We start from the raw sequence: 143,792 nt of genomic DNA, 5'->3' as shown, positions 1-143,792 counted from the left end.
CGATAAAAATGACAAAAAGACAAAAAAATAATTGGGGACTAAACCCATGTCCCGAGCACTGAGCTACATTCCCAGATCTTTTTTAGTTTTTTATTTTGAGACAGGATCTTGCTAAATTCTCCTAGGTGGGTTTGAATTTGTGATCACTCTGCCTCAGCCTTCAAGTGCTGGGATTCCTGGCATGCATCACCATACCTGTCTTTTTTTTTTTTTAAAGACAGGATCTCTAAATTGCCTATGTTGGCCTCAAATTTTTGATCTTGCTGCTTCAACCTCCTAGATCACAGGAGACTGGGTGAGCTCAGGGTGGTACAGCCATAGATAGCCTCAACCACCTAAATAGCTACCATTATAAGCTATTCCCCATTAAGTTCAGGCCAAGCATGGTGGTGCATGCCTGTAATCCCACCACTTGGGAGGCTGAGGCAGGAGGATCACTGTGAGTTGACTAGCCTGGGCTGCAAAGTGAGTTCAAGAGCAGCCTGAACTGCATAATGAAACCGTGTCCAAAAAAAGCTAAAACAAACAATAAAACAAGCCCACCATGTTGAGCTTTTTCTCCAGGTTTTTCCCCCTTCTTTTTGTTGTCGTTTTTTTTTTTTTGGTCTTTTTCCTTTTTTTATCGGTACCGGGGATCGAACTCATGACTGCCTGCTTGCAAAGCAGGCGCTTATGCTGCAGAGCTAAATCCCTAGCCCCCCCCTTCTTTTTTTTTTCTTAAGCTTTTAACAAACTGTTCATAGTAATTTTTTGAAATAACAGCTTTGAGATATAATTCACCCATTAAAGTGTACAATTCAGTGATTTTGTTAGTATATTTATAGTAATGTAACCACCACAATCAATTTTAGAATATCTCATCATCCTGAAAAGAAATCCTATGGAACTTTTAGCAGTCACCCTCATTTATAACCAGTTCTGAGCCTTGGAGGAACATTAATCTATTTTCTGTCTCCATAGATTTGCCTATTCTGAATGCTTCATATAAATGTGAATATTCATGCAAATAATATGTGTGTTTTTTGTGATTGGCTTTCACTTAGCATAATCTTTTCAAGGTTCACCCTTTGTGTCCACCAGTCAATCTGTCTTTATGAGTGGCAACATTCTCTCAATAGATGTATGGGTGCCAGACAGCAAGATAATCCCAATGGGCATGGTGATGCACACCTGTAATCCTACTACTCAAGAGGCTGAGGCAGAAGGATTCCTGTGGGTTTGAGGCCAGCCTGGGCTCCATAGTGAGCTCAAGACCAGCCTATAGTATATAATCAGAGCCTGTCTCCAAAAAGAATTAAAAAAAAAAAAAGCGAGGCATAGTGATGCATGTTTGTAATCCCAGCACTCAGGAGGCTGGAGCGGGAGAATCACTGTAACTTCGAGACCAGCCTGGGCTGCAAAGTGAACTCAAGGCCAGCCTGAAGTGCATAGTGAGACCCTGTCTCAAAAAGACTAATTAATTAATTAATTAGATACATAAATAAATTCTTACCAAAAATGTAGCCCCATCACCTGCTCCTCCTGTTGAGGCCTTTGGGTGCTACTGCTCTCCTGGAGAAGCCTTTCTCTTCCCATCACTAGCTATTAGAATAAAGAGGCCTTTAGCAGAGTTCTCTTTTTCCATCTTTCACTGGGACTTAGCAGCTCCAGTACAGCTGGCCCTTGGCCAAACTTCTTCTCCAAGACACCTGCAGGCACTGCCAGTGCTGCCACCTTATGCCCATTTCTTGAAGTAGTGGACATTGGGTTGCACACTGTCTTCCATCCAGAGTCCCCTGCTCTTTGTTGCTTTCACAGCAGTCAAGGTTGTAACCCAGGACAGAGTACAATCAGGAGAGGTCGAGGGTGTGCTGTGTGGGAATTCATGTTCTGTAACTGCACACAACCAAGAGGCAGAGAAAGAGGCAGGTGTTAAAGGCGATCAAGCTCTCACACTCTTTTCCTGATTCTCTTGGCTGTTTCTTCAACTTACATTTCTCGTCTTCTCCTCGGTTCGCTTTCTTTTCTTTATGGTTTCTTTTTTTTTTTTTTTTTTTTTGGTCTTTTTTCGGTACCAGGGATCGAACTCACGACTGCCTGCTTGCAAGGCAGGCGCTTATGCCGCTGAGCTAAATCCCCAGCCCGTTCCCTATGGTTTCATAGAATAGGGAACCTAACTTCTCCTTGTTCATTTCTAGCTGAATTCATCTTGCCATCCTAGGATTGCTTCAGTTACTCTTATTAAAAACATCAACAAAAGTCATCCTAAATATTCCACTGTACTGGACTGCAAAATAAAGAAAAGATTTTCTGTTTTCCAGAACAGAAGATGTTTTCCCTTCATAAAGGAAGCCACCCAAAGCCAAATTTTTGTTATAAAACATACTTGAGTTATCAGTGGCAGTAAAGCTAGCATAGTAACAAAAACACTTTTCCTAAATGCTCATGCCTGTATTTGCTCTTCTCTGTGTTCTTCTGGAGCACTAGTTCCACTGTGGATTATTATTCTTTGTGCTGTGCTTCCTGGGTAGCCATGGGTCGCCACATCACAACTACATGGAAGGAAGGGCTTTCCAAATTAAAGCTTCAGACAGCTGGTCTACCTAAACGCTCTCTACCACTCTATCATATTCCTTCCAAAAACAACTGAATACTACTTACTACATTCCAGTCCTCTACAGACAAGGTTCAAATTCTTAAGGTTCCAGTTCAATGTCTGGGCAGGGAATATACTGGTAGACTGTCTTCCGGACTTGTCCTGTGCTTGACTGACTCCCTCAGTGTGTCTGCATGAATCCCACTATCCCTGAGTGAAACAGTCAAAAAGACCTTGCTATTGTTGGGTACGGCATCACACAGCTACAATCCCAGCATTCAGGAGGCTGAGGCAGCAGGATTGCCACAAGTTTGAGGTAAGCCTAGACTATAAAATGAGACCCTGTCTCAAAGAAATAAAACAAAAACAAATAAACAAACAAATAAACCACCTTACTGTGTGGGACATCAAGGGAGAATAGTAGATTCAATGATCCCAGCTGATAGCCTTGCTGAACCTTCTGCTTTCATCTTTCTTGGACCCTTGAATAACTTCCTGAGAGCTACAGAAGCACTATTATAAAGGCTGAGAACCATATCATTAATGGACTACTTGATGTTACTGAATTCTTAAATTATTTATATTTCCCATTGCTTAGGAATAGTTTTATGCATAATTTTTGTTAATGTATATATTTTTATATTATCTAGTAGTATGAATAATTTACATTGTGGGTTTGCATTTATGATTGTTCCTTAATCAATCCCTGGAAATTCAGAACAAAATGATACAGCCTATTCCTATTTTTTTTTCCTTTTGTCTCCCATAGGGCTGGGCAGCACACCAATAGGGGCTTGTTGAACTTTTACTGTTAGTCACCTCCTAAGAGAATGCACTATTTGTTCTCTTTTGCTTGGGGGTCAAAACAACCAGCCACATATAAAGATACATTTAGAAGACCTATCACTGTACGCATATGTGTATTTACTCTTCATTTTGCTATTAACCCTTAATAAAACTTCATTTATCTGACACCTTTGGAGAATGTGAAAAGCCTGAATTCATTTCGTGAATGATTAAAACATCGCTTAAGGTATAGAGTGTTTCAAAAATCTGCCTTTAATGAATTGTTACTTTAAATATAATAGATTTCTGTCCTCCTGAAATGTATAGCAAGTGCAATTTAATCTCTTCGTATCAGGAATCAAACTCACAACTGCATGCTTGTAAGGTAGGCGCTTATGCCACTGAGCTAAATCCCCAGCCCTGACTCTTCATACATTCTTGGTCATTATTTGCATTCAGAAATAATTAAAAGTAATACATCTTTTGGAAATATTAATATTTGCTAAAGCTTCTGCTCTACCCAAAATGACTCAAGGATTTTGAGGTCTTTTATGTTCTTCTCCATTCTTAAAAGTATTAGACAATACTTCTTCCTTTTTTTCTTTTTTGTCAGTACCAGGGATCAAACTCACAACCACACACTTGCAAGGCAGGCACTTATGCCACTGAGCTAAAGTCCCAACCCCACTGGTACCTCTTTCTACAACCTAGTTTTAGTAGTTGTTTCCATCTGAATAGTAGAGTCAGATAACCAAAGTGTTAACATGGTATCTAAAGGAAGAGCAAACAGATCTGAGTCTGAGGGTCTTTCCTAGCAGTGAATGGTACCAGCTTTTTAAAGGCAACTCTGTAGTCTGGTTCCCTTGCTCCAGTATTCTCAGTTCCAGTACTGATGATCAAATTGATGGATATAAATATAAATATATATATTAAATGATAGATAAATTATCTTCTGTGGAAAACTAAAGGATTTTTCTGTCCTTTTTACTAACACAATTCAGCCATATATAAATATGGCTTTGTTTCTAAAAATACTTATTTTAGTTCTTTTTGATTTCTGATTTCAAATGAATAGTCCTTCCACTGAAACACGCAGAAAACCTAAAGCTGGGCATGGTGGCATGTGCCTATAATCCCAGCACTCTGAGGCTGAGGTGGGAGGATTGTTTCAAGTTCAAGACCAGCCCAGGCTACAAAGTGAGCTCAAGCCCAGACTGAACTGCATAGTGAGACCCTGTCTCAAAAAAGACAAAAAAATCTAAGTAGCTGAGAAACCTAGTGAAATGTAAAAATGTTCTTTCTGGGTCTGGTGGTACAGGACCGTAATCCCAGCACTCTGGAGGTTGAGGCCAGCCTTGGCTCCATAGTGGGTTTAAGGCCAGCCATAACTACAAAGAAACTCTGTCGCAAAAAGAACAATGAAAAAACAAAACAAAAAAGATTTTCCTATAGGTTGCAGGAGGTTTCCAAATACAGTGTTTTTCTGTTTATTTGTTTGTTTCTGTTTTCCAGATGGGAAAAACTTCCAAATTAAAGTTTTAAGTTAAGACCAACATACTCAACTTTTAAATATGTAACAGCTACCATTTAAAATTGAGTATCTGGGGTTGGGAGTATAGCTAAATAGCAGAGGGTACACTTAGTATGTCCGAGGCATTTGGTGAAATGCCTAGCACCATAAATAAATAGGCCATGGTGGCTCATACTGTAATCCCAACATTGAAGATCACAAGTTCTATCCTAGTTTGGGCAATTTATCAAGGGTCTTTCTTAAAAAATAATAATAATTTTTAAAAACCATAGAGCACTGAGTTCAGTGTAGAGGTCCCGGGTTTAATTCCAGTATGAGAAAGAGGAGGAGGAGAAGTGGAGTGGGGAGAAGGAGATTTAGGAGGAGAAGGGGAAAAGGAAGAGGAAGGAAAGGAAGTTTTCCCTGACTGTAATGAACACCAACTCTGATCGTGCTCTTTCTTTCATTTTCTGGTTTTTCCTCAAGTTAGTTTCATGCTCCAATCGGGTACACGTATATCTCTGTAGCTGTTGCCCAAACTGCTGCTACCTGGTTAGTTATACTATTCCATGATTTTCTAGCCAACTCCAATTTGTTGTTTCCATTTGTTTGCCATGACTTCTTTTCCTTTGTCTCAAACTTCCAAATTTTCAGCGTAGTCTGTTGCTTGGCCTTCTGTACCCTACAACCTGGCTATCCAGAAGATAAGAGTCGGCTCCTCTATTTGCCACACGCAGACTTGGAGTTTGAGAGGGTCTCTTTCCTTCAGACCGTCCACCTCCTCGCAGGCATCACCAAGGCTCAGCTGCAGTCAAAGCAAAGTTTAACTGGAAGTGTGCAAAGAATCCCCAAATGTCACTCAGAGGTTTGCTTTTGGGGTGTTCGTGTGAGGTAGAGGGAGCGTAGGGATGTGGGCAGGGAGCTGTGGGGCCATCTTGACGTGTACCAGGTTAGTGTCTTGTTTCAGCTGCCCAGGTTGACACCTCACTCTCAGTGGGGTTGACCTGGTGGGGTATTTGCTTCAGTGACTTCTCTAGGATGTTACTGACAGTGTCAGTACCCTTCACACTTCTGAGGTAGCTTCTTCTATCTGAATGCCCCTGTGCCTCCCTGCACATTACCTCAAATATCACCTCTCTGAATAGGGAGGACATATAAGTTATAGGATATTACAAGAATAAAGGTGTGTGACATAGGAGGTAAGTCATTAAAGACACTGACATTTTTACTTTTCTCCCTCTTAGACTACATTGTCTCTGTGGGAATTAGATGCTGTTTTTAAAACCTATGAGAAATGGGGCTGGGGATTTAGCTCAGCGGCATAAGCGCCTGCCTTGCAAGCAGGCAGTCATGAGTTCGATCCCTGGTACTGATAAAAAGGAAAAAGACAAAAAAAAAAAAAAAAAAAAAAAACCCAACCTGTGGAGAGGTCCACAATGTGTACAAATGAGGCCTCCTGCTATAGCACCATGGATAAGTCAACCTGGTGAATTGGATATTCTTGGGCCCTTAGCTGATGTTAGTCCACCAAGGTTGGAGCATAAATTTGTGAGGACTCTGAGCTACATTGCTTAGATAATCCTGATCCATAGAAGTGATGCAAGATAATAAATGTTTATTATTGTCTTATGCTGTTAAATTTTGAAGAAATTGTGTCATTTAGAGTATAATATGCTCAGTTGGGTATACAGTGTTTGTATATAACCTCAGGACTCTGGAGTGCTTAGACAGGAGATTCAGTCTGGGAAACTTAGCAACTTAGTGAGAACCTGTAGACTCATCATGTAGTTCAGTCTAAAGGCTCTGTATTCAATCTCTAGTACCGCAAACAAAACCCAAAAGTATTATACCAAGTGTTTTTTTTACATCCACGTTCTACAGTAAACTTTGTTTTTCTCTGAAAATTTAAAAGATCTAATTCCTCGGGCTGGGGATATAGCTCAGCAGCACAGGGCCTACCTGGCAAGTGCAAGGTCCTAAGTTTGATTCCTGGTACAAAAAAATAAACAAATACTTAAATAAAAGATCTTATTCTAGACTGGGTATGTAGCTCAACAGTAGAGTGCTTGCTTAGCATGTGTGAAACCCAGAACTATTAAAAAAAAAAACTAAACAAAAACCTAATCCTAAAACTAAAACTAATGTCTATCTCCACTAAAGCAGAAACTACATGCAGTTTTTCATCATGTACAACTCCCAGAATTCAAGAGAGACTGAAACACTTTTTAGTAAATACTGCCTAACATAAAATATTTAGTGATTTGCTACCAATATTTTGTATCCCTAGACTAGGCATGGTGGTACACACCTGTAATCCCAGCACTCAGGAGGCTAAGGCAGGAGGACTGCCATAAGTTTAAAGCCAGTCTAGACTACATAGTGAGTTCAAAGCCACGCTGGCCTACAGAGCAAGACCCTGTCTCAAAACAAACAAACCAATAAATAAAATAACCAAATATCTTGTGTCCTTGAAACATGCAATGGTGTCTTCCTCTAAATTACCCTTGTTATACAATTAAGATATTTATGTGACTACACAATGGTATTTATCACACCAACTATTAATAACAATGATAATAATAGTGATAGTAATAATGATATTAATAGTAATAATAATAAAAAACAGTCTGTGAATTCCATCAAGGGCTAGGACAAGACTTTTGTATTTCCAGCATTTGCAAGTGTCCACCACTAATGTTGCATAGGCTTATTAAGAGAGGTAAACAACGAAAAGAAGGAAAGTATCACCTGTAGTCTGATTGTGGTTCCAATCTGGCATATGGAGAACTTGGAAGTACACACAAAGCGCATAGATCCAGAGACAGCCGATTCGTTCACAACGAACTAGTGAAAACAGAGATACCAGGTGCAGATTCTGCACATTAGAAGGGATCCCTTGACAGAGAATGCCATTCTAAATATATAGAAAGCCCAAGTGATGACATGTGATTTGGATGATTCATGACACTTAGAACACTAAGTAGAGCGCAAAATGCCTCAGGATTATATAGTATTTACAGGAATATTCATAAAAGGCTATGAGTGCAAATACCATTATTATTGTGTCAACAAGTCAGCAGATACTTTTTTGCAATTAAGTTTTACTTTACCTTACTCTTCAAATTTACAAGAAAGCTATTTAAGTCATTCTTTAGGGGGAAAAGACACTGAAACAACAGGTTACATTAAAATGTATCAAAAGGTCCTGACTTCAGCCAAACTGCTTATACAAATTATATAATAAGTATGCATACTAATTAAAGCTGGCAAGTGTAAGGGTTGAGTTAAGAATTATTAAAATGGAATCAATTAACTGTCACTTGTTACTGCTTCTAGTTTCTATTATAGCAGCTATTAGAATTCATACCAATGTATCTATTTACAACTCCAGCAAAATAAGGAGACCATATACTACACTGGTCCTCTTTCTGCCTAGTTGGTGACCTTCTCATGACTTGTAGAAAGAGTTGCCATAGGGGCTGGGGATTTAGCTCAGTGGCATAAGCACCTGCCTTGCAAGCAGGCAGTCAGGAGTTTGAACCCTGGTACCGATAAAAAAGAAAAAGACAAAAAAAAAGAGAAGAGTTGCCATAAAGCAACAACAAATATGAATCTATCTTAAACTGACAAAGTCTAATGATAAGCATGGAACACAGATCTTGGTAAGGAGGCAGAGACAAAATTTAAGCTGTCCTGTGAGACAGTTCCCATGTTCACTTTTCATTAGGTCATATATAGACCAAAAGGAAAAGCATGGTTTTGGCAGCTTAGACCACATAGGACTTCCTAACAGTTGCAGGAGCCACGATACATCCAGGAAGTTTGAATGGAACATATTCATTTGCTGTTCTAGGCCTGGACTCTGGTTATCATGTTGATATTAAGGACATCTCGATGAACCAAATTAAACTCCCACCTTAGAGAGAGAAAGAGAAAAAGAAAGAGACAGAGAGGAGAGAGAGGAAAGAGAAATAGGAGAGAGAGAGGGAGAAAGAGCTCTAAATTGTGACTTGCTCACCAAGTCTTTCATTGTGCCGGTCATAAAGGGGCTTATTAGCCAATAAAGGAGAACTGTTAACCCTCTGAAGAAGCAATCATGAAGCACTAAATTCTAACTTTAACAGAGATAGCCAACTTTATTATATACAAATTAAGATGTTCAATTTCTTTATGTATCTCAGGTTACAATGACAATCTTTGTTTGTTTTTTAGTCTTTTTGAGACAGGGTCTTGCTATGCAGTTCAGGCTGGTCTTGGGCTCACTTTGTAACCCTGGCTGGTCTTCAACTCACAGTGAGTGATCCTCCTGCCTCCCAAGTGCTGGGATTACAGGCATATGCTAGCATACCTGGCTTCAATATACATCTCTTAAAGTTCTATGATTTGCCTGGTATTATTCTAGGTGTTCACAGTGGTGAACAAAGAAGACAGGAATATCTACTTTTTTTTTTGTCTTTTTGAGACAGTAGGTTTTTTGCTATGTGGTTCAGGCTGTCCTTGGGCTCACTTTGTAGCATAGGGTGGTCCCGAATTTGAAATGATTTGCCTCCCTAGTGCTGGGATTACAGGAGTGCACCACCATGCCTGGCTAGGAATATCTATTTTTAAAAAAAATTTGAAATTGGGATTTCACACACCAAGCAAATACTCTAATGCAAAGATACTTCCCCAGCCCTTTTAAAAATTTTATTGTGGACAGGGTCTTACTAATTGGCTCAGACTGGCATCCAGCTTGCCGACCCATGCCCAACTTTAATGGTTTGTTTGTTTGTTTGTATTGTGATATAGGGAGTTAGACACAGGCCCACTGTACTGAGCTACAGCCCTTTTTTTGTTTTTTATTTTGAGATGGGTCTCACTAAGTCACTAAATTGCCCAGTCTGGGTTTAAGTTTGTAATCCTCCTACCTCAACCTCCCAGCATCTGGAATTACAGGCCTGTGCCACTGTCCCCTGCCCTCAGCATCTTTTCTTGTATGAACATGAATGCTTTTGGATCAGAATTCCACCCTCAGGACCACATCTGACCTTTTAGAACTCCAAAAGTCCCTATCTCCAAATAAGAGACTTCAGTAGGACTTAGAGAGTTCCATTGTGTGCACTTTGGGGAGAGGCGATATAATTCAGTTCATAGAAGGGAGTAATTAACAAAGCTAAATGAGAGATGGGTGTTTTAGGCAGAGTTAGGACCAGAGACATAAATTAGGAAGTTGTTAGTATGCAGATAGTACTTAAAACCGTAACACTATATGAAATTGCCAATATAGTAAATAAAGTAGAAAACAAATCTAAGGCCCAAATTCTGGTACACACTAAGCTAGGCATCATGGTGCTATAATCCCAGCACTCAGGTGACAGAGACAGCAGGATTACCAGGAGCTCCAGGTCAGTCTGAGCTCTGAGTCTGATTTCAAGGCTACCCTGAACCACAAAGAAAGACTCTGTCTCAAAATCAATCAATCAGTCAATCAAGCAACCAGTCAAATTCTAGTGTACACCAATATTTAGAAGTCAGACAGGTCAGGAAAATCCAGCAAGACTGAGAAGGAGCAGCCAGTAGTGGAGTGGAGAGAAAAATGAAAATGAAGTATCCCAAAAGTTTCACATAGTATTTCAAGAAAAGGGTAATGAGAGCTGTGTAAAAAAAAATTATATATATATATATATATATATATATATATATATATATATAGAGAGAGAGAGAGAGAGAGAGAGAGGCTGAATCTTGCCCATTGGAGCAGTTTCAGTGGAGTGGTTAAGGTAAAACCCAATGGGGTAGGTCCTAGAGAGACTGAGAGGAAAGGCGTTTCAAACATTGAGCAGACAAGCAACAAAAGAAAAAAAAAAGATAAGCTTGACCATATGAAAATTTAAAATCTTGAGTTGGGTGTGGTGGTGCACACCTGTCATCCCAGTACTCAGGAGTATGAGGCAGTCTGGGCTACAAAGAGTGCTCAAGGCCAGACTGAACTGTGTAGTGAAACCCTGTCTCAAAAAGAGAAAAAAAAAAAATTAAAACGGTTGTGTTGCAAATGATACCATCAAAACAGTGAGCTGGAGCAGCCAGGCATGATGGCACAGGTGTGCAGTTCCAAACATTCAGGAGACTGAGATGTGAGGGTCATTTGAGTCTAAGAGTTTGAAAACAACACAGCATGACCCCATCTCAAAAGAAAAAAAAATTTTTTTTCCTGGGGTGGGGACAGGGTCTCACTGAACTGTTCAGGCTCAAACTCGTGATCTTCCTACTTTAGCCTCCAAAGAGCTAGAATTAAGCACGCACCATCTGCCTGGTCAAAACAAAGTTTTTTTAAAAATGGGTAAAGGATTTGAATAGCTATTTCTTCAAAGAAAATATGTAAACATATATGTAAATAGCCAGTAAACACATGAAATGATGTTCCACCTCACTAGCCAATTGGAAAAGGCAAGTCAAAACCACAATGAGGTGCTGCTTCACATCCATTCATATACCTACTGCCAAAAAGATATAGCGCACGTTGGTGAAGGGAAGGAGATAGTGGGATTTTCACACTGCTCATGAGGATGTAAAATGATTCAGTACTTTGGAATACAGTTTGAAATTTCCCCAAAAATCTAAAAACAGAATTACCACCATTTATTTGTTTATTTTGTTTTTTGAGATGGGCTGGCTTCCAACTAGTGGTGATTCTCCTGCCCCACACTCCTGAGTAAAAACAGAGCTACCTTCTGACCCAGAAATTCCACTTGTAGGTATATGCACAAGAGAAATAAAAACGCATGTCACCCAAAAATTTGTATGTTTTCAAGAAGTTGTCACAACAGCATTATTTATAAACAAAATGTTCATCAATTATTGAATGGATAAATGGAAGCATTATATCAATTTACTGGAGCATTACTCAGCAATAAAAATGAATCAAGTACTAATACATGCTGCAACACGGAAGAATCCGAAAGCACATTATGTTAAATAAAATAATCTACTGACAAAAGAGCACATATTGTGTGATTCCATTATATGAAAATTCAAGGGGCTGAGGATTTAGCTCAGTGGCATAAGCACCTGCCTTGTAGTCGTGAGTTCGATCCCCAGTAACCAATAAAAAAAAAAAGTCTAGAATCAGCAAATCTGATAGAAACAACAAAATTTGTGGTTGTGTGAGGGATCCTACAGGGTGAGAGTGACTAATGGGCAGGGTAACTTCTTTTTTGGGGATGAAAATGTCCTATAACTGTGATAATGGTTGTACAAGTCTACAATTCTGTGACTATGCTGAAACCATTAAATTGTATGATTTAAATAAGTGAATTTCAGGCCGGGGATTTAGCTCAGCAGCATAAGCACCTGCCTGGCAAGCATGAGGTCATGAGTTTGGTACAAAAAAAAAAAGTGAATTTCATGGCATGTGGATTATCTCCCAATGAACATTTTTATAGGAATCACCCAAAAGTCAGATCTCATAAAATATTGTATCATAGGTTTTATCCCTTTTATTTTTAGTGCTCATTACTTTTACAAAACATTGGATTTCAATGTGCATAATATATTTTACTCATATGTACTCCTCCATTCTCCTCCTTTTCACCTCTCTCTCCTTCCCCTTTATTCTCTTTCTCTTATCTGATAGTAGTCTTCACTTTTGTGTCAGCTTATTTAGATTCCACATTTTAGGGACAACATGCAGTAGTTGTCTTTCTGAGTCTGGCTTATTTCACTCAGACGATGATTTCTAGATCCACTTATTTTTGGCAAAGTTCCATTCTTCTTTATGGTTGAATAGTACTCCATTATGCACACATACCACATTTTCTTTCTTTCTTTCTTTTTTTTTCATACCACATTTTCTTAATTCATTCACTTGTTGAAGGGCATCTGGACTGATTTCATATCTTGGCTGTTATGAAATGTGCCACAAATGTGCCAAAGTTATCCCTATAGGATGTTAACTTTAATTTGGGGGGGTATATATGAACAAGTGCTGTAGATGGATCAAATTATAACTGTATTTTTCGTTTTTTTGAGCAATCTCTATACTGATTTCCATTGTGGCTATACTAATTTACAGACCCACCATCAGTATAGAAGAGTTCCTTTCCCCTCACATCCTCACTAGCATTTATTGTTTTTTTGTTTGGTTTGCTTTTTGTCTCAGTTTTGTTTTTTTGAGACAAGATCTTACTATGTAGTTCAGACTGGCCTTGAACTCACTTAGTAGTCTAAACTGGCCTCAAACACACAGTGATCCTCCTGCCCCATCTTCTCAAATGCTGGAACTATAGGTGTGCACACCACAACCAATTTGTTTTTTATTCTTAATGATAACTTTTCTGGCTGGGGTGAGATGAAATCTCAATAGCTTTGATTTGTATTCCCCCTATATGCCTTTGTACTTTTTTTTTTTTTTAAAGAAGTGTCTGTTGAATTCTTCTGCCCATTCATTGATGGGGTTATTTGATTATTTGGTGTTAATTTTTTTAGTTTTTTATATATCCTATGTATTCATCCTCTATTGGGAAAAGTAGCTGGCAAAGAATTTCTTCCATTCCATGGGCCATCTCTTTATTCTGTTAATCTCTCTCTCTCTCTCTCTCTCTCTCTCTCTCTCTCTCTCTCTATCTCTATCTCTGTACCAGGGATTGAACTCAGAACCTCGTGCTTGCCAGGCAGTCACTTATGCCGCTGAGCTAAACCCGGGCCCTTGATTTTTTCTCTTGCTGTATAGAAACTTTTTAATTTGACGTCTTGTTTTCATTTTGCTTGTCTGCCTTTGTTTTGCTTTTTGGTACCTGCAGTGGAACTCAGGACCGTATGCTTGTTATTGCTGAGTCTTGCTATTATTTTCTGTACTATTGGAGTCCTACTCAGGAAATCTTTGCTTGTGCTTATAGAGCTCAAGAGTTTCCCTTGTGTTTCCTTTTAACAGTTTCAAATTTCAGGTCTTATATCCACGTCTTTGATCCATCTTGAGTTGATTTTTATCTGTTGTGCAGATAAAATGTGCAGGTTCAATCTGCTACAAGTGGGTACTCAATTTTCCCAGCCCCATTTGTTAGACAGGCTGTCTTTTCACACACCTCCTTTGTCCAGAATCAGGTGGCTGTAGTTGTGTGTGGGTTCACGTCTGTGTTTCTATTCTGTCCTATTGGTCTATATCTATTTTTATGCCAGTGCCATGTTGTTTATGTTTTTATGATTTTGTAGTATAATTTGAAATCAGTTATTGTGATGCTTCCAACCTTACTCTTTTTGCTTAGAATGCTTTGTCTCCTATGTTTCCATACAAACTTTAGATTTGTTTTATTCTAGTTTTGTGGAGAATGTTGTTGGTATTTTGATGGGGATCACACTAAACTGCTTTGCTAAACATGATCATTTTAGCAATATTAATTCTGCCAAACATGAACACAGAGGCCTTTCATCTGCTAGTGCCTTCTTCAATTTCTTTCTTTAGTGTTCTGAAAATTTCCTTGTAGAGGTCTTTTAACTCCTTAATTAGACTGATTCCTAAGATTTTTTGTTTTTCTTTGAACATATTGTGAATGAAATTGTTTTCCTGAATTTCACTCTTAGCTAATCCATTACTGGTATATTAAAAAAACTTAATTTTTACTGTTGATTTTAACATTGCTTTGCTACTACTGCTACTTCACTAAATCTGTTTATCAGCTTAAATAGTCTTCTGGTAGGATCTTATAGGCACAGGAGCATATCAGCTGCAAACAAGAGCGTTTTTGTTGTTTGTTTTGTTTGATACTGGATCTCTCTATGTAGTTCAGGCTGACCTTGAACTCAAAGTGATCCTTCCCAGTCTTCTGAGTATTAGGATTATAGGCATGCACCACCATGCCCAGCTAAACTAGAACAATTTAACTCTTCCTTTCCTGTTTATATCGCTTTTATTTGTTTCTCATGCCAGTTAAATCACTCTACCTAAAACTTCAAATATTTGGATTGGTGATGTGGCTTGGAGGTAGAGTGCTTTCATAGCATGTGGGGTTTCGGGCTCAATCCCCAGTACTGCAAAAAAAAAAAAAAAAAAAAAAAAAGAGAGAGAGAGAGAAAGAAAATAAACAATATAGTTTTAGAGAAAATGCTTTCAATGTTTCCCCATTCAGAATGATGTTGACTATGGGTTCGTAATACACGGCCTTTACTATGAGGTTTGACCCTTTAATACCTAGTTTCTCAGGGCTTTTTAGTCATAAAGTGTTGTCTTTTGTTTTCTTGGTACTGGGAATTAAACTTAGGACCTTAGGTTTTCCAGGTAAGCTCTTATGTCATTGAGTTATATCCCCAGCATGAAGATGTGTTGAAGCCTTTTGTCAAACACTTTTTCTGAGTAAATTAAAATGATCACGAGATTTTTACTCTTGAGCTACTCATTGATTTGCATATGTTAAACCACCCTTACATCTCTGGAATGAAATAAATTTGACCATGGTATATGATCTTTTTAATGTGTTGTCAAATTTAGTTTATAAGGATTTTATTAAGGATTTTTGCATCTATATTCATCGAAGATATTGACCTATAATTTTCTTTTTTGTTGTGTCCCTGTTTGGTTTTGCTATCAGGGTGATGCTGGCCTCATACTATCAGTTTGGGAGTGTTCCTTCTCTATTTTGTGGGCAGTTTGCAGAGTACTAGTATTAGTTTTTCATTAAAGGTCTGATAAAATTCAACATAAACCCATCTGGTCCTGGGTTTTCATTGTTGGGAGACATTTTAATACTTCAGTCTCATTGTTATTCATCTGTTTAGCTTTTGTTGTTATGTTTGTTTGTTTTTGAAACAGTGTCTCACTGTGTGGCCCACACTGGCCTCAAAACTCATTTATGGTCTTCCTGCCTCACTCTTTTAGTGCTGGGCTTATAGGCATGTGCCACTGTTTAGGTTTTGTATATCCTCTTGCTTCTGTTTTGGTAGGTCATGTTATCTAGAAATGTATCCATTGCTTCTGGGTTCTCTAATTCATTAGAATATAGATTTTCAAAATAGTCCCTAATAACCCTCTAGATTTCAGTGGTGCCTGTTTTTTAAATCTCTAATTGGATTGATTTGAATCTTTTCTTTATTTTGGTTACTTTGGCTAAGAGCTTATCATTTTGGTTTATATTTCCAAAGAAACAACTCTGTTTCATGATTCTATGCTTTGTTCTTTTAGTCCCGATCTCATTTATTTCAGATCCAGTCTTTATTATTCATTTCCTTAACGGGTTTAGTTTTGGTTGTTGTTGTTGTTTCCCTTAGCGTGTGAGATGCATCATTAGATTATTTATTTGGAATCTCTCTAATTTTTTGATATAGGCATTTATAACTATAAATTACCCTATTAAAACTGCATTTGCTGGGGGCTGGGGATTTAGTTCAGTGGCATAAGTGCCTGCCTTGCAAGCAGGCAGTCGTGAGTTCGATCCCCGGTACCGATAAAAAGGAAAAAGACAAAACAACAACAACAACAACAACAAAACTGCATTTGCTATATCCCAGAGACTCTATTATATTGTTACCATTTTCATTTTATTATAGGAATTTTTAAGTTTCCTGCCTGAATTTTTCAATGCCCCACTCTTGATTCAAAAGTTAATTGTGGGGCTGGGGATTTAGCTCAGCGGCATAAGCACCTGCCTTGCAAGCAGGCAGTCATGAGTTCGATTCCCCAGTACTGATAAAAAACAAAAAAAGAAAAAAAAAAAAGTTAATTGTTAGCCAGGCATGGTGGCTCATGCCTGTAATCCTAGCACTCTTGGGAGGCTGAGGTGGTAGGATCCTTGTGAGTTGGAGACCAGCCCGGGCTACAAAGTAAGCTCAAGGCCAGCCTGAACTGCATAGCGAGACCCCGGCTCAAAACAAACAAACAAAAAAAGTTAATTGTTCAGTTGCCATGTGTTTTGTATACATTCTTTTGTGGTTGATTTCTAGTTTCATTCTATTATAATCTGGTAAAGTGCAAGATATTATTTCTTGGGGCTGGGGATTTAGCTCAGCGGCATAAGCGCCTGCCTTGCAAGCAGGCAGTCCTGAGTTCAATCCCTGGTACCAATAAAAATGAAAAAGACAAACAAACAACAACAACAACAACAAAACGAAATTATTTCTTTTTTTTTAATTGGTTAAGGGTTTTTTTTATGGTCTGAAGTATGATCTGTTTTGGAGAATGCCCCAAGAACTGCTGACAAGAATGTGTATTTTTTTTTTTTTGTACCAGGAATTGAATTCAGGACCTTGTACTTGCCAGCAGGTTCTTTTGCTGCTGAGTTATATCCTTGGCCAAGGATGTGTATTTTGTAGTTGTTGGATAAAATGGTCTTTAAACAGCTATTAAATTCATTTGATTTCTAGTGTACTTTAATAATTCTTTCTTTTTTTTTTTTCTATTTTGGTTTGGATGACCTATCTTCTGGGGGGACTGGAACACTGAAGTCACCCACCACAGTTATATTGGGACCTGTGTGTCCCTTTATGTCAAATAGTGTTTTATGAAATTAGGCACAGAGCTATTTAGTACATACATTTGTAAGTGTTATTTCTTCTTGGTGAATTGTTTCCTTTAGCAATATGTAGTGGCCCTCTTTGACTTATCTGACTAATTTTGTCTTAAGGTTTATTTTGTCAGATATGAGTACAGCTATTCTTGCTTGTTTTTAGGTTCTGTTTCAAGGGATGTTTGCTATCATTTAATTTTCATCTTGTGCATGTATTTGCTAGTGAGGTGTGTTTCTTATGGGTGGCATAGGGTTGGGTCTTGTTTTTATTTCAATCTAATCTGCCAGTCTATATCTCTTAATTATAAGTTAAGACCTTTTACAGTCAGAGTTCAGAGTTATTATAGAAAGATATGTACTAATTCCTTTCATTTTTTAAAATTGCCTTTTGTTTTGTTTTCCTTTTGCTTTCACAAGTTCTCACTGTGCAGTTCAGGCTAGATTTGAACTCACTATGTAGTCCCGGTTTGTCTTGAACTCATGATGCTCCTTTTATCTCAGCCTTCAAAGTGCTAGTTTCTGTGATATCGGTTACAGGTGTGCACCAACATGCCTAGCCTTGTTTTTTAATGTTTGATTCTTTTCTAATTCTCCATAGCTCATCTACTTTGTTGCTTTTCCTGTGTATGATTCTTTTAGGTGTCTCCTGAACATTGGGTGTGGTGGTGCATTCCTGTAGTCCCAGAAATCTAGAGGTTGAGGAAGGACTGCTGCCAATTTGAGGCCAGCTCCCACTGTATAGAGAGACCCTGTCTCACTCCTCTTCCCCCATAAACTATTTTCAGTAGTGCTGCCTTAGTGGTCATGAATTTCCTTGTTTTATGCTTACCTTTTTCTTTTCCTTTCTGTCATTTTGAAATGACAGGGTTTTACTGTGCAGTTCAGGATGGCCTTGAACTCACTTTGTCACCCAGGCTGGTCTTGAACTCACAGTGATCCCCCTTGTCTCAGTCTGCCAAGTGCTGGGATTATGGGCATGTGCCATAATAACCAACTGGCTTATACTTAAGAAAATTTTCTTATACTTAAGAAAATTTTTCAGTGGCTGAGACAACTTCCCAGCATGTGCACAACCTGGTTTTAATCCTCAGCAACCCAAAAGGAGAAAAAATTTCTTCAGCAAAATAAAATCTCCATTAACAAAGTTAAAGACATACTTGCAACTCTTCAGAGGGATAATGTGCCTGACAGATTAAGAACTCCTACAAATCCATAAGAAAGATTAGTCAAATGAGTAAAGAGTAGAAAGCCACAATTCAATGAAAAACAAATACAGCTGGACATGGTGAAAGTTTTCTATAATTCCAGCACTTGAGAGGCTGCGGCAGGAGGATTACAGAGTTTGGGGCCAGCATGGGCTACATAGTGAGTTCAAGGCCAGCCTGATCTATATAATGAGACTCTGTCTCAAAAATTAAAAAACAAAACACACACTCATTTAAGAGGACCTCCTGAACTGTTTCAGAGAGTTGCAAGAGCCAAGCATGGTAGCACACTCCTGTGATACCATTTGGGAGGCTGAAGCATGAGGACACCTGTAAACTCAAGGCCAGCCTGGGCTATGTAGTGAGCTAAAAGCCAGCCTGACCTACACAATGAGACTCTATTGCAAACAAAACAAAACAGCAAGAATAATGGGATGTTTTGAAAGTGGGGTGGAATGTTTTGAGGGCTGTTAATGGCTATGTGTCTTTTTTTCAAACACATGTTCAAAAACTTAAATATTCGCTATTGAGGGCTATGGGGATTTAGCTCAGTGGTGTAAGTGTCAGTGGCAAACTCGAGGTCGTGAGTTCAATTCTCAGTACCAAAAAAAAAAAAAAAAAACCTTTAAAAATAAATGAATAGGGGCTGGGGATTTAGCTCAGTGGCATAAGCGCCTGCCTTGCAAGCAGGCAGTCATGAGTTTGATCCCTGGTACTGATAAAAACGAAAAAGACAAAAAATAAATAAATAAATATTCACCATGTTTTTTATCATATATGATAAAATCATTTTGGTACAATACCTAGCAAACACACTAATATACTTATCCTTCCATTCAGCAACTCTTCAAAGTAATTTTATCTGACAGTTTTATTGCTACATGTATACCTATGTATAAAATTATTCTTTACGGCATCCTTTGTAATAGTAAAAGCCTGGGAACCACCTAAACATTCATCAGCAGGTATTACTAAGGGATTGAACAAATACATTATGGTATGTAATGGTGTAACAACACAGTAAATAAAGCAGGAGACCTTTTTATATATGCATATGCAACTATCATCAAGATAGACTGATAAATAGAAAAACAAGGAATGCGACAGAAACTGTGTGTAGTGCTGGCTAAGGATGTAGCTCAGTGGCATAGCAGCTGCCTGCTAAGCACAAGGTCCTGAATTGGATTCCCAGTACAAAAAGAAACTGTGTGTAGTACACTACCAATTGTATATTTGTTTAAAAGGAGAGAAAATGGAAAAATACATACACACCCAGTATTGCTCCTGTATAAGGAGGATATTTCCAGAATGATGCATATAGACACTGAAATTAGGGTGGAAGCCAGTCATGGTGGTGCACACCTAAAATTCTAGCACTAGGGAGGCTGAGGCATGAAGATCATTGTGAGTTCGAGGCCAGCATTGACTACATACTGAGCTGAAGGCCAACTTGAACTACATAGTGAGACCCCATCTCAAAAAAAAAAAAAAAAAAAGAAAGAAAGAAAGAAGAAAAAGAAATGATCGATACAGCTGTGCTTAGTGGTGCTAGGCTGTCATCCAGCTACTTAAGAAGCTGAGGCAGAAGGATCTCAAGTCAAAAGCAGCTTGGGTCTTTCTCTGTAATCTGTGCTGGACTGGGACTCACTAAACCCAAGCAGGCCTTAAACTTGCTATTCTCCTGTCTCAGCCTCCTGACTGTTGGGACTGTAGATGTGCGGTATCACACCTTGCTAAAACTCTTGATTTTTATTACTCAAACTTTTATCAAACTTAGTCTTCTCTAGCTCAATAAAAGGCTCTTCTAGACATTAACAGTTGCTCACATCCAAAACCTAGGAATCACATTTTAATTCCTCTTTCTTTGATGCCTATACCCAATCACAGTTCCAATTTTCCCATAAAACTAAGGCAAAATCTTACACTTATAACATTCTGGCTTGAAGCACCCTCATCTTCCTACTATGGTGCTCATCTTTTTGTTGTTACTGGTAATTTACCTAAGTATACCGAACTTCTCAAACACAAAACCCATGCCATTGCTTTTGTTTTTTGGAGTTTTATTTGTACCAGGGATCAAATTCATAACAGAGTGCCAACTTGAACTACAGATAGGCGCTGTAAAACCCATGTCTTAGTAAATGTTGTGATCTGTTATAGTACAGTTTTTGCTATGTTACAGTTACAGGAATTTAAGAAATATTCACTGAGCCAGGGGCAGTGGTGCATGCCTGTAAACCCAGCACTTGAGAGGCTGAAGCAGAAAGATCACTGTGAGTCGGAGGCCAGCATATATAGTATTCAAGGCCATCTGAAATGCATAGAGACTGTCTCAAAAAACCAAAATAATAAATAAATAAATAAATAAATAAATAAAAATGAAGAAATATTTGTTGAAAGGGGCTGGTTGTGTAGTTTAGAGGTATTTCCAGCACTGCAAAAACAAAAGTGGAAGAATGTTTGGGGCAAGGGATTTAGTTCAGTGGCACAGCACCTGCCTGTCAGGTGCAAGGTCCTCAGTTCAATTCCCAGTACCCACCAAAAAAAAAAAAAAAAGAAGAAGAAGAAGAAGAAAAGAAAAGAAAGAATGTCTGTGGAGTGAATAAATAAGCAATTAGAAGAGAAAGAATGAGTAGATGATGGCAAGTACACCATGACTCAAGTAGCTAATAGCCCCGATATCCAGTGTCCCTGACATTCCTTGAAATTCTTTGCTGTAAAGGCAACATCTTTACAAAATTTCATGCAGTATGCAGCCCCTATTTCATGAAGCCAAAATTTCATGCAGTATGCAGCAGGAAGTTTTCTGTCCAGCACCCTACATTCCCTATCTCCCTCCACACTAGACTGACCCAATGGTAGCAAGACTTTGGCAGTGAGAAACTGTAGTTTAGGCTGGCCTTGAGCTCACTGTGTAGCCCACACTAGCCTTGAACTCACTGGGTTTCCTCTTGCCTCCACGCCCTGAACCCTGGAAATGCAGGTGTGCACCACCATACCAATTTCTATTTGCTGAGAAATTTTTATATCAGCAGATAATCTGTGGCTGGACATGGTGATTCACAACCTATAATCCCAGCACTTTAGGAGGCTGAGGGAGGAGGATTGCAAATTCAAGCCCAGTTTGGGGAATTTAGTGATGTAGTGAGACTCTGAAATCAGGAGAGAAAATATTAAGAACTTTAATTTCCCCTCACTATTGGCAAAATAAGATTTAAAATTTGCTAAAAGATACACCATTCTGGATATGATAGCACATTCCTGTAATCTCAGAATTCCTGCAATCTCAGACCCTGGAGGCTGAAACAACTGGCTCAGAGATTCAAACCCAATCTAGGCAGCTTAATAATGAAACTCTGTCTCCAATAAAAAATAAAATGATGTAATATTTAGCTCAGCAGTAGAGTATCCTTGGGTTTAATCTGCAGTAGTGAAGTAATAAAATAAGCTAAATGGAAGAAAATATCTGAAGATAAAGAGCTAACACTATTAACAACAAAGAAAAGAACTACTATAAACCAAGGTGATGGCACATTCCTGTAATCCCCGCACTCTGGGAAGCTAAGGCAGAAATATCACAAGCTGAAACCCAGTCTGGACAATTTACCAATTTTGCAAGACTCTGTCTCAAAATGAAAAATAAATTGCTCTAAACCGAGTGTGGTGGCTCATGCCTGTAATCCCAGCACTCGGGAGGCTGAGGCAGGGGGATTGTTAAGAGTTTGAGACCAGTCTAAACTACAAAAGGAACAGGTGCTGGGGATTTAGCTCAGCGGCATAAGTGCCTGCCTTGCAAGCAGACAGTGGTAATCCCCGGTACCGATTAAAACAAACAAACAAACAAAAAAACACCAAGTGATCTTAAGGCCAGCCTGAACTGCATAGCGCGATCCTGTCTCAAACACACACACACACACACACACACACACACACACACACACACAGAAAGAAAGAAAAGAAAAATAAAGTGTTCACTATGGCAGCACATATACTAAAATAAAACATTAAAAGGAGGGGCTGGGGATTTAGCTCAGCGGCATAAGCACCTGCCTTGCAAGCAAGCAGTCGTGAGTTCGATCCCCAGTACCGATAAACTGGGGATTTAGCTTAGTGGCATAAACGCCTGCCTGGCAAATCTAGGCCCTGAGTTCAATCCCTGGTACCAAAAAACAAACAAACAAAAAGAGGACTAGGAATGTAGTTTAGTGCAAAAGCCCTGAATTCAATCTTTTGTAACATAAAACCAAGTGAATCAAGTAACAAACAAACAAAACAAACAAACAAAAAACATACTACAAATTAACCTTATAATTTATCTTTTTTAAAATGATAAAAATTGGTGCTGGGGATTTAGCTCAGCGGCATAAGTATCTGCCAGGCGAGCACCAGGTTGCAAGTTCGATCCTCGGTACCAAAAAATAATAAAAAATAAATAATAAAATGATAAAAATTTCAGCAGGAAAATATGCAAAGATAAGAGCAGGCAGGTTTTTTTTTTTTTTTTTTTTTTTTGTCTTTTTCATTTTTATTGGTACCAGGGATCAAACTCGCGACTGCCTGCTTGCAAGGCAGGCGCTTATGCCGCTGAGCTAAATCCCCAGACCCAAGAGCAGGCAGTTTATAAAAGACAAAGTAAAAATCAGACAAACTTCACTAGAAATCAAGAAAATATAAAGTAGATTTATTTTAATTTAATAAAATACTTGTTAAAAAAAACCAAAATAAAATAAATAAACCAAAAAAATACTTGTTATGAAACTTATCCTTTTTTGTGTGTATATGGCACTGGAGATCAAATCTAGGTCCCTATTTATGCCAGACAAGCATTGTGCTATTCCAAAATACATCACTTTAATCTTTCTTTGTTTTTTTGTTTTGCTTAGAGGGTATCTCTAAGACTGTGACCTTCCTACCTCAGCCTCCAGAGGAACTGAGATTACTACACCTGATTTAATCATTTTTAAATATACGGGTCCATTGCACTGAATAGTTTCACACTGTTACGCAAACATCATCACTATTCATCTTCAGAAGTTTTTAGTCCATCTCAAACTGAAAGTCAATATTCACTAATAAGTAACTTCAAATTTCTTTTAATACAACTCCTTGATTACTAAATCCAAGGGTTTTTTATTTTGCTCACTTACAAATCTACTATGATCTTTTTTTTTTTTTTTTTTTTTTTGTTTGTTTGTTTTTTGGTACTGAGGATCGAACTCATGACCTCGTGTTTTCCAGGCAAGTGCTTATGCTGCTGAGCTAAATCCCTGACCCCTATTATGTTCCTTTTATGCCACTTTTGTATGTCACTTTTTTAAATCTTTTTTTTTTTTTTTTTGGTACTGGGGATCAAACTCACAATCTTGTGCTTGCCAGGCAGGCACTTATACCGCTGAGCTAAATTCCCAGTCTTGTGCTACTTTTTATAATTTCTATTTTCTGCCAAGTTTTTTCAAATTAGGCTTTGATCTCCTAGAACACAGTACACAGACTTATTTGTGTCCAGTCATCACAGAATATAGAGTTCTTGCAGGTCTATTTCTATTTTCTGTTATGTCTCTTATTCATGATGGTTGGTCACTTCATGTATATGGTTATTTTTATATTGGGCATTGCCTTCTGGGGAAAAAAATTACAGAAATAATTTCAGGACTGGGCATGGTGACACATGTCTGCAACCCCAGAAATCTAGCTAGTTAAAGCAGGAATAATATCACATGTTTGAGACTTTATCTCAAAATTTAAAAAGGGATGGGGATGTAGCTCAGTGAGAAGACACCGGGTTTAATCTTCAATTAAGAGGAAGATGGGGAAGAAGAGAAAGAAGAAAGAAAGAAAGTGACATTATTTTCTTTTTTTTAAATCTCTTTTGTAACTTTAATTGAAGCAGTGCTATTCATTTTTAACTTTCTTTTTTTTTTTTTTTTTTTTTTTAAGGGATCGAACTCACGACTGCCTGCTTGTAAGGCAGGTGCTTATGCCGCTGAGCTAAATCCCCAGCCCCTATTTCTAACTTTCTTAAAAGCACCAAATTTTAAAATCTAAGTGAATTTTTTTAAAAAACCACCAAGAACCTCCCTCCAAAATAAAACAATGATGCTCATTCCTCCGAAGGTCCAAATTTACGTTCTACCAAAATCAAAACAAAACAAAACGTGGGGACTGGGGCATAAACTCAGCGGCATAAACTCCTGCCTTGCAAGCAGGCAGTTGTGAGTTCGATCCCTGGTACCGATAAAAACGACAAAGACAAAAACAAACAACATAGCAGTCTTTGCTGTGCTGTCTGTCCTTCAGCTGACTTTCAAAGAAAATAACACCCTAGCTCATCAAAATATACATTTTTCCACTTGCTTTTTTAAATTAAAAATAATAATTAAGAAGAGAAAACGTTAAGGAAGTCACAATCAATTGCCTGACTCATTTTGATGGCATGTACAGCATATGGAGGTCAGGAAGGCTATCTGCAGCACATGTCGTTGGGATATTCATCGTTAGGGCTTAGCTTTCTTCCAGTGTAAAATACCCATAGTTACAAGTATGAAGGGACACAGACAATCTCCTTCGAGAATTCCACAGGACAAGGGACGCCCAAGTTGTTCTTCATAGAGCGACAGGGCTTCTGTCAAATTGACACAGTTCCCCTGTGTAAAACATTTCCCATCCTGTTTCAGTACTTTCATTGAGAGGTCAAGAATCAGTCTGAGCAGTTCCCATGTGGAATCTTCTTCTGGAGACATGGAGATTGGAACAGCAGTCAAATCATTAATCACATAAACAAACTCTCTCCCTTCTTTGGCCTCTTCAGTACTGGAATATAGTCTTCTATTAGAACCCGACAGCAGTCTCCCTTGAGATTGTCTAAGACGTCACTACATGTGTTCCGCATGTATTTCTCACACGCATCAATCACCATTTGGTCAATCTCTACCATAGTGACCATCTTTGGTTTCAGTTTGACTATTTCATGTAAGATTCCTCCATCTCCGCCTCCCAGAATCAGTACATCTTTGCCAGTGTAATCTTCTTTGCCACTGCCCATGATGGCCGGGTACATGCCAAATCACTCTCTGCCCAATTAATATCCCCACTGAGGAGAGAATATTTCCAAATTGCTTCGAGTACAGAATTTTAATGTTTTGATAAGGTGAGTCTTCGTCATATACTGCTTCATCTATGTCATACTCAACCAGACACCCATCAGCTGTAGGCCAGTATCTGTGGATGGCCCCTCCTGCAACTATGGTTGGCAAACGCTTCACCCACCCAAAACTGGCCTGGCTCAATTCTTTCATTCTCTCTTCTACTTTGTTCAAAAGATTATTAATTTCTTCTTTGCCCTGAGAGTCACTGTCGTAGCTTTGCAGATCAAATAACACCAATCCACATGGATAAATTCTCAAATTGGCAAAGCTGCCATTTTTGTTTGTGTACGTTGCTAGGTAGCCATGGTCCTGCCAGGTATGTACTGACTCCGCCATGCCCTGTTCCTGGAAAATGGACTGTAGACCTTTTAGAATGGTCTCACCATCAGCTCTGGAGCCGAGCATGAAGTCGAGCGTGCTGTGCCGTGCTGCTGCCATACTGAGGCAAGGCCCTGTGCCATGCCTGGGGGAGGTGGCCACGGGAGATTGGGGGCCGTGCAGCTTGTCAGGCTGCAGCCAGCGGGGAGTGCGCTGCACCTGGGGAGCAGTGACATTATTTTCTACTTACATGGGTTTTGGCTTTTTTTTTTTTTTTTTTTTGGTGCAGTACTAGGGTGGTACACTATCACTAAACTACTTCTCCAGTCCTTTGTGTGTGTGTGTGTGTGTGTGTGTGTGTGTGTGTGTGTGTCTTTTTTGAGACAGGGTCTCACTATGCAGTTCAGGCTGGCCTTGAGCTCACTTTGTAGCTCAGGCTGGTCTCAAACTCACAACGATCCTCCTGCCTCAGCCTCCCGAGTGCTGGGATTACAGATGTGAGCCACCATGCCCGGTTTAGTCCTTTTTATTTTGAAATACTCTCTGCTTAAATTGCCTAAATTGGATTCAAACTTCCAATCTTCCTGCCTCAGACTCTTGAATAGTTGGGATTACAGGTGTGATCACACCTGGCTCCTGTTTGCATGATTTTTAATTGTCCTTGCCATTAGCATTTAGGACAAATTTAATACCTACAGTGGAAATTTGAAAGCCCCAGGACAAAGCAGAAGGGAATACACTAGGGATATTATCTTTTATGGATCCTGGGTTCCATCTTTTGTTCCCATGGATTCTTTAACACATCATAACTTCCTAATTCTGCCTCAAACAAAAGTAGCAGAAATGCTATGTTCATCCCTCTGAATCCTCTATCAAAAATCCTGGGGTTGGGGATGTAGCTCTGTGGTTGAGTGCTTTCTTGGAATGAGTGAAGTACCAGGGGAAAAATGAAAACATGGGCCTACTTAATTCCTATCTTGTTAGTTACTAGATGCTTTGAGAGATGATTTTATTTTTAATGTTTCATCCAGTGTGTTTAACTCTAATCTGTGGGAGGGCTGGCTTGAATTGCATCATTTACCATTATCAACAATAAAAGTGTGTTCACTTTGCTTTGATGTTGAAAGACTAAAATCTCAGAGTCAAGGACTCATTTTTCATCCTGTGGGTAGGGGTATTGGCTCTTTTAATATATAGGACATTCACAATGTACTGGCTTTGGAAGATTTCTAAGAAGGGGGATGTTAGTATAGGAGAAATGATTTGAGTCTCCAACAGTATCCTATACTGTATTTCTTGTGCTTTTTCATATGCAGTCCTCTGAGTTAGTATTTTCTCCTAATTCTGTTCACCAGGTAAGCCCCTATTTCTTTTTAGTTCCAGTATTGTGAGCTCATTGCAAAAATAAATGAACAAAAGCAAAATCTAGGTTCTTCTTCATCTGCATACCCTTTGTAATTTGTTTACATCTTCTCAAGCAATTATTTCATCCTACAGGATAGAAGTTATTCTCTCACTTATGTGACTTCTGCCAGGCACATTAAGCAAATATTTGCTGAATAAATGAATGAATAAAAGAACACTGGTTATACCAGACAATTTCTAAATGTCCTCACAGCTTACATTCTGTGATTATATAAAATTTGAACTCCAAAAAATAAACTTATTTTGGTGAGTTGTTTCTTTTTTTTCTTTGTTTTTGCACAACTAGAGTTTGAACCTAGAATCTCATGCATAGTAGGTAAGTGGCTGTACCCTCAACCCATAACTAATTGTTTTAAAATCCTCTATTAAAAATGTTTTGTGGATGAACAAATGGATAGCAGAGAAAAATCAGGGATATCAGGAATAAAGTGGATTATTATCCCCTTTAACAGGCTTTTTCTATCTTTTATTATAATTATCAAACATCCCTTCCCCCATTTTTCTGTAGGTACTTTGTATTGAACCCACAGCCTCATGCATGTCAAGCAAACACTCTACCACTGAGCTAGATTTTCAGTCCTGTTTATTTTTTAGTTTGAGACAGGGTCTTGTTAAATTGCCCAGGCTTGTCTTGAGCTAATCCTTGTCTCCTGAGGTAGAAGCTAGGATTATAGGCATGGGCTACTGTGCCTATTAATACATACCAATTGTACAAATTAGTAGGATTTACTGTGACATTTCCCTACATGCATCTATCATATCTACCTATCCTTCTACTGCCCTTTTTCCTCTCCTTTTTCTTGCCTTTGCCCAACATGCTAAGGCAGGAACATTACCAACCGGGGCTACAGAGTGAGTTTGAGAGCAACCTGAACTCTGAAGTAATATCCTGTCTCAAAAAAACAAAAAAGCCAAAAATAAAAAACAAACAAACAAAATACAATTACAAAAAAGCCAAAAATAAAAAACAAACAAAATACAATTAGTCTTCTTGACAAGCACTCAGGCAAGGGTCCTGAGTTTGATTCCTAGTACCAAAAATAAACAAATAAACAAAATAACCTAAAAACACACACACACATAATTAGCAGCCAGGCACAGTAGTGCATGCCTATAATCATAGCTGTAATCCCAGCACCCTGGGACACTGAGGCAGGAGAATCACCCCAGGTTCAATGCCAGGTTGGGTTACATAGTAAGTTCAAGGCCAGCCTGGAATATACAGCAAGACCCTATCTCAAGAAAAAAAATACAATTAGTCCATATCTAATTGCACATTATAGGCAATTTCTTGACTAGGTCAAACTTATCAGCTAAGCTTTTCATCCAAGCAGTATGAAAAGGTAGTCATAGTCGGGCATGGTGGCTCATGCCTATAATCCCAGGACTTGGGAGCCCGAGGCATAAGGATCCCTGTGAGTTCAAGGCCAGCCTGAACTGCATAGGGAGACCCTGTCTCAAAAAAAAAAAAAAAAAAAAGGTAGTCATTAACAGTAATTTTTCAAAGTGTGTTGGTAAGGCTCCTTTTCTGGACTTCTAGAGCAAATTTGACAAATAAAATAATAACTATTAAAAGATATGCTAAAGCAAACTTAAAAAATGTAATGCCCACTGTATTTATAGAGAACACCTGCAAAATAGACATGAATTAAGAGCAACTGATTCCTTTACATTTGATAAGACACCTGATAATGTATTTGTTTTATCTCAGTATCACTGTATCTTATGAATGTGCCCCAAAGCAAACACTAGATCTTTCCAGTTTTAGCTTTTTAACAGGAACAAGTGTAGTTGGAGAGAAAACTGCATCTGTAGGTGACAAAATTAGAGAATTAACCATTGTTATTTTATTATGACAGAATCATTATGTCTGTAAAACCCATTTACAATTGTCGATAGTTCCATTTGCTTTGGTGCTGTCTTTCTCTTCTACTCCACATTAGGTCTATGAATAAAAGGGCGATTAAAAAGGAAGGAGACCAGAGATACTCACATATACACCCATCTTTTACTCTCCAGAGACAATTATGTAATTTTGTCATAAATTGTTTTTAACAAGACCTTATTTTACATATAATAATATAGTGAGAATAAAAAGACTAGTAAAAAAAAATGCTGAGCAAATGCCTATAATTTCAGCACTCTGGGAGGCTGAGACAGGAAGGCTGCAATGGAAGCCCAGCCTGGGCAACTTAGTGATTTTGTGAGACCCTGTCTCAGTAACTGAAGAGAGGTTGAGGAAGGAGGATTTCTGTGAGTTCCAGACCATCCTGGATTACATGGTGAGTTCAAGACCAATTTAAACTACACAGTGAGACCTTGTCTCAAAAAAACCAGTCACGGGGGCTGGGGATTTAGCTCAGCGGCATAAGCACCTGCCTTGCAAGTAGGCAGTCATGAGTTCGATCCCTGGTACCGATAAAAAGGAAAAAGAAAAACAAACAAACAAACAAAAAAACCAGTCATGGTGGCACATATCTGTAATCCCAGCACTTGGGAGACTGAGGCATGAGGATCCCTGTGAGTTCAAGGCCAGCCTGAATTGCATCAAAAGAAAAGAGAAGAGAAAGAAGAGAAGAGGAAAAGAGAAGAGTCAGGGGATATAGTTCAGTGTGAAAGCCATAGATTCCATCCTCAGTACTGTACACACACATAAAGACTTTTCAGAGAATGAAAAATAAAAATAAAAACATTAACTTTTCTTTTTAACAGTAAAGCTATCGTGCACTTCTTAGTCCATCATTTTTTGTGTGTGGGTTCTTTTTTTCTTTTTTCAGTGCTAGGGGTCAAACCCAGGGCATCACATGCAAGCTGCACAAGCTCTTTACCCACTGAGCTACACCCTAACCCTACTGTCAATTCTTTTTTTTTTTTTTGGCTTTTTCGTTTTTACCGGTACCAGGGATCGAACTCACGACTGCCTGCTTGCAAGGCAGGTGCTTATGCAGCTGAGCTAAATCCCCAGCCCCTCCTACTGTCAATTCTTATTCAAACTCTAGGAAGACATATCCCAAACACAACACACCTAACGGGAGAAGGCCACTTGAAAGATGTAATTCTGATAAAACTAAGTGTTTACAGGGAATTTCTTACCAACAAATAAGTCGTTATATGTAGAGGAAAAATAAGAGAGCCCTCAAAGCACCAAACATCCACCCCTACATTTCACTACTTAGTGGATGAATCACTAACCAAACTGTTTTGAAATATTGACTATAAGAAATTAATTGCCAGCAGGTGTGGTGGCACACACCTGTAATCCCAGCACTCAGGAGGTTGAGGCAGGAGGATGGCTGAGAGTTCCAGGCCAGTTTGGATTACATAATGAGTTCAAAGCTAGCCTCAGCTATACACTGAGAACCTGTCTCAAAAAAGAAAAGAAAAGGGCTGGCATTTAGCTCAATGGCTCAAATGCTTGTCTGCTAAGTGCAAGATCATGAGTTTGACCCCCAGTACCAAAAAAAAAGAAAGAAAGAAAGAAAATCAATTGCCTCTGGCCTTCCCTTTAAAAATCGTTACAGTATTCTTAGAATGCAAAGTGTTTTCATTATTCTAAAATTTTTTACTTTGTTCATACTAATTTCTCTTACCCTAGTATTTATTCTATTTTCTGGCCATGATTCACAAAGATCTTTTCACAGAAACAATTTAGTATTGTAGGAACAGCCGGTTGTGGTGGCTCATACCTGTAATCCCAGCACTCCAGAGGCTGAGTCAGGAGGATCATTGTGAGTTCGAGACCAGCCTGGGCTACAAAGTGAGCTCAAGGCCAGCCTGAACTGCATAGCAAAACCCCATCTCAAAAAAGACAAAAAAAAAAAAAAAAAAAAAAAAAAAAATGTATTATAGGAACAAAGGCACGGTACATTATCAGTAGAGTCAAAGTTAATCCAAATCTCTACTCTTTCCGACTTAAAAAAATATCACTCAGGCACATACCTGTAATTCCAGCTACTAGGAAGGTTGAGGCAGGTTTGCAAATGTGAGCTCAATCTAGACAATTTAGCAAGATTCTGTCTCAATATAAAAAGAACTGAAGATGTCAGTGTTCCTTTGGTTTAATCCCAGTCCTAAAAGAAATAACACAAGCTTCATTAAAAAAATACTTAGCTGTCTGATTCTATTTAGTTGTTCCCCTTGGGCCATGGAAACTTTTCTTGTGGAGAAAGATACTATCGATCACTATTTTTCTTATTTTTAAAATATCCAGTAAGTATAAGATAATGCACACTAAGTACACAAATATATGAAAGTGTCTGGTTATTATTTCTGGTGCTGAGTATTAAATCTGGGGCCTTGAGTGTGCTAAGCATGCACTCTACTACTAAGCTGTACCCTAGCCCATGGTGTGCATTCGTTTGCTTATTTGTTTGTTTTTTAAATTTTTTTTTCGTTTGCTTATTTGTTATAATACTGAGTACTGAAACCAGGGCCTTTTACAAGCCGAGTAAGTGCTCCATCACTCAGCTCCGCAGTTCCAGCTGTTTGCTAGTTATTTTTGAAATAAAAGTATCCTACCTACTCCCCCATATCACCCTGGGAAGCAAAACTCAAGAAATACAATTATTTCTTCACTTTTCAACAGTGGTAAAGATGGAAAGAGAAAGAATAGACTTTGCACAGCAAAGACTGCTCTTGAATGGAGAAACAAACAGGAAATAAGGAACCCAGGTGACCGAAAATAATTAAGTGCTAAGAAAAAGATAAAAAGAGAAAGGAGGGAGGGAGAGAGAGGGAAAAAGGGAGAACAAGTCTACAAGATTGGGCTGCACAGATGTAAGGTACAAATGTAAACAAATGTAAAGGTGCTAAGGTAGAAGAACCAGCTTTGGGAGCCACAATACTGCATTCATGCCACACCTTCAAGATAGCTTGGTGCTGCTCCGCAGGTCATTCTTTTTTTTTTTTTTTTTTTTGTCTTTTTTGTTTTTTATGGGTACCGGGGATCAAACTCATGACTGCCTGCTTGTAAGGCAGGCAGGCACTTATGCCACTGAGCTAAATCCCCAGCCACACTCAGCAGGTCACTCTGTCTAAGCCTCTGTTTTCTTATTTGATGTAGAAGGAGACTGGACAAACTGCCTCTGATCTTCTATCTCTAACTTTCTATGAATCCCTGGAAGGCTCCCAACTGGTGGAAGTTAATACAAGCTAGGATGGAAATTTGGAGGAATCTGAAGCCTACCAAGAATCTCATAGAGATTGTTGGATAGAGGAACAGCCAGGATAGGAAAAGAAAACTGAGAAGTTGAAGAGTCAAGAGCAGTTGCCAAGGGGCCAGGGATACAGCTTGGCGACACAGGGCCTCCCAGCAAGAGCGAGGTCCTGAGTTCAATTTCTGGTACCAAAAAAAAAAAGCAGTTGCCATGTCAACTATCTCTAAATACTTCTATCAGTGCAGTAAGAGAAAAGAGGCTACCTCATAATATTACTGCTATTAGGATAAACCACATAAAACTTTTATATTTCAAAGTAATATTTTATATTATCTTATTTGAAGAAAAATAATTACAGTGCTAACAATAGCAATTAGCTGATTTACATAGCCATGATAGATCTGATTGTGTGTGTGTGTGTGTGTGTGTGTGTGTGTGTGTGTGTGTGTTACTAGGGTTTGGACCCAGAGCCTTTGTGCTGAGCTACATCCCTACCTCTTTTCTTATTTTTTTTTATTTTGAGACAGCATCTTACAAAGTTGCTCAGACTAAAAAAAAAAAAAAACAAAACAAACAAAAAAAAAACTATAAAAGGGCGGGGATTTAGCTCAGCGGCATAAGCGTCTGCCTTGCAAACAGGCAGTCATGAGTTCGATCCCCGATAAAAAGGAAAAAGACAAAAAAAACCACCAAAAAACAAAGTTGCCCAGACTGAGGTTGAACTTGTGACTTCCTGCTTCAGCCTTCCAGAGTGCTGGGATAATAGACATGAACCACCTCATCCATCTAATTTCTTAATTTCTAACAAAGCTGTTGTTAGATAGCTAACTAGTAAAATTATTCCTATTACATGGACCTTACCATCCATTATCATGATTAGATTATCCCCCTTATTTTAACAATACAATTATGACGGATGGATATATAGCTCAGTGAAAGAGCACTTGTCTACATGCAGGAGGCCTTGGTTTCAACCTCCAGCACCAAGAAAAAGCACATTGATGCTACATGATAAAAGAGAGATCCCAACTGTACAGTTCAAAAAACTTCAAACTGATCTTTTTGTGTGATGATAAAGGAACTGAAAGAAGTATTTAGTTACATTACCCAGGCTCTCTGGTAGAGGGAACTAGCTCGGAGGAACTAAGAAACTAAAATAGAGAAGTAGAAAGGGGTGGCTCAGCCCTTGTCATCCAAACAAGCACAGAAGGATTCAGTTGGTCTTGTAAAAAGAGGACTGACAGCTGGAGATCTGAGTGTTGGCCCTAACTTAATTTTGTTGTTGTTGCTTTAAACTTAACTTGTGTGATTTTGAGGAAGCCCTCATTTCTTTCAAGGTCTGAAGTTTCCCATGAATGAAGTCCTGGGTTCAAACTCAGAACCATTTAAAAACCAAATAAACAAGCCGGGTTTGGAGGTGCACTCCTGTAATCCCAACAACTCAGGAAGCGGATCATTTCAAGTTCGAGACCAGCCTGGGCTACAAAGTGAGCCCAAGGTCAGCCTGAACTGCATTGTGAGACTCTGTCTCAAAAAGACAAAAAAATAAAAAATAAAAAAAATAAAAATAAACACCTCAAACTGAAGTTTCATGTCTTAAAAGTGAAGGAACAGGGGGCTGGGGATTTAGCTCAGTGGCATAAGTGCCTGTCTGGCAAGCACACAGTTGTGAGTTTGACCCCCAGCACCAAAAAAAATCCAAAACCAAAAAAACAAAAACAATGAAGGAACAAACTATCTAAAACAATACAACTTAGAATTTACAGAAATTTTTAAAGAGTAGCACAAGGAGAGCTGGTCGGGATGGCGCATGCCTGTAATTCTAGCACTTGAGAAGCGGAGGAAGGAAGATTGCCACAAATTCCAGGCCAGCCTGAGCTACACAGTGAGTTTGAGGCTAGCCTGAACTACATAGTAAAATACTGTCTCCAAAAAAAAAGGAAAAGGTATACCCATAAATCCTTTATTCAGATCATAGGGTACGCACATTTGCCTCCATATTCTCTTTACATAAATAGTTACTGATGTCTATATAGATACAGATTTTTTTCCTCCCTGAATCATTTGAAACTAAGGGGTATCACATTCCTTTAACCTTGTCATTTCCTACCAATAATCATTATCTCTCTGGGCTTGTTACGTAGCTCAGTGGTATAGTACTAGCCTAGCAGGATGCATGAGGCCATGCTTTTGGTTCCTGGCATTCTCTCTCTAGGGAATGATTTTCTCATGTAGCCACAGTAGGGATATAAAGACCAAAACATTTAAAATTGATACAATGCTATTACCTAACTCACAGTCCATACCAAATTTTGTTGGTGATCATGAAAACATGATTCATGTTTTTTTCTGATATAGAATCAATTTGTAGATCACATATGCCATTTAGTTGTCGTGTCTCTCTTTTTTTTTACCCACCCCCCTTTTTTTTATCTTCTATTTCTTTTAATCTGAACCATTCCTGAGCCTTCTCTGTTTCCTGATCTTGATATTTTTGAATAGTTCTGATCAGTTGTTTCATAAAATGGCCTCAATTTGAATTTCTTAGTTTATCTGAGGTTTTTTTTTTTTTTTTTTTTTTTTTTTTTTTTTTTTTTTTGTCTTTGTGAGACAGGGTTTCACCATGTTCAGCCTGGTCTTGAATTATTCACTTTGTAGCTCAGGATGACCTCAAACTCACAGCAATTCTCCTGCCTCAGCCTCCCAAGTGCTGGGATTACAGTCATGCCCCACCACATGCAGCACTTAATCAAAATTAAATGTTTATGGTTGTACAGTGGCACATGTCAATAATCTCAGTACTGAAGGAGTCTGAGGCAGGAGGATTGCAAATTTAAGTCGTGCCTAGGCAATTGACCAAAACTCAAAATAAAAATACAACAATGGTTGGGGATGCCAAGGGATATATCTCAGTAGTATAGCATCTGTCTGGCAAGCTTAAAGTCCTGAGTTTGATTCTTGACACCAAAAAAAAAAAAGAAAGATTGGGAAGGCAACAGGGATGTAGCTCTGGAGTGGAACACTTGTATAACAAGCAGGAGGTCTTGGTCCTCAGCACCAGAAAATTAAAAAACAAACAAAACAAAAGGTTGGGGATGTAGCTCAGTGGTAGAGCATCCCTGGGTCCCTGGGTTCATTACCTAGTACAAAAAAAAATTTAAAGTTTATGACAGATAAGTAAATGTGTTGGTTTTTTTTTTTTTTTTTTGGTGCCAGGGATTGAACTCACGACTTCCAGTTTGCAAAGCAGGCACTTACGCTGCTGAGCTAAATCCCTGGCCCAGTAAATGTGTTTATTAAACTAAAAAACAAGATCTACTAGTGATGAGTGTGAACCATGTCAGTATGTCAACAACTCCAATGTAACATGAAATTATCTGTGGTTTCCATTGGTGACAGTCATAAATTCAGTACTATACTATTAGTACTGTTATGATTTTGTTGCCTACATTTACTTTATTTATTTTGTTTCCAAATCCTTTTTATTTAACCATAAAAAGAAAAAAAAGGAGGAAAAAAACTACAACGAAATTTCAAAACGTGTCAATCTCGGGTTAACAATGGTACAAATGAAACAATATGATGTTTACACATGTGTGTATTTATTTCACTAATGAATATGTTCTCAAGTTGCATCCATTTACCTAAAAAAGTGCCCATTTTATCATTCTTTATGGCTGAGTAGTACTTCATTGTATAAAAATACCGTATCTTTTTTATCCATTCCTCAGTTGATGAGCATTTAGGTTGTTTCCAAGATCAGGCTCTTATAAACTGTGATGCTATAAACACGGATGTATATGCCTGCACTCACTTTAAAAGGAAATGCTAAATGTTAATTACAAATTCCTGGTTGGGTGTGATGGCACACACCTGTAATTCAGCATATGAAAGGTTGAGGTAGTAGGATCACTTGAGTTTGAAACTACCCTGGGCTACGTAGTAACACAAGGCTATCCTGAACTACAAGGCAACACAGCACAGCACAGCACACATCAGTAAAAATAAAGAAAATAAAGATGTGGCCAGAAGTGGCCGTACATGCCTGTAGTCCCAGAACTTTAGGAGTCTGAGGCAAAAAGATCACAATTTCAAGCCTATCCTGGGCAACTAAGCAACTTAGTGAGACCCTGTCTCAAAACAAAAAATTAAAAATTAAAAGCGCCCTGGACATCTTGTAACTTAGTGTGAAGGCCCTGGGTTCAATCCCTAGTACTAAAAGAGGTCGGACACTGTACTTGATGTTTTTCCAACTTAACTGCTGAATTGAAATGTTAGAAATAGCCTGGGCATGGGTGGTGCATGCCTGTAATCCCAGCACTTGGGAGGCTGAGGCAGAAGGATGGTTGCAAATTTAAGACCAGCCTGGTCTACAAAGTGAGTTCAAAGCCAGTCTGAACTGCACAGAGACTGACACAGGACTGCTACAAGCCTGGGCTACATAGCAAGAACCTGTCTCAAATAAATAACAGCCTACCTGGAAATGTAGCTCAGTGTACATAAAGCATGGGTTCAATCCCCAGAACAACAAAAAATTCAGGTTGGAGGCAAGAACAACAAAGACCTATTACATGACCTATTACATGACACAGAGGCTGATGCTAAAGATCTGGATTCTATGATGCCAAAGCAGAAGACTTGTGTCACTTTTTCTACTATTTTTAATCTACAGTGTGATTCTCCCTCAAAAAAATCAGATAATGCCAGTGTTTTCCCAGTTTAGTAATACATAAACCACAGTCTATAGGATACTGTTATAGATTACGAAAATCAATACAGGGACATACAAGAATTCTGAAAATTATTACTGGATTTAATAAAAAATCATATATTTTCACATGTAATTTTTCATTTTATTTAAGAAAAAACACCGTAGGGGCTGAGGATTTAGCTCAGCGGCATAAGCGCCTACCTTACAAGCAGGCAGTCGCGAGTTCGATCCCTGGTACTGATAAAAAAGAAAAAAGACCAAAAAAAAAGAAAAAGAAAAGAAAAACACTGTGTGGGGCCAGGGATATAGCTCAGCAAAGCACCTGTCTGGCAAGCACAAGATCATGAGTTCAATCCCCAGTACCAAGAAAGAAAGAAAAGAAGGCAGGCAGGCACTGTATTTGATGCTCTTCCAACTTAATTTCTTAATTTAAATATTAGAAATAGCCTGGGCATGGTGTTGCACGCCTGTAATCCCAGCACACAGGAGGATAAGTCAAGATCACTGGCGTTCAAGGCCAGTTTGGGCTACACAGAGTTCATGGCCAGCCTGGACTACATTAAAAAAAAAAAAAAAAAAAAACAGAATTGAGCTGAAAACCTAGTTACTTTATTGTATGAATCAACCCAGGGGAGGAGTCAGTCACAGACCAGGATGTACCAGGGAGGTTGAAGGTGCTGTGAACTCTGAAGGCAGAAGCAGAAGCCCAGCAGAACTTTTAGAGGAACTAAATAAAAATAAAGCAGATTAGTTATTAGGAGGATTAATTTAAATAGTACAGTAAAAATATAATGCTTTTTAAAAATATAATGCTTTTTCAAAAAAGTATTTAGTTTTAAAGTAAAGGCCCAGTACATGGCACATACCTGTAATGCCAGCACTCAGGAGGCTGAGGCAGGAGGATTACCTCAAGTTTGAGGCCAGTCTGGGATACAGAGTGAGCTCAAAGCTGGACTGTACTACATAGCAAGACTCTGTCTGAAAAAAAAAAAAAACAAATACTTAAAAGGCTAAAGTTATGTGCCAGATGGCTATAAGTAATGTCCTTTGGAGGATGAGTGACTGAAAATTTTGGGTCCAGTTTACCTCAAAAAACAAAAGGTTCATGGTTCATAATTCCAGCATCTTGGGAGGCTGAGGCAAGAGGTTTACTCCAGTCTAGACAATTTAGAATTTAGCAAGATCCTGTTTCAAAATGAAAGTAAAAAAGGGCTAAGGATATAGATCAATGCAAAGGCCCTGGATTCAATCTCCAGTACCCCCCCACACACACACAAAATTCCCTTGTCCTGGATTAGGAAATTTGAATTTCACTGTTAAATTAGACTATATTGTTCTTTCTTTTTCTTTTTTTGTACTGGGAATCAAACTCAACTTTGAGCTTCCCAAGGCGCTGTGCTGCTGAGCTATATCCAGGACCAGATTTTCTTTTTCTACTACTGATCTTCCTTAAAACTACATTCCAAGGGGACTGGGGGTTTAGCTCAGCGGCGCAAGCAGGCAGTCGTGAGTTCGATCCCCGGTACCGATAAAAAGGAAAAAAGACCAAAAAAAAAAAAAAAAAACTACATTCCAAGGCAGTGGGTGTAGCTCAGTGGCAGAGTGCTTGCATACCCTGTGGGAGGTCCAGGGGTTTGATCCTTAGCATTACAAAATAAACAAAAATCTACTCACCAAATCTATGCATGTACGCAAATGCTTAAACACAAGACTATTCCACCCTTTCTAACTTAAAAGCTATGTTTCTTACTAAACAGTATAGAATTTCTAAGGCTTTTTCACTTTTCTTCTATATTTAAAATCTGTAGATCTAGCCATTTCTACACTTAAATTTCTCTTTCCTGCCATTCCCATTATTTTTTCCCCAGTGTTGGGCTGTCATTTTTTTTTTTTTTTAATCTTGTTGAGACAATTTCACTGTGCAGTTCAGGTTGGCCTTGAATTCACTTTGTAGCCCAGGCTGACCCTGAATTCACAGTGATCCTCCTGTCTCAGCCTCCCAAGTGCCCCTATTACAAGTGTTCACCCAGTTTCATCATTCTTTATATTCCTGTTAAACCCACTCTCCACTCCAATTTCTATCTGGATAATTCTTAGTTATCTACTGTTCCCACCTTCTGATGAACATGTTCGGAATTTGAGAATGGGATATAAATAAGAGGTGAAAACACACTGGACATCTCTAAAGTATCACTTAAGTAATAAAGCAATTAAGTTATCTAAAAACAACTGAATTTTTACTGATGTGAGCCGGTGGTGTCAAAGTTTTATCTCTATTGCTGACTACTAAAAGATAACCCTAGTAGGGAGCTAGGCAGGGCTGGGTGTGATGAAGCACACCTGTAATCTCAGTACTTTGGAGGCTGAGGCAGGAAGATTGCAAACTGCAGCCCAAAAGCAATTCAGCAAAATCCTGTATCAAAATAAAGAGTGATGTGAAGGATGTGAAGACTCTGGGTTAAATCCCCAAGAAGAAAGAAAGAAAGAGCCTTGTCTTGTATAACTTGATATCCCACAAAATACCTAACATGCACGCAGAAAACATTCATTTACTGAATAAATATTTAGGTAATATCAGCATGCAACACACTCCCTGTCTGCTCAACAAAAATTACCTTGTAATAAATCAGACCACCATTATGTTTAGCTTGCTTTCTTTCTTTTTTTTTTTTTTTGTACCAGGGATCAAACTCACAACCTCAGGCTTGCAGGCGGGCATATATTATGCCGCTGAGCTAAATCCCCGGCCATCCATTATGGTTAAAAGACATCAATCCGATAAACAATTTAGGAGTACCTACAATAAAGAAAATTGATAAAACTAAAGCCAGGCATGGTGGCTCACTCATGTAAGCCCAGCACTTTGGAGGCTGAGGCAGGAGGATCCTGGTGAGTTCGAGACCAGTCTGGGCTACAAAGTGAACTCAAGGTCTGCTCGAACTGCATAGACACCCTGTCTCAAAAAAAAATGATAGCTTGATAAAGCTATCACTTAAAAGAAATCGAACAAAAATATCTATACTTACCTACAGTGTTCGGAATGAGACCCTCTCAATACTCAAATCTGAAATAATCCCTTGCTATCTATAAAATGACACAAATCTCTTTTGCTTCGATTCTTGGTTATAGCTTTTAAATTGGGGTGCACAGGTTTACAGAGGCAATGAATCAAGACTGTCCATTTCATCCCTCCAATTCCGCGCTTCTGTGCAAATGAACCTCTCAGCAGACTAGAGGTAGAGCTAATCAGAGCAGCAGCCCTGGGAAAATGCACATTGGCGGGTGGGGGTGGTGCTCTAGGCTAAGCCACCAATTGTAAAACAAAAAATTGATCTTTTAAAGTAAAATGGTAGATTTTGTTTTAGAAAGGGATGAGTTCAATGTAAACATTTTCAATACTTAAAAAATAGTCTCAAGTGGGACCAGTAAAAGAGAACAGCAAAATTTAAAAAAATACACGTTTAAAAACGACTTGAAAAAAATATCCTGCTTGCTGGGCATAGTGGTGCACGCCTGTCATCTCAGCACTCGGGAGGCTGAGGCAGGAGGATCGTCGCGAGTTCAGGGCAAACCTGGACCACATAGTTCAAGGGAGCCCGAACTACATAGTGAAACCGTGACCCAAAAGAAAAAGTTAACCTGCTTGACCTCTAAGCTGGTGTGCCAGCTAAAACTAGCCCTCTTCTAACATAGCCATCGCCACACGGTCAGTTTAGGGGAAGCTTCCAATGGTGTTGGGGCCGAGGTGCGCCAGCCCGAAAAACTGCAGATCCCGAGAGGGGAGCTTGGCGGGCTGGCTTTCTAAAGTTGGTGAAATTGTACAAAGTCAAAGAGATTTATCCAACATCCGTTGCCGGGCTTGTTTTGGGACAACTCAAGTAGCTTTTAGGGTTCTGGACCTTATTAATCTCCTCATCTGCAAAATGGAGCAGGCGCCTGCAGCGCGCAGGACGCAGGAACCCCGGGTTAGCATCCGCGCCCTCGGCGTGAGCGCAGCCATCCAGTCAGGACCGGCCGGCCGTGGCGCGCACAACAGGGCAGTTCGCAGGAAGTGCTGTAGGGTAGGGAGGGGAGACCGAGGGCGGAGGCGGGAATGTGAAAGCCGAGCCCTAACAGCGGAGTTTGTACCGAAGCGCTGGAGAGGCGGGGCGAAACTGGGGTGAAGGGGTTAGGCAGTAGATGGGCAAGACCGCCACCTCCCCCGAAGAGAGAGCGCTGGGTGCGGGGGAGGCTCTGAGGCAGCGGCTGAGGAACGCGGGGGGAGGGAAGCAGCGAACTCGCTCAAGAAAGGGGCGGGAAGAGCGCTCCCACCGCACGCATGCGCGCGCCCAGCTCCTCCAGCCCGCAGGCGTGGGCTCCTGTCCGCGCGCCCAGCACCGACGTTGCGGACGCTAGAGCAAGAGGAGGCACACAGTGCTCCCGCCTCGCCGGCACCTGGGAGGCCCTCGAGGTGGCGGGCGGACACCTGTTTCTCAGGAGGGCTTTAACAAGCTAGGGAAGGGAGCACGTCTCCTATCCTCGGCTCGTTTCAGTCCCCTCCCCCACGAAGAGTGGGACGGGAGGTCCTGGGCGTGTCGGAGAGTCCGCTCCGGGTTTTCCCGCCCACTTTAACTCTGAGCGCTTCGACCGCGCGGTGCTTCACTCCACCGGGCGCGCCCGAGTCCTCCGCCGGAACTTATTCCGCCTCCCCCACACATCCTTCTACAGGAACGGAAAGTGGGCGCTCGGACCTCTTTCCCTAAGGTCCCTCTGGGCGGGCCGCCACGCCCTGTCTCTCGGGGTTCCGACTCAGGCAGCCCCTGACATCTAGAACTTCCCTCTAATAAGGTCGCTCTAAGGGACTACTTGATGTCTCCGTGCGCCCGGTGGTGCGGCCGCGCTCCGAGCTCTTCCTGGAAACTCCCGCCTCGCGGAGCCAGGAGAGCCGGACCGGGGGGAGGGGCGCAGGAGGGACGTGCACGCCCCCCGTCCCGGGGGAGGGCTCCGCGCCCCCGCCCTTCTGGCGGGGGTGGGAAGGCGGAGGAGGGGAGGAGCGGGCGCGGAAACCGAGGAGGGGGTTGCTTCCCGTCCCACCCCCAGCTTCCAGAACAACGGGTTCCCGCTGCTGCCCCCTGCCGCCCGCCGCGCGCCGCTCCCCGCACCCCTGCCGGCCACGGAGAGGGGCGTCGGGGGCGCCTCAGCCGCTGAGACCGTGGGAACCCGAGTCAGGACGTTGAAGACCTGACCGGTTTCCTGTCAGAAAACTTGCAGGGACTTCAGACAAGCCTGTTGGAGCAACTCAGTCTCAGCCAGCCGGCGTTGGCCACATTTCACAAGCCTAGTGACTTCCCTTTTACTGTACTTTCAGACGACGAGGAATGAGCTTGGGAGACGCACTCAGTTGGCAAAATGAATAACACCACGTCGCACTGTTCTGACTTAAAGGAAATAAAACAAATTACCAATTGTGAGGGTTTTTTTTAAAGGGTTACCAATAGAAGGAAACTCGGAGTTTGACTGTCTCCCTGCCCCGTGCGCGCGCGCGCCGTGTACACAAAGATTGAAGTCATGGGAGTTGATTACAGCAGTACATCTGCTTGTAAGCTTACTGGAGTTTGTGGTTTAAAAAACCTCGCGAACTTTTCAAAAGAGAAGCGTTTGTTTCTGGGTCCAACAGGAGGAAGGGGAAAAAAAATTAAAAAGAGCCTGAAAAAGTTCAATTAGAACAGCAGCCACATTTCAACATTTCCCAGATTTTGCAATATTAAACCGGGAGGGTCGATGCTAAATCTGAAGGCAAGAATTCTTACTGCCAAATTACAAATTTCTCAAAATGAGGGGTGTTCAACCAAATTGTTGCCAGACCCCATAAACAGGCACTAACAGCACTACTATAATTACACCTTATTATCTCCCTCACAGCCTCATTTGATTCACTGCCGGATAAAATCTTCTCGGATGTCTAACTGGTCTGTTTCTGGGTCTGAACAATCACACACCTCCCGTGTCTCAGTTCATCCAAAGAACTGTATAATCCATCGCCTTCCATTCCATTCCATTTTCTCTAGTCGATCTCTTCCTAAAATGCAATCCAATCAGATAGGTTCTTTTCACTGCAAGCCTCCCCAGGGACTGAAAAATGAAGAAAATGAAAACAAACATCAGAATTTTGAGAAAAAAAATTTTTTTTGAAGAAAAAGATTTAGGCCAAGAAACCAAGAGTATTATTTAACATGAACCCCTTAAGGGGATTTAGCATAGTGGTCTTGAAAGCAGTTAAACCAGCTTAATCACTTTCTTTGTTCTGGCTCTTTGCATTTATTTAATGTACTTTAAGGAGATTTGATACAACCTAAACTGATTTCTTCTGTTAGTGTAGTCTGCATGTGAAACATACAGTACAGCCAAAGATAAATTTCTGTAGACCTCTTGACATTTTTGTAGAATTCTGTAATAAACTGCTGTGACCAATAATTAAAAAGCAGGAGTTTAGGAGGGATAGTATAGAAAAGGAGAGAAGATCATGTTTTTTGTTTTTTTGTAATGTGGAGATTTTAGAAAAGTTTGGACGTGTAGACTTTTTTTTTTTTTTTTTTTTTTTTGTAACATCTACTAGGAGCTGTATTTACTCTGAAATGTTTTGTTGTGGTTTTTTTTTTCTCAGTAGGGAAGGAAGAGATTATACTGGATCTCATCTCCGGATAAATTTTAATTCTCCGGTCCTCTGTCTCTTAACAATTCTACCCTGCTCTTCATCAGCCCCAGGTTGAGGGGCCTTCATTCACAAGTGACTCTTGAGCCTCCTTCTGAAAGTCTTCTTCCTTATAAAGCCAAAACTGCAGCAGTGCTTAATGAATCATGGCTTGTAAAGATGCAGGCAGAAAGTCCAAGTACCTGGGAGAAATAGTCTTGATTCCATCCTACCTTTAAATCCTCTCACGAAGTGCAGGAATAATAATAGTAGATGTTATTTACTGTAGATGAGCCAGGCACTGTTCTCAGCTCCTTGTATGGGTTAATTCCTCTCAGTAGGCCGAAGAAGTGGGTATAGTCCTTGCCATTTTTTATAGATAAGGCAGTTGAGACACATAGAATTGAGTAACCTGGCTTGCAAACAGAGCTAGGATTTAAACCTAGCTCTGGATTGCTCCTGGATGCTTCTTAGTACCCAAAGTGTAACTGAAGAGTGAAGATAAACCATTCCAGTAGTTCACCACTATTTGCATTCAAAATGTGACCTCGTCCTAGGCCGGGTCTTCTTTTTCTTGAACTCCACTATAGTGATATTTGTTGTGATCTGCTTAGGGAAAGCATTCCCAAATCAGATTACTGTCTTGGAAGCCAGCCTCAAACTGTCAGCATATGCAGCAGAAGTACTAAACAGGACAGACACATCCAATCTCACTGGATAATAATGTTTCAGAACATGCCTACTTCACATTATAAAGAAGCAAAATGGTTAGAAAGCAGTTTGGATTCTCTGATGTTGACAGGGTAAAAACCAGGAAATGAAAGTGGAGAGACAAAGCAGTGCAAGTGGAGAAAAAATAAATTAACATATGTGCACGTGGAGAGATCAGCACCACACTGCAAAAAATAAGGATCAAGGTCATGCAGAAGAGAAGCGTGTGGGTGTGTTATGACAGAACCAGAAAAGGAGCATAAACATGAAAACTGAGTACATGCAAGGGGAGGTGGTGGGAAGTCAGGGTGTATTTTCCCCCTCCATATGGAGCTTCAGAACAAGTACAATTTTAGGCTGAATTAAAAGAAATACAGTATCTGGAACAAGGAGAGAAAGAACTCCCTTTTATTATGTAAGACTGTAATCTAAATAACGTTCTTTCGAGGAATACAATAAAGAGGACAACCAACCAAAGAAGCAACAGTACTTCAAAACTCTGGCTTATGAAAAAGAGCTGAAGAATTCACAAGTGATTCAAGAGCCATCTTGAAATACCTAGTGTACAAAGGGAATTGGACTTGTGCTGGGAGGCTACAAGGATCCAGAACTGATGGGTAGGAACTTTGGAGACACACACTATATTTTAGTTCGGAATGTGGAAAAAGTCATGCAAATGTGAAATAGGCTGCCAAATGTGACAGGTTTCCTATCACTGGTGGCATTCAAAGTGCACATTGGCACTGGCCTATATGATGTTTAAACTGCCTTTACCAGTCACTTGGAATTAACTTGGGCACAAAAAGGGGGAAACAGTATAACCTGCCTCACTAGGTTTTTGGAAAGCACTTAGCGCAGTGAATGTGCTCTGAAAGTCACAGAATAATAACATCCCCATAGTGCCTCGGTTTGGTATTTCTAAATTTATCGGTGGGCAGTTCTTTTAATCTTTTGTGTGTAGTTTTTTTTTTTTTTTTAAACAGGGTTTCCCTGACCTCAAACTCCTGCTTCAACCTCCCAAGTGCTGGGATTACAGGCTTGCACCACACCACCATGCCTGGCATATAGTTGCTTTTTTTTTTTTTTTTTGTAAGGGCCAAATAACTTCCTTTGGGGCCTGAGAATTACAGTTTAGGAAAACAGATTCAGACAGTTCTAAGTGAGTACTCTCTAAATCATTTCTTTGACATCATTACTATTATTGTCAGTAGTGGCTTTGCTAATCACTTGGCATAGTTAGGATTTCCTTGTGCACCTAAAATTCAGTTAGTAGTATTCAGGGAGCTATGGTGTGATTTTTATACTACCAAGATTTAAAGAATAGGGGCTGGAGATTTAGCTCAGCGGCATAAGCATACCTGCCTTGCAAGCAGGTAGTCATGAGTTCGATCCCTGATAAAAAGGAAAAAGACAAAAAAAAAAAAGAATCAAACTGTAACAACACACTGCCATTCCAAAGGCCAGCAATGTCGGGCAACTGTAGGAAAAGTGGAGAAAATAATGAAAGTCTTGGCAGGCTGAAGAAGAATGCAAGAGGTGCAAGAGAATATTGACAGCTGAAAAGCAATAGAATATCTTTCCTTATTCTGGATACTGTTGTACTGGGGACCGAATTCACAACCTTGCACTTACTGGGCAAGTGTGTGAGCTACTAAACTCAGCCCTGGGTACTGTGTTGCTGTTAATCCAGGCATGGTAGCACATGTCTATAATCCTAACAGTCTGCTAGGCTCAGGCAGGAGAATTGAAAAGTTCCAGGTGGAGCATGCCTGTGATCTCAGCACTTAGGAGGCTGAGGCAGGAGAATTGATGTAAGTTTGAGGCTAGCCTGGGGTACATAGAAAATTGAAGTAAAAAAAAAAATCCCAAAGAAAGAAAGAAAATTGAAGTCCAGCCGGAAATACATAGCAAGGCTTTGTCTCACTAAAAACAAAAGAAAAACCAAAAAAAAAAAAAAAAAAAAAAAAAAAAGGAAAGAAAGTTCCAGACCAGCCTAGGCAATTTAGAGAAAAAAAAATAAAAGGGCAGGGGATGTAGTTCAGCACAAAGGTCCTGCGTTTAATGGGCTGGGGTGGAGAAAAACAATACCAACCATGGTTAGCCTCATTTTACACACAAAAATCAGAAGTGTTGGCTCATTTTGAGCAAAAAATGTCTTGAAAACAGCTGGGAAAGGTGAAACCCTGGAGCTGAGAAAGACCAGTTAATCAATGAACTGGTTACCTGCTTACCCTGGAAATCTAATTTTGTAAAGAGTTATTGTTCACAGTATTAGGGTTTAAGCCCGAGATCTTTCCACTGAGCTACGTCATCGGACTTTCTTTCTTTTTCCTTTTTAGAATAGGTCTTACTTAGTCACCAAGTTGCCCAGGTTGGGCTAAAACTTTTAAGAGATGCATTGATATTATCAATTATTAGACATGGGGAAAGCAAGTTATCAAGAACCACAAATGTATGTAGATCGAGTTGAAACTTGTAATCCTCCTGCCTCAGCCTCCTAGAGTGCCAGGATTATAAGCAAACATCACCACAACTGGCTAAACCTATTATTCATGGAGAATAAGGATGAGTTCAGCTACATCTTAAAAAAAAAAAAAAAAAAGTACACTCCTGTTACAGGGACAATGATGTTGTTTTAGTCATCACAGTATTTAAATTCCTGATTCTCCAGCCTACTCAAAAGAGAAAACTAAGAGGAAGCATCATACCTCTTCATCAGACAAACCTGGAAGTGGAATCCCAGCTCTGCTCTGCCAAATAAGCACACTTCAGTTTTCTTGTCTGTAAGTAGGAATAACATTCAAGTTATAACAGCGTTGTGAAGATAACTTGATATATTGAATATGAAGTATACTTAGAACAGTGCCTGACACGCAGTGCCTAATATGTTACCAGAGTAAAGATTTTTGGGGGAGAAAGCAGAAGGTACTCAAATTAGTGACTGTGAGAGAGACTCTGGTATATAGAGGCAGTGACTATGCAAAAGGGGAGAGAGAGCCATGACCACCACACAACTTTCTTTTCTTAGGAGGTTACAAAGGGCCTAAAACTTAGAACTTTCCTAATTTACAGAAAAAAGCCAGCTGCAAGTGTCCTTGCTCCAAATGCAAGGTAAATGATTTCCCTTTTCTCCCCTTTGCTTCTGTTTTTCTCTTCATGCTTTAATCATTTTGACACTAGGCTGTACAAAAGTAATTTAAAATTAACATGTCTGACACTTGGTAGCTAGCAGAACCTGATTCTGAACCCTACCCCCTCTCCAGGGCAGGCAGAAGTCCTCTTTCATTGGCTACTGACCCTGCAGCAGCTGATGAAGAGCCCAGGAAAACATTCCTACAATTAATTTGCTAATTTAGTTTTCTGTTTAATTTGAAACCAGAAAATCTTCAATCACCCAGAAGCTTGGCTTTCTGGCTCAAGCACTAGTTTCTCAAACTTCTTGTTCAGTAAGTGAGCAAAGACGTCAGAGAACAGGAAAAAAAAAAAAAAAAAAAAAACTTATATCAGACTGTATCCCCATTGTTTGCAGTTCCAGGGTTGAACCTGGGGCCTTCACACTGTGCTACATCTTCAGCCCTTTGGTATTAATTAATTTTTTTTTTTTTTAAAGACAGGATCTTACTATGTAGCCCAGGCTGATCTCAGCTCCCGGTGATCCTCATGCCTCAGCTTCCCAAGTGCTGAGATTACATGTTTGTACCACCTTGCCTGGCCAGCTTTTATATATATATATATATATATCTTTTTTTAAAATTATTTTCTTTTTTTGGTACCAGGAACTCAGAGCCTCATGCTTGCCAGGCAGGTACTGTGCTGCTGAGTTGTATCCCTGGCCTTTTTTTTTTTTTTTTTGTGGTACCAGGAATCAAACTCAGGACCTTGTACTTGCCAAACAGGACTTATATCACTGAGCTATATCTCTGGATTTAATTTTTATTTTTTTGAGACAGAGTTTCACTGTGCAATTCAGGCTGGCCTTGAATTTACTTTATAGTCCAGGTTGCCCTCAAACTCACAGCGACCCTCCTGCCTTAGCCTCCCAAGTGCTGGGATTACAGGGATGCCCCCTTACCCAGTTTAATATCTTTTACTTTGAGGCAAGGTCTTGCTAAATCCCTGAGGTGCCCAGGCTGGGCTCTAATTTGCCATCTTCTTTTACCTCAGCCTCCCAGAGCCCTGGGATTATACCTGGATGCCCAATTTATATAATTTAATTTGACCAGATTCATTGTTCTGCAAACATGTTACTATAATCCTGTCTCTAAACCTTTCCCTCTGCTGATTGTCCTCACATACTCCTCTTCCCTATATTTAAGTCCTATCTGAGAAAAAAAATCCTATCTGAACTGAAAGGCTGGCTAAGGGCCCACTTTTCTCCATTACTGATTCCTCCTCTGTTTTTCAAATGGGTAACATTTATGCAGTGTAGCAAACTGTCAACCATACAGCTGAGCATGGTGGCACATGCCTATGATCTCAGCACTTGGGAGGCTGAGGCAAGAGTTCTAGACCAGCCTCGCTACAGAGTGAGTTCAGGACCAACCTGAACTATAACAGTGAGATTCTGTTTCAAAAAACAAGACAAAAATTATTGACCATGCTGATTAAAATGTTTGGTTATTACATATCTCCCCTTTCCAATTAAACTATAGGGGCCGGGAGTTTAGCTCAGCAGTGTAAGTGCCTGCTTGGCAAACGCCAGGTCATGAGTTCGATCACCAGAACAACAACAACAAAAAAGCCAATTAAACTATAAAGTAGCCAAAGCCACATTCAGAGTCCACATCATATACTTGCACAGCATCACAAAAATTCTCCAACCTGGCCATTCAGGTTCTTTTTTTTTTTTTTTTTTTTTGTCTTTTTCCTTTTTATCGGTACCAGGGATCGAACTCATGACTGCCTGCTTGCAAGGCAGGTGCTTATGCCACTGAGCTAAATCCCCAGCCCCGCCATTCAGGTTCTTGTTGAAAAAACCAGATTAACAGGTTGTATCTTTCCTGAGGTTCTGTTTTGTTAGGTCTAAGATGAGGCTCCAGGAACTTATGTTTTTGCATATTTATCAAGAATAGCCAGTCCTGGGGCTGCGGATTTAGCTCAGCTCAGCAGCATAAGCACCTGCCTAACAAGCAAGTGGTCGTGAGTTCAATCTTGGGGACCGGTATAAAGATTAAAAAAAAAAAGAATGGCCAGTCCTGCTGGGGATTTAGCTCAGCAGCATAAGCACCTGCCTTGGAAGTGTGTGGTCCTGAGATGGATTGAGACCGATAAAAAAGAAAAGACAAAATAATAATAATAATAATAATAATAGCCAGTCTTCTGACAGGAGCTGGGGAATGACTGGTTACAGCACATGGCATTGGAGATACTCGAATCTGAACATTTGGGTGTAAATTCCACATATATACATACTTACTTATGTCACACAAACTGGGGTATCTCTCAGTGGTGGAGCTCTTGCCCAGCATGGGTGAAGCTCTGGGTTTGATCCCAGCACAAGAAAGGGAAGTAGTTGTTTATATCATATAGTAACATCATGGATGGCCACTCCATACTCCATCTATGCCTTAGATAGAGTACAAGTTCAAAGGCAGATAATCTGGGATACACTCTGCGGCACTAGTATGGTATGCTTGGAAGCAGAGACTCTTCTCTCCATCTTATGATTTTTTGGCAATTACCATAGTGGAGGAGTTCAAGTTGATACAATTGTAAGGCAGGCCCTTATGCGGCTAAGCTAAATCCCAGCCCTAGGTTGATACAGTTGTAGCAGTTTAAAAACAGAATCCCATTCTCTATCAGTTGTAGTTCTTTGAGTTGTTGTTGGGGCTTTTTGTTTTTCCTTTTCTTTTTCCCAGTACTGAGGATCGAACTCACAATCTCACACTTGCCAGATGGCACTTAATGCTGCTGAGCTAAATCCCCAGCCCCAGTTATAGTCTTTAGCACTTATCTGTGGAGTGACATGTAGGAGCCAAGGACTTTGGCATGTGAAAACACTAGTCAGATTCTGCTCTGGGCACCACTCTAAAGTTAGTAAATGAGCCTCTACCCACTTACTCTTTACCATACCCTAAATATGGCTCCAATGTTAAATGAGAGATTAAGGTGCAATCCCCTCCTGAGGTCCTTGTGTTTCAGAAAGCAGCCTCTGGAAGTAAGGGGAGAGGATCACCTGAAGGCCCCAAGCATATTTGCCAGGCCCAATGCCCAGAGCCTAGGATTTGGGACAGCTCTCCTGTGGAGGATCTCTGGTACTGCTGTGTATCTTTCCACTCTCTTTGGCCCTCAATAAATTGTCATCAACAAAGTTAGTGGTACTCTCAGAACCCAGAAGGGGACCTGATCAGTTGAAATGAGATGTGTTGCTATGAATGTTGCTAGGATCATCCAAGTTATAGGGTTCATCACTATTTTGCTGAAATGTCAAAGGACATTTTCTATGTCCTTTACTATTTAATTTAAAGAGAAAATCTACAAAGTTTTTAAATTCATTCCACAAATGTTAACTGTTGTATCTCATGAACATCCTTGTGGTCACTTTGGCAGTATGCTAGAGACACAACAAGAACAAAGCAAATTTGTGGGAGTTACATTATACATGGACACACATGCACTACACACATACCCCCCACACACATCACACAGTGCACACCCCCACACCTCACAGTGATATCGTATACCCCACCTTTCACCCCCCCCCACATATGCATGTAGTAAATAATGATATAATACATTAAATGACAACTGCTATGGAGAGAAAATAAGCAGAGGATACAAATGAATTTTGAAGGAAGGTCAAGTATTTATTTGGTCTTTTTGAGACAGTCTCACTATGCAAGTCTGGCTGGCCTTGAAATCACTTTTGTAGCCCAGGCTGGTCTCAAATTTGCAACAATCCTCCTGCTTCAGCCTCCTAAGAGTGTTGGAATTACAGGAATGCGCCACCATGCCTTGCTGAAAGGCCAGCTATTTAAACTCAGGTCTTTTGGCCCCAAATCCCATATTTCTTTCTCTCTATCATAGTTTCCTTTTCAGTTCACAGACTAGGAAGACAGCTACCCTACAGTTTTTACTTACAGAATTTAAGCCACCTCGAAATGCCCTGTGAAACCACATCTGTCTTATAAAAAAGGAAAAATATCAACAGTGTATTAGAAAAGCTGGTTGTGAAGTTAAACTTAAAACAAAAGGACAGACAGTTGGCACCAGTTCCTAGGCATAGGTCTCAAAGGCTGGAAGTCTAAATCACAGCAGACATATTATCCCTCCTACCACTGGGCTCAGGTACAAGGAATGCACCTGGCACAGGGCAGATTCTGAGAAGCAGAACAATGTTCCATTAAGTACTAAAATTTATACTATAAATAAATAGTTATGTTTCTCAAATTTGATTCTTTTTTTCTATTTCCAAAGCCACTCTATGTCCAGGGATTTAGCTCAGTGGCATAAACACCTGCCTGGCAAGTGCGAGGTTGTGAGTTCGATCCCTGGTACCAAAAAACAAAAACAAATGAACAAAAACCACTCTAATCAAGGCACATGACACTTATTCCTCACATTTCTATGAATACCTACTATCTGGTTCTCCCTTTCCCTGACCTCTTTCCCAAGCCTTTATTGTACTGCACATTCTTCAGGGGAACCATCCTAACAATTTAAAAGTGTAGTTCATTTCCAGAAAATTAAGATTCACTCCTGAAGAATTCTAAGTAATTTGTGTAGCTACTCTGCCCTCAAGGAAGGGAAATGTAATCAGGCATGGGGATCCACACCTATAATCCCAGCACTTTGGAGGCTAAGGCAGGAGAACCAAAAATTAGAGTCCAGCCTGAGCAATTTAGTGAGGTCATGTCTCAAAATAAAAAAAACAAGCATGGAGGTACACTTCTCTAATCCTAGCACTCAGGAGGCCGAGGCAGGAGGACTCCTGCAAATTTGAGGCCAGCCTGGGCTACATAGTGAGTTGTTCTAGGCCAGCCTAAACTGCATTGAGAGATCCTGTGTCAAAAAGAGAGAGAAAAGGAGGGAGAGGGAGAGAAACAAAAAGAAAAAGGGCTGGAAATGTAGCTCAGTGAAAAGGCCCTGGATTTAATCTCCAGCACGTGCACACACACACACACACACACACACACACACCACAAAAGGAGATTAAATCCAATCTGCATATAGTAACTTTATTTCAAAGAATACAGTATGGTGGGGAGTAACTTTACAATGCAGAAAACTGACAGACAAACATTATTCCAGCCAGTATAAACATCAGCAGTCATACATTAAGGGGATGGTGTATACTCTTGATATAGTGAGATTACAAATAGCACTTTACCTCTGTTGCCTTCTTCCCTCTAACCCCTCACCCGTCTTTTCTTTTCTTTCTTTCTTTCTTTTTTTTTTTTTTTTTTTTTTGTCTTTTCTTTTTTATCGGTACCAGGGATCAAACTCACGACTGCCTGCTGGCAAGGCAGGCACTTATGCCGCTGAGCTAAACCTCCAGCCCCTTTTTTTGGTCTTTTTTTTTGAGACGTGGTCTTCCTATGCAGTTCAGGCTGGCCTTGAGCTCACTTTGTAGCCCAGGCTGGTTTCAAACTCACAAGGATCCTCCCACCTCAGCCTCCCGAGTGCTGGGATTACAGGCTGAGCCACCAGGCCTAGCTCTCTGGGTGCTTTTCTTCTTCTTTTTTTTAAATGGAGTGTGCTGAATATCTATAATTTGTACAGATAACTACAGAACCTGGAAAAGCTATTGATGCATAACATACTGCTATTATTGGTGTTTTTGTATAAATATATATACATATATATATAATTTGAATTTTTGGAAACTTTAACTGTGCTTTCAACTTTGGAAAAGATTATCCTAGTTTACTATGTAGAGTTGGCTTTGTACAGAAATTGACAGCTATATTGATCTAGAAACATCAAACTTAATCTTTTCTCATTTCTATGGGGGTAATGTATTATATTAAGTATGTAAGGTCTTATTTACATGGGTTTGATTACAGAAACTAATAAAGTATCCCCAATAATAATAAAATGAAAGTTAAGGGAAAACTAAGGAAGCTAGGACTGGTGGTACACACCAGTAATTCCAGCATTTGGGAGGCTGAGGCAGGAGGATTGCATGTTTGATGGCCTCTTGGGCAATTTAGTAAGAATGTGTCCCAAAGTAAAAAATAGAAAAGGAAAGATGTGTGTGAAAAGGAAAAATGTGTGAACCCCTGACTTCTAGCCCCAGGATTTCAGAGAAAGAAAAAGCAGGGAGAGAAAGTGGATATGGGGTGTATGACACCTTTCTACATGACATTCTCAATTTTTTCTCTAATCTAAACTATTCTTAAAAAAAAATAAACACTAAACGAGGTGCAGTGACATATACCTGTAATCCTAGCACTAGGCAGGCTGAGGTTGGAGAATTTCTGTGAGTTACAGGCTAACTGGTTATACAGTCAATTCAAAGCCAGTCTGCACTACAAAGAGAGATCCTGTCTCTAAATAAACAAATATGAATTTTTAAAAAGTCTATTGCCAGGCCATGGTGGCACATGCCTATAATCCTAACACTGTGGGAGACCAAGGCAGGGGGCTCTAAATCTTGAGCCTACCCTAGGCAATTTAGGGAGACTCTCAAAAAAGGGCTAGGATGTAGCCCAGTGTGAAAGCCCTGGGTTCAATGCCCAGTACACACACACAAAAAAAGAGAAGTCTACTGTAAAAAGAAAACAATAAGATTCAGTCTAGTTTCTAAGGCTTTCCATATTTAATATAATTTCCTGAAGTAGACACAGGCTAAAAGATGAAACAAAATCCAAATTGCTCTGTATCTATTAAAGAAATTGAATTTGTTATAAAAAATGTTTTCTCTAAAGAAAGTTCTAAGCCCAGTTGGTTTTACTGTTTTGGTTTGTTTGTATTTCAGACAGGGCCTTGCCATTTAGTTCACGCTGGCCTAGACTCACTCTGTAGCCCAGGGTGGCCTTGAACTTGCAGTGATCCTCCTGCCTCAGCCTCCTGGGGTGCTGGGATTTCAGGGGTGAGCCACAACGTCTAGCTAAATTCTATCAAACATTTAAGAAATAAGTAAGGACAATCTTATACTAACATTTCAACAAATACAGCAGGAGGAGATATTTCTATCTCACAAAAACTGTGTCTAGCCAACCTGTCCTTACTGCAACCACCAAAAACATGTATGAAGTCTGGTGTACTGGCATATGCCTATAAAAGCAGCTACTTGGCAGGGTAGAGCAGGAAAACCACAAGCTTGAAACCATCACAAGTGTGAGTAACTTAAATAAAACTGAAATAAAAAGTCTGTTGTCTTTTTTCTTTTGGTACCAGGAATCAAACTCAGGGCTTTAGGTAGGCACTACACCACGGAGCTATGTGCCTGGCCCAAAAAAAGGCTGTTGGTAGAGTCCTTGCCTCTACTGTGATTTCTCTTCAGATCGTATAAATCTTTCACCATTTTTTTCTTCCTTTAGAGTGCTTGGCTAGCATGTGCGAGGCCTTCAGTTCAATCTTAGTACTGCAAAAATAAATAAATAAAATAAATTTTTTAAAAAACCTGATATACATATTTCTTAATTATCCACCATACAACATGGTAAATGGCTTTAATGACTCTGTGCCCTCTCTTGAAGTATGCCTGCCCCACTCCATTGCCTTTGCAAGTTCTTTGGATGGGTAAGAGCATCTGAGTTCAGGCCCTGGCCTCTTGTTACATGTCTCCAGTGACAAATACAATCTTGGAAAGTGAACACAAAAAATAGAACACATTAGTGTTCTACACACAGATATTAAGCCCAGGATGGGGTACACAAAAGAAACAGAACAACAGTCAAAGGATTTTAGACAGTGTCTAAAAGTCTAGCTTATCTTTTAGTTGCCCAGACTAAACCTCATCATGTCCTAGCTAAGTTGCTATAATGCCACTCTTGAACTTTCAACCCTCCTGCCTCAGCCTCTCAGAGTACTAGGATTTCAGAGTGCACCACCAGGCCTGGCTAACCCGTACTATTTCAGATGACTTTACTAGCTCCAGATTTAACTGACATTTGTTCAGCACCTCTGTGCCAGTACTCTTCTAAGTATTTTCACATCCCATTCAACTCTTACCTCCTCTCTGTGAGAGAGTAGTACTATTTTCATTATTACTTTCATGCTGATGAAGAAATCAATTCTCAGAAAGGTTCAGTGACTTGCCCAAGCTTACAGGCTCTGTGGATTTGAGGTTTAGTCCCACAGCCTGTTTTTTCTGTTTTTTGGGGGGGTTTTTTTTTTTTTTTTGCAGTACTGGGGATTGAACTCACGACCTCACACTTGCCAGGCAGGCACTTATGCCTCTGAGCTAAATCCCTGGCCCAAGGCCTCTGTTCTTTCCTCTAGATTATCTTTTAGTTGCCCAGACTAAACCTCATCATGTCCTAGAAGCCCTTCAGTTTCTGATACACCCCACCCCCATTATGTCCATCAGCAAATGTCAGAGCCTCTACCTTCAGATTCGAATACTTTCCCCTTCCAGGGCTGCTATGCTGACCCAAGCCATCACCATTTCCTGCCTGTGTCCTGCAGTTATCTCCTCACTGGTCTCCCTGCTTTGACCCTCACCCCTCCTCCGTATCCAATTTTCTCCACAGTAGCTAGAATAATCCTTTCTGAACATAGGTCAGGTCATAGAACGTGTCATCGCTGTACTAAAAACCTCTCCAGTGGTTTCTCATCTCTTTTGGAATAAAAACCAAAGCCCCTGCAGGGATTTACAAGGCCTTACAGAGTTTGCCCTTCCGCTCCCGCCTCCCTGACTATCCCCACATCTCTCTCTTGGCACCTTCTACTCAGCTCCACTCTTCTCTGTCAACAAGGAGGCTCATCTCTGCACCTCTGTATTTTCTGTCCCCTCTCCAGCATTGCTCCTCCCAGCCCCTTTTGTGTGGCTTGCTCCCTCCCTATTATCTCTCAGCTCAAAATCCCCTTCCTAGCAAATCCTTTCTGACCACCTTTCACAAACTCAAAAACTGCCTACGTCATAATGTCCACTCCCTTCCCACTGCTTTATGAGCCTCCAAACCCCTCGTTACCACTTAACACACTGTATGTCTCTTCCTTTATCTGCATCTCATTAGAATGTAAATCCAGGGAAAACAGCAATTTTATTTTATCTCCTGTTCTTAGAACACTGTTTTCAGTTCCTATGACAACATCTGATGCTTAGTAGGTGCTCAGTGAACAGAAGCAGGTAATTAAAGAACAGGACCTATTGACTCAATGAACAGAAAGACATTTTTCTGAGTATTAGAAACACTTTGTAAAGTAGGCAGTGGTGTAAGACGTTTTTATCTTCCAGTTGGTGTTTTGGTTACTAAATCTCAAGATCCATCTCTGAAGCTCTTAACCAAATTGAATGGACCTGAATGATCTAGGACTACACATTACTGATGGTTGATGGGCCACAAACTATATAATCTGTTATTGTCAAGGAACCTAGTTTTTAAATTTATTTATTTATTTTGAGTCAGAGTCTCACTATGTAGTTATGGTTGGCCTTGAACTCACTTTGTAGCCCCGGCTAGCCTCAAACTTGCAGAGATCTTCCTGCCTCATCCTCCCATGTGTAGGGATCACAGGTGTGTGCCACTATGCCCAAGTGGGAACCTAATCTTGCCATCTTTCCTTTTTAGGTTTCCCTTGCTCTTTTTTTTATACTGGAAATGAAACTCAGGACCTTGTGCTTGTCAGGCATGTGCTACCTTTGCTCATTTCTAAGGCACCTTTGTATGTCTGGTGTTCTTAGAAATTTTATTTTGGTCAATGGGAAAGGTGGCTAATGGCCTGTTTGTGGCTGGGATTCTGTACAGGGAAGTTCATTCAATTAAAGTAAGCAACAGTAATTCTTAATTGACACAAATGAGACAGACAGCTGGAGGAGTGGGGGAGGGGCAGGGAGCAGGTGCCCTGCAGAATGGAGAAAGAAGAGCAGAATATAAGTTCAAACAGATAGTGGGGAAGCTCACTCCAATCTAGGCTTCTTGCCACCGGGAAGGTTAGGTTTGCTGGAGTAGAAAAGATCCAGAGGTGTTTTCGCCAAGGACAAAGCAACAGGTTCCAAGTGCTTGAGCTCCTTAGGCTGCCTTGGTGGCCAACTCTGCCTCTTTTTAGATACTGTCATTTGTGAGAATTATTCTTGGTGAAGTTTTCACTTTCATTCTGGGTTCTTGAAGATACTGTGAACTTTTTTTCCTCTTTCTTTTTTTTTGGTTCCAGGAATTGAACTCAGAACCTTGCATTGCCAGGCAGATGCTTATGCCACTGAGCTATAATCCATAACTCTTTTTTTTGAGACATGTTTCTATGTAGTCCAGACTGGCCTTGAATTCATGATCCTCTTGGCTCAGCCTCCTCAGTGCTGGAATTATACGCATGCACCACTACTAGTTTTCCAGATAAATTTATGCAATAATCTTTGGATAAAAGAAACTTTATCTGTACTGGGTTGAACCCAAGGGTGCTCTACTATTGAGCTATAGTCCTAGTCTTTTTTTTTTTTTTTTCCTTTTGGGTAATGGGAATCAAACTCATGCATCTCATACCCGCCATGCAGGCACTTATACAGCTGAGCTAAATCCCTGGCCCCTCCTTGTCTTTTTTTTTTGTCTTTTTCATTTTTATCGGTACTGGGGATCGAACTCACGACTGTCTGCTTGCAAGGCAGGTGCTCATGCCGCTGAGCTAAATCCCCAGCCCCCCACTCCTAGTCCTTTTTATATTTCATTTTGAGAGAAATCCGCATCAAGTGGCCCAGGCTAGCTTCAAACTTGGTATCCTGCTGTCTTAGCTTCCTAAGTAGGGTTTATACGCAAGATAATGCTTTTTTTTTTTCTTTTGGTAGTGGGAATTGAACTCATGACCTTGTGCTTGCCAGGCAGACACAATGCCACTGAGCTATATTCCTGGTCCCAAGAGATTACTTTTAAATTCTGCTTCCCAGCCAGGTATGATATTGCATACCTGTAATCCCAGCACTAAGGAGGCTGAGGCAGGAGGATCATCACATGTTTAAAGCCAGCCTTGACTATACAGTGAATTCAAGACCAGAGTGGATTACATAGCAGGACCTATCTCAGGAAAAAAAAAAAAAAAAAAAAAAAGGAAAATCTATTTCTCAAAAGGATTCTCAAAACCTGAGTCAGAAAAATGACAGAAAAGATGTTTCCAGGTCTTCAAATGCCAGATTGAGGAGGACACTCCTATAGAGGATATCCCTTGACAATTTGGGAATTTCTTTGGAGAATGTTGGGGACATTTTCCCCCTATGGCCCTCTTGATCAGAGTTTTGACTCCCCAGCTAAGATAATTGTTCTCTGTATCCATGGGAATTTCTCCCATAATTAGTAGTGTCTCCTCCCTGGAACAGAGACAAGTAAATGTTCAGAGCTGGCAGCCGATCCTGGGAAGGAGAGCTGATTAAATCTTTCCTGTCGAGAAGCACCTTTTTGATTTGAATGTGACACCTACATCCCCCACCTGATTTGTCTGAGAGAAGCAGTTTCACCGGAGCCTTCACCACTGAAGAGTTTAATGTCTTAATGACACATTTAATCTTCAAAAGAGCTGACTGGTTTCCTAAGTCAAGTAACTTAAGAGAAAAAAACATGGGCTCTTTTCCTCCCGCCTGGCCCCTTCTCCACTAAACACCACCCTGTATCTGGTAGGATGAAAGGTCCTCTATACAGGTATCATCAGATGCCAGGGGCCTTGAGGGATAAATAAAAGAGGTTCAGAACACCACTAAGTACACATAAGTATTAACTACAAATGGAAGCATGAGAGAGCGGATGAACTATTTCTTTAGAAGTTTTTAGTAAGACAAGTCGGAGCCATCAAGCCTCACAGTGAAGACTCTCAGCGCTGTTCTATTCCAGGAAAGCTTTCTACGGGCGGGGGTGTATTCTTATCTGGATGTAGTTAGGATTATGTACTACCATTCAGACACATTCAGGAGAGACAATATCCATTTTCCTACTGACATCAAGGCAGCCTTTTAAGCTTACCCAGACTTATTTTGGTTCGTGCAGTTAAAAAAAAAAAAAAGCCAGATTGGAGAACTATGTCTAACAAAAATAAAGCCATTGTGCACTCAGTTTCCCACTGAAAGCCGCTTTAAAAGCAGTTCACCGCACCACGGCTCCAGTCACCTCAGCAATCCTTGCATTCAGGCAGGTTGGCTGTGAACAAAGCCAATTTGCTTCACACGCAACAACCCTAAACCTCCACTCTTGGGACAAAAGTCTTTCCTTAGCAATGTTTTCTACACGGTTCTGGTGAAGGGCCATTCACTTACCTCCAGCCTCTTTCTCCGGGGAGACAAAGGCACCTTTGGGCTGAAGTGACACAGGAGAGTTAGAATCAGATTTGTTATCGACATTGCAGCCTTCAATTTCAGTGAGAGGCTAAATCTGTCCATTCCAACTACAGGAAGGCAGCCTTTATAACCCCTGGAGCACTGGGCCAATTATGCACCTGCAAATATACCATACAAGATATTTCAGGTTCCTAAGCACTTTGAAAACTGATACTTAAACAGTCTCAGGGGATCCTATCACCCACCTCGGATAATAGCAGCTTTGGAATCTGTTATTGGCACCAGAAAAAGAGAGTCCTCTGAAGTCATTCTAAAGCCATTTTTATTGTGCATTTTCAAACAAAGAACCTCACCAAAAGAACCTCTGTTACAAAACAGAGTAGAAAGTCAAACTCATCTAAGAGTCAGTTACCCCGCAATTTTGGGAAGGGATGGGGAAATGAGTGCTGGAGGACAAGCCCCGGAGGGGCTGGAATTGGCTTTTAAAATCTGGAGAAGGATGTTCTCACCGATTCTAAACCCTAACAATTAAAACAGAAGAGCCTCTGTAACTTGCTGGTTGTAAACTTTTTATGATTATTAACTGGGGGAAATCCAGAATATGTGGAATTTTAACAATTGACTTTCAATTTCCATTTGCTTCTTTCCAAGGAACTAGTTTTTGTTTGTTTGTTTTTTGCATAGGACACAATAATTTAAGGCTCAGAATTTAGGCTGACTGCTCTGATATACCTTGCTGAAATCCTGCCTTCTTACATATCTTGCTTCCAATAAAAAGCAGATGCCTTCCGTGCTGTGTATCTCAGAGAAGAAATACGTGGGGGACCATAAGCGATGTTCTCATCGCAGGGAAAGCGTCATGACCACCTGGCATGGGACTCGTCTGCCATCTGGTGTTCAAGTGAGAAACAGCAGGGAAACGGGAGGGAGGAGGAAAGACTTGGAACGCTCAACTCTCACAGGCCTGAGTGCTGAGGAAGGGCTTGCTTGGTACAGTTACAAACTTGCCTTTTTCCCCACTTTTTTTTTTTTTCTCTCTTTCTATCGTGGTGCTGTGGATCAAATCCAGGACCTCACATATGCTAGGTAAACATTCTTCCACTGGATTATATCCTTAGTCAAAAGCTGTCCTTTTTAAGGAATTTTGTTCTTTATATTTAAGTGAGGTAGAAAAAATATAAATACTAGCAAGAGTGCTAGTGCAAGGCTCCGGAAAATGAGTTGTAACAACTGGCAGTATTGTATCAAGATTCCTAGAATGGCTGGGGATTTAGCTCAGAGGTATAAGCACCCGCCTAAGAGGCTCAAAGTGATGAGTTCATCCCTGGTACAGAAAAAAAAAAGATTCCTAGAATGTTCTGTCTTTATTATTTATTTATTTTGAGACAGAGTCTCAGTATGCAGTTCAGGCTGCCCTCAAACTCACAGTGATCCTCCTGTCTCAGCCTCCTGAGTGCTGAGGTTACAGGGATGCACCACCACACCTGCTTATTCTTTCCCTTTGGCTAGTCATTCCATTTCTTTTGTTGTTGTTGAAAATAAAAATAAAATAGAGTTTATTTAGAAGATAAAGGTGATGGCACCAGTTTTGGTTAATAACATCGGGCTCCAGTGTTTTGACAGGACTTGAATGCCATCTCATAAACTGGCCTGCCAACGGCATTCTGAATGCTAATTGCAGATTGACAACATTTCCAAAACCTAGACACTATCAAAAGCTGATGGAGTTTAGATTTCTCTTAAAATTGGACTAACACACTTCTTAAAAGGAAGAGTAAATGGACTGCTTGATTCTGACAGTTAAAACACTACACCAAGCAACTCCCCACCCTTTCTCCACAAGTCCCTATGGCAATATTATAGTCACCTCAGACAGCTAAAATGTAAAAATATGGAACGCTTTCATATGAATTCACATGTCATCCTTGTGAGTGAGGGGGTGTGCTAATCTCTGTATCATTCCAATTTTTTTATTTTTTCCAATTTTAGTAAATGTGCTCCTGAAGTGAACACATATACTAAAATACATGTTAATGGATGGAACCAAAACTCAGAAAAAGCCATATAGGCAAAGATGTTTATCACATTGATTATTTTTTATTGAAAAAAATAGAAGGGCTGAGGATGGGGCTGGGGATTTATCTCAGCGGCATAAGCACTTGCCTTGCAAGCAGGTTGTCGTGAGTTCGATCCCCGGTACCAATAAAAAAAAAATTATGACTAATAATAAAGCATTATAAGGTAAAATGCAAATTAAAACCAATTTTCTTTCTTTGTTTCTTTCTTTCTTTTCTTTCTGTGGGGGAGGGTTTCCTAGGAATAGAACATGGGACCTGATGCATGTTAGGCATGTGCTCTACCACTGAGTTAAACCCATGACACTAAAACATGTTAAAAGAATATAGAAAATAAATTTTTCTTTGTTTTTTTAAGAAAATAAATGTTTAAGAAAAAGAACTGCTTCTTCCTTGGGAAAATACTAAATGGTTGATGTTGCTGGTGTAGCCAGCAGGAGGTCCTGGGCCCAGGCACTGGAGGCCACAGTGGCTCTGGCAGTGGCCTTCGAGGCCACAAGGCTCACTGTGCAAAGGCCAAGGACAAGGGGCATCCAGATTCCTGTTACCAAGCTAGGCCACTTGGTCAAGGACAGGAAGATCAAGATCTTGGAGGAAATTTCTTTCTTCTCCTTGCCCATCAAGGGGTCTGAGATGACTGACTTTACGTGGGCCACACTCACACTCCTCAAGAATGAATTCTGAAGATGATGTCGCACCAAAACAAACTCATGCTGGCCACTGGACCAGGTTCAAGACATTTGTCATCATTGGGGGCTACAACAGTCACATCAGTCTAAGTATAAAGTGCTCCAAGGAAGTAGCCACTGATATTTGTGGGCCATCATCCTGGCCAAGCTCTCCACTGTCCCCATGCAGAGAGGCTAGTGGGGGAACAAGATCTGCAAGCTCCACACTGTGCCTTGTGAAGTAACAGGCCACTGTGGTTCTCTGTGGTGGTGTCTGATCCCTGCCCCCAGAGGCACTGTCATTCTCTCAGCCCCTGTGCCCAAGAAGCTGCTGCTGCTGGCTGCATTAATGACCACTACCCCTTGGCCAACGGCTGCCTGGCCACTTGGGCAACTTTGTCAAGGCCAACTTTGATGCCATCACAAGACCTACAGCTACCTGACCCCTGACGTCTAGAAAAAGACTGTGTTCACCAAGTCTCACTACCAGAAAGTCACTTACCATCTTTTTTTTTTTTTTTTTTTTTTTTTTGTCTTTTTCTTTTTTATCGGTACCGGGGATCGAACTCACAACTGCTGCTTGCAAGGCAGGTGCTTATGCTGCTGAGCTAAACCCCCATCCCCTGTCACTCACCATCTTGTGAAAACCCACGTAACAGTCTATGTCCAGAGGACTCATGCTCTAGCAGTAGCTACAACATAGAGTTAATTACATATGAAAAATAAAGTGCATGAAATCTGGAGAGACAGACAGACAGACAGAGACAGAGAGATGCAGAGAGTAGAACAGTCAAGCAAGCTACACTAAAATATTACCAGTAATTCTTTGTGAAGCCATAAAGGACTAAACAATTTTTTCTACTTTTGGATGTTTTCCAAATCGTCTTTGTGCATGTGTGCCCATCGTTTTTTGTTTGTTTTTGTTTTTTCATGTCCAGTAACTTGCAAATATGCATTCTATAACTGAACTGCTCCCCCAGTCCTGCTGTTTGTGTGGGTGTCCTTTTGTATTTTTTTATTTTGAGACACGGTCTTTCTAATTTTCCCAGGCCAGGCTTAAATTTGCAATCTTTCTGCCTCAGTCTTCCACAATGCTGAGATTACAGGGATGCAACACTACACACAGCTGTTCAAATTGTTCTAAATGCGTCCATGTTACCCAATATAGTGGAGGAAAACTGTTTTCCCTAAAAGGTTCTAAATCTGTGTTTTACTTAAAAACCAAACAAATGGGCTGGAAATTTAGCTCAGCGGCATAAGCACCTGCCTTGCAAGCACATGGTCGTGGGTTCGATCCCTGGTTCCGATAAAAAATAAATAAAAACCAACCAAACAAATCCTATGTGACCCTGGGCAAGTCTTTTCAGCTCTCTGGAGTGCTTTCCTCCAAAACCAATTCCAGGATCAGCCCAACAATCAATGTGATATGATTTATTATCAGTAATCTATGTTGTCACCTTACCTGTATTCCTAATTTCTTCTTGGAATCAATGGGAAAAATATAAAAACTTTAAATTTCCCTCACTCTTGGCAAAATCATATTTATAATTTTGTCCTTTGGATAGATCTATCATCTTCCAGTAATTTGCTAAAATGAGGAACACAAAGGTAAGGGGAGAGGAGCCCAGGGCATATTCTCTAGGCCTTTCAGAAAACATGGAGTTTTGCTTGCAGAGGTCAGAAAAAGAAAAAAGAAAACATGGAGCAGTTCCTTTGGCCACACATATGTGGATTTATAAAAATGGAGATATTGTGGACATCAAGGAAATGGGTACTGTTCAAGTAGGAAGGCCACACAAATGTCACCGTGGCAAAACTGCAAGAACCTACAGTGTTGCCCAGCATGCAGTTGGCATTGTCGGAAATAAGCAAGTTAAGGGCAAGATTCTTGCCAAGAGAATGAAGGTGTATTTTGAGCATATTAAGCACTCAGCCAAGAGAGCTTCCTGAAACTTCTGAAGAAAAACAATCAGGGAAAAAAAACCAAACAGGAAACCAGAGAGAAAAATTCCTAGGTCTCACTGAAGCATTAGCCTGCCCTGCTTCAAAGCAGCACACCATGTGAGAATCAATGAGGGGAGCGTCGGCTGCAGAAACCTATTTCCTGCCACCTCAGACAAGACCTGGGGCTGGTGCTCTGACTGTCTGCAGTGCTCTGACTAGTAACTAAGGGGTGCCAGGCCCTGGGTTTAATATCCAGAATAGTTAAAAATGAAAAAGAGGGGCTGGGGATTTAGCTCAGCAGCATAAGCACCTGCCTTGCAAGGAGGCAGTCGTGGGTTCGATCCCCGGTACCAATAAAAAGGAAAAAGACAAAAAAAAAAAAAAAAAGAAAGAAAGAAAAAGGAAAAGATCCCCTGAACTGAAAGAGTGGTTTTCTTGATTGTATAGTAGCGTGGGGGTAGGGGGTGGCTTCATCCCAGAAAAATAAAATACTTAGAGCAGATTCTCATGGTACCGTTAGTGGTACGCTACCTCTTCATATCTTACATTCAGTGTTTTTCGTGCTGAAAGATTTAAATGACTTATTGTGCAACAGATGTATATCCAAATTTTAGAATTGGCCAAATATTTGTTAAGTTTATGCTGACTTGAAGACAGTCCCTGTAAATCAGAGTGAGGAAAAAAAAGTATGAAAATAAATGGGCTGGGAATGGTGGCACATGCCCATAATCCCAGCACTTGAGAGGCTGAGGCGGGAGGATTGTTGCAAGTTCCCGAGCTGCCTAGGCAACAAAATGAACTCAAGTCCAGCTCAAGTCCAGCCTGAATTGCATAGTGAGACCCTGTCTCAAAAAAGACCAAAAAAAAAAAAAAAAAAAAAAAAGAAAAGAAAGAAAACAAATGGTTCTTTTTTAGTACCAGGGACTGAACTCATGACCTCGAGCTTGCCAGTCAGGTGCTTATGCCACTGAACTAAATCCCCAGCCCCATGGAAAATAAACGGTGATACACACCTGTTATCCCAGCACTCAGGAGCTGAGGCAGGAGTGTCTTTGCAAATTCAAGTTCAAGACCAGCCTGAGCTACAAAGTAAGCCTGAGACCAGTGTGAACTGCATAGTAAAACTTTGTCTCAAAATAAATAAATAAATGGAAGATATCTATTGCATTACAGTCAGGCTGGGAAAGTTCCTCACTCGGAAATGTATCATAAATAGCTAGATTTGGAAGATTAGAAACTTGCCTCTGAGACCTTGTACTTAAAGATAAAATGCTTAACACATATACAAAACAATTTGTCATCTTGTTAAAAGATACACCCCTGGGTACAGTGGTGCACACTTACTTGAAATCCCAGCACTTGAGAGGCTGATGCAGGAGGATGGTAAATTTGAAGCCAGCCTGGGCAACCTAGTGAGATCCTATTTCAAAAATAAAATTAAAAAGAGTTCAGTGAAAAAGCACCCTGGGGTCAATACCAGTAGCACCAAAAAAAGAGAAAAAGGATCGACTACATCTTTCACTCAGTAATCCAGGTCGATAAACTTTTTGTTTTTTGAGGCTGGTGTGCATTATGTAATCCAGGCTGAATTTGAACTCATTATGTAGCCCAGATTGGCCTCAAACTCACAGCAATTCTTCCGTCTCAGCCTCCGAGTGCTGGGATTACAGGCATGCGCCACCAAGCCCACCACCAAGCCGACTTGAACTTTTTTTTTTTTTTTTTTGTCTTTTTCATTTTTATCGGTACTGGGGATCGAACTCACGACCGCCTGCTTGCAAGGCAGGTGCTTATGCCGGACTTGAACTTTTTTAAAGATAAGATCTTGCTTTGTAGTCTAGGCTGGCTCAAATTTCTGACCGCCTGCCTCAGTCTGGGCCTGCACCACCAGGCCCAGCTTTCCCTTGAACTCTTGGTTGCTTCCACACTAATCGTCTCTGATTTCATCTCTGCCTGGTCTGATCTCCCTTCCTCCAGGACATTGCTCATTCCTCTGTCAGCCAGAGTAATCGCTGTCCAATTCGAGGCTGGTCAGGCCATTCCGCAGCGCAGAGCTCTCCAGGCCTCCCGCTGTTTTACAGGATTCAGCGTCCTGGTCCGGCACCCAGGCCCTCTGAGTTGTGCTTGAGTTGCCTGATGTGTCACATTCTCCCACGCCCCTTTGATGTCACTCACTCTGGCCCCACTGCCAGGACGGCCCTTTCTGCTCACATCCACCTGACAAACCCCTGCCCATGTTGGGGGGACTTTAGATGTCAACTCCCCTGGAAACCCTTCGCGACGCCTTTTCCTTTGGTAGAATCCGCCACATCCTCCTTTGTGCCATTTCACTAAGAGGAAGAAAAACAACCTGTGGGGGATCCTATTGCGGCGCCCAGATCCTCTCTGATCTCTGACGAGTTCCTCCTGCCTCTCTGCTGGCTGCTGCTTGCCTTTGCTCCGAGACGCTAGAGGGGAGGAGCTCCTCAGGTTACTGGAATGGCTTTGATCCTTCCCTCTTCCTAGTCTCTGGCAAATGGTTGATTAGATGCGGGAGTTTGAAAGCTCAGTGTAGTCGCCTCCGGATGGAATTTACACTCCTGAGCTCCCTTAGGGATTAAGTTCCTTTAGGGATTAAACTATCCTTTCTGGGTCTTTGCCTGAAATCACATCTTTGTTTGTTTTTTCCCTTCCCAACCCTGCTTCCTCTGTGCCCTTGCTGTTTTTTGTCCTTGGAGACTCCTTTATGAAATCTCTTACCTCATAATCTTTGTCCCTGTCCCTGAGTCAGCTCCGAGATTACCCCAGGCAGCATCTTTAAATCCCACTAGATGTCAGAACCTGTGAGATGCTTTTATAAAAGCTAGTTGATTTATACCTCATAAACCCTATATGAATAAAATATAGGATCTCCCTATGTATTTCAGGCTGGGCTTCAGCTCAGTGATTTTCCTGCCTCAGCCTCCTGAGTCCTAGGATTATAAGTGTGTGCTACTGCATGCCCAGTTGAAGTTAAAAAAAAAAAAAAAAAGAATAGAGTCAAAGTGCTGATTTAAAATTGCTGTACAGAGTCAGGCATGGTGGTGTGTTCCTGTAATCACAGCACTCGAGAGACTGAGGCAGGAGGGTCATTGTGAGTTTGAGGACAGCCTGGGCTACAAAGTGAGCTCAAGGCCAGCCTGAACTGCAGAGTGAGACCCTTTCTCAAAAAAAAAAAAAAAAACAAAAAAAACTATTGTACCAAATCCTTTTCCCCAAAATAAATAAGATTGCTGGAAGACCATATAAATTACCCTGCTTTTCTGAGCTTTAGTATAGGTGTAAAAATATTCAAATATGTCTTTGGGTGTTGTGGTACAGGTTTGTAATCCCAGCAGTGGGATTACAAATCTGGGAGGATGAGGCAGGAGAATTTTAAATTCAAATCCACCTGGCTAATTTAGTAAAGCTTTATCTCGAAATCAAAAGAGAGAGAGAGAGAAGACACACACACAGAGAAAGAGAGAGAGAGAGAGAGAGAGAGAGAGAGAGAGAGGAAAGAAAAACTAAGGATGTAACTTAGTGTGAAAACCTTGGGTTCAATCCCCAGTGCCATACACAATCAATCAATAAACTTTGAAAACATCCTTTTCACACATTTCTTGATATGTCTTTAAGTCCAAATCCAATGATTTCCTATTTGTGAACACTGTATGATAGCCAGTAAAATCATTTGATGAGTTTCTTTTTTTTTTGAGGCAGTCATGTAGCTGGGGCTGGTCTCAAACTTCAGAGTCTCCTGCCTGAACTGCCTAAGTGCTGGGATTACAGGGATGTGTCACTGCATCTATCTTGGAGAGCTCTTATTTTTGGTATTTGTTATAGTCAGGGTTTACCAGTAAATGTATTTAATGCAGGACATGTAATTTATAGGATTATTTTATAATATTCACTCAAAAATGGGCTGGGATTTAGCTCAGTGTGCACCTGCCTGGCAAGTGCAAGGTTGTGAGTTTGATCCCCAGTAACAAAAATAAATAAATAAAAAGAAAAGAAAAATATTCACTCAAAGAGTTGAATGCAGAAGAATACATATCTGTCCATACACTAGAGACCCAAAGAATCCACCTGAGGACCTGATCTCATGGCAATGTCCTCCACGAATCCAGCTGGAGGCCCAGAGCCCACGACCATGTCTTGTGCAAGTCTGCATCAAGGATCTGCACTGGGAAGGCCCAAAGGTCAATGGTGGAAGCCAGAAAGTCTGCGCCAGCAGGCTGAGGGGTCTGTACTGGAGCAGGAAATGCTCAGGGTGAGGACCAGAGCTCCCCAGAAGAGAACTGCAGCCATCCCCAGCAAGGTCCTGAGCTCCTTGGAAGATGAGAACAGCTGAGTTCATATCAGGAAAACCAGCACGACACACTTCTCCAGAAGGATCACCAGCACACCATCTTCCCCTCCAGGTCTCCTTTTATGCTGTTGGCGACAGTCCTCAGGTGGGCCTTCCAGATCCAGCACCACGCAGATTCAGTTCAAGCCGGGGTTCCCAAGTGACCAGTATTTGACCTGATTGATTCACTTGCCAGTTGCAACAACTTTTAGGAATACCAGATCAGATTGACGGGCAAAAGAGACTGAGGGGAAAAACACTTCAGCCAAATGTCTCTTCTCCTACTGTTTCCCCTACATTAATCATAGATCACTTTCATAGCTTTTGGCAAGTTTCCTCCCCCTTAACTCCAACTTTCTCACTTTTAAAGTGGGGAAATAAAAAAAAATAATGTAGGGAAATAGGATAGCTACTACACCAAATTCTCTATTCCGTTGTTTCAAAACTACTTCAATATATATGGTAATATGTTTCATTTATACTATTAGTTTCTCTTAATTCGTTGAAAAGAACATTTTGTGGTATTTTTTTCTTTTTTGTAAGAATATTTTTTGTCTGTAACTTATTGTCGGAGTAACATTTGAGCTCTTCTTTTATGATTGTGGTACACAGTGCCATTGTGTACCAATTAGAGAATAACTATTGTTATTCTCTAATTTTTTTTCTTTTTTTTTGTAGTTTTACCAATACCAGGGATCGAACTCACGACCACAGGCTTGCAAGGCAGGTGTTTATGCTGCTAAGCTAAATCCCCAGCCCCTCTCTAATTTTTTATGGAAAAAAATTTTTTTTGTTCTTTTTTGAGACAGTGTCTCACTATGCAGTTCAGGCTGACCTTGAGCTCACTTTGTAGCCCAGGCTGGTCTCAAACTCACGGTGATCCTCCTGCCTCAGCCTCCTGAGTACTGAGACTACAGGCATTGAAATGTTTGTTTTTATATAGAATTAAGAAGAGTGCTTTTTAATATTTTCTTTATTAATATTTACATGTATTACATTAAAAGAAGGAATAATTACTACAGGGATAAGTTAATGACAAACCATTATAACGGTGTCTGACAGTGTGTACTTTTTAAAAAATGTGTTCTTAACGTTATTATTTTATTGCTGCTGAGGCTACTTATAAACAAGTTGTGCTCCAAATGACTATAAATGCTTTCATTCATATTGCACCATAGCACTCAACCACAGAGACTTGAGAACATTAACACGGTCTCTCAATAAGCCCCAGATTGCTCCAATATTAATATTATTTCCAAGTGGGTAGATTAGAAATATTACTGAATTCTCCTGATAAGCTACCAGAGTAAATTCTCTTCTGTCTTGTGATGACTCCTAGAATTACCATTACCACCTATAGACCTCATAGTGCCAAATCTACAAAGAGTTTTAGAGATCACTGGGAAACTTATGCAGGCCCAAGCTGGAGTTCCAAACTGACATCTCAGAGAAGGTACCAAAGGATGTCTTCTCTCTCTCTCTCTCCTTCTTCTCTTTCTTCATTCTTCCCTTCTTCCCTCCCTCTTTCTTTTTTCTTTCTTTCCTCCTTCCCTCCTCTTCCTTCTCTCTTTCTTTGTTTTTTTTCTTGTTTCTTTTTCTTTTCTTTCTTTTTTTTTTTTTTCAGAGATGGTCTTGCTATATATAGCCCAGGCTGGCCTCGAACGTATAGTGATCTTCCTGCCTCAGCTTCTCAAGTGCTGGGATTACAGGTGTGCACCACCACACTCAGCAGATATTTTCAAAATTTCGAACAATATGGCTAAAATAATTCAATTTATGCCAACTGTGGTGGTGCATGCCTATAATTCCAGTACTCAAAAGGTTGAGCAGGAAGAGGCCATGCTGGGCTGCATAGTGAGTTCAAGACCAGCCTGAACCACATATGAGACTCTGTCTTGAAAACTCCCCCAAATAAATAAATAAATAACATATGACAAAAGAAAAAATATTCTTGCGCTTTTCCATCCTCAGGAGAACTCTTTATGTAGGTAGCACATTATCAGTCCTGTTTTATAGGTGAGGAAGTTTGTTCTCAGAGACACTGAATAATTTGGCAAGGAAGTAACTAAGAGGTGAATTTGAACCAGGCCATCAAGCTCCAGGGCCTAAAAGTTCACTACTCTCCTGATGGATGCAGAATTGGGAGCTCCTTCCCCGCAGTGCCTTCTTTCTTCTGGACCCTGAGCTAAGTTCACATCACCCATTCTCATGACTGAGCTACATTTTGCAGACAAAAAAAAAGTCTGACACAAACTGGGTATAGTGGGGTACACCTGTAATTCCAGCATTCTGAGAGGCTAAGGGAGGAGGATATCAAGTTCCACCCCAGCCTGGACAATTTAGCAACTTACTGAGAACTTCTCAAATAAAAAATACATAAAAAGGATTAGGTTTAATCCTTAGTGTTAAAAAATAAACAGCAAGCAAACAACAGAAACAATTGAATATCCATAAGGAAAAAGCAACTCTTAATTTTTGCCTCATTAATTTGAAAAGAAACCAGCCTTAGACCTAATGAAAAAGTTAAAAGTTTTGCAAGAAAACAAGAGAAAATCTTTGAGATCTTGAGGTAGAGCAGATTTCTTAGAATTTAAAAAAAAAAGGAAATGAATAACTTGATAAGTTGAATTTTATCAGTATTAAAATCTTTCTTTTTTTTCTTTTAAACAAGTTCTCACCGTGTAGTTCCTGCTGGCCTTGAACCCAGGCTGGTTTTAAACTTGTGATTCTCCCATCTCAGTCTCCTAAATGCTGGGATTACAGGCATGTGCCACCATGCCAAGGTTTTCTGCTCTTCTATAAGACTAACATCATGAAGAAAATTAAAAGACAAGCGACAGACTGGAGCAAAATATAATTTTAAAGATAACTTTGTAGTTACGCATATACCACCATCACGCTGGAAGTTGAGGCAGGAGAATCATCATGAGTTTGAGGCTACAAAGAGAGACCTTGTCTCAAAAAGAACCAAAAATATCCAGCCTAGTGTGGTGGCAGACACCTATGATCCTGCCATTGAGGAGGCTGAGGCAGGAGGATTGCCATGAGTTCAAGCCACTTAGGCCTAACAGTGAGTTCAAGGCCAGCCTGAGCTTCAGAGTGAAAAAACAAGATACAAACCAAAATAATTTTGTGATGTAGACAATTGAACCTAGGGCCGAGGTCTCAACTATCTGTCCAGTTGAGGTTTTTTTTTTAATATAGGGTCTTTCTCATTGGCCTCTCTATTGGCCAGGCTAGACTTGAACTTGTAATATTTCTGCACCCAGCTTGTAATATATGTTTTGACAAGGTAACCTGTATCTAGAATGTGTAAAGAATTTATCAGCTCAATAATTAGACAGTTAACTAGGTGTGGTGACACACACCTGGGCTATATAGTGAACTCAAGGCCAGTCTGAACCACATAGGGAACCCTTGACTCAAAAAAAAAAAAAAAAGTTAAACAATAAGAAATAGGTATAAATAAATAAATAAATAAAATTTTTCAAAAGAAATAAGTAAAATATTTTGAGGTTATGAGTTTGATCCCTGGTATCAGAAATTAAAAGAAAAGAATATTTATTTTTTTTCCAAAAATAAATTCTGAAGAATATATATGCGTGTGTGTGTGTATGTGTGTGTGGGGGGATATACACACACATATCCAATAAGGACATGAAATTGATGTGGCAGTGCATGTCTATAATCCTAGAGATTATACTTCCAAGCGACTAAGGCGAAAGATTGCAAGTTTAGCCCAGCCTGAGCAATCTAGGCATTGTTGCAACATAGGAAATTTTTTAAAAATTCAAAAAAAATCAGATAAAAACATGCTTATCATTAGTTATCAGAAAAATGCAAATTAAAACTGCAGTAAACTACTTGACACACCCATCCGAATAGTTCTTGTTTAAATAGACTGATAATACCAAGCATTGGCACCCATGTAGAGCAGGTATGTATATGTCTCTTGGAAAATAGTTTGGTACTTGTAATTTTTACTGTTTTTCCAGGTTTTTCTTTTTCTTTTCTTTCTTTCTTTCTTTCTTTCTTTCTTTCTTTTTTTTTTTTTTTTTTTTGACAAGTTCTTGCTATGTTGCCCAAGCTGGTTTAGAATTTGTGAGCTCACTGGGCATGGTGGTACATGCCTGAGATCCCAGCACTTGGAAAGCTGAGGCAGAACGATCACTGTGAGTTCAAGGCCAGCCTGGGCTACAAAGTGAGTTCAAGCCTAGTCTGAACTGCATAGTGAGACCCTGTGTCAAAAGGAACAAGAAAGAAAGACAGACAGACAGAAAGAAAGACAGACAGACAGAAAGAAAGAAGGAAAGGGAATTTGTGAGCTCAAGGGGTCCTCCTAGGGGGATCTCAGCCTCCGTGGGGAATTTGCAGTCTGGTACTCCTTTCTCAGCTAGAGTTTCTTATAAAATTTTTTTTCCACATTGTTGGTCATTAGAGTTTCTTATAAAATTAAACATATATTAATAACCTAAGAATTTCATTTCCATACACTCAAAACAAATTGAAACTAAAAAAAATTGAAACTAGATCTAAAAAAAGAGTTGTATATAAATTTTTGTAGCCACTCTATTCATCATAACCTCAAAGTGAAAATTACTCAAAATATCTATTAGCACATAAATAGATAATTGAATTGTGATATAATGATACAACAGACTACTACCCAACAATAAAAAAGGAACAGATTACTGAGGTATGCAGTAATATGGTGAATCTAAAAAAACATTATGCTAAGTCAGGTATGATGGCTGTCAGAGGCTGAAGCAGGAGGATCACAAGTTAAAACTCAGCCTGGATGACTTGGCAACTTAGCAAGGTCCTGTATCAAATAAAATAAATTTGAAAGAAAGACTACACAAGTAAACCACTGTGAAGGCTCTGGGTTCAGTCCTGCGGGGGAAATAAGTATGTACTATGTTCCTTCCTACAACATTTTAGACTAGGAAATACTAGGTGGGCACATACCTATAATACCAACATTCGGGAGGCTAAGGCAAGAGGATCATCGGGAGTTCAAGACCACCCTGGGCTACAAAGTGAGTTCAAGACCAGCCTGAAAACTGCATGATGAGACCCTGTCTCAAGAAGATAAAAAAAAAAAAAAAAAAAGAATAGGCAATACTGTGGTCTGTGATGAGAAAATGATAACAAAAGATCATGAGAGAATTTTAAGAACTAATGAAAATATTCTGTACCTGATTGGGATGATTTTGCATGGATGTATACATTTGCCAAAACTCTCCCAACCATATACTTCAAATGGGTGCATTTTCTTTTGTGAAATTTTCCACTCCCAAATTGGGCATCCCAGCACTCAAAGTGGGAGGGTTGAAAATTTGAACCCAGCCTGGGCAATATATTGACTTAGCAAGACCTTTACTCAAGATTGAAAATTTTTAAAAGGCCTGGAGATATAGCTCAATGCAAAGCTCTGTCCTACGTTCAGTCTTCAGAATCATAACACAAATAAGTTAGAAGACAGAGTAAAAATGGCTGAGGTGTAACTCAGGCTAAGGCCTTAAATTCAGCACCTGGTACCCGCTGCCCCAGGTGTGGAGTTGAGATCCCAGTCCAGGTCTCATTGACTTAGTATGTGTCATTCACCCAATACCCTTGCCAGCAAGCGTGACGTGAGGATAGACACAGTTAGTAAAGGAAAAAAATGTACACAGGAGTCTTTTGTAATTAACAGAACAAAACGACCACTACAAAAAACACCTGGGAATCATTTTTATTTATTTATTTAATATTATTTTTGGGGGGATTCATTGATTGAGTCCTAACTCCTCATTTTAGAGACAGGAAACCCAAATTTTGATCCAGAGAGGGAAGTCATCTGCCCAGATTGACACAGTTGATAAACAATAGACCTAGGGCAATAATTCTGCTTTGTTTCTGATGATTTCTTCATGGGACACCTTTTTTCCCCCCACCTCCCTTCTTCCACTTTTTTCTGTCTTTAAGAATTAAGGGTTGGGGCTGGGGATTTAGCTCAGCAGCATAAGCACCTGCCTTGCAAGCAGGCAGTCGTGAGTTCGATCCCCAGTACCGATAAAAAAAGAAAAAATAGTTAAGGATTAAGAAAAGACTAAAGCTAAGAATATGAAGAAAGAGAGTAGCCTTTGAGAGGCTGAGTCAGGAGGATTGCTGAGTTCAAGGCCAACTTGAGCTACACAGTGAGTTCAAGTTCAGCCGTTCTGTACTACATAGTGAGATCCTGTCTCAAAAAACTAAAAACTACCCCACAGTGCAAGCAACACTCTGTGACAGATTATCAAAATAGTCTGTCACAATTTGAGCTTGCTATAGCAAGAAAGTCTAACCTATTCCGGCACTCTCCTTTCTGTGAGACAAGCCGTTACATAGACTGAAACAAGTTAAAAAAAAAAAAAAAAGAAAACTACCCCACAAAAATCACAGTAGCCACATTAAAACAGGAAGGAAAAAAAGATAGAAAGAAAAGTAAAGGAAGGAAACAAAAACTCAAACCAGGTACATTTAACTTTAGTATATTTTATTTAACCCAATATATTCAACATATAGCTCCAGTCTGTTTTTGTTACATTTGTACCTGAATAGTAAACAATTTTGGAGCTGTATAAAGGATATTTTTTAAAATGTTGGAGGTGTCTCAATTGTCCATTGCTACTATATAGAAATATGATTGGCGTTTGTGGGTTGACCTTGTAAATGTTAGACTTACTTGTTGGTTCTAACAAATTTTCGGAGGTTCTTTGGGATTTTTTATGCAGATAATTGTTTTATGCAAATAAGGATAGTTTTATTTCTTTCTTTCCAATCTTTTGCCTTTGTTTCCTTTTTTCTTGCCTTATTGCAGTGGCTGGAATTTCCAACGCAATAATTGCATTAGCAGTGGTGAGGGGGCGGGGGATATAGCTCAGCAGCACAGCTTATGCAAACGCAAGGTCATAAGTTCAGTTCCTGGTACAAAAGAAAAGAAAAGAAGTGATGAGAGTGGACCCTTTGTCTTGTCCTAGTCTTAGGGAAAAAAGAGTTGGTTTTTCCTTTAAAAAAAATTTTTTTTTTAAATTTAAGTTTTTCATCCTTGATTCTGACGTAACTTGTAGAGTTTTTGGTAACTGCTATTTATTATGTTGAGGAAGCTCTCTTACTAGTTTGCTGAGAGGTTTTGTTTTGTTTTGTTTTGTTTTTGCTGAGAGTTTCCATCACTGCTGAATATTACACTTTACAATTTTTTCTGTAGCAATTGATATGATCAATGAAGTTTTTCTTAAGATTACTAGTAAGTGCATTATGTTGACAAATTTTTGAATACTGAGACAGCCTTGCATTTCTGGAATAAACTTTACTTGCTTGTGATGTGAAAAAAAGGAAAGAAAGGAAGAAAAGAAAAAAAGAGGCACAAGGAAAGCTTCAGCTACATAGTGAGCTCATGAAGTGCCCGGCCTCACAAAACAAACAAACAAATAAATGAAATAAAAATGAGGTGAAAGCAAGTCAAATAAGTTTTTGGATGCGACAAAAATAAATAAATAAAAGGACACAAGATTAAGGGTTTCTGAGGCTGGAGGTGGAGCTCAGTGATGGAACAGTGTTCTGACATGCTCAAGGCTATGGTTTCAGTCTCCAGCACCACACACACACCCAAACACATGCACACACACACATATGCCTGTGTAGGCATACATACACGGGCTTTCTGGAGGAGGGACTTGATGGACTCTGGAGGTCAGTCATGGCAACGTTTGTGAGCAAGAGGGTTTAGTAACAGAGGAGTAGTATCAAGCCAAGTGTGGTGGTGTAAACCTATAATCTCAGCACTCAGGAGGCTGAGACAGGAGGATCACTACAAGTTCAAGAGCAGCCTGAACCACATAGTGAGAGCCTATCCTGTATTAAGTAACAAAATAGGATTTGGGAGGTAGCCCACCATCCCTGTCATCCCTGAAAGCCTGACTGTCCCAAAATGTTATCACTGGAACCTTACTTTTTTGAGTCAAGGTCATATGTCTCTTGGAGAGCTAGCTCCTTGGTCTCTCGTTTCCTTTTGTTAGGGGTGCTGGGGATCCACCTAGGGCCGCATATGCACTAGACACATGTTCTGCCACTGACTGACACCCCTAGTCCAGTCATTTCTAAGTGGACCTTGGTCTACTCAGGGAGGACACAAGGCATGAAGAGTGAGCAGTGCTACCTGAGCTGGTTCTTTGGTGTGGGCTTCTCAGGTGCAAAACACAGGCCACAGGAGGCTGTGGAGCACCAAAAATAGGAGCAGGGCTGGGGGCGTAGCTCAGGGGAAGCATGCTTGCTTCACGTGCCCAAGGATCTGGGTTTGATCCCCAGCACCCAACAAAACAGGAAGGTGGGGGCTGGGGATTTAGCTCAGCGGCATAAGTGCCTGCCTTGCAAGCAGGTAGTCGTGAGTTCGATCCCCGGTACTGGTAAAAACAAAAAAGACAAAAAAAAAAAAAAAAAAAAAAAAAAAAGACAAAAAAACAAAAACAGGAAGGTGGTTGGAACTGGCCTGTCATTGGTCTCATAGGGGTGACATTTGTTGCCATAACAAATCCATAAAATAAATTCATTTCCTGGTAGTTTAAAGTCTAAAACAGATATCTGTGATTGGTAAGTGGCCTTATTTTATTTTACTTTGTAGACATGGGCTTGCTATGTAGTTCAGGTTGGCCTTGAACTCACTATGTAGCTCACATTGATCTTGAGTTCACAGAGATCCTCCTGCCTCAGCTTTCAGAGTACTGGGATTATACCCAGTACAGGCATGCACCACCATACCTGGCTCACTTCTTTTAAGTAGTAATTCAATAATCCAGACTCCAGGGCCAGGGATATAGCTCAGTGGCACAGTGCCTGCCTGGCAAGTGCAAGGCCATGAGTTCGATTCCTGGTATCAAAAAAAAAAAAAAAAAAAAAAAAGAATACTCCAGACTCCTTCCTCATAAAGGTTCTGCCTATACCTACATCATGATGATGATGACAACAATAATGATTATTTAACTTATTTTTTATGGGCTGACATTGAACTGTGGGCCTCGCATCTTGCAAGGCAAGTACACTACATACATCCCCAGACTGTGTGCAGTTTATTACATAAATAAGATAGGGGGAAAAAACTGAGATTCAGTAGGATTGCTTGATTCATTCAAAGTTAGTGGGGTGGCGGAACCAAGATTTCAAACATGGATCTTAATTATTCCTGAGCTCGGGCCAGTTGTGAGGATGGGATTCCTTTTTATCTGTGGCCCTTCTTTATACTTATAGCTAGTCTCGTCTCTATAAAGCACTTAAGACCTGGAAATTATTCTTTTGTGCATCTATCCAGGAAACACTTAATTGGTGACAAACAACTTTTTTAATAAAACGTACAAGGTGCTTAAAATACATACAAATTTCTTTCATGTCTTTAAAACCAACTTGTGATTATTTGCAGATGACATGATACCCTACAAAGATGACCCCAAAAACACCACTAAAAAACTGGTAGATTTAATAAGCAAATTCAGGGTTGAGGATTTAGCTTTGTGGTATAAATGCCTGCCTTGCAAGTATGAGGTCATGAGATCAATCTCTGGTACCAAAAAAGAAGACAAAAAAAAAAAGGAAATTCAGCAGGGTAGCTGGATACAGAGTCAACACTCAAAAAAAAAAAAAAAAAAAATCAATAGCCTTAGCCAGGTGTGGTGGCATATGCCTGTAATCCCAGCACTCCGGAGGCTGAGGCAGAAGGATCCTTGTGAGCTTGAGACTAGCCTAGGCTACAAAGTGAGCTCAAGGCCAGCCTAAACTGCAAACTGAGACCCTGTCTCAAAAAGAAAAAAAAGAAAATCAATAGCTTTCCTGTACATGAATAACAAGTCACTGAGAAAGAAATTAGCTGGCCCTGAATCAAGGCCAGCAGCTTTCTGACTCTGTTGGTTTCAAGCAGGAGCCTAAAGAGATGTCTTTCTATGGTCTTTTGGCCATTTCAGAACTTAGGCAGTGAAATGGTCAATTCATCAGAAAGAAACAGCTTGAAGCAACCTCCCCCCTCCCCTGCAACCCCCTCCCCACCCCCATAAGCATAGCAGGCAGCAGTGGCCCAGGACAGGAGTCACCAGCATTTACTAGGCCTGTTTACTGGGACCCGTGCCAGGCTGGGACCTGGAGCACCAGGAAACCAAGCAACCCCTCGCCACGTCTGTTTTGTTTTGCTGAACTTCAATATACATGAAAGTATGGACAGCTATTTTGAAGAGAATGAGAGACTCTATGACAGCCATTAGTGACTTCCCTATTGTCTGGTTTTGAAGACCTAAATCGCCTTCCTCATTCAGTTTGGATCAGTTTTATACTATGTTGTTTTGTATGAATTCTCTGTATGCGAAGACATGGACAGTTATTTGAAAGAACACAAGAGACAATATGATAGACAGTGAAGATCTCAGGTCGTCTAGCTTTGAAATTTGTATCTCTTACATTGCTTTCTTATATCCTATTTTGTTCTGTTTTGTTGTGTTTAATTTTATCCCCTTTAAAATAAAAATTAAAAAAATTTTTAAAAAAGAGAAAGAAATTAGGAAAACAATCCCTTTCATAATAGCATCCAAAAAAAGAGAAATATTTAGAAATCAGGAATGAAGGATGTAAAAGACCTCTACATTGAAAACTACAGTACTTTGAGAAAGGAGATTGAAGATGACATCAGGAAATGGAAAGCTATCCCTTGTTCTTAGGTAGGGAGAACCAATATAGTGAAAATGGCCATACTTCCAAAGCTGTTAAACAGATTTAATGCAGTTCTGATCAAAATGCCAATAGCATATCTCACAGAATTAGAGAAAACAATCCTAAAGTTCATTTGGAACAAGAAGAGACCTATTATAGCAATTCTGAGCAACAAAAGCAAAGCAGGGAGCATCATAATCCCTGATTGAAATTATACTACAAAAAAAATTATACTACAAAGCTATTGTGATACAAAACAATATGGTACTGGCAAAAAACAAAACAAACAAAAACCCAGACCCAAAGATCAGTGGAACACATTAGAAGATGCAGAAACAACCCCCAAAGCACTAGGCGTCTTATCATTGACAAAGGTGCCAAACACATTCACTGAAAGAAAGATAGCCTCTAATAAATAGTATTGGAAAAACTGGCTCTGCACATGCTAAAGATTAAAATTGGACCCATATCTTTCACCATGTACTAAACTAAATTTGAAATGGATCAAAGGTCTAAATATTAAATCAGCAGATATATTAAATCTGCTTGAAGATAGAATAGGTAAAACTCTTGAAGACACTGGTATAGGCAAAGACTTTATTTATTTTTCTTTAGGCAAAGACTTTATGAATAAAACCCTTATTGCACAGGAATTATCATAACGACTCAATAACTGATACTTCATTTTATTAAAAAATTTTTGCACAGGGCCAGGGATTTAGCTCAGCAGCATAAATGCTTGCCTGGCAAATGCGAGGTCATGAGTTTGATCCCTGGTACAAAAAAATAAAACAAAACAAAAAACTTTGTACAAACCGGATGTGGTGGCACATGCCATAATCCTAGCATTTATGAGACTGAGGCAGGAGGATTGTTGCGAGTTCAAAACCAACCTGGGCTACAAAGTGAGCTCAAGGGCAGCCTGAACTGCATAGCGAGACCCCGTCTCAAAACAGACAAAAAGAAAGAAAGAAAGAAAGAAAGAAAGAAAGAAAGAAAGAAAGGTTTGTGTTAATATTGTTTGGACAATTAAATGCCTATATCTTGTACTCTGAATAACTAATTAAAAGATAACAATACCTACTGTTTTAACCATTGTTATCCTCCTATTATTTTGTTTTGAAATTTTTTGTCTCTTTAAAATAAAAAAAAATTGTGGAAAAAAGACAATTTGTGAGAATGATATAATCATCCATGTTTTACTCATTAAAAAACTTAGTGTCAGGCTGGGGATTTAGCTCAGTGGCATAAGTGCCTGCCTTGCAAGTGCAGGGTTGTAAGTTCAATCCTCAGTTATCCACAAAACAAACAAACAAACAACTTAGTGTTAACAAGCAAAACAAAAGCTCTGAGTCATTCAGTGGCTTGGTCAAGAGATGAGCACAGCTTTTCCAAATGACAAGTCCAAGGGACCAGGGATTTGGCTCAGCAGCATAAGCTCTTGTCTGGCAAGTGCTAGGTTGTGAGTTCTATCCCCAGTGTGTGTGGGGGGGGTTCTATCCCCAGTGGGGGGGGGACAAGTCCACTGCTGGTATTAGATCTACTACTCCCACGGGCAGGTAACTTTATCTTATAAAGAAAATGAACAGAGTCAAAACTTTCTCTCTGCAGTTAAGTGAAAAAGGACAATGATACTTACAGAGCATTTTTTATTTTAGGGTATTTTTTTTCTGAGGCTTGAACCCAGGGTCTTTGCATGGAGCTACATTCAACCCTTTTTACATTTTTTATTTTGAGGCAGACTGTCACGGTTTATGTCAGTGGCCCCTAAGCCTCATGAATTACGAACTCAAGCAAGTCTAGCATCTGTGATTGCTTCGTTGGGACTGGTGGTGTGAGTGCTACACCTAGGGGTGGAGCCAACATATGATGTAATGGCAGGAAAAAGGTCTCTGTCTGTCTGTCTGTCTGTCTGTCTGTCTCTCTCTCTCTCTCTCTCTCTTTCTCTCTCTCTCTCTCTCTCTCTCTCTCTCTGTCTCTCTCTCTTTCTTGCTGGTTCACGCCTTGCTGTTTGCAGCCAGCTGTGAATGGTGGTCTGCTATGAGCCAACTGAATATGGACTGAAATCTCCAAAAACTGTAAGAAACAAATCTTTCCTTTCCTAACTTTGCCTGTCAGGTATTTTGTCTCAACAACGAGTAAAAAGTAAGTAAGACACAGAGCTTTACTAAATTACCAAATTGCCCCATCTGGACTTATAATCATGTATATAGCCAAGGCTGTCCTTGAACTCATGATCCTCCTCAGGCTTCAGCTTCCCACCTCAGTCTCCCAAGAGCTAGGAATGCAGGCATGCATTGCGCATCTGGTTTCCTACATTTATTACAGTACTTGGCACCCAGAAACACCTATTGATTTAGGGATTTAAATTATTTGATATTCATTTGATTTATTTTTTTATTTTATTTTTTTATCGGCACCAGGGATCGAACTCACAACTGCCTTGCAAGGCAGGCACTTATGCTGCTGAGCTAAATCCCTAGTCCTCAATTTTTTTGATATTCATTTGATTTATGTTCTCTGATTATTTATTTTTTATGTGTGAGTGGGAGTAATAATGTCTACTTAGCTGGTTTGTTCTGGTAACTAAGTGAGCTAAAACATTTAAAACTCTTAATGCAGTGTTTTGATGTGGTAAAGGGCAGAGATGAGCAGAGAGATTACCCTTTGACAAATCACAGACCAAAGTCACAATTTTTCCCTCCAAAATAATTATGTGTTGGTTCAGTGCCCAGCAAAGGTTTGTTGAATGACAAAAGGACAGAAACCCACATCATTACAGTGTATGGTATAGGAAATAAATTTATTTGTCTAAAACATTGATTTTTAGGTAAGCAAAACACTCACCTGCTCCTACTTGACTTTCTAGCTTCTTGGTCTAAGGATCAATAAATCACTTTTTTGGGGCTGGGGATTTAGCTCAGTGGTATAAGTGCCTGCCTTGCAAGCAGGCAGTCGTGAGTTCGGTCCCCGGTACCGATAAAAACGAAAAAGACAAAAAAAAAAAAAAAATCACTTTTTTCTTGTCATAGTGTCTCTGCAAGGGCCTGGAGGTGAAAAAGGTCAGAAGGTGACTCCAGAGGGCTTTGGTTAAGCATATGGCCAGTTACATTCACATGTCCCACCACTTCAGCCAGTGAACACTGCTTGCACATGTATGTTTGTGGGTTGGTTTTTCCCCTTCTGAATTTGTAATTTTATTTTAGAAAATTTGTCAAGGAGCTAGGACTATAGTTCAGTGGTGGAGCACTTACCTAGTGTGTGCAAGGCCCTGGGTTCAAACTCCAGCACTACAAAAAAATGTTTCTACAACTCAAATGCCCATCAACCAATTAATGAATAAGAAAATATAGTTGTTTTTGTACAATGGAGTACTACTCAGCCATAAAGTAGGATAATCTTGAGACATTTCCAGGTAAATGAATGCATCTTGAGCTCATACTCTTAAGTGAAATAAATTGGACACACGTGTGTGAATACCACATTGTTTCTCTGGTGTGAGAAACTGAAAGTGTAAATAAAGACCAAAATATATAACAGGTGCTATGAAGCGGGAAGAAGATGTTCAAATGGGAAAGAGAACTAGGGAGGACGAGGGAGGGGAAAGGAAAGAAGGGATAAGAAAAAAACAATAAAAGAAGGAAAAATGGAAACAAAGCTTTTGTCAATAGGGAAGGAAGAGGGGTTAAAGGGAGGGTAAAGGAATGGGGAGAAAAGAAGAAGCAAATATATCAAGTACGGGTACAAATTCCATATGATGAATATGATCATTATGTATACCTAAAATGTACCAATCAAGAAACGTTTCTACAATGCCTACATGGCAAGCATGAGGTCATGAGTTTGATTCTCAGCACAAAAAAAAAAAAAAAAGAAAAGAAAGAAAGAAAAAGGAAAAGAAAAATACACCACTGAGCTAAACCCCCAGCCCTAAAAAAAAGAATGTTTCTAAAGAGATGAAGAGTAATCCCAGAACTCAGGAGGCTGAGGTAAGAGGACCATTGTGAGTTCAAAACCAGCCTGGAGTACAAAGTGAGCTCAAGGCCAGCCTGAACTACATAGTAAGACCCTGTCTCAACAAGACAAAAATAAATAAATAAATAAATAAGAAAATAAATAATCAGATAGATGAGGATCCATGTCTTCACGAATTGGAAGGCTCAGTACTGTTAAGATGTTAATTTCTTCAAATGAAGAAATTTGTACAATGGAGTACTATCCAGGGCAATTAAAAAACGAAGACAAAATTCCCAGAAAACTAACTACAGCCTGGGTGAAGCAGAAGCAGAAGCAGAAGCAGCAATCTAGGAGCAGAGAGTTCCAGGGAGACAGACCTGGCCCGGCATAATCCCGGCTCTGCCCCTTACCCTCCGTGCACTCCTGAGGAAATTAGTTACCTCTCCCAGTTTCGATTTCTCGCCTTTTCAGTGGTGATGATTGCAGTCTGCTTCCTGACTCACTCGTGGTGGGTAAGTTACAATGGCATAGTGCTTTGGTACCAAGGGCTCAGTGACAGCCCTGAGAATTTTTTCCTTATGTGGATTTTCTCTAGAAGAAAACCTTTAGGACAGATAGGTGGGAAGCTTTTTAGAGAAAAAAATTAAAAATTGATAAATTGTGCCTCATAAAGTTAAAAACTCCTCTTCTTCAGATGAAATAGTAAATCACAGAGTGGGAGAAAATAGTCACAAATGATATGTCTGACCAAAGTCTTGTATCCAGAAAATACACAATTTCTTTATTATCTATAAGCTAAAAAATTACATGATTTTAAAACTGTGGAGAAGGTGTGAACAGACAAGATATATAGGAATAGTAGTAAGCACATGAAAAGGTGACCATGTCATTAATCATTAGAGAAATTCAAAGTAAACCCACAAAGAGAAGGCATTCACATCCACTAGAATGACTAAATTTATTATTTGAGGGGAAACAGGAATTGAACTCAGGATCTCACGCTTGCCAGGCAGGTGCTGCTCCGCTGAGCTAGACCCCAGCCCCTGGAATGACTCAATTTAAAAACACTAATATCCCAGCGTGGTGTGGGATTGAAGCAACCAGAATGTCCATATGTTCCTGCTGGGAGTGTAAATGGTACAGCCACTTTGGAAAACAGTTTAGGAACTTTTTATGCAAGAAACATATACTTGTCCTGTGGGACAGCAATGCCATTTACAAATATTTACCCAAGAGAAATGCATACCTACACAAAAACTGAAGCAAATCCCTATTAGCCAAAGACAGAGGAGGAAACTAATGGCAATGCTAGTACATAAATGGATCAGGCAACTTGTGTTTACTCAATGGGACACTACTTAGCAAAAGAAATCAATGACTAAGGGCCGGGGATTTAGCTCAGTGGTGTAAGCGCCTGCCTGGCAAGCATGAGGTCATGAGTTTGATCCCTGGTACCAAAAAAAAAAAATCAATGACTGATACTTGCAACACGGAGGGTGAATCTGCAGCCATCACTGTCACACAAAGAAGTCAGGTGCAGACAGATCCACACTGTATAATTCGGTCTGAGTTCTAGGGCAAGCAAAGTCAGTTTTCAATGAAAACATCTGAGTAGTGGCTGCCTGTCACACAGCCTGTGGGGATTTCTTGGAACACGGATCCCACTGGTCTCTGACAGCCGAAGTGAATGTGGGGAAGCCACATCCTGAGAGGGTGAATCCTCTGACCTGCAGAGACATACAGTGGCCCTGCCACTCCAGGCCCAACAGCAGACTTCCTTCAGAACTCTGGGTGACCTTGGCTAAATCATTAACCTCTCTGAAGCTCAGTGCTCCAGAGAGCAAGGAGCAATTGCTTTCATCTTTTCCTTCAGCCTAGATCGTGTATCTGCTGGGACATGACGGTTGTTCTGCAAGGCAGACATGTTAGCTATCTGTGCCCTGAATATCATGTTTCTTACTATGTTCAAGGATACTGGTGACAATCCTATACCCACTCCTCCCAGAAAAATACCTACCCTACTGGGCATCTTACACATCATTTCCACATGCCTGAGGAGCCTCTGAGCACTGAGTTAAGATCACTTAGATCTGGAAGGTTCTGGCTCTGAAGATTCAGTTAGCATTCTTTTTTTTTTTTAACTGGAAACTGAAACCAAAACCTTACCCATGCTAGACCAGCGCTCTGCTACTAGGCTACACCCCCAATCCTTTTTATTTTCTTTCAAGACAGAGTCTTGCTAGGTTGCCCAAGCTAGTTTTAAACTTGAGACCCTTCTGCCTCAGCCTCTTAAGTAGCTGGGTGACAGATGACCACCACCAAGCCCGGCTCTGTCAGTCATTCTCACAACCCTCTAAGCATGGTTTGCAGATGAAGGAAATGGCGCTGAGAGAAACCAAGCAACTTTTCCAGGACTTTGCTGATCTCCTGATCTGACTGAATCCGGGCCTTCTCATCCCCAGTAGACGGAGTCTTCTACTCCATCCTTAAAGTGAGTCTCAGCCCCTTTACCCGTTCCCTGCAGCAGTGCAAAAGCCCAGTAACTAAGGGTAAAGCTCTATAACGGTGAAGGTGACGGACCAGCTTGGCCTCAGTCCAGCCCTGGGAAGGAGATTCTGCATGGATTATTGACCTGGGGCGCCTGTGACCCCAGGCTCCTCCCAGGGGCAGGCCTCTTGCCCAACTCAGACATGTGTCATCTGCCCCTTCATTTCTCAGTTCAGCCCACAGCCTGAGGGTGGGGGTGGGGTGGACCCAAAGGAGGGAGGAGAAACAGGAAATTACTTATTAGCAAAGGTCTCAGATTGAGTCACAAATTCAAGTTATAACTCAGAAAGACCATCTGGGGCCAGAGGGGAAAAGAAAGGCCTTTATAAGATAGTTCCTTTGTGTCACTGGGGTAAGGTTCCCCAGATGAAACCACTTCTCTCCGGGAAGCAAGAGCTCTGGCAGGAAGGAGGGACTGTGTCAACACGAGGCCAGTACTCATCTACTTCAGGGCCTGCGCTACAGCGTCACCGTGTTGCACCTGCACCAAGAAGCGTGCTTTACTACTAACCCCCACGTGTGTGTGTGTGTGTGTGTGTGTATGTGTGTGTGTGTGTGTGTGAGAGAGAGAGAGAGAGAGAGAGAGAGAGAGAGAGAGAGAGAGAGAGAGAAACCAGAATCCAGGGTGCTTTAACCTCTGAACTACATCCACAGACCTTTTTTATCTTGAGACAGTGTCTCAATTTAGTTGCCCAAGTAGGACTCAAACTTGTGATCCTCCTGCCTCGACCTCCGCAAATGCTGGGATTACAGATGTGTGCCACCTGGCTAAATCCTGCCTTAAAGAGGGGAAAATCAAGGCCAAGAGGTTAAAATGACTTGCCCACAGGCTAGTGTAAAGCCGGACTGATCAAACCAGGACTGCTCATACCTCAGGAAAAACCTTAAACAATAAACCCAGGATGACCTAGCCCCACGCCAGCATTTAACTCGGGGTTAAATGCCAGCAATGACTCCATCCTGCTCCCTTCGTCCTGGCCGTGTTTGCTCATAACTGTACACACACCACACACCCTCTGCTTAGTGCTCGCAATAGCTCTGTCTGACACATGAGGAAAAGTCAGCAAGGTCAAGCCTCGCGTCTGACTGACTGCACGTCCAGTGCTATGTCCCCCCCTGCTGCTGCCTTCACAGAGGAGATGAGCAGGAGTGGCAGCGGAGGGGACCAGCCAGGCTGTGGCAGAGGCCCCAGAGTGATGGGCTGCAGGGTCCTCCTGCTCTCCGCGTGGTCTTTCTCCTCAGCGCAGCCTCAGTATCCACCTGAGGCGTGCACACGCCTTCTCTAGGGGTATCATGGAGATTTCCCTCTCCGGTTGTTGAGTCATTTCTCTTCTGAGTCCCCCAGAGTTAGTGGGAACCCTCCCCCTCAGAAACAGAAACTACTCAGAAGACCTCAGTTCAAAGCAGAGGAACTTCCTAGCAGCATGGGGACTGCCTAGTGATGTGGTGGATTTTCCAATGCTAGCTGTATTCAAGTAGAAACTGGGCAGCCACCTATGGGGAATTTCTATGGTGGGCAGAGGCTGAGTCTAACCTTTCAAAGAGCTTCTGACTGTGAGATTTTTATGAGTCATCATGAGATGAAATTTCAGCCATACATGAGGGGCAAATAGTAGCACATATATGAGTTTTTGTGTCAGACAGACCTGGGTTTAAATCTGGTTCAGAGGTCTGATGGTGGGACTGGGGATGTAGCTCATTGGTAGAGTGCTTGCCTAGCATGCACAAGGCCCTGAGTTCAATCCCCAGTACCACACAAAGGCAAAAACAAAAAACAGAAGTCTGATGGTACACACTGATAGTGTTGGCTATCGGAGAGGCTGAGGCAGGAAGGCCATTTGAGCCCATAAGCTGGAGCCCAGCCTTGGCGACATACAATGCCCACCTCATAAAACCAAAAAAGAACTCAGCTACCTCCTTGTTTGAGGACATATTTCCTCCCTTAGCCTCAGTTTCCTGGTTGTACACTTGATCTTAGCCAAAAGGCTGAGAAGCGATTCCCTCGTAAAATGGAAATCATAATACCTTTGAGCATTAAGGGTGATGCCTGTGTCTTGCCTGGTGTAACAAGAACTCAACAAATCATGCCTACTCCTCAGCATTAAATAAATGGCCAAATCATGGCTTGGCAGGATCTTTGTTGTCCTTTGATGACACAGTTGAAAGAAAGAATTAAATTCAGGTGTTAACCAAGGTACTAAATGTTGGATACTTAACATGAGGAGGAAACTAGCTTTTGCTCAGAGTGTCTACCTCTGAAATAATCATGAGAAACATGGTATGGAAGGGGGTAAAATTCAAGAAATGCTCGAGGATCATGATGCCTTTGCCAAGAATTGAAAATCTGAGTCTCTGAGCCAAAGGGAACATGTCAGCGCAGATAAATATTGCTCTGTGGAAACAGAAATCAACTCTAATGTTGGGCGTGGTGGCACACACTTCTAATCCCAGCACTCAGGAGGCTGAGGCAGGAAGATTGCCAAGAGTTTAAGGCCAGCCTAGGCTACATAGCAAGATCTTGTCTCAAAACACCAAAACAGGGCCAGGGATTTAGCTCAGTGGCACAAGCACCTGCCTGGCAAGCGCAAGATCATGAGTTCCATCCCTGGTACCAAAACAAAACAAATCAGCTGTAAGACATTGACAGGTTTCATTAGTTCTCTGTGTTTGCAGCCCAGGTGATGCGAAGCTCACTGCCTGTTCAGACTGTTTGTCGGAACCCCCACCCCCGTGTTTCCCAGCTTGTTTTCTACTATTTACCAGCTGGAAAAAAGAATTTATTTATTTTTTTTGAGACAGGGTCTCTCTATGCAGTTTAGGCCAGCCTTGAGCTCACTTTGTAGCCTAGGCTGGTCTCGAACTCACAACAATCCTCCTACCTCAGCCTCCCGAGTGCTGGGATTACAGGCATGAGCCACCATGCCTGGCTGGAAAATAGAATTTTCTAACAATTTTGTCCTCTAATTGAGATCAGATCCCAAGGGTACAGGTACTGTATGATCTGAGGAATGTGTAAGTAGGTCTTGGGCACCCTCGTCAGCAGAGGTGGGGCCAAATCCCTTGCAGAGTGACTCTGAGAATCACACCTATGTCAGCATGAGTTCTGTGACTTACCTGTGTCCTTGTGAAAGTCACGTCTGAACTTTGATTTTCTTGTATGTGAAATGGGATTGATTATATCTTACTCACATGAAGATTCGATAAAACTCAACCTTAAAAGCACTTGGTCCTGGGTACTTCGCATAGTGAACATCTGTATGTTTTTTGTCGATATCAGGGATTGAACTCACTGAGCTAAATCCCCAACCCGTGAGCACCTGTTTAAGAGAATGTCCATGGGAGGGGACATTCTCAGGCATGGCCTTTGAGTCATTCAGGGAAAGAATGACTCTGGAACCTGGGGACATCTGGTGCTATAGTTGAGTGTGGCCCCCAAAAGTTTATGTGTTGGAAACATAATCCCCATTCATATGTTAATGGCATTTGGAGTTGAGGACTTCAAGAGCTAATTAGGATTCCATGAGGTCCTAAGGCTGCCAGTGATGGCATTAGCGGCTTTATCAGAAGAGGAAGACAGGCTCGACTAGCGCTCTTGCTGTCTCAACATGGGATGCCCTCTGCCATGCCAGGAGGCAACAGAAAGACACTCAACAAATGTCAGGGCCAGATTCCCCAACTTCTCGTCCTCCAGAACCATCAGCTACATAAACTCCTATTTGTTAGGTCTGAGAGAAGGGGGAGGCGAGGAGAAGTCCGCGGGAGGAATGGAGCGGAGTGGACGGCCGTAAAAGTAGTGGTCAGCGGTGGCTTTATTCCGGGAATGCGGGGAGGGGGCCCCCGTCGCCGGCCCCGGGCATCTCTGTACCCGGGGCCGGTGGTGTCTCCGGGAACACGGGGAGTGGAGACTGGCGCGCTGGAGTCTGGCGAGCTCTCTCTCTCTGGCGAACTCTCTCTGGCAAACTCCCTCTGGCGAACTCCCTCGGACACGTGGCGTGGGGGATCTAAATAGCTTAAGCTTAGGGCAGTGCCCCAAAGGCCATTAGGGATGTACAGATATCTCATTGGCGCACAGGTCCTTAAGGATGGGGATATAGAATTACAATCAAGTCCATAGGGGGCAGGGTGGGGGAGGAGTTTAGCTGCAGCCTTTTCTGGTTACAGTGTTTCATCTGGGCCGGCAACTCTTTCACTATTCTTTATAAATTATCTGGCCTGAATTTTATTCGCAAAGGAAGTGGACTAAGACATCTCAGTTGACAATGCGCTTCCCTAGCCTGGGCCATTTTGTTAGAGGGTTTTGCCCAGAGAGTCAGTACCTAGAAAGGGAAGCTCCTATCAGAGACGCTAGGAGTTGGGAGCTAGGAGCTGGGAGCTGTGTGTTTCTAGAATTCAGTGTCCTAACCTTGTGAAAACTGGAATGAGCTAAACTTACTTTTTCTCTCAGGGCTAGGGATTAAATCCAGTACCTAGTCCCCCTCCCTGCTTTTAAAAGGATGTTACTAAGTTGCTAAGGCTGGCCTTGAACTCACAATCTTCTTGCCTCCGCCTCCTGCCTAGCTGGGGCTACAGGACTTTGTCAACACGCCCAGTTGGTGCCAGGTAAAACTTGGACACATTCATATTCACTCACTCATTTGATTTTTGCTGTGAAGTGAATAAGAACAATTGCTATTCAGCAAGTGGACCTTGGAGTGTGGAGAGGAATAATATTTTGGTTTGAAAGGTGAGCTACTGAGAAAAATCTATGGCCTCCCCTCCACCATTTTGACTCTGCCTGGGCCAAGGCATAACTACTCTGTGCCTCAGAGCCCCAGTTTCTTTCTTTTTTTTGTTTTGAGACAGAGTCTCACTGTGTAGTTCAGGCCGGCCTTGAACTCACTATGTAGCCCAGGCTGGCCTCAAACTTGTGGCAATCCTCTTGCCTCCGCCTCCCAAATGCTGAGATTACGGGTGTATATCACCATGCTCAGCCAGAGCCCCAGTTTCTCTTCATCTTCCTCCCCGCTGCCTTTCCAGGCTCTGGTTCTCTGCTTCCCCAGCTCCCTGCATTCTCTTCTGCTCATTTGATCAACAGACACTGGTTGAGCACCAAGGTACCGTGTGACAAGTGTGGGACCATGAGTGTGAACAAAGCACAACCCACACACTTCAGGGTCAGTTGTGGAGAAGGGGAAACATCCTCTGCTGTTTCCAAACCAGAGTGGTGTCAGAGATGGAATACATCACCAAGCACCCCAGGGCTCTCAGCTGGTTGTTTTTTTTTTTTTATCGGTACCAGGGATCGAACTCTCGACTGCGCGTTTGCAAGGCAGGCACTTATGCTGCTGAGCTAAATCCCCAGCCCCTCAGCTGGCTTTTTGGAGGTGTCATTTGAATTTTTTTAGGTTAGGTGCATAGGCAGAAGAAGCCAGTGGATGCAGGAGCATGGCAAGATCAGGGCTTGCGACAGGTTATAAGTGGATGCTGGGGGCCAGAGATCAGGCTGGGACACCATAGCTCTGTTTCGAGAACCATGTGGGGTCCCTTCAGGGCAGACTCTGGATCAGGTTTGTGATCCTAAGTGGAAACTGTTGGGGCTGGAGGAAAAGAACCAAAACCTGAGGTGGGCCGGGAGGCTGGCGAGGTCCCACCTGTACAGGAGACAGAGCTGATGGAGTGGACACAAACTGCATGTGGGAAAGGAGGGGGACAGGATCCCAGCTGGGGTGACAGGGCTCAGGGTGGACAAGCTCAGGAGGTGGCGAGGACAGGAAATGTGGGTTTTACTCTACACACATGACATGGCTCAAGGGCTCAGTGCCATGTGGCACTGGGTGCTGAGGAGGGCTCCTCAGTCCATGGGCTGCTGGGCCGCCCTCCTACACTGCTAGGCCAGCTCCAGAGCTGAGCAGCTGTCACTCTCCCTCCATGGTAGCTGGATGTTTCACCCCTAAAGCCCTGGCTTTTGCATCTGTAAAGTAGTGAAACTAAAAAGCAACAAGCAAAGGCCCTGGTCCCCAAGGTCTCAGCTCTCAACAGTCTGGAGGTGTCATCTGTCTCCTATGTAGGTGTCCCCGCCTCTGCTGTTTCCTAAGCGCTCCCCTCCTTTTTTCACTTTCACCCCTGAACCAGCACTTCTCAAACTTTAATATTCATACAAATCACACTCAGCTCTTAGTAAAACATAGGTTCAGCCAGAGCCCTGGATTCAGGGCGTGCGCCACCACTCCGGGCTCCCAACTTCATTTTGTACAAACTTGGCTCTGAGGTCACAGCTACTGCACCGCCTTCCCCTGAGCATGCCCGGCCTGCTCTCCCCTCGGAGCCTTTGTCCTAACTGTGCCCTCTGCTGCCCACTCTCAGCTGGCCCCTTCTCACTATTCAGATTTCAGCTTCTGGGTCACCTCCCAGAGTGGCCTGCCCTGACCCAGTCTCTCACCCCAGTTTAACTCACTGCAGCTCTTATCAGGAGCAAACCTGGGTTTGTTAATTGTCCATCTCCCCTGCTGGGCAGTAAGACCATGACCTTGTGCTCTCCCTGGTTCACCTTGCTCTCCAGCTTGTTCTTTACATGGAGCAGGGCCAGGACAGGTGCTCAGAAAATATTTCCTGCTTGAGAAAATGCCATCCCCCACTCTGTGCCTGTTTCTCCACGTATAAAATGGAGATAATAGCATAGGACCATCTACCCCACAGGGTAAGATGAAATGAGATAGGGCTGGGGGTGGCGCTCAGAGGTACAGTGCCTGCCTACCATGTGCAGGATCATAGGTTTGATCCCTAGTTTCTCATAACAAAATGAAACAAAAAACACACAAAACATTAAAACATATACATGTAACATCACTCACAGTGCTTGGCATTCTGTTTCCAGTGGCAACATTATCAAGACCACAATGGGCCCCCTGACAGCAGTTTGGGGCAAGGCCCAAGGGTTTCCCGCACATTCCTCCAGTGAACCAATGCCAAGAAGCTGGGCTGATTGGCCCTGGCCCATCTTGTTGCTGCTAACGACCTTGACACCCAGTAGCAGACAGAGGGCAAAGTCAAGGATGTAAAAGGGGAAGATTGTGTGCTTCAACTCACTTGTAAGTTTATTAGAAAGGCCATGGACAGATGAACCCTGAGTTACCAGCTGAGGAAGAAATGGAAAAAGCTGCTGACCTTGCGGCCAGCCCTCTGATCTCCAGTGAATCCTGTCTGGTGGCAGACCCCACAGAAGCCCACCAGAAAGTGCTCTCCACATCCTCTCCTGGGGCTGCCAACCTGACTGCAGGGCCTGGCAGGGGAGCCAGGTGGATGCTGGTGGCTGGAGCCAGGACCTAGGAGCCAGCAGCGCGGGCTCCTCTGCTCTAGCAGAAGTGGTTCTAGTCCCCCGACAAAACAGACGGAAGAGTCTCTGGGTGGGGATTCGGAGAGCTCTGCCAAACAGCCAGTAGCTCTGAGAGGCAGTGCTGGGCTGTCTTGCCGGTATGTGCAGATGGCTCTGGATGGCCAATCATGGGGTCCCCATGACAGGACCCCAAAGCTGCTCCAAGAAGTCTTAGCCACAGAGCCGCAGTGTGACTCTGCCCCTTCTAGGGCTGCACTAGCTATTTCCACTCCCAGAAAGGCAAATGGATCTTGTAAAAATCCATGGTGGTTGATGTCATTTTTTTTCCCTTAAAAAGATAAAAGTTTGTATGGTGAATCAATTTCAACCAGCTGAGCCTGAGCCAAGAAGAGTCCATCCTGGGGAAGGAGAAGGCACTTCTCACACCCTCATGGGGTATCTGGGATGGCTGCTTCCAGGGCCTCTTGGGGCTCCAGTATGCTCTGGCCCTGTAACTCAGGCCTGCTCCCTCTGGGAAGGATGCTGCCTCCATCAAGCACCGCCCTGTGGTCTGGATGCCCCAGCCCCTCACAGGGTGGTGGACGGCAGCTTCCTCACTCGCCGCTGGGCCAGGATGGAGGTCTCGATCGGCTTTAGCTGGGGTGTGGGCTTGGAGCTGTTCAGTGCGGAGTACGTGGCTGCCATGGCTCCCTGGGCAGGGGTCAAATCACAAGGGTGGGAAGTGAGTGGAGAGGGCACACATGCCTGAGGACCAGGACAGCGCCCCCTAGTGTTCCACAGCCCACACAGCCCACCTATCCGGGATCAGCAGGGGCTGGTCTTGTCTCTCCCATCAGACTGGAAGATGGAAGAGGTTTCAGAGGTTAGGAGCTATGTCTCCTAGAGAACCAGAGCCAATGACAGCACTGTGACACTACTGTGTGACGGCTTGGGGGCTCCCTGAAAACTCAGTTATGTCTTCCGTCCTCTGCCCCACCTCCTGGTCACTAGCACAGATGTGGGGCTAGTGACCTGGCTCTGCCACCCCAGATCCCCATCCAGACCACTTGGGACTGGGCCCACCTGGCCCCTGACACTCAGCAGGCTGGGTGGCCATACCTTCACCAGCTGCAAGTCCTGATGGGACAGCTGGCTCTGGGGAAGCTTATCTTTCTGGGTGATCCATGGGTGCTGGAGAACCTGCTTGGCTGTAAGACGTTGGTGGGGGTCCACGTGCAGCATCTTGGATACCAAGTCCTGGGGACACAGTGGGCAAAAGGGGTGATAGCAGACAGCTCTGTCCCACTGGTGGGGAACCAAAGGCAACCAGGCTTGGCCATCTCTGGCCTGAACCCTTTGATCCATTCTCTGCACAGGCAAGCCCTCCCCAGAGCAAGGCCTTCCGCTCTGTGGGCTTGGCTGCTCGAGGCGCTCCAGTAGACTCCTTCCCTTCCGCCTTCTCCTTTGGAAAGCCATGTGAGAAGGTGGGAAGAGCTTCAGGGCTGGGGTCACACAGTCTCAGGTTCAAACTTGACTTTTTCTTTCATCACCTGAGTGCCCAGAGCAAGTCACTTCAACTCTCTGGGTCTCGGTTCCTACTCTGAGACACAGGGATAACACCTGCTCTTCATAAAGGGCTCAACCTGTGCTGGGTACAGAACTCTAGAAACTCTTGCCAATGTTGAAAGCTTGGCTGTGACCTCCTTGGAAAGGCCCTCTGCACGGCATGGGGAGTTGTTCTGCGCCTCCACTCTCTGTACTCCTGGCTGGGGGGACCTGTCACTGTGTGCAACCTGTGTCTCCCACTGTGCTGTTTCTACAAGGGAAAGGATTATGCAGCCCTCTGCCCCGAGGGCCAAGAACTGGGAAGGGCCCATTACTCAAAGAAACAGCAGGTGGTCTGCCAGGGAACCTCTTACTCAGAGAATTACAGGAATAGGGATCTGTGAACATTCTACAGGCTGCAAAAAGCCTGTTCCCGACCTGCCACAGGGCCCTGGCTGAGTTACTTCCTCCCCTCCCCAGGCCTCACAGACGCACCTTGGCTGTCTCTGAAACTGTGTTCCAGTTTCCTCCGCTGAGGGTAAACTTTCCACTGCCGATCCGGGTCAGGATCTCCTCGGGTGTGTCGCTGGGTCCATTGGCAAATGGAGTATATCTGGAGATAAACCCACACAGCCTGGGTGGGTACAGCCTCGGTCTCCATCCTGGGGCCAGGGTGGGGCAGGAGGCCCTGTCTCCCCCTCTGACCTCATGCTCCTAAAGCTACTAAAGCCAGGGCCAAACTCCGAGGCAGGGCTGAGTCTCTCCTATGAGCCAAGCACCACCGTGCCGGAACCACAGGCCGAGGCACTCACCCAGCCAGCATGGTGTACAGCAGGATGCCCAGGCTCCAGATGTCACAGCCTTCGTCATAGCCTTGGCGCTTCAGCACCTGGCAGGAAGGCAAGGAAGGGTGATCGGTCAAAAGGTCAGCGGCCACATTTTCCCAAAAAGGGGAGGACAAGGCTCCCAGCCGTGGGCTAGATCAGCCCTTGGTACCTAGGTCAAGGTAATGGACATGCGGTACTGGATAGTGTGGGGCCCTGGGAGCAGACACAAGCCGTCCTACTGTCCCCACTCACCTCGGGTGCCACGAAGTTGGCTGTGTAGCAAGGCGTCATGAGGAGCCCGTTTTCAGCCCGAAGCTGCTTGGCGAAACCAAAGTCACAGATGCGCAGGCACTCGGGATTCCCAGACTCATCCACAAAGAGGATGTTGCTGGGCTTGAGGTCCCTGTGTACAACCTACGGGCAGAGGGCTGGGGTCAGAGGCAGCGTGGGGAGGCTGCCACCAGCCTGACTGCAGGAATGAGAGTGTGAGAAAGCGGGCCCAGAGATGGGGAGGACTGGGAATTCGGGGAGGGGAAGGGGCTAATGTGGACCTGCTGCTGGTCTCTGGCCTTTCTGAAATCTGAGCAGACATCTAAGTGGCTCTGAAGGGGCTGGGGATATAGCTTGGTGGCATAAGTGCCTGCCTGGTAAGTGCAAGGTCCTGAGTTCGATTCCCAGCACCTAAAGCAAATGTAAAAATACTAAGTGGCTCTAATTTAACCCACTTAACACTGAACTCCCTTCAGATCTACACGTTACCTAGTGACAACGCCATCTCTGTTGAGTGCAACTCCTCCCTCATTCCTCAACCCATCCGTTGGCAAACTCTGTACCCTCTACCATTTAAAATATGCCCAATGCCCAACCGTTTTTCACTCCCTCCACTGGCAGCGTGCTGACCTCCAACCTGGATGGGACACTGGTCTCCCTGCTGCTACGCTGACCTCCAGGTTGTTTGGACACAGACACCACAGTACTCTTGTTATGCTACGTCAGATTGTGTCTCCTGGCTTGAAACCCTGTAAGGCCTTCCTTCTGAAGAGGAAAAGTCCTTCCCATGGCCCCAGGCCCCAGCTGCTCTCTCTCCTGCCCCCATCCAAGTCTCTTGCAGTCTCTGGCCCTTTAGTGCTCTTTGCCTTGCTCCCACTGGCTTCAGCCACATTGCTGGTGTTGTTCCTCCCTCAATGTGCCAAGCACATACCTGCCTCAGGACCTTTGTACCTGCAGTTTCCTCTTTTTGAAACACTCCTCCCTTGTACACCTACCTGGCTCATTTTTTTCTTTCAAGTGTCAGCTCAAATATCACCTTATCAGAGGGGCCTTCCCTGATTATCCCACAGAAAAACAGCTATCACCCTCAGTGATGTTTAGCTTTTTTATTTACCACCACTGGACAGAATACTTAATTTGTTTTCTGAACCTGCCCCCTGGAGTATAAGTGCCATGCTTACTGCTGTATCCCAGTACTTGGCATGGTCCTGGATACACAGCAGGGCTTCCATGAGTATCTACTGAATGAATGAATGAACAATGCTTACTACTGAGGTTATACACAAAATGCTTTCCTCTGCATGCTGCTTGCTCATCTGTAATGGAGGACATGAGCTATTCCATTTGTCCTGCTTCCCCTCTCCCTTGTTATGGTTCTCCTCATGGTCAACTCTCTGTCACTTCATTACTGCTCTGGTCTCTAAGCCTGATTCAGAACTTTTCTGAGTCCAGGCTCCTATATCCAGCTGCCTACCACATGGCAACTGCTGACTCTTCCAACCTGCCAACGTAATCCACATAACTCAAGTTCTCACCCTCCTGCTCCTCTTCCTATGAGGGAACCCATTAGCTCCTGGGGCATTGTCAAAAATCTTCAATGGCTCCCTAGTACCTACAAGACACAGCCCAAAATTCCTAGCTTGGCCTGGAGGGTTCAGCCATCACACACTGCATCCTCTCAGTTACCTGAGTCCAGACCACAGGAGGCTCCTGCAGAAATAACCACAACCATATCTGTCTGGGGGCACCTGTCCACCTCCAGTGCCCAGCACAGGGCCCAGCACAGAGCAGATACACTGAATGAATAAGCCACACCTCCACCATGCAAACACACTACGCAAACACACTACTTTGGCGAGGCAGAGACAACCCCCTGGGGAAACAGGTATAGAAGTTTGTGATCTTATCCTGCCCTGACACAGCACAGAGAAAGGACAAACCCTGATGGAGCTGAATCTCACTGTGGCCGGTACCAGTAGAGGGGTGCGGGAAGGAGAGGCAGGGTGTAGGGAAGCCCCGCAAGTGATTCTGCTTCCTGCTCCCCAGGTGTAGCAGGGAGGTGGGGTGCATCCTCACACCTCACTGCACCAAAAATCTCAGCATGCTGAGCAGGATTTATAGCCACCCATCTAAAGGTGGCTACTGTTTCTCAGTGCTGATGGTCACCATGTTGCAGCTTGGGCCCACTTTTTAAAAAATAGCCCAATTACCAAAGCTTATCAAACCAGACCCCAAACAAAAAAGCACACCCACCTTTCACATGCCAATCAAAATATCTGTGTGGGTCAGACATAGTTGTGGAGTCACAGTCACGGTTGTGACCTCTGGTAGAGCTGTGATGCTGGGTGGACCAGCGTGGGAATCCTGGCTTTCCCCTGTGTGGTCAACTTTTCTAGCTCTCTATTTTCTCAGCTCTAAAATCGGGCTGATAACAGTGCTCAACCCCCAGGGCTTAGGGAGGAGTAGGAAGAGTCAGCACAGAGCTTGGGGAACGGGGCTGTCATCACAGTAACCCCAGAATTGTCGGGGCTGACACTCAAGTATTGCTGGATGTTAAGATACTGTGGCTATTTGTGACAAAAGATTTAAAAACAAGAGGACAGGGCCGGTAATGCAACCAGTGGTACAGCATTGCTTAACAACCACAGGGCCCTGGGCTCCGTCCCAGGCCCATGTCTAAAGCAGCACTGGCCTGAGTACACAGGTCAAGAGTCTAGATTTTGGAGCAAACCGCTGATTCTAAGCTCTCCAAGCATCAAGCCTCTTACTTGCCAAACAGAGATTTCATGATAACACCCAAGTTCCTTGGAACAATTAAGAGAGTTAATATGCACAGTGCTCCAAGCCCTCTCCAGCCTATAGAAAGTGACAGAGTGCATCACAATTATCAGCTTTGGAGAATGTGTGCTTGGATACCAGTGACCAGCCCGAAAGAGGGCAAGCTTCTTTGTGTGAATCTTTGGGTTAAAGACAGGAGTCAGAGGGGCTGGGGATTTAGCTCAGCGGTATAAGCACCTGCCTTGCAAGCAGGTACCAATTGATCCCCGGTACCAATAAAAAAGAAAAAAGACAGGAGTCAGAGCACGGGGTTGGCTCTCTGCTGAGTCTGCATGGCATAGGATGTTGCTAAGCAGGCGCTTATGGGGGGCTATGGGAACCTTACAGAAACAAACGGGTAGAAGGCAGGGACCTTGAAAAGGCTTCATGTGTTAAATAAAGAACTGCTCTGAAGTAACATGAAAGGGGAGGACAACACAAATTTTGAACAAAAGCCTTGAACAGGCATTTCATACCAGGGGCTGCTCAGAATTGGGGATATGGCTCAGTGATAAGAGTATGTTTGCTAGCTCAAGGCCTTGGGATTAGTCCTCAGTAGCAAAAAAGAAAAAAAGGTTCCCGATGTCATTAGCCATCAGGGAAGTGTAAATTAAAGCCACAGTGAGGTGCCACCCACATATACCAGAATGGCTATGATTTTCTTTGAGACAGGGCCTTGCTGTGTAGTTCAGGCTGGCTTAAACTCACTGTGTAGCCCAGGCTAGCCTCAAACTCACAGAGCTCTTCCATCTTTTTCTCTCTGTCTTTTTGTTCCAGGGATTGAATTCACAATCTTACACTTGAAGGGTAAGTGCTGTGCCACTGAGCAAATATCCCTGGCCCTGCACATCTCTTTTTTTTCTTTGTTTCTGGTACCGGGGATTGAACTCATGACTCCGTGCTTGCAAGGCAGGCACTTACGCTGCTGAGCTAAATCCCCAGTTTTTTTTTTTTTTTTTTTTTTTTTTCTGAGAGATGGTCTTGCTATGTAGTCTAGGCTGGCCTTGAATTTATAGTGATCTTCCTGCCTCAGCCTCCCAAGGGTTGAGATTATAGGTATGCAACATCATGTCTGGTCACATCTCTGCACTTATGTGATACTTTCAATAAAAAGAGATTAAAACAACTAGGAACCAGGTGTGGTGATGCATATCTATAACTTTTAGCAAATGGGAGGCTGAGGCAGGAGGATTACTGTGAATTTAGACCAGCCTGGGCTACACAGCAAGAACTTGTCTCAAAAAACCAACCAACTAAACAATGAGGGTTACACTGGTTCTGGCTCTCTAGTCACCCATTCCCATCTCAGCTTCTGTTGGATTGATTCCTGGCTCACTAGCCCACAGCTATCATCAATGTCAAATTCAGAGAATCCCCTCCAAATAACTAAAAAAGAAGTCCTTCCCATTTCCTCAGCAGCTGCCCCTGGAATGTGGCAAGGGAATGAAACACTGGAGACTCACAAATTCCTGGCTTTGGGAGAGACAATTTCCTCCCAATGGCTGTGCGTACTTGGAGCATGTACGCCCTCTAGCAGGGGACCACTGGCCCTGCAGGCGGCTGCCAATCTAGAATGCTCAGCCTTGCTGAGCTGCAGGCCTAGCAATTCAGTGCCTCTGCTGTTTTGTAACTTTTTTCCCTTTTGTTGCTGCTACTCTCTTCCTTTCTGTTTATTTTTTATGCAGTGCCAGGTATGGAGCCCAGGGCCTTGCACGTGCTAGGCAAGCACCCTACCACTAAGCCACATCTCTTGGGGGTAACTTTAGTGCTCATTTAAGAACAAAACAGGAAAAGGGAACACACTTACTCTCTGATCAGACATGTTTTAGTATTAGCCTGTTTGCACTGGCTACTTCAGACACCAAAACCACTTCAAACGTGACCATTAAAAACATATGTGGTCACCACGCTGAAGCTTTGGTTAGGAGGTGAAGTTCTGTTTTCTAAAAGATATGCCTTTAGGGCTGGGGGTTTAGCTCAGTGGCATAAGCACCTGCCTTGCAAGCAGGTGGTCATGAATTCGATCCCCGGTACTAATAAAAAAATGAAAAAGACAAAAAAAAATTTAAAAAAGACATGCCTTTAATAGATAGATGTAATCAGACGATCCTCAAATAAGTGATCCAGGCAAAGATCCCGAAGGATGAAACCATTAGATGAGGGTCTCCATCTCTTGAGGAGACGGGACTAGAATCTCTCATGTGGCTAATGGGGGGATATGAGGTTGGCTGCCCACAGACTTGATGCAGAGGAAGGTGCACTGTACCTCACGCCAAGCAGATCAATGGCTCTGGCCTCCTTTCCTTCCCCATATCCTGTATCATTGTTCTGTAGGAAAATGCCCAGCATAGAGTACAACTGGAAATACTGTATTTGTGCAAATGAGGAGCTAGTGCTTGAGTAAAACAGGAAGACATGATTCTTTATTTAAAACATAATATTTTGGAGTCAGGGATAATGGTGCACACCTGCAATCCCAGCATTTGAGAGGCTGAGACAGGAGAATCACTGTGAGTTTGAGGCCAGCCTAGGCTACATAATGAGTTTAAGACTACCAAAAAAACACACACCAATAGGGGGGGCTGGGGATTTAAAAAAAAAAAAAAAAAAACACACACACCAATTAACACAACTGAAGACCTACATGCACCTGGGCTACGGGTCTGCAAAGACAAGCCGCCATGACATCCTGATTCCCCCTAGCAATCAATACATGGAGATTGGTATCAAGGGTTGAAGAACATGGTCACAAAGGGCCTCCATCCTACTCACAGCAACGGAGATTAAATCCAGGACCTTCTCACTGAACCACATCCCCAGTTCACCCCTGGCTTTTTTTTTTTTTTTTTTTTTTTTTTTTTGTCTTTTTCCTTTTTATCGGTACCGGGGATCGAACTCACGACTGCCTGCTTGCAAGGCAGGAGCTAATGCCGCTGAGCTAAATCCCCAGCCCCCTACCCCTGGCTTTTTAACACTTTTTTCATTATGAGACAGGGTCTTGCTAAGGTGCTCAGACTGCTTCAAACTTGTGATCCTCCCGCCTCAGCCTCCCAGAGTGCTGGGATTACAGATACATGCCAACATTTCCTAGACTTTTCGCCAGGCTTCTACAGACATGATCTGGCTAAGACAAAGGCAACTGGAATTTCTTGCAGGTCAATGATCTGTAATAGTTAAGGATTCTACATGATTCTCTTGGATCCCAAAACTTGGCCTTTTGAGTCTTATTCTTAATCCCCAAAAATGTAAACCTGAATCTATTTAAGACTTCAGAGCAACTTGTAGTTTATAGGAAACATGGGCAACAGAGAAATAACACAAACGATGCCACCAGAAGGCAGGCAGATCTATTCAAGATGTGGAACATTCTGCAGAACAACTGAACTGAGCTCTTCAACAACTGTTTTCTACCCTATCTTTTTTTCTTTTTATTTATTGTTTTCTACCCTATCTGATGGGTGCACTTGCTGGCTCCCAATCAGTCTCGGGTGCAGTTTGTAAAGTCAGAGAGGGTGGAGGAGGGGTAGGACAAGAGTCACAGCACACTCACCAAGAGGTCTGTGGTTCTGAGAAAACTAGGCAGGCCAAAGAGGGACATGGGCGCCCCAATTTGGGCTCCAGCTCTGTCCTGCAGTTTGAGTATCTATCTCCCCTTTCTGGGGTGTCAGGTTCACCTCATGAAGTGACCCCATTCTTCAGTGTGGCACATGTTCCTCTGGCTCCTGTCTCCTTGCTAACACTTCTGTGGTAGCCACTGCACCCTGCACTGATCGGTGCCTTCCCAGGCAAGTACTTTGCTCCCTCTCAAAAGTACCCTGCGGCAAGCAGCTCAGCAGATGAATATGCAGCTCGGAGAGGTAAAGTGACTTCACGGCCACATCCAGGTGACCTGAGATGCCAGGACACGGACACAGCCGCCTAGATCCCACCGCTGGTGTTCTGAGCTCCTCATGGCCTGATTAGAAGCACCTCAACCACCACCTCACAGGGAAACTCACACTGACAACCACAAGGTGCGTCCCTATTGGCTGCCTTGGTCCGCGCAATGCTTACCTGCCCTGTACGACTGTAACAGCTGAGTTCTGCCTTTGGCCCAACACCTCTCCCAAAGCACCTGCTGTGTTTCTAGCAGCATTTCCTCTCATCTACTTCCTCTGTCTCAGCAACCGGCCCAAGGCCAAATTCCTAACTCAAAAATCCAATTCTCCCTGCAGCAGCTCCCAGCCCAACACCCTCATTCTGCCTCCATTCTTCCCAGGCTGTTTGACCTTGGGCGAATGACCTTACCCCTGTGAGCTTCAGGCCCCTTTCCTGGTAGGTTCCACCGTAACAGCATCTAACTTAGGGCTGTTGTGAAAATCAGCTGAGATGACGTGAGGAGACTTCCCCTTATAGTAAACCCTAGCATGCTGCCTGGCCCACAGTAGGTACTGAATAAACTTTTGTTCCTTTCCACAGTTTGGCTCATCTCTTCCTCCTGCCTCCCTTCCTTCCACCTGTCCACTACCCACCCACTTGTCCGTACTGTCCCCTCTGGCTGGCTGGCTGGATATTGCCTCTCCTGCACCAGCCTATGCTCCCTACATTGCTGATGGTATGACATCATCATCGGGGTCCTCCCCGCCCCAATCCAGACTCACCCCCTGCGAGTGCAGATACTCCACAGTCTTGCCGATGGTGTGCAGGACGAAGCTGGCCTCCCGCTCCGAGAAGAACTTCTGCCGTAGGATCTTGTCCAGCAGCTCCCCACCCCGCATCAGCTCTGTTACCAGGTACACGTGCTTGCCGTCATCATACACCTGCCCAAGGACTGCCATCAGGGCCATCTCCCCATCACCATGAGGCTTAGGCACCCACTGTGCTCTGTGCCCCAGTGACGCTGGTGGATCTTCGCCCATCTGGGCTCCTCTCCTCCTGGACAAGGGGGTGCTGAACTGGTCCCCAAGGAGCAGACAGACTCTCAGAAAATACTTGAGCCTACAGTGGGGGCCCTTGGAGTGTGGCTAAACCAGAGGTACACAAACCTCAGGGGTAGTGCGCCAGCCCCTATGCTATTCTCAAAAACCCCTACTCACATCTTTTAATGTGATGATGTTGGGGTGCTGCCCGTACCGCAGAAGAATTTCTATTTCTTCTGAGGGATCCCTCTTGCTCTTATCGATGACCTAGAGAAGGCAGATGTATTCAGTAGTGTTTGGGACAGACTCTCACATCCCTTCCCGCCATGGCACCCACCCCTCAGGGTCTGGGGTCTGTTCTCCTGTTCACAGAGCCTCAAGCCCTCACCCTCCAGGCAAAGGCCACAGGTCACTTGGCCCCACCCCCAGCCCTCGGCCTGGGCCAAGACACTGTCAGGAGGCCCACCTTGACAGCATATTCCATGTTGGTGGCCTTGTGGACACAGCGCTTGCACACAGAGTAGGAGCCCACACCGATCGTCTCCTTTACCACGTAGCCGTCACTAAAAACTAGGTTCTTCCCATGGAGTTGCTGCAGGAGACCAAGAAGTGGGGCTGACTGCTGGCTCCAGAGTGCCAGAGGTGCCCAGCACCAGAGCCTTGACTCAGTGGATGTGGTACAGCTGAAGAGCCAGGAGGCCTGGGTTAGTGCTGGCTGCGTGACTTCAGGCAAGAACTCCTCCTCTCTGGGCCTCAGTTTTCTTCCCTTTCTGATGGGTACGCTTGCTGACTCCCAGGCAGTCTGGGTTGCGGTTTGTATAGGCAGAAGGTGGTGCAGGGGGAAGGGCAAGAGTCACAACACACCCACCAAGAGGTCTGTGGTTCTGAGAAGCCTAGGCAGGCCCAAGAGGGACACAGGAGCTCCAATTTGGGCTCCAGCTCTGCCCTTCTGAAGGTTGGGGTGAGCTATCTCCCTTTTCTGGGGTGTCAGATTCACTTCATTAAGTATCTCAAGGTTCTGTGACATTTGCAATGGTAAATGTTCATATGGTACCCGGTGTGGGCTGTGCACCAAGCACTATCTAAGCACTTGCATCAGGCGGCCATGCGTCCAGCAGATGGCCTTAGTTTGCACCTGCTGTCTTTCTCACAAGGCACCAGAGGAAGGTTCTACCAATACCCCATTTATAGAGAGGGACACAGCAGCACCAGGAAGTAAAGTGTCTCATCCAAAGTCCCTCCACCTTGAAGATCTGTACCAAGCAATGAGCTCCCAGTTCTACACTGTTTTTTGTTTTTTTTTGAGACAGGGTCTCACTATGAGGCCCAGGCTGGCCTTGAACTCATGGGGTGATCCTCCTGCTTCAGCCTCACAAGTGCTGGGATTACAGGGCTACACCACCACGCCCAGCTACATTTTCCCTCTCAACTTTTTTACATATCAGTTTAGTACACAAGTGAAGGACAAACAAGACCCCTGCTATCCACTCCTGTCAGGGACTTGACAGACATTTGACCACTTGCTGGGTACCCCTGGCACTTACCCACCTCTGGGCCCAAAAATTTATAAGCATGTTGTCATCCAATTATTAGGGTCACTGTTTCACAAATGGGAAAAAGAGGATCAAGGAGCTGGCAGGGCCTTGGCATCAGGCTTTGAGCCAGGCCTGTCCAGATCTGCAGCCTATGCTCAGCCATTCTGCCCCAGATCTCCTATGTGGAAAGGGCCAACCGAGCAATGGCCATTCCTCCCTTACCTGTACCACCGAGTGCAGGGGTGCCTGTGTGGCCCGAGGCTTGCTGTCGTCTTCCATCAGGCCAGTGGCCACGAAGCTGAAGCCACGGAACAACTGATGGGCGCCAGCGCTGGGTGGCACACCTGGGGAATCTGTAGGGGTAGAGCAGGACGTGAGCCCAAAGAAGCCTTGCAAAGGCTCCAGGGAGCCTGGCCTGCATCAGTTGCTGGCAGTGGTGGAGTCTTGGGCATGGGAGACTCCTACATCAACCTCCAGTCCAGGCCATGCTCAGGCCAAGGGTCTTGGATGCCCTCACCCCTGGTCCAGCTGCTATACAAGAGCCAGTAGGACAGTTCCAACTGCAAACCTGCTGCTCTGCCACCTCGACTCTGCCTTCAGCAGATAATCCACCTCCTCAGTCAACGCAACCCTGAGGTCCCATGGGCCTAGTCTCCTCTCTCCCAGATCCTGCAGCACAGCTACGCTCCATTTCCTAGATCCTTAAAGGGGTGCCTGAGCCATTACACACACTGCTCCCTGCCAGACAATCCACTCCCTGTCTACCCTTCCAGGCTCAGCTCACGTGATGTGTCCTCTGAGAAACCCTACCTGACACTGTCCTCTGCCCCTTACACACTATGAACCCCTTTTCCAATGCTGGCCTGAGCTAGATGATGGCAGGGCCTGGGTCTGTCTCATTTACCAGACATGGAATGCAGTAGGGACCTTGATGAATAAATGGATAAAGATGAGACTGGGGCTGAGGATTTAGCTCAGTGGCATAAGCACCTGCTTGATAAGCTCAAGGTCGCAAGTTTGATTTCCAGTGCCAAAAAAAAAAAAAAAACAAAAAACCAGATGAGACTTGGGGTAGTGCTAAGGTACCCATTATCAGTAATATGCAAGGTACAGTGAGAAAAGCAACCCCTAATGCAAAATACATTCGTCTAAAAAAAAAAAAAATTTACCATGACTTACTAAAAAAAAAAAAAAAAATTTACCATGACTTACCAAGAAAAAAAAAAAAAATACATTCGTCTAAGAGGGGTTTTGAAATTAACATCACACCCGCAACCTACTGCCAATATCTGGCTAGGAGTTATGGTTTCTCCAGCCAACTCCCAAAGTACCCACTGACTTCCTGTGGTACCCCTGAGAGTGAACAGGCTGTGCCCACGTCCCAGCATATAGAGGACCAACAGTCAGAAGACCCGAAGCTGATTCCCACACTTGTCCCTGACCTATGGGTGCTGCCACCTCTGCTTGTCAGATTGTTTCCATCACGGCTTTGCCGGGTGAGATTCCTTATCCCTGACGTGCGTGCAGGACCCGTGTATTTAGTCTTCTCAGTGGGCCTGACAATGCCCGGGGCAGTGGTCTTACCTTCCTATTGTGGCTCTGACTACCCACACACCTCTCTGTCTCGGCCAGATACAAAGAGTTCCACAGAGCCCAGGGTGGGAGAGTCAGGTGGCATGAGACAGGGACAAGGTCAGAGTCCCACGGAGCCAGACACCGCCTGTCTACCCACACACCCAGCCCTGGCAGACTCCCTGACCGCCGGTGCCCCAAGGTGCTCTTGCTCTCTGTTTCCCTCATGTACCAGCCACAGGCAGACAAACCAGACCAAGGACATACCCTTGGGTGTGCGGGATGTGAACTCAGTGTCAAAGTAGAAGGTGTCATCAGGCTGAGCCACCGCTGGCTTGAAGGGTGGCTTGATTTCACGTCGGTACAGCTTCTGCAAGGGTGGGGGTTCTCTGGTTACCACTGTGTCCCTACAACTCACCAGCAGCCTCGTGCCGGAAGATCGTAAATGACTCTGCCTAGCACACAGCAGTGTAACTGCTTGCTCCCAAGAGGTCAGCCTGGAAGGTCAGCCTTTACCCTAGGGCACAACGTCACCCGCCGCTCCTACCAGTCTCCTCCCGCCAACCACCCTGTGGCCAACAGGGTCAAAGCTCCAACGGGGATGGACACTCACGTTCCAGTCAATGGTGGAGTAGAAGATGTGCCTCTTGATCTCCTCTCCTGCATCAGGACCAGAGCCTGAAAGATCCCAAATGAAGTGTTTGCCCTTGGATGGTCCAACTGCAGACACCCACCAGTCTACCAAGTGGCTGCACAGTACCCTGGTACTGGCTGTGGTGCAGGGGCAGGGAATGCTCTCACTCTACCTAGTCACTACCCTGAGGCCAGCACCCACTTGGTATTTTTCATTCTCTGCAATCTCTAATGAGCAAGCTTCAGTACACTGATGGAAGAAGGAAGGTCCAGAGAAGTTAGGCAACTTGTTTAAGGCTCCACTGTCAGGACAAACGCTGGGCTTGTTCTGAGATCGAGGGCCTTCATGCCTTCCCAACGAAGGCCCCCTCTCTGCTCCTCTTATCCTATGGACCCTCTGGACCATGAGATAAACTTTCATGCTATTCAACCCCCAGGACTTGGACTGACACTTACGAAGCTGGTCATGGTCCAGGGGAACCCAGAAGCCAAGGAAGCCACCATCTCCTGAACACCAAATTCATGCCAGGCCTATTCTCAGAACCTTGCTTAATCAACAGAGCCCATAAGCTTGCTTGCACTCACTGACTTCATTGAGACGAGGAACATGGTGCACAGAGAGGTGAAGTCACCTGCCAGGTCATACAGTGGCACATATTTGTTCAACAAATATTTATGGAGGAAGCTCCATGTGCCGGGCAACAGGGACTGACATGCCTGGAACCTGAGCCTTCTCCTGGGTCATAGCCTTGGCGGAGAAGCTGCGTGGGGGCCTCTGTCCTGGTCCCCAGAGGGAATGGGGATGACTCAGTTCCTGCCTTCCCCTACACACAGGTCATCCACCCTCCCAGCACCACACATGGAGCCAGAAAACAGGGTGGCCGGAGGCATTGTCTGCCCACACAAAGGACAAGGGCCCCTTTCAGCCCCAGATGTGGCCCTGTGGCCTAGGCTGCAGCTGTACCCCGCTCCTCACTGCCACATTCCCTCCCCTCAGCCAGGGCTGCTTACCGAGCCGGTTGGCAGGATTCCGCTTGAACAGGGCCCGCAGGAGGCTCTGGGCTTCCGAGCTCAGAAACTGGGGCATGCCTAGCTTTGCCCTGAAATAGCCCCGAGGTCTCATTAGGCAGGAGCCCCACTCCACAGCCCAGCTCCCTCCTCTTCTGTCCAGGCCTCTTCCCAGCTCAGTCCAGACAAGCCAGCCACTAACTCACCTCCCAAAGACTTCAGGGATCCCTCCCACAGGCCCTGGTGAGTGGAAAGGGGACTGTAGAAAGCATAATGTTTAACCCAGAGGAGTGTCTCATTCATGAGGGCAATGCAGGCAGGGATAGGGTGACACTCTAGCCCCTAAACTGGGGTGGGGCTTTGGCACTCCCACAGTACCATGGCAGGGCTGATGCTTACTTCAAAATCAGGTTCATGGTTTCTTTCCGGTCCTTCCCCTGGAAGGGTAGGGAGCCCGTCAGCATCTCAAACTGAAAGAACAAGGGTCTGGTCAGGCTTCATCTCTGTCTCCCATGTCCACTTCCTCTGCCCACCCAGGCCAAGCCACCTGCTCTACTCCCAGGATTTCTGCCAGCCTGATCAATCTCTAAGGAGCAGCACTAGGGGCCCAGAGCCGGGTTAAGGTTGGCCCAGGTGGGGTCAAGTCTGAGATCTTCCCAAGGAAGGAAATTTCAGAGGCACGCAGGGCAAGGCCAGCTTGGCTGTGAGGGGATTGGCAGGGCTGGGGATCTTGGAGATTCTGATCCCCAAATGACAGATGGGAAAGCTGAGGATGGAAATTTGGGCTGGATACTTTGCCTCTGTCAGGGTACTCACCATCAATACCCCATAGGACCACCAGTCTGCACTGTGAGTGTGACCCTGGCGGTTGACAACCTCTGGGGCCATGTATTCCACTGTCCCACAAAAGGAGTAGGCCTTCTTCTCATGGTCAATCGCTTCCTTGCTCAGGCCAAAGTCTGCAGCAAGGAGAGCAGAAGACATATCTTCAGGACTCCTGCCTTCCTTCCTGCCACTATTTACACTCATTTCCTCTGCCCAGGGACCTGATGGCCTCACTCCTATGAGGTTTAGGAGGACACTAGAGCCTAGAGAGGTCAGACAGCTAGCCCAAGGCCACAGGGCGAGGCACTGGGATTCCGCCCAGAGTGCTACAAGTCTAGGTCCTGGGGTTTGATCTCTTCTAAGTGATTGGTTCAGACTCTCAGGAAAAACGGACCCCAGCACTCAGCTGAGCCCTATCAAGAGCCATCTTTGTCCCTCCACAGGCCCAAGAGGGTGAGTGCCCTCCACTCACCGGTCAGTTTGATGTGGCCCTCCTCATCCAGAAGGATGCTGGAACACAGAAACGCAGTCAGGACCCCTCAGCAGCAGGCACTGGGTGGGTTCTGGTGGGACAACTGGATGGTGGGACTTGGGCCTGCCCAGAGGAGCTGTCCTGCCCAGATCAATCTGATGAACAGATGCTAGAGCCAGGCTGGGCAGCACCAGGCAGGTGTGTTGTTAATCTTTGCAACAACTGTGTGAGACAGGTTCTTTATGTCTTCCTTTTACTAATAGGGAGGCTAAGGCTCAGGAAAGTTAAGTAATTCCCCACAGTCATAGAACTAATAAGTAATGGAGACAGGTATTTGGTGTGGCTTTTATTTATTTATTTTGTCTTTTTGAGATAGGGCTTTACTATGCAGTTCAGGCTGGCTTTGAACTCATTTATGTAGTCCATGCTGGCCTTGAACTTGTAGGGATCCTCTTGCCTCAGCCTCCTGGGTGCTGAGATTACATACACAGGCCACCATGCTTAGCAAAGTGCCTAATTTTGTTTTTTATTATTTATTTATCCCTGAATTAGGGTCTCACTATGCTGGTCAGAATGACTTTTTTTGGTCTTTGTTTTTCTTATTTTTTATTTTTAATCGGTACCAGGGATCGAACTCACAACTGTCTGTTTGCAAGGTAGGCGCTTATGCCGCTGAGCTAAATCCCCAGCCCTGGTCTTTGTCTTGAGACAGGGTCTCACTATGCAGTTTAGGCTGGCCTTGAGCTCACTTATATTGCCCAGTCTACATAAGTAAAGATCCTCCTGCCTCAGCCTTTTGAGTGCTGGGATTACAGGTATGCATCAGCACAGCCTGGTGGTGTGCCTAATTTGGGGAGTTCTTTCTTTTTTTTTCTTCCAAGTTAGGATCTCACTATGTTGCTAGTTTTGATTTCAGATTCCTGGTCTCAAATGATCTTTTCCCTCAGCCTCCCCAGTAGCTGGGACTACAACAGACATGTACCCCACACCCATCCTGAGGTGTCTCTCAATCCAGATACTAGCCTACCTCACTACTTACTCCTGGCTTCTACATTATCACTGGGATACCTTAGGTATTAGGATACTAAGCAAAATTAAGATTTAGATATTAATGAAAATTCTAAAGAGGACCACATCAGAGAAAGATCTTTAATGGTAGCATCTCAGACATCACATCTCATTAGCAAAAAAGGAGGGCAACGCAACTGACCCTTGGCCATGGCAGCACTCGTCATTAGGTGCCCTGAAAGTGAGCCTGCTGTGGCTACCACCTCATCACTCAGCCACTCTTCAGATAGGCCAAGAAAGGGGACTGTTCCTGGGGAGAGCCCCACCACCCATCAGGAGGGCATGGGTTTCTGGAGGTGGGGGCAGAGGAGGTTCACTCACTTCTCAGGCTTGAGGTCTCTGTAAATGATGCCCAGGCTGTGCAGGTGGTCCAGGCCCAGAGCCAGCTCCGCCAAGTAAAACTTTACATCTTCCTCAGTGAACATAACCTGCAACAGGAACCAGGGCTTCAGTAGTGGGACCTTCTCCTCCTTCTCCTCAGGCACTGGGCCTTGGGCAGTAGTGACTTCCTGGTCCTTAGGGTCCACCTTGGGGATATCCCTCAGAACCACATACACCTTTTTCTTTCTTCAGGGGTCTGCAGTGTGGAATGGCTAATATACAAGTCACTCACTGTGGCATTCTTAGGAAGCAGCAGAAGGCTGGAAATAATAGAGGACTAGAATAAACCACCTCCCCTGCCTGGTGGAGAATGATGCAGCTATAAACCAGAACAAAGACCTTCTTCCTATTGTGAGACAGAACAATTTCTTTTTTTTTTTTTTTTTTTAAGTTTTTATCAGTACCAGGGATCGAACTCACGACTGCCTGCTTGCAAGGCAGGCGCTTATGCCACTGAGCTAAATCCCCAGCCCCTATAGAACAATTTCTAAGACACATTGTCTTGAAAAAGGTATACAGAATGGTACCTTTTAAGTAAGAAAGCTGCAGCAGGGATTCAGAACATGGATTTGTTTGCAAAAGGAACATGGGAAGGTTAAACAAGAAACCAACGAAAATGTTTACCTATGGGGGGACATAGGGGGGTTGGAAGAAGACTTCTTGATGAATACTTTTCTTTTGAATCATGTAAATGTGTTACCTATTCAAACATTAAAATAACAGTTTAAAAATTAAAATTCTGGTTCTCTTTAAAGCTTGATTGAATTATTAGTTCCATTTTTGTATTTGGCTCAGATCTTTTTACATCATGTGTTATCCATGGATAACACATGTGGAATGCTAAAGTCTCTATCTAGCTTTCTGGGTAGCTTTGAGTTTTTTCCCAATGCTCATGATCCTAACCAGTGCAGCCCTAAAAGAACATGAAGGTGGAGAGGAAAGAGGTACCCTTAGTTCTCCCAAATTGGGTGGCAAAGCCTATTCATCATAAGGCCATTTTTTTTTCTCCTTTGAGACAGGGTCTCTCTGTGCAGTCCAGGCTGGCCTTGGACTCATTTTGTAGCCCAGGCTGGCCTCAAACTTGCAGTGATCCTCTTGCTTCAGCCTCCCAAGTGCTGGAATTACAGGTGTGTTACCACACCTGGTTCCTCAGGCTTTGCGAGATGCCCTGGACAGATTGTCAGGTTCCAGGCCCAGACCACACTGGACATGTTCCTCACAATGGCTTGGGATGGGGAGGCCTTGCTGTGGCCCCAGGTTCTTCATCCTGAGGCCCTCAGGCAGGGGGATATCAGCTCACCTCTTTTTTTTTTTTTTTTTTTTTTGGTGGTACCGGGGATTGAACTCACGACCTCGCACTTGCCAGTCAGGCGCTTGTGCCTCTGAGCTAAATCCCTGGCCCTACCTCACCTCTTTTTTTTTTTTTTTTTTTTTTTTGTCTTTTTCATTTTTATCAATACCAGGGATCGAACTCACAACTGCCTGCTTGCAAGGCAGGCGCTTATGCCGCTGAGCTAAATCCCCAGCCCCCACCTCACCTCTTTTGAGAGCCGCGTGAAGAGGTCCCCGCCACGCAGGAAGTCCAGAATGAGATAGAGCTTGCCCTCGGTCTGGAAGGCTGGAGAGAAGGGGAAGACCATGCGGAGTCAGCTGGGCCTTGTGACCTCCCACTCTGGCCTTGGCTTCCTCGGCCTGCCTGGCGGGATATGAGACAAGGTACAGGGAAGGGAGCACAGCACAGGCAAGGACGCACACTGAGGAGGAGGAATGGGTAGGGTGTGAGGTCTCACCATAGTGCAGCTTCACCACAAAAGGGTGGTTTACATCAGCCAGAATGTCTCTCTCCATCTTGGTTCGAACACGATCACGTACTGGTCAGAGAACAAACGAAGTCACCCAGAGTCCAGGCACCCGATGCAGCCCTCTGCCAGCCCCAACTAAGGCCTCACTTTTTTTGCTTGTTGCTGTAGCCCTGAACTCCCATGGTTCCCTCATCAATCTTGCTTTCCTCCATGCTGAGTTGCTCTGGCTCCCCCTCCTGCTGTCTCATCCCCATGGCAATGCCCAGGAGGAGGCCTTTGTGCCCTACCAGCTCTCTAGGTCTTTCTCCCCATGACTTATCAAGTGCACTGGACAACTTGTGTCGCCCTATGCCCATTTCTGAGATCCTTGCACTTTGCTCTACGCACACACACACCTTTACCACTCTCTTCTTAATATAGTTCACAGATTCCCAAATTTTAGTCTTAGAGCTGCTGAAAATAGTTGCCTGGAGTGCTACTAGAGAGGCAGATTCCTTAGGCCCACAGTTCTGATTTATGGGTCTGGATGGGCATCCCTCAAGTTTGCTTTCTTTCTTTCTTTCTTTTTTTTTTTTTTTTTTTTTTTTTTTTTGAGACAGGGTCTCACTATGTAGTGCAGACTGGCCTTGAACTCCTTTATGTAACCCAGGCTGATCTTGGCCTTGAACTCACAGCAAACCTCCTGCTTCAGCCTCCCAAGTGCTGGGACTAAGGAATGTGCTACCACACTCAGTGAGTTTTTCTTTTAAATTTAACAAAACTTTTGAGACAGGTCTGACTAAATTGCTTGGGTTGGCCTTAAATTTGCAATCGTCCTGCTTCAGCCTCACAAGTAGCTGGGATCACAGGGATATGCCACCATGCCTAGCCTACATTTTTTTTTAAGATCACTAGCAGGTTCATTGACGAGCTGAGACAGAGATCATGCTATCTACCCAGCCAGTTTTCCAAACACACCTCACATCTCCAAAGCACCTTTGGCAAATAATTCCTCCTTCCCAGGTGCCCTTCCTCTGCCATCTTGGTCTGAAGAACTCCTAACTCACCTTTCAAAGCACAGGTCACATGGCTCCTCCTTAGGGGTACCCCTAACCCCTTAGCCTGACCCCTGTGAGCCACATCCCAGCCCTCTGGACTCCTCAACCTCAGCTATTCCCCCACACAGGTCACAGCACCACTGTGCTGCACCGCCAGGGCCTGGTCAGCTGCCCCATCCAGCCTGTGAACCCTTCACAGCAGAAATCGAGTTTTTCCATCTTTCTCCTCCCCTGCAGCTCCCGTTCCCCTTATGGAAGGGGACCTGGCTATCAGGCTGCACCAAAGCTTCTATATACCACAGAAGTCTTCCACGGGCCAAACGACCCATAAAGTCCATCAGGCTGACCCCTCCTGCTCCCACTACCACAACCCCAGAAAGGGTTTGGCTCAGATTCCACCCAGTCAGTAGCAAGCCTGGCTCCCAGGCCAAAGAGCCAATGTCTGAACCAGCGCTCACTGCCAGACATTCTCAGGCCCTTTGTGATTTCCCAGAATTCTAGACTTGGGCTTGGATCCTCTCCTGAGCCTCTCCACAATCATCTCCATGGCCTTGCTTTGAGTTCTCCTCTCTTATGGGCCTAGGTGTCCCCTGAATTTCCCATCTCTTTTCTCAGGCTCTTCACCCTGAGCTGCAGGACAGACATCTCCCTCAGATTCCTCTAGCATCACAAAACAACTCTGTTGACCTGCCTGACCACCTTGGGTGTTTGAGGGTCCTTCACCACCACAAGCAAAACTGCATTCACCCCACTACCTCCTTCCATCAGCCACCATCACTGACACATCACTGGAGCTGGGGAGGCGTGGCTGAGAGTAGTCCTCTTTCTTCTCCCTCCAGCTAGATCCTCCTGAAAAAAGGAGCTTCCTCCCTCAATCCTGGGCCCAGCCCGGCCTCTGCAACTACCACTCACCTTTCAATGTCGCCTTCTTTAGCACTTTCATGGCATACAGGTGCCCATTGTCGGGCCGGGTGACTTTGCGCACCAGGAAGACCTGAGAAGTTGGGGTGGAGGTCAGGACACAGGGAGAAGTTGGGAGGGACCTGAGCCTGCTGGTTGCCCTCCTGCAGGTCCCATGCTGACCTCTGGCTTTCCTTCCCTGATTCCCAAGTGGATCTGTGTACCAAATGATCCATCCTTTGGGACCCAAGGTGACCAGTGGCCCCTGCCTCTGATGGGACAGCTCTGATGGGCTGTCTTCCCAGTCATGGACTCGTGACTCACTTTGCCAAAGGATCCCTGGCCCAGAACCTTGAGGAGCTCGAAATGGGATGGATCAGCCTTCTCGGAGCCAGCCTTGACATGGTGCGTGATGGAGATCTCTTTGAGGACACCCTCATCCTGACAGAGGGATAGAGTTGGTGGGCACAGGAACTCCACCCCCCGGTAGCACGAGGCAAAGCCCCACCCACACCATTCCCACCAGACTCCATCAGGCCCACGGGCCCACAGACCCACAGACAGTCCCGGGCTCATGACACCAACAGGTCTCAAACCAGCAAGCTGTTGGCTCAGTAAGGCCACTCCTGCTGCCCTGGCCTGGTCAGGCCCGCAGGATGCCCAGGCCAGGCTGAGCCAGCCCCCAGACTCCAGCTGCGCCCCAGGGACTTGCCCAGGTCTGCCCTATGGGGCTCCCCTCCCTCGGCTATTTTGGTTTTGCTACAATAGGAAGTAGGGCTTGTGCTCACAATGGGGAGGCAGGGCTGAGCTTTTGTTCCTGATCAAGATGAGATGAGGGGATCCTGCGGCTTGTGTGGACAGGGCAGAGATGTGCAGAGATCCAGAAATCCTCCAGACCTCCCCCCAAATTGGTAAATACCAGTCTGGAGCAGGTGAGTGATAAACCCAGAGACGCCATGACTCACTTATACAAACTTCCCTCAGACCGGGCTCTAGAAGACTCCATCTGGCCCTGGCTGTTTGAGGACCCCTTTATCCTCTTTACAACCAGACAATATTACCCTGAAGCCCTGAGGTGCCTCCTCACTTCCCCAGAAAGGAAGTATAGGCAGGGTCTGGTCATCCAGCAGGGCCAGGAGAGCCCAGAGCCAACTTAGACCAAACTGGCTACCCAGCACCTGTCCCAAGGGTCATAACCAGGCCAGGATTAGACATCCAGGCACACTCACCAAGTCCTGCTGGGGGCCAGAGCCAGGGCCAGGGGCCGGCAGAGAAGCCTGGCCGATCCTGGGACGCTGCTTCCTGGGCAGCCAGGGGAGCAGGGCCCAGAGCCGCAGGCGGGGCGGCTTGGGATCCTGCTCCATCTGCCCAGCAGCGAGGCAACATGGCAGGGGTAGGCAGCGTCCAGGGCTGCCCACGGAGATGGCCGGGCCCAAGGCGGATGTGCAGGGTGAGGGTGCAGGGCTGGGCCTGGCCCAGGGCAGCAGCCAATCACTCACAGTCTGTGGTTTCCCAGCTCTAGGCCTCCGCCTTCACCACGTTCCCTTCTCTCTTCCCCTCTTCTCAGAGCCTAAAGGCTGCCCTCTGGCCTTCCCCCCATCCTCCCTGTGGGTCTGCAAAATGAAAGCTCCATGCCAACCCAGCTGACAAGTAGGTAGATATCCAACAGGCTGAGGCAAGTGCACAGACAGATAAAGAGAGACATCCAGCCAGCACAGTGGCACATGTCTGGTTATCCTAGTGCTCAGGAGGCTGAGGCAAGAGGATCACAATCCTAGGCCAGCCTGACTACACAGTGAGTTCAAGAGCACCCTGAACTAGACCTTATCTAAAATAAATAAATAAATAAAAAAGAAAAGAGAGATAGATTGAGAGAGAGAGAGAGTGGTTCAGCAGGCAGAGGCAGATACCTAACAGGTAGAGACTGATAAAGGCAGGCAAAGGCAGGAAGCCACATGTATCCACCAGGCGGACACATATAAGGATTGGCACCCAACAAGCAAAGACAGAAAGGAAAACACTCCCAGCAGGCAGGGATGGGTGGGGACACACATCTAACAGGCAGAGGCAGGAGGAGCCTATGCCTATCAGGAAGGGAAGTGAGGAGTCATATCTAACACACAGAGGCTGACAGACTTGGACCTGGGATACAAATCCAACAGCCAGAGACAGGTAAGGACCAACAAGCAAAAAGAAGGGCACAAAAAGCCAACAGGTGCTCAGCACGCATATGTACCCAACTGGGGAAGACAAGCAAAGGCAGACAGGAACCCAACCACAGGCACAGGTGGCAGCAGGGAGACAGCAGGGTCAGTGAAGCCCACGGAGACTGCCAGACACCACAGGGCAGGGACCCCTGGTAGGTTAAGGACAGAGCTACAGTTCTTACTAGTGTACCTGAGGGTGGGGACAAAGATGAGGGGACACACCCTGCAAGGTCCCAGCACTCAGCACGGCTATCTAGAGTTTGTGGCAGACTTATTTCCAAGGTATTCCATTTCCCTAAGGTTTTCTTCCCATGCTAAGGCCTGGCTGAGAGGACCAACTCCTGAGTGCAGTCTGGTGGCTTTGACTCCATTCAAATATCCCAAAAGCAGTTAACCCTTTGGGGAACAGAAAACTGACGCCTGGAGGACAGCAACTCCCAAGCTCAGAGCAAACCAGTGGCAGAGGCTGCTTGCATCCAAGTTCTTGCTCTGCTGCCTGCCTGACCTGGGGTGAGCAGCCTCAAGTGCAGGAAAGGGTAGACAGGTAAATCAGCCAGAACTGCTTCCTGCCCACCTAAGGCCACCCTCTCCCTGACTCTCAAGGTCAGGCCAAGGCTTCCCTTCCTTGTCTTGACCCTCAGAGACACAACGTTACTTTAAGGGATTCTCCCTGATGGACAACAGCCTCCCTCAAACACAAACAAACAAACAAACAAAACTAATCAGACCCCCAACTGTCAACTTTCTGGTGGGACAGGCAGAAAGCATGGCTCAGAGAAGGGCTGAGCTGGGTAAGGCCACATAGCAATCCCTGCCCACACCACCCCTGCATCTCCATGATGTCTGTTTGCCTCTAGCTAAAAACACTCCTTGGGGACAGATACAGCCACCCAGAAACCCCAGGGGACACAGCCACCACCCCCAACCTGTTCCTTCCTTAGTCATGCTAGCAGACACTGCTGCATGCAGGTCACCCTTCGGCTCACCTTTCTGGGACAGGAGACCGAGTCTCTCTCAACCCTGGGGAAATCTGCCGGGGTTTGCATGGTGGGGTTCAAGGCCGTGGTCAGAAGGCCCTCTTACTTTTCTTACTTCTGCTTTTTTTTTAGTCTTCTTAGTGCAGAAGGCAGGGTCCCTGGCCCCCCTCCTTCTTACTTCCCTCTTGGCAGGAGGAGGGACAGAAGATGGGTCAGGCTTCCCTGCTTAGGAGGGGACCCTGCAGACCCCAAGCCTATGAGCCAGGGACAGCTGAAGGATACACCCCTCCCTCTCTCTCCTGAGCCTCAGAAAGGAGACAGGCACACAGACAGAAGCCACAAGACGACGAGGCAGAGACAAAGCTGGTACCCACAAACATACCCCCGGAGGGACTCTGAGAGCACACGGGACAGAAATAAGCAGGGCCACGCACACTTTGATTGCCTGGCCCAGAGTTTGGATAATCCTTCCCCCATTGGGACCTTGCCAGGACTATGACCACCCAGAATGGCAACCCATAGAGCTGGTACCACTATGCCTGTTCCTGCCACTGCTCTGTGGTCCTGAAGAAGCCTGCCAGCCCAAGGCTTTGGGATAGACAAGAGGGTAAGAGATCCTGGCAAGGACCTGACAAAGGTCTAAGAGGAGGGTGACCTTGGAGGGGAGGGTAGACCAGGCCCAGCCTTGCCCCTTGTGGTCTCACCTCATCCTCACACCAGTTACACCCACAGGAACTGACAGATATACTCAGTGATGATCGGAAACCCTTTCCACAGACAGCCCTGATGTAGAAACACACGCCCCCGCGTGCATCGACTTCCCCTTCCCTGCCCTCGCAGGGCACTGATAACACAGCCTACAGGGTTGTGAAAGACACCCCGCTCAGACCAAGGCCTCTTGTTGCTTCCTCAGACTCCCTGACCGCCCAAAGTCCTCTGGTCCAGTGCCAGGGCTGGATCACTCTCCAAACTCTTAGTCCCCCAAAGCAGGGAAAGAACCTCCATGGCCATCAGGGTAGCAGAAGGAAAGTCTCAGAATTTCCTTTGTTGAAGGCTGTGTGGGCCTGAGGCCTCTGGTGGTAGAGGAGGGTAGACACCCTTCAGCCCACATTCCTGGGTGCCTGTCCCGTCCCCCCTCACAGATACTTCCTCTTTACAAACTCACTTCCTCCCACACAGGAGCTGGGAGAGAAGCCCACAGCCCACAGCCTGATCCCTTGCCCCAAAGGTCCCTACTCTAGGCCTCCCTCTGCCAGCTGTAGTCAAGCCCACCTGCAGGCCCCTGGCCCTAAGGAACACTGACAGCCCCTCCCCCAGCTGGCAGCATCTGCCAGCCTGTGGGCACTGGGGCTAGGAGCCCATTCTCAGCTCCAAAGGAGGTATTGTTATCCCATTTCAGAGATGACAAAAAGAGACTGAGTGAGAAAATGACTTGCCCAAGGCCACATGGCTAGAGGAGAGCTAAGATCAAAACCAAAGTCTGAGACTGTTCCAAAACCTAAGTGCTTAAGCCTTTCACCACTGCCTTCTCTGCATGGCCTCCCTGCAAACATCAGACACTAGCACTGGGCCTTCTCTTCGGACATCACTGACGGCACCCCCATCCTGCCTGGTTCTGTCCAGGCAAGAGCCAGACACTAGGAAGCACAGGTGTTACGGCAGACCCAGGCCTTGCCTTCAATCAGATCTAAAAGAAATACCTGTCCCAGCTATCTGGGAGGCTAAGTCAGGAGGATCACAAGTTCAATCCCAGTCTAGGTAATTCTATTTCTTTCTTTTTTTTTTTTTTTTACCGGTACCAGGGATCGAACTCAGGACCACGCGCTTGCAAGGCAGGCACTTATGCCGCTGAGCTAAATCTCCAGCCCCTCAGTCTCTTTTTGTCATCTCTGAAATGGGATAAGGATACCTCCTTTGGAGCAGAGAATGGGCTCCTAGCCCCAGTGCCCACAGGCTGGCACTATTTCAAAGTAAAATTTAAAAGAGCTGCAGATGTAATTCAGTGGTAGCACACCCATGGGTTTGGTTCTCAGTAATGAAAAAGGAATGAATGAATGAATGAGAGAAAGACCCAATAATAAAACACAACCTTCCTGTGACAAAGTGCTGTGGTTGCCCTAGAAATGGGCACAAGCCATGATTGAGGGAGGTATAACAGCACCTCTGAAGAGAGGACAGTCTAGATGGGTCCCCAAGATGGCATTGGCCAGACAGAAAGGGGGAAAAAGTCAGACAGAGAAAGGCCCAGGTAGAGAAGGTCTAGGGAGCGTGAGTGAGGGGCTACAGGTCTAAGTGTAGGCTGGGAAGCTAAAGGTGTGTAAAGGTTCAAACTACATGCTCCACCCTCAGAAGGCTGTTTCTCCAAATAAAACAGGCCATGGAGACAAAGAGACATTGTAAACAACACTTCTCTCTGTTTAGTTACACAGTCTTTCTGCCACGGGGTCTCCGCTGGGCAGCTGAAGGGACAGAGCCAGGCGTGGGTCCCAGGAGTGGACAGGTGGGCTGGCCAGCCTGAGGGAAATTCCTCCCCACACCTGAGGCTGCCCGAGGCTCCCTGAAGTCCACAGTCACATCCTGCCTCAGCTCTGGCCAGGGGAGCATGAGGAATCCGGGAGAGATCAGTATTTCATAAACAGGAAGAGAGGAGGGGAGTGGGGAAACGCTCGGCTCTCAAAATAGACCGGCAGGCGCTTCAAAGGGGTCCAGCTCCGGAGATAGCCAGAGGAAGGGGCCTGGGGTGCCCGCCTGCTCCTAGGAAGGGAGGAAGAGAGTAGAGCCCTAGGGTGTCTGAAGCTATCAGGTGTGCCCTGTGCTGAAGAGACCCAGGGAGCTCTCACCCTGCACTGGCTATGCACACTATCGCTCCTGAACCCAAATTCCCTTCTGCCTGAAATGGGTAAAGTAAGAAGTATTACACACCGGCACATAACACGGGGCCACAAACCCTTTTGGATACTTTAATTTATACATACCACATTCTCTCTTCCAAGTGCCCCGAGAGAGAGAGGCTCTATCCTGCTTGTCCCCTTCCCTTTCCTTCCCTAAACCTAACCTTATACCCTGCTCTTCCTTTCTCCCCTCTCTCTCTCTCTTTTGGTACTGGAGATTCAGCCTAGCCTTCTCACTGAGCTCCATCCTTAGTACTGTTTAAATTCCGACACAGGGTCTCACCAAGCTGTTAGTTTGCGCAGGCTGGGCTTGGACTTGCAATCCTCCTATCTCAGCCTCCCAGAGTGTACCACCATGCCCCACTTCTATTCTGCTTTTTTAATTTTTTAATTTTTATTTTTTGCACCAGGGATGGAACTCATGACCTTGTGCTTGCTAGCCAGGCAGGCACTTGTGTCACAGTAAATCCCTGGCCTTTTTTTTTGTTGTTTTCTTTTCTTTTTTTCTATTCTGCTTTAGGGAGCAAGCTTTAGGAACAAATGAGACAAGGGACAGGATTCTGAGTTCAGAACGTCTGGCTCCCAAGACCCTATCCCTGCTCTTCTCCATGTGGAAAGACCACCTCTTTCTTCCGCTGCCCAATTCCTGCCACGGGAAGGCCGGCCAAATGCTGGCTCTGCAGGGAAGGTGGCCAGGTGCCTCAGAGTTCACCCAACTCTTCTTCCTCTGCCACATATCTAGGGACATCTGTCTCACCCATGGCTATGTCCCAAGCTCAGATGCCACCAGCTGGGGCTGGGATGTGTTCCTCTCATGCCACCAAGAGAAATGGGGGCACCTGGAAAGTGGTACTCTCTGCCCAGCAAGAAGTCTGGCACCGAACAAAGATTCTATGTGCCCACGGCTGTGTTCTTTCCTATCCTCGGGCTTACCCCACAGCATGAGGTTCCTCCCTCTCTCCAGGTCCGGAAGCTCCCTGAAGGCAAGGAGATGCTGACTTTGCTTTAGGTCCCCCAGTGCCACAACACAATGTACCCAGAGTTCCAAGAGGCAGAAAATAGCCCACTGCCAGCTTGGTCTATCACACAGGGTGACCACAGATTAGGCGCCCCCTGGTGTATGAAACCCAGAAGTAGGCAGGCACTAGTGATACTGGCTTGAGTAACAGAGAAGGTGCCCAGATTTTTGGCACCCAGAACACAGATACACAGTGCTTCTCCTCTTTAGCGCTCTGGATTCCCTAACCTGAGAGAAATGTGGACTTTGTGGCCAAGCAAGACTTAACTCTAAGGGGCTGGGTATTTAGCTCAGCGGCATAAGTGCCTGCCTTGCAAGCAGGCAGTCGTGAGTTCGATCCCTGGTACCGATAAAAAGGAAAAAGCCAAAAAATAAAAAGACTTAACTCTATCACCACCAGCTTTGAGCCACTGGGTCCTAGTTTCCTGATCTGTAAAATGTTGTTAGTAACAACCTAGCTTTAGGAACAAATGAGACAAGGGACAGTATTCTGAGTTTAGAACGTCTGGCTCCCAAGACCCTATCTCTGCTCTTCTCCATGTGGAAAGACCACCTCTTTCTTCCGCTGCCCAATTCCTGCCACGGGAAGGCCGGCCAAATGCTGGCTCCAAGGGTACATTGGGAACTAAATGGAAAGCTGCTGTGGCACTGGGCAGCAGTTAAACTCGGGCTCCTCACCCGGGATCTTGTGCTCCAGGACAGGAGTCAGGCTGGCAAGCCAAGGAAGTCACCTGGCTGAGAAAGGTCCTGCCCTCTCTCACTCAGCTCCCTACACTCAAGATGTAAAACTGCATTCACCACCAACTCCCCCCAAAACCACACGTTCCTCTGCAACCCTAGGACCTCTGCCCCAAGATCTGAACATCTGGCCCTCCACTGGGACCCAAAAATCCCTTCATTTTATTATAATCAACTAGAAGAACCTATTTAATAGGAGGAGTCTCCAGCCAGGGTAGAGATAAAACAAGAGTCCAGGCCATGCTGCTTATTGGCCTCTGATGGCTATGTTGCCACAGCAACCAAAAGTGGAGGGAGTGGGAGCCTACTTTTCTCCCCATGCTCCACCCCACCCAGCTCAGTTACCTTATCTTAGGAAGGTGAGTCAAGGTAAACATCAGGACCAACCTGACTCCATCTCAAAGGTCAAGCTTATGGGAGCTGTGCTGCTCAGTCGACCCAGACCTGGAAGGTGGGGTCACAGACAGGAAGCAGAGTTGAGCAATGTACCAGAGCATTTGCGCTGTTGATGCTGGAGCTACTGTGTGCCAGGCAGTTACTACTTCATTTGTCCTTTGCACCTCCTGGGGGAAAGGCACATTCTCCCCAACTTTCAGACAGGACGCTGAGATTCAGGAGGCAGAAGAGCTTCTGGAAAAATGGTTGGGTAGGGAAGACACACAGCTGGGACTTGAACCCAGGTTTGCCCTTGCTCAGCTCCTGCCCAGAGGGTCTAAAGCCCTACCCCAGCCGGCATCTCCTCAAACTCACAGTTACCTGTGAGTTGGTTTTGGTTCTTCCCAATACAGAGTTGCAGAGGGAGGGTAAGGGACCCATCCAAGGTCACACAATCGTCACTTAGCCTCCGGCACTTTTGACAACACATATAACCAAAAATAGGGTCTGAGGAGCTGCAGAAAGGAGCCCAAGCAAAGCTGAGGGTAGGAGCCCCAAGAAGTTACCTATCAGATACTGGGCCTGACTAAACTTGAGAGGCCACCAAGTCCCCACCAGCACCACCAGGCACAGTCCTACCAAGGAGATCAGCACAGTGCCTGCGCCTCTCCCACTATTCCTTAGGCCCTCACCTTCGAGCAGCCCAAACTTCACGAGTAAATAAACCTAGGCCCAGGTGATAAAGAGTTCTAGCCTGAATCTCGGTCCTGACACTTTCCAGGCTGCTTTCCTCTCAAGCATGAAACAGGAAGGTCGGAGCAAGTGAGTTCCAAGCCCAGGGCTGCCTGCAGGATTAGTTGAGATCAGACAAAAAAGGCTGAGCTGGGTACCAGGATGAGAAGCCATGACCCTCGTGTCCAGGTGGGGAAAGGGCAGGTCTCTCCCTTCCAGGTCATACAAATAGCATCCCCCACCAGAACCTGGCCCAAGGCACCCACTCTGGTCCTCACCTTGGATGGTTGAAGTCCAGCTTCTTCTAATGCCTGTCCATTCTGCAAAAGAAAAGGGAGATTGCAGAGGACTGTTAAAATTTCCCTGCCGAAAGATGTGCTCTGGGATGGTCTCTTCCATCTCTGCTTTCATGGTGAGGGCACAGGAACCAAGCCTTCCGGCAATGGCCCCCTACAACCCATACATAACATTCGCAGGGGCCAACGCTCCCTGCCTCCTGTGCTCTGTCTAGCAAACACCTCATCTTCAAAGACTAGGCTTAAATATCACCTCTTCCCTGAGAAGAAAGGGACAGTGTGGTCCCCAGTTCTGCCAGGATAGACTGTGCAACCCTGTGCAAACCAGCCAAATGGGAGAGGCCTCAGTTTCTTGATCTGTAACATGTGAGAAGTTACCCTGATCTCCCAGAACTGCTGCAGGTTTGGAAGGAGACAAAGTCTGGCCAAGTGCTCAGCCCAGAGATAGTGGCTGCCCTTGGCCTTATCTACACTTGGACCCTTCTGCTCCCCCATCAGGCAGAACAATGGCTCCACCACAGGGCCCTGCGTTCCTTCACTGCACCACTTGTTACCCTGCAGGGACTATTTACACACAGACTTTTCTTCCTAATAAATAGGGAGTCCCAGGAGGGCAGAGAAGAGGGCTTGGTGCTAACAGCTGCTCTTCCGAGCCCCTGCTGCATGCCAGGCTGGGCTCAGTGCCTCACACCTGTGGCACCATTTAATCCTTATGACAGCCCTGGGAGGTAGGCCCAGGCTCCACTGACAGAGGAGGAAACTGAGACTCAGTGGGGCTAGAGATGTCTAACTGAAATGATCCCAAATCCAGGAGCTGCTCATAAAGGTCTACTGCAGAACAGCCACACCCCCACCAGGGGACCTTTGTGCAGACTGACACAGGTGCTACCTTTGAGCAGTCCTGTTCTGTCCAGATATCAGCCTCAGGTGGGAAATGTATAGCCTGAGGTGTACCAATACCAGCCCATCTGTTTCCTGAGTGATGGGAAGTGAATGACTGCCCTACTCGGGTCTGAAATAGCTATTCTCAGCCCTCCTGGCTCATACAGAGTATGGTACAGCAGAGGGTTCCAGTGCCTAGGAAGACCCAACCTAGGGCAGGTCAGGACTTTGGAGCCAGGAGCTGAGTCCGTAGGGCAGCTGTGGTCTTGCTTGGCAGCATCAGGCACAGCTGTGCCCTGACCATTACATAATCTCCTTGCCCCTGGAGCAGCTTCCCACTACCACTCCCAGGACATCCTTCCTGTCCCCTGAGCCCCTTTAATGCCCCTAATCCTCCCCAGGGGCCAAGTATGCTACAGGCCCCTCCACACACACATGCATACATACTGTCAGTGGTGGAGCACTTGCCTAACATGCACAAGGACCTGGGTTCAGTCCCCAGCACCTCCCCTCCAAAAAAAAAAGTATGTTAGTAGCCTAGAGAGAAAGGACAAGTTGACCAGGGCCAGGGGCTAGCATGGGCAATCACTACTCTGAATGCATAGTCAGAACCTGTCCTCAAAAACAAAAAAGAAAAAAGAAAATAAAAAAGCGAGCAAGCCAGTATAGGGAGGGCACTTTGACCTCGTAGAGGATGGAGACCCACACTTGTGAGGACAGCTGCCCAGGACCCCCAGAATATCAACTCCTTCCAGCAGTCAGAGATGGTTTCCAACAGGGATCCTTTTTTCTACTGAAGCTGCTCTGTCTTGGAACAGGGACCCAGGGCAGTGTCAGGAGAAGTTGGACAGCAGATGGAGAAAGACAGCATGGGCCCCGCAGGCAGGAAGCAGCCCCAGGAGCTGGGCTCTGAGTCCAACACTGGCAGCCCTGTGCACGGCTGGAGGCTGGGGCCAGGTGCCAAGGCACTACCAGCCCTCAGCACAGTCTGGACAGGGGCCCTGGGGGATGAAGAGTCTGCCAACATCCGGAGCTGCTGAGAGTACCTGCCACCTGGGCCGTTTTGAACCTGGCTCTTTCCCCCTCGCTGGCACCCTCCTACTTGGAGACATCAAGAACTCTGGGTTCTGATCCTGGCTCTGACATTGATTCATGTGCCACTTAGCTCTTTTTTTTGGGGGGGGGGGCAGGGATTGAACTCTTGACCTCACGTTTGCCAGGCAGGCACTTGTGAAACTAAGCCAAATCCCCAGCCCCTCATGTGCCACTTTTAAGTTCGACTGTCCCCTCTGAAAATGGAGATAATGACCTTGATTTAAGAAGCTGCTATGAGAATTACAGTGACCTAGTGAAGCAAGGCATATAGCAGACAGTAAAGTGCTATATGTGGTAGAACTAGGCCTAGAGAGAAAGCCACTGCTTTCAGCGGAGTCAGGGAAGCCAGAGGAAAAATCCTTACTCACACTGGCAATGGTTTACTCTATCTAGGCTGTGCCATAGGCCAGGCCCTGCCTTCCCAGCAGTCCATTTTTGGTAGCATCACACAGGGCATGGAGGTCTAGATCTCAGGCCTCTGCCAAAGGCTCCAGCTAGTCTCACCTGCCTCCTTCCTGGTGGCGACAATGGTGCCTGTACCTACAGGTCAGGCTACTGTATCACTTACATATCATCTGCCCTAAGAACAGCAAGGCCCTGTTCTCCAGTGAGAACAAACCAACCGGCACCCTGGCCATCCCATGGCTCCTGTTACCCAAACAATAAGAGCCAGTTACCTGGCACCTCCAGGAAGGGGGAGGAGAAACAAGCAGAAGTACCTAGGGCTCTGCAACCCTCTCATACCCAGGGAGCAGGGCTAGAACCCAGCCCTCACCACTGAAGAAATAAGAGGCCCAGACAAGCTGAGGAGTAAAATGAGGATCACACAGAAACTATGACCTCCCTCCCCAGGGAAATTCACTGATCTTTTCCTCTTACAGAATTCAGGTGTAGGAGTAGTCAAAAGTGAGACCAGTTTCTGGTTCTATAGCCCTGGTAAAACTTGCTGTAGAATTTCCCAAAAAGTGCCATACATGGTGATGCACGCCTGTAATCCCTGCCCTCAGGAGACTGAGGCAGGAGGGTCTCCTTGAGTTTGAGGCTACCCTGGGAAACATTGTGAGTTCAAGGCCAGCCTGGACTATACAGCAAAACCCTGTCTCAAAAGAAAAAGACAACAAAATTTCCCAAAGGGAAGCAGAAATTGGTGCCCTGGACAAAGACGAGCTCCTGAGTGTCTACCCTCCCCACTAGGACAATCCAAGAAGGTTCCTGAGCTAAGTATTTCCTGCGTCATTCCCAGGATTCCCAGATTTCAGCTCTAATGTCTCTGGGAGACTCAGGTCACAAGAGCATGCCTGGGCAAAGGAATCCAGCTCTGTGCACCCCCAGGCCCTCACACCCCAGTCCTAGTTGGGGTGAACAGGGGCTACAGAGGGCAGTGTTCCTCACTCAGAGAGTGAGTCAGCGAGAGAACCTCCGTGTAGGGCCTGTAAAAACCCCATGGCAGAGATCCCAGAGCAATTTACTTCAAATTGTGCCTTCAGGTTGGTTACCTAATCCTGCCGCGCCCACCCTCCAATAGCCATCCCTTTAAAGGGGCAGCACGCTTCAGGTGCTGGGGACCTGGGGTTCTCACACTGATCTCCACCTGCAGTTCCAAGAGGCTCACAATTGGAGCACACAATGGCTTCCCTAAGTGAATGGACAGAGGAGATCATCATGAAGGCAGGAACCAGGGCCTCTGGCCAGCAGAAAAATCACCTTGACTCCTTCCTTGGCCAGTTGAGGTCTCCACCTCGGTCCTGCACACTAACAGCTACCCTAAGGGGGAGCTGTCACCTTTCCTCCCAGCACAAAGCTAGGGGAAAGTTTTCACCTTGCTGGGTCAGTTCTTGACCTTGACCCTGGGGTCCAGGGCACAGAGCTTGGCTCCACAGAGCCTTCAAAGGAGAGCAGGATCTGCCCCTGGGAGGGACTGGGTGGCAGTGACCACACTCCCCAGAGCTCAGCCCTTCTTATAGGACCTTCTAATAAGGTCTCTCTCTTTCAGGAATAATCTCCATAAGATCTAAGTGCTTTCCTCTTTCTTCTCTACAGCCAGGGGTAGCAGACACGCAGTGCCCTGTCTCTCTGGCCCTAGCCTCAGGGCCAAGGAAACCAGGAATTCCAGCCCCTCTGGGGCTGGTGTCATCCCACATTCCACCCCTCTGGGGTGGTGTCATCCCACATTCCATAACTGCCAAGGGTCCAGAGGGGCAACCCTCCTAGAATCAGCAACTGAGAAGCAAGAGTGGGAATCCCACTACCTTCATCTCTAGCAAGATCCAGACATCTGACTCGACCCTGCCTGTGTGCCCATCTACACTAATGGACGGAGGCCCGATAGCTCCAGAAAGATGCCAGCTAGAGTCCTGGAGGTGTGGGATGAAGGGGACCAAACCTTAGCACCTCAAGGGATTCCCTCTCCTGGCTGAGGCGGGAGGTACTCAGCGCCCCGCGGAACTGTCTCCAGCAGATACTCCGAGCGCAGGGTGAGGTGGAGCTGGACAGGGTGCAGGAGACCCGAGGGCATTTGCGCCCTCGCGGACGCCCGCCGGACTGCAGCGGCGCCGCGGGCCGCCCCGCCCCTGTGCGGATCCGGGCTAGCCAGCCGCCGGCGCCCGTCCCCCGCCCCGCTCACTCACCTCCGGGTCCAGCGGCACCAGCTCCATGAGCGGCCAGGGCTCCTTGAGCTGAGCGAGCGGCATCGCGCCGCCGCCGGGCCGCTCGCACTCCTCTGGCGATCCTGGCTTGGCCGCCCCCCGGTCCCAGGATCCCAGACTCTGTAGCTCGATTCCGGCGCGCCCCAGACCCCCTTGCGTTGCAGCTGGGCCGTCCGCCGCCGCCGCCGCCACAGCCACAGCCGCCGCGGCTCTCGCACTCCGGGCTCCCTCCGTCACCCAGCGCCGCCGCGCCCATTGGCTACCTGTGCGGGGGGCGGGGACGCCTAAGCCCCGCCCCAGCCCCCGCGGCGCGGCATTCCCGGCGCGGACCCCCGTCCCCGTCACTCAAGGAGCCGGCCCCGCCTCTGCCACGAGCCCCCCAGCCCGGGCTCGGCTCCGCCCACAGAGGCCCTGCTGGCTCCGCCCCCTGCTGCTGGGTCTCCCGCTCTGGCCACTGCGGGGTCCACCGCTCTTCTAACCCTCTGCTGCTTCGGAATCCCAACGGAGACGTTCCTTCCTCCGCCAGCAGGAGGTTGGCCCCTGCCCACACCCTCTATACAGGCACATTCACGGGGTGTCCTTGGTCAGGTCTAGGCGAGGCTTGAAGGGAACCTGGGCCCGCCCCTCCTCAAGCCCTCACCTCTGTAAGCCCGGGACCCACCCCTCTGCTCTGCAGTTTCCGCCCAGCACCTCAGTGCCCTAGTCCAGGTAGGCTTCCACGAACAGTCGCCACCTTCAGAGCCCACAGCGCCCCCAGGATGATTTTTTTTAATGCGCGGGTTGTGCAGTCCCTGTGGTTTGCTCTATCTCTCGAGGGCGCTCCAGCAGGTCAGAACAAGGCCTCTCTTCAGCTGCTGGCCCAGATCTGGGCTGCTTTGGGCTTGGGCCGCAGAGAAGAGGGCAGGATCCAGGCTTCCAGGATCCGCTGACACTTGTTGGGACTGGGGGCAAATGACCAGGAAGACAGATTTCCTCCAGGGAGATCAGCCTGCACCTAAAGAGGTCTTGGGGCTCAGGTGTGGTGAGTCTTACTCACAGGTGAGGAAGCTGAGAGATGGGCTTGCTGGTAACACAGGCAAAATATTGATCAGTTATTGCAAAGCTGCTCCTAGACCGAGAGTTGGGAAGGCCTATTTATCAAAAAGCCCTCGCCCTCCCCCATGGGACTGGACTGAGGGTGTAGCTCAGCATTAGAGCACTTGGTCAGAGGCCGTGGGTTCCCCAGCACTAAAATAAAATGAAATAAAAGCCTCAGACAGCAGGCTTCCCCCGTGTGTGATTTCGTTTCCCCATCAGGCGTTATGCTGTATGCCTATCATCCCTGCCTTGAGAAAGCTGAGGAAGGAAAATTCCCCAGTCAGAGACTGGTCTGGGCCACATAACATTGTTGTTCAAGGCCAGACTAAACTATGTAATAAGACCCAGTCTCAAAGAAACAAAATAAAATGTCCTCACAGTGTCATGTGTTCAGAGGTGAGGCTTTTGGAAGACGATTGGATCATGCAGGCTTTAACTTCATTAAAATGTCGAGATAGGCATTATTGGGAGGTAACAGAAATTTAGGAAATGGGACCTAGTTTAACAGAGTGGGACATGGAGCCATGATTGTAGGGATTTTATCTTGTCTTTGTTTTTTTTCTTCTTTTGGTCTTTTTCCTTTTTATCAGTACCGGGGATTGAACTCACAACTGCCTGCTTACAAGGCAGGCGCTTATGCTGCTGAGCTAAACCCCCACTTCCCTTTATCTTGTCTTTGGCCCCTTCCTCTCTGCTCTTTCCCCCTACTGTCTGCCTTAAGGTGAACAGCTTTCTTCCACCATATTTCTGCTTCCATGTGAGCATGAAAACACTGGAGGCAGCCAACCATGAGCTAAAACCCCGAGCCAAAATAAACCTTTCCTAGCCAAGTGTGGTGATGCATGCTTGTAATCCCTGCACTCAGGAAGCTGAGGCATGAGGATCTCCATGAGTTTGAGGCCAACCTGGACTATATAATGAATTCAAGGCCAGTCTGAACTACATAGCATCTCAAAAAACAAAACAAAGTACCAGAGTTATAATGAGGACTACATTTATTTTTATTATTTGTGCATGGCTATAAATTATACATCAGGCCCTCTTCCTAAACATGTTTTATCAACCAGGTCTTCTAGATGCTGAGAATATAGGCATGAATAAAGTCCTTGCCATCATGACATTTGCATTCATTCTAATGTGACTGAATAATTACAACTAACATTCACATAGGCATTTCTAAGCACTGTTCCTGTATCGTGCTATCCTTATCGTATCATAGCATGATATGAGCAGGTGTTATTCCATTCCCTAGATGCGGACACCAAGGACAGAGTAGCTAAGCGTCTCATTCTCTAGGACCCTCCTAGGTTACACAACAGGAAAAGAACAAAGCCGAGAGGCAATTTCAGCCTGACTCGAGTTCATCCTCTAGTCTCCTCACAGCCCGTGCCCTGCTGAGGACAGGTAAGGACTAATGCAGAAGCAGCCTGGACACCAGGGACAGCGATTGCCAGCCACAGTGTCACCATGGCCAGTTCAGTTCTTGGGAGCAGTTTGACATGTCCAACTCCTGCTGCTCAGGGCTGGGTGTGTAATATGTGGTCATACTTCGATGAACAGTTACCCTCTGTTTTTCTGACTACCTAAATTTAACGAGGGGTCTGAGTTTTTGATTTGCTAAATCAAGTAATCCTTCTCAGAGTTCCAAAGAGATCACACACAGACACCAAATGTCCAACTTGCAGCCCACCACAGTAAGTGACAGTAGGAAGAAAATGAGGCTACGAGAAGGCCCAGAGGGAGAGGTGGGAAAGCTGGAGTGGTTCTGCCTTCCTTCCACACGAATCTCTCTTTTAGCAAATCACTTCACTTACAGACAGAGTAGTTTATTGTTCTTTCAGTATTTTTTTAATTTTTTGGAGCCAGAGTTTTTAATTTTTTGGAGCCTGTAGAGTTCAGGCTGCCTTGGACTCACTATGTAGCCCAGGGTGGCCTCATACTTGCAGGGATCTTCCTGCTTCAACCTTCCAAGTGCTTGGATTACAGTTGTGTACTGCCATATCCATCTCTTTCAATATTTTTATTAATAAATTTCGCCTCCTGGGTCCTCTTTTCCCAAGAGGGTAGGAGAAAAAATAGATCACCCTGGAAGCAGAGTCCAGAGGACACCTGGGCTCTGCCTGAGGTGCTGGGCAGCCTGCTGTCTGTTCCTGGAATGGTGATAGTGGTCGTGCAGCACAGAGCTGTGGAGAGCAAGCTATGGTGCCAACACGGTTCAGCTCACGCTGGCACCAGCCACACTGGCTTTCCTTCCATTCTCCTGCCACAGGCTTTTGGCACATGCTTCTCTTTGTCCTTCAAATGCTTTTCTCTCCCTTAAGCCAGCTCACTCCATGATCACTTCCTCCAGGATGCCTTCCTTCACCTCACTATTACACCCAGATATTTCTCCATGGTGCTCCTCATAGACTTACGTGTGTTTACCTTATTATTTAATCACTATCTGGCTGTTTAATTAGGCTGTGACTTGAGAGGGCAACAGTTGAATCTCCTTGACTCTTTTTGTTCTCTCTGGCCCCTGATGCAATAGCTGGTATGTGGGAGCTAAGGAGGCCATATGAGGGGCTGGGCAGGGGCAGTGGCTCAGTAGTACAGCGTGTGTTTAACATGTGCAAGTCTCCAGCTCCATCCCCAGCACCACACACACACAATTTGTTTCATTTTATTTGAAACACGGTCTCCTATGTATTCTGGCCACAAACTGATGACAGTCCTCCTACCTCAGTCTCCCAAGTGCCACCACACCCAGAAAACTTTTAAAATAAAACAGGCTGAAAGAGATGTCGAACATCACACAGCTATAAAATGGCAGACTGTGACTCAGAACCAGAATAACTCCATGTGCTAAGATGCTCCGCTCTGTGTGCTGGACAGTAATGAAAGTAATAATACTGGGGTTAGAACAGGCTGTTCTAGATGGTTACTTGAAGTGTTCCTTAAGTGACTCATGAATGTGAAAGGCCTTACTGGATATAGTGAGCTTCTTATATGTGCCTTGTTAAAGAGGTTACTCTGACAGGGAGCAGGGGCTGAAGTGATGGACTGAGGGCTGGGTTTGGGTCCCTCTGCTACATCCTAGATGTGTTTGCTATAGAGCTCAGGAACACAGGTTCTGGATGGGCATGAGGGCCAGTGTATCCTTTTTTCTTGACCTCTCAGAAGATAGTCCTGGTTCCTATGTCTCCTGGAAGCAGGTGGAACAGGGTAAAGGGAGCAATTGACTACTTTGGACTTGAACTCTCTTTGTAGCTCAAGCTTGCCTCAAACTTCCAGAAATCCTCCTGTCTCAGCATCCCCAGTACTGAGGTTACAGGTATAACATAAGATTGATCAGAGTCAATGAAAAAGCAGGAGATACAGCAAACACAGGGGGAAAAAACCTATTCACAGACATCATGGCAGAAAACTTTTGTGGCAGGGAAAAAGAATTTGATAGGCATACAGAACTTCAAATATCCATGATCAAAAAAATCTATACCAAGGTATAACAGTCAAGATTCCAGAAATTCAACACAAGAACAAAATATTAAAAGCTGTTAGAGCCAGGCATGGTGGTGCATACCTGTAATCTCAGCACTTGGGCAACTGAGGCAGGAGGATCATTGCAAGTTCAAGACCAGTCTGGGCTACACAGTGAGCTCAAGGCCAGTCTGGCATAGCAAGACCCTGCTCTCAAAAAGAGAATGAAAAGAAAAGAAAATGTTAAAACTGTTAGAAAAAAAAAAGAAATAATTTACATATAAAAGAAAGCCTATCAGATTCACAGCAGACTTCTCAACACAGATGCTCAAGTCAAGGAGAGCTTGGAGTGAAGTATTTTCAAGTCCTCAAAGAAAACAGCCTCCAACCCAAGCTGATGTTCCCTGCAAAACTGTTTCAAAATTGATGGAGAAATAAGATACTTCTATGACAAAGAACACCTGAAGAAATTCACAATCACCAAACCAGCATCCCAAAATGTTCTGAAAGACTTCTAGAAAGTGATAATGAGGGCTACAACTCCATAAACCCCAAAAGGATGAATCTACTAGGTCAAGCAAGTAACTAAACCCAAGGGGGAAAAGGGAACCAACAACAGAAAAATAACATAACAGGAATAATTCAGTGCATATCCATCAGTATAACACTCAATGGTCTCAATTCAGCAGTCAAAAGAAACATTCTGGCCGAATGGATCAAGAAACAATATGCCGCATACAAGAAACACATTTAGGGGCTGGGGATTTAGCTCAGCAGCATAAGCGCCTGCCTTGCAAGCAGGCAGTCGTGAGTTCAATCCCTGGTACCGATAAAAAGGAAAAAGACACACACACACACACACAAAAAAAAAAAGGAAACACATTTATTTATTTATTTATTTGTACTGGGAATCAAACTCACAATGTCGCACTTGCCAGGCAGATGTTGTGCTGCTGAACTATATCCCTGACTCAATAAACATATTTAATTCAAAAAGAAATTCATAGGCTGAAAGTCAGAGGATGGAAAACAATACTCCATGCAGTAAGAACCCAGAAAAAAGCAGGAGTAGCTATTCTGTTTGCAGACAAAGTGAATTCAAGCCAAGACTGATTAAGAAAGATAAAGAAGGTCACCACATCCTCATAAAGGGAACAATCCAAGAGGAAGAGATAGCAATCATAAATACATATGTGCCAAATACCAGCACCCCCATCTATATAAAACAAATATTAATGGACAGGAAAAATCAAATCAGCACTAATACAATTGAAATGGGGGACCTCAATAGCCCACTGTCACATATAGACAGATTGACTAGACAAAAAAACCAACAAATATCAGAACTAAACCGAGCTGTTAAACAAATGGAAGCTGAGAAGAACATGTGTTCTGATGTTGTGGAGTGGAACACTGTAGACATGTCAGCTGCACAGGAGATATTCTCCAACATAGACCAAATATTACCTCATAAAACTTGTTTAAGTAATGCAAAGGGGCTGGGGACATAGCTCAGTGGCACAAGTGCCTATCTGACAAATGCACAGTCTTGAGTTCAATTCCCAGTACAAAAAAAAAGTAAATGGAAAGGAATTGAAATTGTCCCATACACATGCATATTATCAAACCATAGTGCACTGAAATTGGAAATCAATGGCAAAAGAAACCACAAGAACTTCATAAACACATGGATATCAATGCCCTCCTGAACAACCAATGGGTAATAGATGAAATTAAAGAGGAAATTAAGCCAGGTGTGGTGGTATACTTGTAATCCCAGTATACAGGAAGCTGAGGCAGGAGAATTTCTGTGAGTTTGAGGCCAGCCTTAATTGCATAGCGAAACCCTATCTTAAAAAGATAAAAAGAAAAGAAAAGAAATTAGAGGGCCTGGGGATATAACTCAATGGCATAGCGCCAGTCTGGCAAGGACAAGGTCCTAAGTTTGAGTCCCAGTACCAAAAAGAAGAAGGAGAAGGAGACAGAGAAGGAGATGGAGATAGAGACGAAGAAGAAAAAATTAGATAGCTTCTGCAATTAAATAATATTGCCAATACAACATACTAGCACTTATGGGACACAATAATGCAATCTTACAAGAGGAATTTATAATAGTGAATTCTCATATTAGAAAAACAGAGCAAGGTCAAATAACCTAATGTTGAAACTCAAAACTTCTAGAAAAAGAAGAGTAAATTAAATCCCAAGCTCATATGAGGGAGAAAATTATAAAAATCAGAGCAGAAATTAATCCTGTGGAGCTGGGCACAGTGGTGCACACCTGTAATCCTGGTACTAAGGAGGCTGAGGCAGGGGGATCGCCATGAGTTCGAGGCCTGTCTGGGCTACATAGTGAGTTCAGGACCAACCTGAACTACATGGGAGACCTTGTCAAAAGAGAAAGAGAGGAGCTGGGGATTTAGCCCAGCGGCATAAGCGCCTGCCTTGCAAGCACGTGGACGTGAGTTCGACTCCTGGTACCAATAAAAGAGAGAGAGAGACAGATATTAATCCTATAGAAACTAAGAAAATAATACAAAGAATCAATGAGTCAAAGAGTTGGTTTTTTGAAAGGTTAAATAAAATTGACAAACCCTTAGTCACCTTATCCAAAAAAAGAAAAAAAAGACTCAAATCCATGCAATTAGGAATGAAAAGAGTGAAATCAAAACAGATCCCACAGAAATCCAGAAGATCCTCAATACTTACTTTAAAAGCTTATTGTTTTCCGATATGAATGCATGAGGAAAAAAAAAGTTTATTGTTTAAAAAAAACTTATCGTTTGTTTTGTCTGTTCTCCACAGGATCTTGTTATGCAGTTTAGACTGCTCTTGAGCTCACTTTGTACCCCAGGCTGGCCTTAAATTTGCAGTAATCGTCCTGCCTCAGCCTCCTGAGTCCTGGGATGACAGACATGCACCACCACACCTGGCTAATAACCTGTATTCTAATATGTTGAAAAATGCAGAATAAACAGATTCCTAGATACATATGAATTACCAAAGCTGAATCAAGAAGATATCAAAATTCTAAATAAACCAACATCAGTCAATGAAATTGAAGATGTAATAAAAAAACCTACTAAGAAGAAAAGTCTAGGCCCTGATAAATTCACTGCTGAATTTTCAAGAAATTTAGAGAAGACCTCATGCTGCTACTTCTCAGACTTTTTAATGAAATTGAAAGGGAAGCAATACTCACAAATTCATTCCTGTAAGCAAACATTACACTGACACCAAAATCAGAAAAGGATCCAACCAAAAAAGAGAACTATATGCCAGTCTCCCTAATGAACATAGACAAAAAAAAAAAAAAAAATCCTCAGTAAGATACTGGCAAACAGAGTGCAGCAAATCACCAAGAATGTTATACTTCATGACCAAGTAGGATTCATCCAAGGAATGCAGGGATAGTTCAACATATGCAAATTAATAAATGTAACATACCTTATTAACAGAGCCAAGGACAAAAACAATGTGATTATCTCAATAGATGCAGAAAAAGCACTTAAACTCTAGCACCCATTCATGATTAAAACACTACTAAAGGGGCCGAGGATTTAGCTCAGCGGCATAAGCACCTGCCTTGCAAGTGCAAGGTTGTAAGTTCGATCCCTGGTACCAAAACAACAACAACAACAACAAAAACCTTACTGAAGCAGAAGAAAGAAAAACACTAGAAGAGGCTAGGAATGTGGCTCAATGAGAGAGCTCTTTTCCTTGTATGAACAAATGGATTCAGTCACTAGCACCATGCACACACATATACCCTATAGAAAATGAGACTACATAGTTGTCATCTCAATTGGATAAATGTGATCTATGACAAACCAATAGCCAACATCATACTAAATGGACAGAAACTAAAAGCTTTCACTCTACAATCAGGAACAAGACAAGGATGTTCACTATCACCACTCCTATTCAATATAGTTCTGAAAACATTAGCCAGAGCAATTAGACAAGAGAAAGAAATAAAAGGAAAGAGAATAGGAGAGGTACAAGTTAAGTTATCATTATTTATGGATAACATGATACTTTACATAGAGACCCCAAAAACTCCACCGAAACACTTCTAGATTTAATAACCAAATTCAATAGCATAGCTGCATACAAAGTCAACTCAAAAATTAGTAGCATTCCTGTACACAAATAAACTTACTGAGAGAGAAAAAAGAGAACAACTTTCACAATAGCATCCAAAAAAAAAAAAAAGAAATACCTGGGAATCAATCTAATGAAGGAAGTAAAAGACCTTTACAGTGAAAACTACAGTACTCTGAAAAAGGAGATTGAAGAGGATATCAGAAAATGAAAATATATCCCTTGTTGTAGGGTAGGGAGAACCAATATAATGAAAATAGCCAGCCAGGCATGGTGGCTCACGCCTGTAATCCCAGCACTCAGGAAGCTGAGGCAGGAGGATGGTTATAAGTTTGAGACTGGCCTAGGCTACAAAATGAGCTCAAGGCCAGCCTGAACTGCATGGAGAGACCCTGTCTCAAAAAGACAAAAAAAAAAAAAAAAAAAAGAAGAAAGAAAGCACAAAAGAAAGAAAGAAAGAAAGAGGCCATACTTCCAAAATTATTATACAGATTTAATGCAATCCCAATAAAAATATCAATAGTTGGGGCTGGGGATTTAGCTCAGTGGCATAAGCGCCTGCCTTGCAAGCAGGCAGTTGTGAGTTCGATCCCTGGTACCGATAAAAAGGAAAAAGACAAAAAAAATATCAATAGTGAGTTGTGGTCTGGGAGGAGAACCAAGAAGCCAATCCATGCCCTCCTGTGAGCCAGCAGGTGCACAGACTGGGAGACAAGAAGTGCTTCACCTCCCCGTAAGCAACTGGGTGATTTGGAGGAACACAGGCTGAGGTGATAGCAACTAAACAAAACAAAACAAAACAAAACAAAACACCTAATGCCTGTATTGTTTGATTGACTTTGCAGGCCTAAAGCTGGTAGTCTGAACAACTATTTAGAGGATAACAATATGCAATATAGCAACTATGGAGGATTTCCTTCTGTCTTTTTTTTTTTTTTTTTTTTTTTTTTTGTCTTTTTATTGGTACCAGGGATCGAACTCACAACTGCCTGCTTGCAAGGCAGGCACTTATGCGCTGAGCTAAATCCCCAGCCCCATTCTGTCTTGTTTTTGAAATCCAGTATTGTTCTCACTGTTTTATTTCGTTCTATTTTATTATTTTTTTCCCTTTAGAATAAAAAACAACAAAAATACCAACAGAATTAAAGAAAATAATCCTAAAATTCATTTGAGACCAGAGGAGACCTACAACAGCAAAAGCAATTCTGAGCAACAAAGGCAAGGCAGGGGGCACCATAATCCCTGACTTGAATTTACACTACAAATCTACTGTGATAAAAACAGCATGGTATTAACAACAGCAGCAGCAGCAACAACAACAACAACAACACAAAACAGACCATAAAATCAATGAAACAGATTAGAAGATGCAGAAAAATCTCCAAGGCTGGTCTTGAACTCAGAATGTAGCCCACACTGGCCTCAAACTCCCAGCAATCCTCCTGCCTCAGTTTCTCAAGTGCTGGGATTACAGACATACACTACCATGCCTAGCCAGAAGTGGAAAATGTTCAGCATCACTGACCATTCAAGATATGCAAATTAAAACAACACTGACATTCCATCTTACTCCAGAGAGAATGGCTATTATCAAGAAATCAACCAATGACAAACGCTAGTGGGGCTGTGGGGAAAAAGGAGCCCTTCTCCACTGTTGGTGGGAGTGCAGACTGGTGCAACCACTGTGGAAATCAATGTGGAGATTCATCAAAAAACTAAAACTAGAGGTTCCATTTCACCCACACTATTCCCCTTCTTAGTATCTTCCTGAAAGAACTGAAAGCATCATACACAAGCCAGATATGGTGGTGCATGCTTGTAATCCCAGCAATCAGGAGACTGAAGCAGGAGGATCACTGAGAGCAAAGTCAGCCTGGACTACACAGTGAGACTCTGTCTCAAAAAACAAACAACAACAGCATCATACCACAACAACAATATAGTGACACAGTTTGTAATAGCTAAATCTTAGAAAGAGCCCAAATGCCCATCAGCTCATAAGTGGATGAGAAGATGTGAGTTTGGTTTTTTTTTTTTAATACAAGGGAGGTACTACTCTGCTGTAAAGAATGATAAGCTTGAGACATTTTGATTTCTAGCTAAATCGATGCATCTTGAGACCACGCTCTTTTCTTTTCTTTCTTTCTTTCTTTCTTTCTTTTTTTTTTTTTTTTTTTTTTTTGGACTTTTTGAGACAGGGTCTCACTATGCAGTTCAGGCTGGCCTTGAGCTCACTTTGAAGCCCAGGCTGGTCTCGAACTTGCAACGATCCTCCTGCCTCAGCCTCCCGAGTGCTGAGGAGTCCATACTCTTGAGTGAAATAAATCAGACACACATGTGCTTAAATACCACCGTGTTTCTCTGGTGTGAGAAACTGAAGGTGCAAATAAGGACCCAATTGTATAACAGATATTGTGAAATGAGAAGAAAATGTTCAAATGAGAAGGGAAACAAGAGGTGGGGTGAGGAACAAGAAACAATTAAGGAAAATTAAGAAAAGAAGGAAAAAGGGAAACCAAGTTTTTGTAAATAAGGAAGAAAAGAGTAGTTGAAGGGAGAGGAGGCAGACAGGAAAAAAGTAGAAGCAAGATGTATCCTGTGCAGACACAAACTCCCTATGATGAATGCTTTCATCATGTACATCTAAACTGTACCAATCATTAAAAAAAAAAAACCACAGTCACAGGCAGAGGGTTTAGGAGTAAGAATTCTGTGACCTGCCTGGAGCAGTGTTTCCCAGCAAAAAGTCATCAAGTGACCCCAACAAGGCGATGAGACACAAGTTACTGCTCCCCTCTTCCAGGTGAGAAGACTGAGGATTGCCCATGGCCAGACAGCTGGTAAACACTGCAGCTGGCTGGAAACCCCCATCACTCAGACCCCAAAGCCAGAAGGGAGCGCAGAGGTACTAAGTGTACAGACACTGCATTGTCACTGCTCCCCAGACCCTCTGCCCTCCCTGTGCCCTCTGCTGAGGACCCTCCTCCAGCTCTTGGGTCTGTACCCTAACCCTAACTTGACCCACACCTGTCCCAGTGTCCCCTCCTGACTTTCCAAACTCTGAATAAGCCTCAGCAGCATCAGCCAGGTTCCTACCCTAGCACGCCTGCCCTCTGACAATTACATCGCTTACCATTTGTTTCCCCCACAAAACTCCGTGAGGCAGCACTGGTCTGTTTTGTTCACAGCTGTGCACCTGGATGCCCCTGATACAGCACAAAATACACTTGTGAATGAAGTTGGGCAAACCCGAGTTCTAACGCTGGCTCTGCCCTCCCCTAGCTGTGTAACTCAGTATTTCCCTCTCCAAGCATATTTCTACATCTGTTAACAGGGCTGGTGAGGAGTACTGAGTGATGTCAGGTAAGAACACACCTCCATAGCACCTAGCACGACAGGTACTGAGCAGAGACGGTAGGTAAAATTCCGACTCTTCCTTCACTCCAGATTCTTTCCCCTGCAGACGAGGAGGCGAGAGCCTTTGGTCTGGCTCCCTGGGTGGGGCCTCCATTGGTGTGGGATGAAGATGGGAGAAGAGACCTTGGCTTGAAGGTCTCTGTGATCATGGGGTTGGTAATAAGTGAAACTAGCCAGGTGTGGTGATGCAGGCCTGTAAATTCAGCACTTAGGAGGCTGAGGCAAGAGGATCCCCACGAGCTCAAGGTCAGCCTGGGCTCCATACTGAGTTCAAGACCAGCCTGAATTACAAAAAAAAAAAAAAAAAAACCAAAAAAGAAAAACACACAAAACAAAACAAAGAATGAGGCTAAAGAAAAGACCAGAAAGGAAGGAATGGAAAGAACAAAACCTTTACTTGGGACAGTCCCAGGCCTGCATAGAGTCAAGGAGAGCAAAGCAGTAGGATTAACAAACAGGCTCCACAATGGGGAAGCGCGTGGACCTGGAGACTGGTCCACAGAATCTTTTTGCTGCCATTGAGAGGGGACAGGAGGTTACAGTGGAGATGACACAATAGCAGGGAAAAGATGGGAAGGGGAGCAGCCTGGAGGGAGGCACAAGACAGAAGAGCTGGTCATCAGTACTGGGCCCCAGCTACACACCCCACACTGTCCTAGGCCTGGGGAATAGAGCCATGAAGGACATGGAGAGGGACCTCGCCCTGCCTCGGGTAGGGGTCAGCTGACTATGACCCACAGGCCCAAGCTGCCCTATGGTTTTGGTTTGCTTTTGCATTACTAAGAAAGTGGGCCTGGCTTTAACACTGCCCTGTAGCCCCAGCCATTTCGTTTCATTTTAATTTTTGAGACAGCATCTTCCGTAAGTCACTAAACTGCCCCAGCCAAGTTCAGACTTGCCTCTTCCCACCTCATCCTCCCAGAGAGCTGGGATTACAGGTGCATGCTACCGTGTCTGACTTTGGCCTCCTGTTTCTGCACACCTGCAAACTAAAAATGGTTTTCACAATTTTAAATAATTTTTTTTTAAAAAAATCAAGAGATGAATATTCCACAACATAGAAACTTGTATGCAATTCAGATTTCAGTATCCATAAATAAAGTTTTATTGGAACACCGCCACGCACCGTTTATGTATCGTCTACGCTGCTTTCTCACTATAACAGCAGAGTTGAATGGTTGCAGCTGAGACCATATGGCCCACAAAGACTAAAATATTTACTAGCTGGCTCTTCTGAAACAAAGTTTGTCATCCTCTGCTCTAGGAACTTACGTTCTCGTCAGAGAGACAGATGTCAGCCAAGCAGGTAAGCTTATTTCGGGGTGTCTCTGAGCTCGCATGAGGGTTTCCTCAGACCAGGCTTCTTCTGGGCCACTGTCCCAGGCTAGGAAAATGATCTATCCATTGGCCTCTATATAGCAGCAAAGCAATCAGGGCACTGTGATCAGGCCCTGCCTCTCCGAGCCAAGAAAGAAACCATTACATTCAGTGATTTGCAGCATTCAACCCGACTAGATCTCCTTCCCCTAGAAGTACCTTCTGTGTGACTTCACAGGAAGTCGCCACTTGCATTGTCAAGGTTGCCACCTGTGAACCACCCTCTCGACCGGAATCTTCACAGCCCAGCTGCCTGCGGCCCTAACAGAGGTAAAGAGGGGGTTCATGATCCCCTTCACAGGGAAGGAAACTGAAAAATGACCTCACCTACCCCTCTGTTAGAGATATCTGGTGGAGCCAGTGCCCATAAGATCGTGAATGTCAGCTTTGGAACAGGCCTTTGGGATCATCTTAGCCTGAGCTCAAAAATTGTTGGCCTAAGGCAGAGGTGAATCAGGTGAGGGCGGTGACGCCCTGACCGTGTGCATGATATAAGGCCTGCATTGTCTGGAGAGAATTTTAAAACATTAATGAGAATGGGTAGGTCTGCTTTTTATTAGCACCCAGCTCTGGTAACTCTAAACAATGTTGATCGTAAAATTGTCCTTCCCCAAGAGAGCTTTCCATGTGTCACGGTTCTAAGTCATTGCTGTGATTAATGTGAGTTTTAAGAATATAATATAGCTGGGGATTTAGCTCAGCAGCATAAGCACCTGCCTTGCAAGCGTGCAGTCGTGAGTTTGATACCTGGTACTAATTTAAAAAAAGAATATAATATATATGCTTCAAATTAGCAGAGGTTTTTGTTTGTTTGTTTGTTTGTTTATTTATTTGCTTTTTTGAGACAAGGTCTGGGCTTGAACTTCCAATCCTCACTCTAGCCTCCAGACAAAGCCGCGATTACAGGTATGTGTGCAACCCAGGTCTGGCAAAATGAATGCTATTTTATCATCTAATCTCTTAATACATAATATACTCCATTGGAGGCTGATTTGGAGAACTCTGATTATTGTACATTGTTCCCAGCACACCTGGACTCAGCCACACATCCTTGATATTTTTCTTTTTTCAGTTTTTTGAAATAGAGGTTCACTGTGTAGTCCAGGCTGGCCTTGAATTCACAGCAATCATCCTGATTCCATCTTCAGTGTTCGAGGATTACAGGTGTGTGCCACCATGTCCAACTTTCTTTTCTTTCTTTTTTTTAAAATTTCAGTTCTGAATTTACCCATATTTTTGTTTTGTTTTGAGACAAGGTCTCAGTATGTAATTCAGGCTAGGTTTGAACTCACTATGTGTCGGGAGTGTCTAGTGCACTCTGGACCCCGGGAA

The 143,792-nt window shown here is 44.0% G+C and overlaps 1 protein-coding gene, 1 long non-coding RNA gene, 3 other non-coding genes and 2 pseudogenes across 8 annotated transcripts; 3 read left to right on the top strand and 4 right to left on the bottom strand.

The window, feature by feature from the left end:
- Positions 1-24,773: 24,773 nt before the first annotated feature.
- On the bottom strand, positions 24,774-26,185 carry LOC100728336 (spermine synthase-like; annotated as a pseudogene).
- An 11,703-nt stretch (positions 26,186-37,888) lies between these two features.
- On the bottom strand, positions 37,889-42,182 carry LOC134472968 (uncharacterized). Its single transcript, XR_010043032.1, has 4 exons — positions 40,328-42,182; positions 38,388-38,486; positions 38,168-38,279; positions 37,889-38,028 (listed from the first exon to the last, which is right to left on the bottom strand). It is a non-coding gene; the product is annotated as an uncharacterized LOC134472968 (long non-coding RNA).
- Positions 42,183-55,285: 13,103 nt separating this feature from the next.
- On the top strand, positions 55,286-63,489 carry LOC100714856 (small ribosomal subunit protein uS5-like; annotated as a pseudogene).
- LOC111757245 (U6 spliceosomal RNA) lies at positions 61,929-62,036 on the bottom strand. The gene has a single exon (XR_002791619.1). It is a non-coding gene; the product is annotated as a U6 spliceosomal RNA (small nuclear RNA).
- Positions 63,490-75,332: 11,843 nt separating the features above from the next.
- Positions 75,333-75,458, top strand: LOC111757262 (small nucleolar RNA SNORA28). The gene has a single exon (XR_002791635.1). It is a non-coding gene; the product is annotated as a small nucleolar RNA SNORA28 (small nucleolar RNA).
- Positions 75,459-78,955: 3,497 nt separating this feature from the next.
- LOC111757268 (small nucleolar RNA SNORA2/SNORA34 family) lies at positions 78,956-79,092 on the top strand. Its single transcript, XR_002791640.1, has one exon. It is a non-coding gene; the product is annotated as a small nucleolar RNA SNORA2/SNORA34 family (small nucleolar RNA).
- Positions 79,093-93,085: 13,993 nt separating this feature from the next.
- On the bottom strand, positions 93,086-129,251 carry Rps6ka1 (ribosomal protein S6 kinase A1). Of its 4 annotated transcripts, XM_005004269.3 has the most exons (22): positions 129,009-129,251; positions 124,387-124,428; positions 115,495-115,611; positions 115,183-115,264; positions 113,222-113,302; positions 112,970-113,049; positions 111,372-111,478; positions 109,983-110,020; positions 109,502-109,644; positions 109,085-109,155; positions 108,689-108,777; positions 107,658-107,722; positions 107,312-107,414; positions 105,695-105,825; positions 104,404-104,529; positions 104,115-104,204; positions 103,680-103,838; positions 96,205-96,366; positions 95,938-96,014; positions 95,621-95,738; positions 94,700-94,837; positions 93,086-94,291 (listed from the first exon to the last, which is right to left on the bottom strand). In XM_005004269.3, exons 1-22 carry the CDS (start codon positions 129,069-129,071, stop codon positions 94,169-94,171), a joined length of 2,205 nt encoding a protein of 734 aa, XP_005004326.2. In that variant the 5' UTR covers positions 129,072-129,251; the 3' UTR covers positions 93,086-94,168. The 4 variants fall into 4 exon arrangements, with proteins under 4 accessions (XP_005004326.2, XP_023421452.2, XP_013009478.1 ...); XM_023565684.2 differs by lacking the exon at positions 115,495-115,611; XM_013154024.3 differs by lacking the exons at positions 124,387-124,428; positions 129,009-129,251 and adding an exon at positions 118,364-118,973.
- Between the last annotated feature and the right edge of the window lie 14,541 nt (positions 129,252-143,792).

Source organism: Cavia porcellus, unplaced genomic scaffold (genome assembly GCF_034190915.1).
Source record: "Cavia porcellus strain 051 isolate PalLab524CR breed Dunkin Hartley unplaced genomic scaffold, mCavPor4.1 scaffold_25, whole genome shotgun sequence".
Classification (NCBI taxonomy): Eukaryota; Metazoa; Chordata; class Mammalia; order Rodentia; family Caviidae; genus Cavia; species Cavia porcellus.
This window is presented reverse-complemented; position numbering and strand designations above follow the sequence as displayed.

Coding starts and splice junctions, on each gene's coding strand:
- Rps6ka1 (XM_003471299.5), bottom strand. CDS start 116,534: ATGGAGCAGGATCCCAAGCCGCCCCGCCTGCGGCTCTGGGCCCTGCTC. Junction 108,778..109,084: donor ACCATGAACCTGATTTTGAA/GTAAGCATCAGC, acceptor GGGCTATTTCAG/GGCAAAGCTAGGCATGCCCC. Junction 105,826..107,311: donor CACATCCCGCACACCCAAGG/GTATGTCCTTGG, acceptor CTACCCCTACAG/ATTCCCCAGGTGTGCCACCC.